Source organism: Meriones unguiculatus, chromosome 21 (genome assembly GCF_030254825.1).
Source record: "Meriones unguiculatus strain TT.TT164.6M chromosome 21, Bangor_MerUng_6.1, whole genome shotgun sequence".
In the NCBI taxonomy this organism is placed as follows: domain Eukaryota; kingdom Metazoa; phylum Chordata; class Mammalia; order Rodentia; family Muridae; genus Meriones; species Meriones unguiculatus.
This window is the reverse complement of record NC_083368.1, coordinates 4,708,824-4,853,002: the sequence shown is the minus strand read 5'-3', so window position 1 is coordinate 4,853,002 and position 144,179 is coordinate 4,708,824. Positions and strand designations below refer to the sequence as shown.

The 144,179-nt window shown below is 40.1% G+C and overlaps 2 protein-coding genes across 4 annotated transcripts; both read left to right on the top strand.

Moving 5' to 3' along the window:
* The first annotated feature begins 54,125 nt into the window (after positions 1-54,125).
* On the top strand, positions 54,126-54,465 carry LOC132649683 (large ribosomal subunit protein eL38-like). Its single transcript, XM_060373848.1, has one exon. It carries the CDS (start codon positions 54,213-54,215, stop codon positions 54,423-54,425), a length of 213 nt encoding a protein of 70 aa, XP_060229831.1. The 5' UTR covers positions 54,126-54,212; the 3' UTR covers positions 54,426-54,465.
* A 4,635-nt stretch (positions 54,466-59,100) lies between these two features.
* Fam13a (family with sequence similarity 13 member A) lies at positions 59,101-143,136 on the top strand. Of its 3 annotated transcripts, XM_021650224.2 has the most exons (18): positions 59,101-59,315; positions 76,062-76,103; positions 90,889-90,930; positions 93,487-93,663; positions 97,205-97,391; positions 104,621-104,697; positions 105,485-105,527; positions 114,638-114,785; positions 121,711-121,915; positions 122,661-122,799; positions 123,367-123,448; positions 124,206-124,426; positions 125,324-125,407; positions 131,304-131,399; positions 133,055-133,138; positions 136,837-137,033; positions 137,491-137,592; positions 141,006-143,136. In XM_021650224.2, exons 1-18 carry the CDS (start codon positions 59,287-59,289, stop codon positions 141,130-141,132), a joined length of 2,082 nt encoding a protein of 693 aa, XP_021505899.1. In that variant the 5' UTR covers positions 59,101-59,286; the 3' UTR covers positions 141,133-143,136. The 3 variants fall into 3 exon arrangements, with proteins under 3 accessions (XP_021505899.1, XP_021505900.1, XP_060229970.1); XM_021650225.2 differs by lacking the exon at positions 76,062-76,103; XM_060373987.1 differs by lacking the exon at positions 90,889-90,930.
* Positions 143,137-144,179: the final 1,043 nt, after the last annotated feature.

Here is a 144,179-nt window from a genome sequence, read left to right as displayed (position 1 = left end):
AATAACCCGCACCTACATGTATTGTAAGCACACATATTCAGAAAGCACACTGATAGAATGATCATTTGCGGGGGGGGGGGGGGGAGGAAGCAGGTTCTACCTCAAGGCCTAGGACTCCCCAAATGTTCATTGCAGTGAGTCACTGGTCTGTTTCAAGGCCTCTGGCTTCTGCTATGCCATCTATACTGGATCCTCATGGGGACTCCTCTTGTTTACTATGTTCATCCTTGTTTATTCTCTGTGTCATGGAGATCCTGCAGCTTTGGATATGCAGAATTGGCCATTTTACATGCTCCAGCAGATCGTTCATGGGGTAGATGTTGGAGTAGAGCAAGTCAAAGCCCTGGATCTGTGCCTGGTAGGTAGCTGGGCTGGTCACCATACCAGCTTTCTCGTCCCTGCACTATCTGGGTGAGCTAGCCAGCACTGCCTTGGTTAGCAAGCCCAGTGCTGTAGTTGGCAAGGGGCGGGGTCAGCATTCCTGCCATCAATCCTGGGGTCTAATACACCAAAGCCTTCACCGCCAGGGCCAGCTCTACTGTGCTGCCCAGTCAAGGTGCAGGGCCCATTCTCCTGAGTGCTGCAAACAATGAGGACTTCCAGGTCAACTCTTCTGCCTCCCACAAGCACTGAGGGGCAGGATGGGGAGCAGGGAAGGGCTGTTTCTTCAGTCTAAGAATGTGAAATTAAATTGTCTTCCCCTCCTTCTGTACACAAACCCATATTTACAGAGATAGTGTAATCACAAAGAGTCCTGTTCACACTCCAGCACACACACATGCACAGCACAGAAGACTGCAGAGCCTTTGGTTAGCTCTACACTGCTTTATGTGAACAAACCTGCTCTCTGTTTTTTCTGGCCACTGCCATTACCTTCTGAGAATCTCCTACTTGTTGTTATCTCCTGGAAGTGTGTAGAGAGGTGTCCTTGCCTAAACTACACAACCTGAAAGTTGGGTGACTCAGGAACTACTCAGTCTTGAATACCAAAGGCGTGTTTAGTCTGGTGCATGTTTTTGTGTGATTATGGTGGTGGCTGTGTTTTCATGCGGTTGGTGATAAATACTCTCAAAGACGTAAGAACGTAATCTACCCCTAACCTGTCCCTCTTTAGTCAGGCCCGGGTGCTGGTTATAATTCCCAAAGAAGCATTCTCTTTCCCCAACCTTCCAAATCTCATAGAAATGTTCCCACCACAGTTAATTACACAGATTCCCACTGTAGGAAATGAAGTTCACAGAGTTTGTGTCCCTTCAGGACAAGGTATCATACAAAGAATTGAAGTGTTTCAGCTAAGTAGAATAGATATGCTATATATTAAACTAATTAGAGCTTCTTTCATGAAAATGGGATTGAACTCAAACTTTTTAAAGTATTTCTTTCAACTTTTGAGATAATAATGATTACATCATTTCCCTCTCCCCTTTTTTCCTTCAAACCTTCACATATATCCCTCCTTGCTCTAATTCAACTTTATGGCTTCTCTTTTTACTAATTATTGTATGTCTGTATGTATATTCCTATATATGTCATTCTTGTAATGTTATTTGTATGTATGTTCTCAGGACTGACCATTTGGTATTGGATAACTAATCTATAAGCTCTTCCCTGGAGAAGACTATGTCTCCTTCTCTCAGCACTTTTTGGTTGCATGCAATCCTTTGTGTAGGGTTGAGGCCTCTTGGTCTTTCCCCATCCACTTTATCATGTCTATTATTGCCCTTGTTCAGTTTTGGAAGTCATTATTAGTGAGACTTTATGAGTGTGGCTTCTGACGTTAAAGGTCTTTTGGAGGGTTAAACAAGAGTAAGGATTCTAAGACTGTCTCACAGCAAACTCCCTGTTCCTCGGTTCTTACAGTCTTTCTGCCCCCACTTCCCTAGTGAGTCTTGAATCTTATGTATGGGAGATGTATTGTAGATACAGCAGTTAGGACTGGGCTCCCCAATGCTGCATTTTTAATTTGAATGATTGTGGTTTTCTGTAATGGTCTTCATCTGTTGCAGAAAAAAGTTTTCTTGATGAGGGGTTAGGACTACACATATCTCTGGGTATAATGACAAATATTTAGAATGTAGTTAGCCATTGAGCTGGTTTAGTAAAGTGGCACTTTTAGGTAGGTTCTACACCAAAATCCATGACTTCAATAGCCTTGAATAGTTGGCTGTTTCTAGAACCAGTTGTGATTTTCCTCTTGTTGCTTATTATTAAGTCCAATGACTGAGCTATTGGTTACCATCAAAGTATTGTGTGCCACTACTACACCCTTAGGTTTATCTTGCCGTGCTGGTCATTGTTGTTGTTCATAGGTATCATGGATGGGTTGAACTGGTGGTTCCTTTCCCCCTTTGGAGGTTTGCATAGCACCTCCTGGTGCAAATCTAGTCCTCTGAGAGGAACTGTAGAGATCTATTCTAGTTCAGGGGCCTCATCAGCCTATGTCTGAAATGCACGATGTCTTCAATATTAGAGAACTATCACCTCTCAGGGACAACCAAGGGAAATAGCAGTAGCCTGTAATATTTCTTGAGTCTCCTGGGCAACTCTGACCAACAACTTAAAAGAGGACTTCTGATGCCCAATGCTAGAGTTAGCTTCATATTTCTTTCCACAGTTTTGGCTATGCTCATACCTCTCTTCAGCCAAAAATATTGCTTCCTATATTTTCTATAGGTTTGATTTCTTTAATATAAATATTTTAGTCTGTTTATATCATGGAAAGGTTTTCTTCTTCAATTATAGTTGATATTTTTGCAGAATATATTAAGCTATGTTGGCTATTATAATCTTTTAGTATTCGGGATGCATTGCTGCAGGCTCTTGTGACTTTCATCCTTTCCACTAATGGGTTTTCCTGTATATATAACTTACACTTTTTCTCTTTCAGTTTTCAATGGACTTTCTTATGTATTTTTAGTATATTAACTATGATATGCTGTGGAAATTATCTTTCTTCTGGTCTTGTCTTTTTTATGTTCTGTTTGCTTCTTGTTTCTGTGTGGGTGTGTCTTTTTATAGTTTTGGAAAGTTGTCTTCTATGATCTTTTTGAGAATTTGGTCTATGTCATTGACTTGGGATTCTTCTCCTACATCTATGTGTATAATTTGGAGGTTTGCTGCATTTTTCTTCGTGTTCCTTTCCAATGTATTTTTTTTAATTGTGTTCCTTACTTATTTCATCAAAAATTTTAACTTTATCTTTGAGTCCTGATATTCTATCTTCTGGTTGGTATATTATACTTAAAAGTTTTTTTGTGTTCTTTTGTTGTTTTTTTTTTTGTTTGTTTGTTTTTTTTTTTTTAGTTTTCAAGTTGGATTATTTGGTTTCTTAGCTCCATCTTCACTTCATCTTGAATTCTCTTCAATGTTTCTATCTCTTTATTGAATTCCATTCTCAAGTCTTGGATTGTCTTTATCATTTCCACAGTCTCATGTTGGTGTTTTCTTGGATATCACATTGGTATTCCTTGTATATTCTTTCTCCTTGATTTCATTGACCTGTTTCTTTGTGTCTTTACATTTCTTAAATTCTTTTATGAAATATATATATATATGCATACATAATTAATTCTGGGCTCTGGAGTTTATCTGAGTACAATTCTATAAAACTGGTAGGTTTATGTGGGAGGAGAGAGTAGTTTGCTCTTTCATGTTGCTTAGGTTTTTGTGATGCGGTCTGGGTTTGTTGAACTTCTTTGCCTGATTCTGTGACTTTTGTGGACAGTGTAGTTTAGAGCAGAAAAGAAAATTTGCAAGTTTGTTGGTCTAGATGTTGGAAACAGCTTAGGAGGAATAAAGGGAGGTAGACAGAGGCCTGGCTTGGTGTACAGTATATGCATCCTGATCCAAGTCTCAAGTGTGGGAGTAGATCCCGCTGTGAGGAGGAAGTGGATGTAGTATGGGAAGAGCCTGTGGATTGGGAGATAGGTGCAGAGTCGCAGAAGAAGCCTACTGGTTTGTTGCAGAGCATGTAGGGGTACTAGACTATTTGGGCACTAGATAAGGGACCCAGGCTAGATCTGGGTTAGGGAGAGTACATGGAGGGATTGGTCAGGCACATTCACCAGGCTAGACCCTATAGACGGATTTGAAACTGAATTTTTAAAAAGAAGAAATGTGCTTAACATGGTGGTTCCAGCCCTTAGGAGGCTGAGTCAGGAGAATCTTGAGTTTAAGGCTAGCCTATCTCAAAATAAAAAAAGAGTTAAAAACAGGGCAGAGACAGATTTCAATTAGGCTAGACTACTAAAAAGACTGAAGTAGTAAATAGGCACTTTTTATGTCAAACTAACATGAGCAGAACTAGAAATATTAAAGGGTAACTAGAAATACTAAAGTGACTTAGCTCATAGAGGGATTTGTATCAATAAAATTACCTGTATGACAAGACTTAGGAAGCAAACAGCTGGAAAATAAAGAAAACTGTTTTCCCATATATGAGAAAGAATTTCAGAGCAAAAAGGTATATTTGTAAATGAGATGATTTCATTTGAAAAGTTATTACTAATTTACTTTTTTCCTGAGTAATGGTGCAATGTCTAAGTAATAGATGTTCATCTTCAAAATCATGTAAAAGTAACTGTATCAACTGATGATAGTGTACTCGGGGTCATAGCACACAACAGGCTGTGCTCCAGTTGTTCTCACGTGGAAGAGGAATAATTGCTCAGTAGTCCAGGAGGTTGTCTTGACAGAGTGCATTCTGTTCACCAGACCAACAAGCACCTCTCATGCTACTTAATGAGACCCTCACACAGTGTTGCATGGAATGACCTCTGTCTTTCTTTATTGGCTTGGTTAGATTTCAGTAATAAACAATCTTAGCAGCCAAATGACTTCAGACAACTCTTTTTTCTTGCCCCTACCACCTGTCCAATATAAAGACAGTCTCTGTCACTAAGGTTACATGGACCCAGGCTGACAGAGCAGGTCAGAGCAAATGTGATCCGTTACTATGCCAGGGGATAAAGAGATCTATCTGAACTTACACTGAGGATTAATGTTCCGGCCCAGAACATGTCCTTAGTCAGAAAATATAATGCTCACCTCAACCGTGATGGGGCAGACACTACAACCAGGATGTACTTGGAAGCACTACAAGCACACATTCCAGCTTGGCTATGTACTACATACTCAATTTCTTCATGGCTCAACATGTACTACATACTCAATTTCTTCATGGCTTAATGTGTGCTAAAGATAATCATATTTACCACATTTCTCTTTTTAAAATTATATAAGTGAGAAAACAGAGGGCTCAAGTAAAGTTTCCTAATGTTTCCCAAGTATCGAAATGTTTTACCTCATCTTACCTTTCTGTCTGTCGTTCTGAAAGCCCTAGTGTGTCACACAAGCGCAGCTATGGGCATTACAGTTAGTGCATTTCAATGACCTTCTGCTGGCTGGGATTTGGAAAGCATAAGCATCTAAGTGACAGTTATCTTTTCATTTTTTTATTTTTTACAATTTATTCATTATATATACCAATTGAAGCCCCCCCCCCTCAGTTCCTCCCAGTCCCATCCTTTTCCCTCTTTCCCACTATTCCCTTCCCCTAGCACACTGAAAGGGGGAGTTCTCCTCTGCAATCTGCCCACAGCTTATCAAGTCTCATCATGACTTGCTTGAATCCTCTTTTTCTGTGGCCTGGCAAGGCTGCATCACCAGGGGCAAGTGCTCAAAGAGCAGTCACCCAAGTTCGTGATAGAGGCAGCCCCTGCTCCCCTTACTTGGTCTCCTTGTGGGGCTCCTGTCCCCTCCATGTCCTTCTATCTCTACCCTCCTCTTCTTCTATAAGACTCCCTGTGCTCTACCCAAAGTTTGGCTGTGAGTCTCAGCATCTGCTTAGATCCCCTGTTGGGTGGAGCTTTTCAGAGGGTCCTCTATAGTAGGCTCCCATCCTGTTTTCCTTTCTTCCACCGCTTCTGGTGTCTATCCTGTTTGCCATTCTGAATGAGATTTTAGTATCCTCCCTAGGGTCCTCTTTGTTCTTTAGCTTCTTTGGGTCTGTAGATTTCAGTATGGCTATCCTATCTTCTATGGCTAATATCTGCTTGCTCCAACATTCAATAAGGACATTTGCTCAACTATGTTTATAGCAGCCAGAAACAACCTAGATGTCCCTCAGTGGAGGAATGGATTCAGAAATCGTGGCACATTTACACAATGGAATACTATTCAGCTATTAAAAGCAAGGAAATCATGAAGTTTTCAGGAAAATGGATGGAAGTAGAAAAGATCATACTAAGTAAGTTAACCCAGGAACAAAAAGACAGACATGCTATACACTTACTTATAATCCTGCACTTTTAATCAACTGCTTTCCTCTTACACTTAGCTTTCATCCCTGCTACTCCTTGCGCAGTGTAAATATTACATGATCTATAAGGTAAAGGGAGGTGCACAGAATAACACTTTTTTAGAACGTAAAACTAAATCAAATTAAAATTTTCATAGTCTTGGTTTAAAGTTAACCTTACATTTTGTAAGGTAACACAATTAGACAGAATGTAAACTACCTAAATTATAGTTTACAGTGATTCCCTGCTTCTCTATTTTCTGGGCATATCAATGATTTTGATTTCTTAATCAGTTGCTACCTGATATTGATCTATGTGGTCATTTCATGCAAAGTTGTGTCTATTATATTTCTTTTATTCTTCATTAATCTGCATTAATTTATTTTTTATTATCACTAGAAATGATGGTGCATGTTTTTGATTCTAGTACTTGGGGCAAAGATCAGCAGCTCTCTGTGAGTTCAAGGCCATCCTGTCCAATACAGTGAGTTCAAAGACAGCCAGGAACATCCAGAACTATACTGTGAGACCCTATCATAAAAGGTGTGTGTGTGTGTGTATGTGTGTGTGTGTATATATATAATGGTGGGAAGATCAACTGAAAATCCAAGACAGCACATGACAAGGCTCAGGGGCTGAATAACTCCACTTGGAGGAGGAGGTCCAGGAATCAAAGCAGAGACATGCACACACAAGGTGCATATGGGCACATATAGGATATTAAGAAAGTAAAGAGTCTTCAAAATGCAATTGTTAGCCAATGATTTATCTTAAATAAGAACACCTATGATTAAATTTGTGCTTAGAGAGTACAAATCCACTGATGTATTAGAAAAGGTATGGCATTAGTGATGGTAGCAGGAGAGGCAATTAGCAAGTAGTTGTGTTGTCCAAATAGGAATTTTTCAAAGTTTAAAATGTATGGAGATGAAGGTATAGACTCTTTAGGTGCATACTGCTTGGATCCTTATGTGAAGCACTCTTTGGCTGGAGGCCATGGAATCTAGTGATTGGATTCTGGCTATGCTTTGCGTGATGTGACTGTAGACAACATTTTGCAAATGAAGATGTTTACTGAAGCTCATGGTTCAGTTAGGTTGGATTGGAACTCAGGAGAGGAGGCAAATAAAGATAAATATTTAAGAATTGTTGTCATATACAGGTCAAACATCTGTGCTGTGAGCATCTGAAATCTCCTAAAATTTAACATTTTTGAGTACTGACATGATACCACAAGTGGAAAATTCCACACGTAACCTCCCGTGGCAAGGGCAGCCAAGTGTCAGTACACTGATTATTTTTTGCAAAACTACTTCAGACTACATAGAAGGAGAATATAGAACATAAGTGAATTTATGGTTAGTTTTGGACCCAACTGCAAGCTCTTCATTATGTATTTGAAATATTTTAAAGCATGAACAAAAAATCCAAAATGTGAAGCCCTCTGGTCATACATATTTAGATTAACCTCACCCTACCTGTAGGTACAATTTAGAGTATAAATGAGAAATTATATTCACCTTTGCATCATGCTAAACAAAATATGAAAAAGACAGTCAATCACTGCTCAGCCTATGTTGAGCCATGAAGAAATTGAGTATGTAGTACATAGCCAAGCTGGAATGTTTTATATGCCAAAGAAGTGCAGATTGTATAGAGAATGGCATGGTAGTTATAGTATGTTGTCATAAACCTGGGAAAATGACAAGCAAAGCACTGCAGAAATTGTTCAATTTTCTATTCAGTTAAATTCTAAGTGATAGACTATAGAAAATAGAAACCTGGTAAATAATTTTAACCAGTGAATAAGATCAGAAAACCTCTAACAACAGAGAAAGTGGGTTTACTTTTTAAATTTATTTATTTATTTGCTTGTTTATTATAATTTATTGACTTTGTATACCGGCTCTAGCCCCTCCCTCATCTTCTTCCAGTCCCACATTTCCTCCCTCTTCTCCCCCTATACCCCTTCCCTAGCCCTAGTAAGGGGAGCAGAGACTGTCTCTGACATGAATGTAGTAGCCAGCTCTTTGATCACCTCCCCCTGGAGCCTTGCCTGCAGCCAGCCTGCAGCCTTGCCAGACCACAGCAGAAGATGATGCAGCCAGCCCTGTTGAGGTCTAATAGGCTGGGGTCAAATAGAAAGGGAGAAAGTGGGTTTACAAGAGAAAGTATGAAGTGAAAAATAGGAGAGGAGATAAACAAATACCATGAAACTTGGTAAATGGCAGAAAAGCATGGAGAAGTGAACCCCTGTATTTGGGTAGGTTGATTCTGTTTCCTCTAGGAAAGAACTAAAGGAAAGAGAATATACTGGGAAAGCTGGAAATAGAACTAACTTACTTTGGAGGCATACGAAGTGTGCAGCAATTGGAGAAAATAAAGGGGGAAAGAATTCACTGACAAACTGCAAGACGGAGCAAAAGTTCCTTCAAATGAGCATTCACTTCAGAGCTAGCGATGCATGTGTTCCTAGCAGCTAGGTATACCAGCTAGGTGAACAAACCTTGCTAGATATACCAGCTAGGTGTCCTGAATTTAACTCAGTTCAGAGTTCATTCAAACCATGTAGACTAAGGATTGACATCCCCCAAGAGTTCAGACACCAATCAGACGTCCAGGTTGTAATTTGCACACATAGCCAGCTGTCTTACAACCAGTTTCCACACACCTGTCCCCTCCCCCTAACAATGCTGCCTGGCTCAGAACTCAGACATGCACCTCACTCCTCCAGTTCATTACAGAGGATGCACCCTGCAGCGGCTGGATGGAAGACATGTAAATGCCAAGATGCTAAGGAGGACCAGAGAGTTCCATCGTCTCTCAGAGTGCCACTGACCACATTGCTATTTTGGATTTGCAAGCCAGAAACTCTTGGAACTGCACTTTCTCACATTTTATTGAGGTCCTTGGTGATTAAATGCAATTAAAACATTCTGTCTTCCCCTCCCTGGTGTTTAAATCTTTGATCGAACAGTTAGTTCCTGTGGTGAGCCTAGGAATTCTCAGATTCTTAAAGAAGACTTTTTAAATTTTTTATTATTATTATTTTTCCATTGGGCCTGTGAGGCAACTGAAAATGAGGTAGCAAAGTTCATTTCACAGATGTGTCAACAGCTGTCTTTTCACACTCCAGAAACCCAGAAGTCTTTACTAACTTTCTCTTGTATATACAGTCACAGAACGTGACCTTGTTTACACACTACTTCTGCCAAAAGCCAGTGACCTTTAAGTCCACAGTCTTGTTGCTTTGATATTCAGCCAGAGGAGCATGTGATTATTCCAAAGTCACTCTGAGTTGTGTTTAAGTCAGATATATTTTTAAACTAAAAATATAATTCTGCATGGAACCATCATGAATACCTTTGAATTCATTATTTTAAAATACTTTATCTGCAAAGGAGATGTACTGGCTCATATGTCTGAAATCCTGGAAATACCATGAATTCCCCATGATTTTGCTTTGAGTTCTGTGTGGATTTCTGGCTCCAGGTGGCTAGCAGGGGCTTCAATGGCAGTATACCAGTAATTGAGAACCGAAAAGACTCTAAAATCTTACTACCGACTTATGGCTGACCAGTTAACCTACCTCTGTCCATGGGTGTTGACTGAAGAAGTAAGACTGCTGGGTTAGATTGTTCACTAGCCACAACAACAGCAAATGCTGGCACCTTATGTTCTGTTTCCTTATACCTAATAGTGATTCAGAAAGGCTGGGAATTCCAGCTGGGACTAGCTGTGCTTCAGGAGGCAAACCCCACACTTGGGAAACCTGAATATTTCATAACATGTATTGAGCATGGACTGTCCGTCATTTTGGAGGCAGATACTATTTGTCTTTGAGGGCTGTTAAATAAAGAAGTCTTTGCTCCTGACTGCTTAAACTCAATAGAAGGACAGACAAAGAAACAAAGCAATATCAAATTGGCATGAACACAATAGAAGTGATCGTTTCCAGTGAGGCAGAAGCATGCCAGGAGACTTCACAGAAGGCCTTGGGAGACTGGTGTTTAAGTGTGGATTGGTGGAGGTTCAATATCTATTTCCTTGATCTGTGTCTAAGTCAGACCAGGCTGTTCTGTGAATCGTTGATCCTAGTAACTTAGTGTCTGGCATATTGCTAGCATAAATAGTTTGTTGAATGAAGAAATAATTTATTTTCTTTAACTGTATTATCTTCTTGTATCCCAATTTTTTACTTTTGTAAACTTTGTATTCTTAAATACACTTCTATTTGATTCTCATCTTCAGATTTACATTCTAGAAAAGGAAAAAAAAAACAAGTTCAACTTATTTCTGGTTTATGTTGAAATACCATAGTTTAGGGCTGAGGGTGTACCTCAATCCTTAGATGATTGCTTACCTAGCATCCACAAGGCGCTCGGTTTGATTCTCAGCATCACCTAAAACTAGATTCGGTGGTATATGAAGCTGGGTGGGTAGAGAGGTGGGGGAAATCTGAAAGAGTTCAAGGGTATATGCTTAAAATATATTGTATGAAAAAAACTGTATCATAAACTTTTAAAAAATAAAACAGAGAAAAGAGGTATCTTTTCTTCTACAGCTGGTAGTTATACAGACATCCTTGAGAAATTATGACAGGACAAGGCATCCAGTGCCTGAACTCATTGCATGCAAAGTTACAAACCACCTACAAAGAACTCTTTCTGCAATGATAGTTGAACAGAAGGAATCTCTGGTTCAGACTTCCCGAGACTACCCTAGATGTAGCTACCTGAGCAATTGTTGTTGATAGCAGACAGTGTGTACTTCATTGCTGGCTAGTTTTGTCAACTTGACACAAACAAAAGTTGGCTTGAAAGAGAGAACCTCAGTTGAGAACTGCCTCCATCAGGTTGGCCTGTAGGCATACTGTGGAGCATCTGTTGGTTTATGACTGATGTGGGAGGGCCCAGCCCACTGTAGGTGTTGCCACCTGCGGGCAGGAAGCCCTGCATTGTATTACACAGCAGGCTAAACAAGCCATAAAAATGAGTCGGTAAGCAGCTTTCCTCAAAGGCTCACCTCCTTCTTGAGTTTCTGCCCTTACTCTGTCAATGATGGACTGTGATCAGGACATTTAAGCTAAAGAAGCTCTTTCTTCCCCAAGTTACTTTTGGTCATGGTGTTTTGCCCGCAACAGAAACCAAACTAGAACAGATAAGTCACGTGATTCACCTCTATAGCCACAAAAGGAGTTAACCTGGGGAACTCCATGTAAGTCTGAATTGCCATTGAGACACAAGAAGGAACGTGGGGATTGCAGGGGGAACTGACAATTGCTGATCATTAGTAGGAAACATTTGTATTTAGTGGGTTTCTGGGTTAGAAGATGAAGTTAGGGGGTAATTTCTGGTGGTATAGTTTGCTAACTAAGGTTAGTGTTAGTAATTTCCACCCAGGAAATACGCTGATGTCACCCTACTCTTTTCCTTCACATAATGGATGAAGTAATTACTACAAAAGTCCTAGATAATCATTTAGCACAGTCTACATTACCTGTAATGGTTTGACTACAACCTAGTTTTCCAGCCTCAACTCTTTCTACCACCTTCCATTCTCTTCTACCCATAATTGTTTCAGATTTCCTATTTTTCACCTATTCTCAGAACTTATAAATATCCTATAAATATTTGAAAATATTCCCAAACAACTGTATTCATATGCCTTTCTCTCTATCTATCTTTCTTCCTTTCTTTGTTTTTCTGAGACAGGGTTTCTCTGTGTAGCCTTGGCTGTCCTGGACTTGCTTGGACTTGCTTTGTAGAGCTGGCTGGCCTCAAACTCACAGAGATCCACCTATGTTTGCCTCCTGGAGTGCTGGGATTACAGGAGCGAGCCACCATGCCCAGCATCATATGCATTTCTTAATTTTTAAAACAAATATTATTTCTTTTACGTTTTGTTTCTCCAACAATGTGGTTAATGTCTGTCCTCTTCCCTGCTAGGCTCTAAGCCCCAGAAAGTAGAAACCAGGTTGATTTATTTTCTTGCGGATCTTCAGTGACTCATAAGTGGTAGGTGCCCGGCAACCACCTGTTGCTATTAATGTTCCTCAGAATACTGGTGGCAGTGTGACACAAGAGTTACGACCCCGGGTACTGTTATCACGGCTCACATTCTAAACTGATCACTCATCTGGCTAAGCTTGAACAAGCTCTTTAAACTCTCTTATGTTTGTTCTTCCATATAAAATAGATTTTTTAAATGCCTACTTCATAGTTACTTTTTTATTAAATGTGGAGTAAACACTATGCCTAACGTGCAGTAAGCACTGAGCAACTACCTGTTTTTACAGCTCTACTTGCCTTGGTATAGAAGTGCACGTATGTGTATCCTTGCTAGAGCAGCCAGTTCCACAAGACTGTAGCTAGCATCATTCATTATAGCTTAGAACAAATTTAATCTATAACTGTCATTTAGCTTAAGTATAATAAATTAATTCTCAAATTCAGAGAATTCAGATATCTAAATTTAAATCATTGAGGGATTGTATGGTAATAATGGCATATCTGTAGTTCTACAGTCATTATTTTTATGGATTATTAAAGTTAATAGCTCCTACTTTATCACTTATTGTAAGCCCAATCTATTCCAGGCAGTCAGTAGTGATGTATGAATTATCCCACCAATTTTCCCAACAACTTATGAGGATTGGTTGTTTTGTTTTGTTTTGTTTTGTTGCACTAAATTAAGGCATTTGAGTTCCAGATGAACTGGGAAACTCCCACGTATCACTGGGTTTGCAACTGAGAAAAAGAGAGAGTTCAAAGCTGGTGTCTTCCCTAAGAATGAGTATGTTGTGAAGTGTTTGTTTTTGACAATGAAATGCCTTCTAGTCCAGTAATAATATACATGCCACAAAGTCACAAAAGGTGTATGCCTTTGCTGGCAATACAGCTCTGTGGTGGAGGAGGCCTCCTGAGTGGAAACTTCGGGACTCCAGGCTCTGCAATTTCCAGTGGGCATTGAGGACCTGTGCTGTTTAGCTTCAAACATTCAGAGTTTGGCATAGGGAACACAAAGCATTGTGTCATTTCCAAGTTTATAGAAAAGCCTACATTACAAAGAAAGCTTGGTTCACAAATGAGTAGCATTTGTTTTGTCCCTTTTGTAATTTTTTTCTTTTTTGCAGTCATGCTCATAACACAACTTGACAAGTATAGAAAGACAGCAATGTGTTGGGACCAGGCCCTGAGAAGGAACTTGGAAAGTGGTGTGCCATTTGCCCCCGATGTACTTTCACTAGTAGACTTATCAAAAACTCACAACGTAATGGCATCCAGAAGATCTGGGTAATTACTTCCAGGTCCATAGATGAAAGAGTGGGTTCAGACGGTTCCCAGAGAAGCGGCTTAGCTATTACCTGTGTGACAAATTTAGCTACATGGATCCTGAGCTGCTTCATCTTGCCCTGGGGAGAAAATTTTCACTTTTGAGAAAAATGTAGACGAATTTGTCTCTGTAGTTCTACTGAAAAGAGTAAGATAATAATTTTAAACCATATGAATATTATTAACAAAAGATGTCTTAACCTTTGGTTGATACTTTAACAAACTTTTTAAATTAGTGCTCAGAAAAAAGAATGTGATTTTTGGACACATTATTTTGTTTCTTTTATATAAGGAAACTTTTAAGCAAAAACTGATTCTAGCTTTATGACATAACTTGTAAGTAAAACAGTTTATCAGCTATATGTTTAAAGAAGTAGAGACAACGAACACCTAACACATCAATAAATTCATATTTATATTAAGTATTCTATTGACCATCTATTAATAGCCTCTTTCATGTAGGGGAGACAAAAAGGAAAAGCTCACATTTCCAGATCTCTCACTCTGATGGGAACATATAAGCTAGGCTAGACAAGGCAAGAATAAAGAAGCTACTATGTCCAGCCAACCTAAGCCTACCTCAGCAGCTGAGGGTACCTGAGATCCCCTCACAAATGAGCTGTCTCAGGCAGCTCCTCTGCTCTCTGCAGCTCTCGTGCCTCATCCCTTGCGATCAGCTCTGTCATGCATTCCAGAACATGTTCAGCCTGGGTATGCAGGTTGGCTCTAGGTTGGACCACTTTGTATCATCCTACAGTGTTCACGTACAGGTCTTTATGTCGATGCTTATTTGGTGAAACTGTGCAAACTGATGTTCCTTTTCGGTTGAAACTCCTTAAAGTTGTCTTTTGGTATTCTTCTACTTTTTTTTTCTCTATCTCCATATTCCAACTTAAAAACAATCTTAGACCTATTACATGAGACTGGGAAAAGAATCAACTCGGCCCTCCTTCTTAAACCGCAACTGCTACTCCAACAGGCATCCCTATCAGCCTCCCAGCTGCTCCTGAGCATCTGCTGATTTCAATGGTCTCAACGTCTCACTCTCTACATTAGTAGGCATCGGAGCTTGCATGACAAATGTAACTGAATAAATGATGAAAAAGTATAAGAACAAAAATTTTCATTACTAATAGAAACAAAATCGGATAAAGTATTATGTCTACATTCTTAGAACACTTAAGTCAAATCGGTGCTTTTTGCTTCAAGTTTTTTCTGGAGGGAAGCCCTGAAGTCAGGGAATTTAACAAATACTCTCTAAAGTTGAGAGCAAACTTCTGTCAATATTGATGGGAGGCCTCACCCCACTCCATTGGCCACTTACCTGTGAGCAGTTCTGAGAGCTGGGACTTCGGGGTACCCACACCCAGCAAAGATGGTGCCCTGTAGGCCAGGCAGAGGTCAGAAGAACTTTTCTGACTTACAGTCCTTCCTTAACATACTACAGATTCAGATTATTTTCATTTTTCTGCCAAACCTTTTGGTTAAACCGAGTTTTAGCCATTTTGCTTTTAGATTAGTAAGCAAAGGAGTTGGTTTTACCATGGGATTCTTATACATACCTTTTTGTTTTAGATGTAATATAGCAGATTTTAAACCAAACATAAACAAAACTTCTAAGACAGCAAAATTTGTACCTAAAATTAATGTGTTTTATGGTGAGAACTGCTGATAAACATTTCAGCATTTCTCAGAGGAAAGCAGGTAATAAGATTTCCTTTGCTTGGTGATCATTTATTCTTTCTCTATACAAATAGTTAATGGCCACCTGCTGTTTGCTGGGAGCTGTTCTAGAAGGCAAGGCTGTACCAGTTAACAAAACAGAGCAATGCTTCTGCTGTCTTTGTACAAAGACTGTACATACAAAGGTGGGGGGGCAGTTACCACAAACTCAGCTTCTCACTGGACATGCGGGAAGCTGTAATTCACTAGATCTTTTTTTCAAGATGATTTTAATTAAAGAAAACTTTATAAACTTTCCATGTAAGTTTTCTGACAAGGTTGAATTGATTTTATGATGAAGTTCATAGCTAACCCTCAACTTTGTATCAGAATAAGATTTTAGTTATAGCTTTATTTACCATTTTCACAACAGAAGAAAAAGTCAAGAAGTCCATATCCCCCAAAATTCCCTAATGAGTTAGAATATTTTTGGTTAGTAATTTTTTATTATTTTTTTAAGAATTTCATATATGTGTATAATAAATTTTTTATCCTGTTCACATTCTACTACTCACATAGCTCCACCCCGACCCATGTCCCATCTTCATGGTTTTTTGTTTGTTTGTTTGTTTTTTGCTTTGCAACCAGAATACTTTTTATTAATTGCAGTTTATTTACTTTGTATCCCAGCTGTAGCCCCCTCCCTCATTCTCTCCCAATCCCACCCTCCCTCCCTCATATCCTCTCTGCCCCTCCCTAAGTCCACTGCTAGGAGAGGTCCTCCTCTCCTTCCATCTGACCCTAGCTTATCAGGTCTCACCAGGACTGACTGCAATGTCCACCTCTGTGGCCTAGCTAGGCTGCTCCTCCCATGGTTGGGGCGGGGGAGGTCAAAGAGCTAGCCACAGAGTTCATGCCTGTTCCCCTTACTAGGAAACCCACTTGGATACTGAGCTGCCATGGGCTACATCTGGGCAGGGGTTCTAGGTTATATCCATGCATGGTCCTTGGTTGGAGAATCAATTTTTTACAGAAAAAAAAATATATATGGAGAGATTATTAACTAGCTAGCATCTGCCTGGTTTGTTTCAGAAATAACAGAGGACCGCTGGGGGTGGCTGCAACTGTCCTGTAAGCATCCTCATCTCTGAAGGAAGTGACACATTTTTTTGAACAAAACTTAAAGCTTTCTTTTCTGATTTTGGATAGTCCATTGGATTTTGTTTTTGGCTTCCTTAGTGAGAAATGTCCATTATTTTAATTCAGGCTAAACAACTTTTCTGGTACTCTTGTTATTTCACATTTCTCTCCAGAAAAATAGGCAAGAAATTATGTCTTTTTTATGAGTGATAGTGCAGAAGAGAAAAGGTCAAGGGTAGCAGGAAGTACAGGACCTTAATATAGCAAGTCTCAGAGTCAGAACTCAGGCCTGTGTCATTCTTTTTACATCATTTGAGTGTATGCAATCTAAATCTCTGCAGTTTTAATAATCTCTGTTTTACTTGTTGAAGGTGTTAACATCCAAAAAAGAACATTCTGGAAGCTCTGTTTCAGAACACAGGCACTCTTAGATTCTTAGACACAAGCATGAGCAAAACCTTAAAAGGTGATTTGTTAATGCTACCACACAACAGCTTGCTGAACTGTTAGAAATTTCAGTCCAGCTGATTTATGAATTTGACTTTTCTGAAAACACATTTGCAATAATTGAGAAACATCCTTGATCTCCACGAAGGAAAAGGGTTTGCATCCCGAGCACAGAATTCCCGTTTCTTCACTTGTCCTTCTAACGCTTTCATTGCTTGGGCCACGCACATGCTAGTCCATCGCCCCATAGAAGAGGGGCTCACTGCCCTTGACACAAGTATGGAGGGTGATATAAATTCAGGATGAGGCACATTCTTAGCTCTTTTGGTTCTCATCATGGCTGTTTTTATTCTACCAATAAACAAAAATAAAATGAGGCAATCTATTCTAGAGGTTATGTTCCTAGAGGGAGTTGATGGGTGCTAGAGAGATGAAGAAAGAAAGGTCTAAGTACAGATGACAAACAAAGACAGGAGAATAGAAGGAGACTGTGGAAGAGAAAACAGAGGAAAAAGAAAAGTCTCATTGTAGGAGGTAGCATACCATCTTAGAAATGCCATTTCTGGGCTGGAGAGATAGCTCAGTGTGAAAAGGTTTACCTCCCAGTCCCAAGGATCCATGGCTGATTACCAGAGCGCAGATTTATTAAAATAAATTTTTAAAAAAGTTGGAAGTGGTCACAAGTATTTGTAAGCTCAACATCGAACCCGGTTCTATGGCTGGACAGACAGTTTTATCTGGTTGGCGGATTTCAGGCCAGTGAGAGACCCTGACTCAAAAGAACCATAAAGAAATAATTAAGAATGACTCCATGTAGACCAGCACCATTTGTTGAAGATGCTATCTTTTTCCATTGAATGGTTTTGGCATCTTTGTCAAAGATCAGGTGTCCATAAGTGTGTGGGTTTATTTCTGGGTCCTCTGTTCCGTTCCATTGATCCACCATTCTGTTTCTATGCCAGTACCATGCAGTTTTTAAAACTGTTGCTCTATAGTACAACTTAAGATCAGGGATGGAGATACCTCCAGAAGATCTTTTATTGTAGAGGATTGTTTTAGCAATTCTGGGTTTCTTGTTATTCCATATGAAGTTGAGAATTTTTCTTTCCAGGTCTGTAAAGAATTGTGTTGGTAATTTGATAGGCATTGCATTGAATCTGTAGATTGCTTTTGGTAAGATGGTCATTTTTACTATGTTAATCCTGCCAAGCCATGAGCATGGGAGATCTTTCCATCTTCTCATATCTTCTTCTAATTCTTTCTTCAGAGATTTGAAATTTTTTTCATACAAGTCTTTGACTTCCTTGGTTAGGGTTACTCCGAGGTACCTTATGTCATTTGTGGCTATTGTGAAGGGTGTTGTTTCTCTAATTTCTTTCTCAGCCCTTTTGTCTTTTGTATACAGGAGGGCTACTGATTTTTTTGAGTTAATTTTGTATCCGGCCACTTTGCTGAAGGTGTTTATCAGCTGTAGGAGTTCCCTGGTAGAGTTTTTGGGGTCAAGAACCTTAAAGGACTTTCAAAAGTGGAGGAAAACATGGAGTTAGTCAATTTACATGGAGCACGTCTCGCCCCTGGGGGCAAGGGTCTCCTGAACCTACTCAGACTTCGGACTCCACCACTGCTAGTTCTAGAACTGATGCAGGATGTTCCAACGAGGGGGTTAAGGCTTCTCATAATATTTCCTATAAACCCACACCTGTTTGTTTATATCCCCCATTTTTATTCATTATTAGCCAGATAGAACCAAGTAATTGTGGTAATGATACTTGCTTTTTTGCTGGAATGCTAGTGAATTTAGGTAGGCCCTAGTTACTCGCATACTTCGCTGGGTGCCTGTGCTCGTTGATGCCCCTCACGCTATGACTCTCTTCAGACAGAAAAGGGATCTTGGGACTACAGCCACAATTGTTACTGCCATCTCATTGGCGGCTGTTGGAGCTACCACCACGGCATTAGCCATGAGTCATACTGTGCAGACTGCTCAGACCCTGAATAATCTTTTAGCCAATGTAGCTCATGCCTTAGATGTACAAAAAGGAATTAATGCTCAACTAAAAGGAGGCTTAATGGTGTTCAATCAGAGGATTGACCTAGTGCAGGAGCAAATTGATACCCTATGGCAAATCGCTCAACTTGGCTGTCAATGGAAGTATGCTGGACTTTGTTTCACTAGCATACAATATGAGAATTTTTCCCGTGCTGCAAATCTGTCTAAACAATTGTCTAGCTATATTTTAGGTAATTGGACTGGAGAATTCGATACTACGATGGAGCAGCTGTGAGTGGCCATTGTCACAGTAAATTCTACCAGAGTGGATGCAGGACTAGCCACAGGATTATCATCATGGATTGCTGCAGCCATGAATCATCTGAAGGAATGGGCAAGCATGGGAGCGTTAGCAGGCCTTCTGGTGTTGGTCTCCTTGGTTTGCCTGTGGTAAAAATGCAAGATTAGAGTCTCACAACAGAGTAATGCAGCCATGACCATTCAGGCCTTTACAGCCATTGAAGCAGGACAGTCTCCCCAAGCATGGTTGGCTACCATAAAAAGCTAAAATGTTATGCTCAGGATGCGAGGCTAAGCACTGCACTCAGGGTCAGCCGCTTTCGACCCAGAGAAGAGCATGTCTGATTGCATGCGGGTTGATGCCCCAGGTCCCGCCTCTGAGAAAAAGGTATCAGACAGGTCTGATGCTCTTTGGGTGGATGACACCTAAATGAACATTGGTACAAAGTCCCAATTTATTTCTAATATCAGAGATCAGACCTCTACTCTTGCCTGATGCATCTAAAACAAAAAGGGGGAACTGTAGAGAGCTGCGGAATGCTGCACCTTAAAGATGGAGCTGGTTTCCACCTTCTACCTTCCCGATGGTGAGTGCTCTCTGTCACGAACAACTCCACATTTGGCTAAGGCCAAAGATCTGGCTTGCATCCATGTATGTGGACCTATCTGCATTGCCCACATGGCACGCTGGAGTTGGCTACCCAGAGGCTATTTAAGCTGTGGGCTGGCTTTCCCCAGGGTCAGATGATTGTTCAAGGTTCCTGAATAAACTGCATTGAAAAAAAAAAAAAGAAGAAGAACAACACCTGAGGTTTGCCTCTAGGCACCCGCACACACCTGCACATATACCCCATGGGCAAGCATCCATGTACACAAACAGAGATGCCATTTCTTCTTCCAGGGCTGATATTCAACATGTAAGCAAACATATAGAGTATCATGAAGTCTAGAGACTGAGGCCAGAGCTGTAGCAGTTCTGCTCCTTACTCAGCAGAATAAAGAATTCCAACACCCCCTGTCCAGATTTTCCTGTCTTTGAAACAGTAGTAATTGTTGCCTTCATTACTATAAAATTAAACAACTGAATTTGTGTGAAATTCTTGGCAGCACGCCTGGCATGCTGAGCAGAGATCAAGTGTTCAATAACACCTGCATAAACAGTAGCAGCATTAAAAACGTAACAGAATGTTTTTTATTTACATTCTCAAGGAACAATTGTTTTTGTTTCTGTTTCTATAACACTTTAGACACTGAAGTAGTTCAAGCGCTATAATTAGACTTACTGTATGCCTGCAAAGATAGGCAAGAAATGTACTCTTTTTTAAGTTCCTGGGATTGTTTGTGTTTCAGCTGTACACGTACCTGATCCTTATCTCAGAGTGGCTGAACTCTTGCAACAAAGTGTTTCTCACAGCTGTTTTACACTTTATAGTTTTTGCCTTTAAGTTCAAAAGTTGGTGACTAGATGGAAAGAGAATGTACTGTGAAGTAATGAATGTTAACTAGAACCCCTTTGGAAGGAAAACACTGCCTAGTCGGCCTTCAGCTTTGGGTGGTGTTTGAGTGGCCAGAGTGACTACATGAAAAGTTAGGCGCAAAGAAAGTCTGAGAAACAGGAAGCAGCTCCCAGGGCTGCAAAGCAGAGTTGATTCAAAGGTCTGGATGTTTTTTCTACAAAATTGTGACTTTTAATACTTTCTTAGGAAAAAAAATAAAACTCTTTCCATTCCAAAGGCAGAGAGCCTAGGGTATTTCTTAGGCATACACTTAAGTTCAGATTTGGCTGGGGAATCTAGTGTGTGTTGTGTTCATGTGAGACACATGTCCCTTGTATGTCACTCTACACTCTAGATGCATGTCACTCTGTAAGCATGTCATGCTTGTAGAGATTTTAGGAGGTTGTGTATTCTCTATGTGTTATCTAGCTTAGAAGCTGGTGAAATTGTCCTCTGTAGAGTGAAAGAAAATTTCATGTTGGGCACAGTAACCAAAACACGGCATTTACTAGCATATGAATTAGGGGATGGAGTGAGTGCTCAGCTAGCAAGGTGCTTGCTGTGCGAGTATGAAGGCTTGTGTGTGGATGCCCCACTCTTGTTCATAGCTGGGCCAGAAGTGTGTTCCTATAACCACAGCCTAACACATAGAAACAGGCAGATTCTGGGGCTCAACAGCCAGCCAGCTTAACCAAATTATAAGCACCAGACCAAGGAGAGACATTGCCTCAAAAAACACAATTGTTGGTTCCTGAGGAATGACAGCCATGTTTGTTCTTTGACTTTTACATGCCCACAAAAACATGCATGTACACCTGGACACACATGGAAAAAAAATTAACTTTTGAGATAATTTATAGTGTACTTCTAAATGAAGAAAAGTTCATGCAAGTATTAACCCTCCTAGAAATTACAAAAACAAAAAAACAAAAACAAAAACAAAACAAAACAAAATGTTCAAACATTAAATCGATAGATAACATGGAATTAAGGAGCTGCTGCCTTGGTTTTCTTAAAGAAAAGCTAAAATTTGAGCTGAATCTTGAAAGATAATGATAATTTAAATAGAAAGAGGATGACCAGAATATTTTTAATAGATCCAGTTAAGGGAAAATCAGGGTGGAGTACAAGAAGACCAAATATAGCAGGAAGACAGAAAGAGGCTGGGTAGGCTAGGACCTTGACGTCTGTATTCAGTCTTCCATTCACTAAACATGACAGGCACTCTCTGGTTCCAGGAACTGCTTACAGTAGATGTTGTTGTAAAGTGGACAAAGCTCACCAGCCTTCTGTGTTTATGAACTTGTCATGCTTGTAGAGAGAGCAATGAGTAGACATAGGAGAAAATAGCCCCTGAGAAAAAGGATTTCCACTTTCAGGGTATAAAGAAATTACAGTAGGTTTTAAAAAGGCTTACTCAAAGATTATTTTAGTTTGAGAAAAGCTTTGGTCTTACCAGAAAGCCCAGGCTAAACATTAGGAGGGAAATGAGTCTGTGAGGATCAGAAGACCCAATTCTAATAAAGATCTTACCCTATGCAGAAGAGACGGGGCAAGAGAAGCTACTCTTTACCGCACAGGTAGCAGGAAGCAGCAGAGTATGAGCAGTGTGGGGGTGTTATGGGTGCCATGGAGAACTGATGTGTTAAAAAACAATCTTCCCACAATGAAGACAGTCCTGATGAGACTTGATAGAATAGGGTCAGATGGAAGGGGAGAAGGACATTCGCAATCATTGGACTGGGGAAGGAGCATAGGAGAAGAAGAGGGAAAGAAGGTGGGATTGGGAGGTAGCGGGGAGGTGGCTACAGCTGGGATACAAAGTGACTAAACTATAATTAACAAAAATAAACTAAAATTAAAAAAAAATCTTATCACAACAAGAAAACCCATAGAATCAAGTAACCTGGGCTCATAGACTAAAGTGACAATCAGGGAGCCTGCATGGGTCTGAACTAGGTCCTCTGCATATATATTATGTTTCTCAAGCCTGATCTTCTTGTAGAACATCTAACAGTGGGAGCAGGGATTGTCTCTGACTCTTTTGCCTGCCCTTGAGGTCCTTTTCCTCTTAAAGGGTTGCTTCATCCAGCCTTACTATGAGGGGAGGTGCCTGATCTTACTGCAACTTGATATGTCATGTTTGATTGAGATCCCTCAGAGGCATGCCCTTTTCTGAAGAGAAAGGAGAAGAATTGGTTGGGGTGGGGTGGGCAGAGGAACTGGGAGGAGAGATAGAAGGGAAAACTGCAGTTGGGGTGTTATATATGAGAGAAGAATAAATTTTAAAAGTTACTTTATAAAGTTAGCAACACTTAGAATGAAACGGTCTTCTATCAGTGTGCAGATTGCAGTGGAGGAGGCTGAGTTTGGAGGCAATTACAATGTTATTCTGATAATATTAATCTTGCGTGAGATCTAATTATGTGCTGTTTGTAGAGAAGCATAAGTGTAATTCTTGGAGAGACAATAGAAAGGTGGTGACCAAACATTCAGTGATTGTTATCCAATATGCCTCTGATAGATACACATCATAGGCTAGGCACTGTGAAATTAGGCTGTGGCTAAAATTATGTAGTGACACTTACTTTTAATCCTATTACTCAGATCTCTGTGAGTTTAAGGCTAGCCTGGTGTACATAGCAAATTTCAGGCCAGTTGGAACTATACAGTGACACCTTGCCTCAAAAACCAAAACAAAAACATTCAAGTTCTCCTCTTGAGAAATTTAAAATACAGCTCAGAGTTGTCTTGCAGTGAATGAAGAATAACAAGGGCTACTGAAGAATTTCATTGTTCGCTTTTCTTTTCAGATTATCTATTTTATAGTATGTGCGGATTTTGCCTATATGGCCCAAAGAGGTCAGAAGGGGTCAGCAGATCCCCTGGAACTGGAATTCAAATGATGTTGAGCCACCATGTAGGTGCTGGGAACAGAACCCAGGTCGTCTACAAGGGCAACGCATGTTCCTAACCACTTAGCCACCTTGCCAGCACCCTAGAAAAGATTTTGAACTAAGCCTGTCAGGATAAGTAGTTTACTGAGTGGATAAATAGAGGTAAGTGTTTCCCTGGGGACCATATGTGAGGACATGCAGGGCATGGGACAACTTCAAAAGTAGATTCCTTATATCTGGAGTTAGAATGTGAAGGGCATGGTAACCTTTTATCACTGGACAGCACACCTGAGAGAAATCAACCTTTAAAAAGAATTTTTTATTTCAGTTGAATACTAGCATGGAGGAAGTAGAGGTAGATGGATCTCTGTGAGCTCTGGACCAGGCTGGTCTACATAGAGAGTTCCAGACAAGCCAAAGCTACATAGTGAGATCTTGCATTGGTATAAAGAAACAGACAAGGTGAGGGCTGGAGAGCTGACTCAGAGATTAAGAATGCTTACTATTTTTTTCAGAGGACAGGAGTTTGATTTCCCTCACCCTCAGGGTAGCTCACAGTCACCTACGACTGCAGTTCCAGCAAACCCAATGCCCTCCTTTGGCCTCTATAAACACATGTTATTCATATACATCCACTCAGGCATACACACAAACACACATTAAATAAACAGCAAAGCTTAGTGACACAGTCGTTTCACCCCATGAAAGAATTAGCTAAGCTCTCTAGAAGATCACCTCAAAGGACAGAACAATCCCTAAAGTACTGATAGGAACTCTGTTTCACAAAAGACCATGAATAGCCAAAGCATTTCTAGGAACCAAGAACACAGGTGGATGTGTAGTTTACTTTTGTTTGTTTGTTTGTTTGATTGGTTGGCTGGTTTTTTGTTTGTTTTTTGAGACAGGGTTTCTCTGTGTAGCCTTGGCTGTCCAGGACTTGCTTTGTAGACCAGGCTGGCCTGGAACTCACAGAGAATCACCTGCTTCTGCCTCCCTGAGTGCTGGGCTTATAGGCGAGCACCCCCACAGCTGCCTAGTATTACTTTATACTACAATGCTATAGTGACAAAGTCAGCATAGTCCTGAGATAAGAGCTGATAGACCAATGGAATAGAATAGAACTGCAGATAGACTGTCAAAACTACCACAGCTAATTTTTGGCACAGGATGCAAAAATATGCAATAGAATAAAGATAGGTTACTAACAAAACTGAATATCCAGTTCAGAAGAATTAAATTAATGTAAAATCATTTGCATTACACAAAATATACATAAAACATGAATTATAATAATTAGTATAAAACCAAAACCACTGAAACTACTAGAGGAAAATGTAGGGTATATTTTCTAGATACTGAGGTAGGAAAGAGCTTTGTGAACAGAACCTCAATAGCATAGATACTACACCAAGTATCGGCAAGTTGAAATTAAAAAGTTTCTGCACAGCAATTGATTATCAGAGCCAATAACACATAGAATGGAGAAAATCTTTCCTGGTGGTATTTCAAACAGAATGCTTATGTCCAGACTGTACAAAGAACTGCAGAAATTAAATGTGGAGAAAGTAAAATTGCCAATCAACAAAGAGATTAATAAAATAAACAGGCATTTTAGAAAAGAAGAAACACAAATGGTCAACAGCTACTGTTTTTTTTAGCTTTTTGAAGTTATTTTATTATTGTACATAGGTATTTTAAATTTTTATTTTTTATATTAATTACAGTTTATTCACTTTGTAGCCCCCTCCCACATTCCCTCCGAATTCCACCTTCCCTCCCTCTTCTCCTCCTATACCCCTCTCCCAGTCCACTGATAGGGAGGTCTTTCCATCTGACCCTAATCTATCAGGTCTCATCAGGACTGGCTGCACTGTCTTCCTCTGTAGCCTGGCAAGGCTGCTCCCCACCTGGGGGGAGGTGATCAAAGAGCCTGCCACTGAGTTCATGTCAGAGACAGTCCCTGTTCCCCTTACTAGGGAACCCACTTGGATACTGAGCTGCCATGGGCTACATCTGAGCAGGGGTTTTAAAAGTGTTCAACAACCTTAGCCACCAGGAAAATGTAAATTAAAATTACTTTGAGATGCCACCTCACCCCAGTCGCATAGCTATCATCAAGATATCTGACAGCAGAGGCTAGAGAATTGGCTGTTCTTCCAGAGGACCCCTACAAAGCGGCTTACAACAATCTGTAATACCTGTTCCAGGAAATGGCTGTTTCTGCCTTCTGCTAGCACCAGTGCATGATGCAGAAACATACATGCAGACAAGAGACCTAAATATATAAAATAAAATTTAAAAACTAAAAATGAAATACAGTATTTAAAAAAGATTGCCTGACCTGGTTGTGCACACCTTTGATCCCAGCACTCGGGAGGCAGAAGCACGCAGATCTCTGTGAGTTTGAGGCCAGCCTGGTCTGCAGAGAAAGTCCAGAACAGCCAGGCTATCACACAAAGAAACCCTGTCTCAAGATAGAGAGAGAGATAGATAGATAGATAGATAGATAGATAGATAGATAGATAGATAGATAGATAGATGAAAATTGACAACTAATCTTAGAAAGAATGTGGGGGGAAGAGCTCTATTAGGGGTGCAAATTAATATATCTATTGTTGAAATCAAGTTGGGGGTTTCTCAAAAAATTAAAGTTGAGCTGCCAAATGACCTGGCTATTTGACTTTTGGATGTATATGCAGTTAATTTCAGATCCTGCCAGAGAGATATTTGTATCCTCATGTTCATTTCTGCAAAGGAACAGAAGCAATATAAAAAATAAAATGTTATTCAACTGTAAAAAAAAGAAATTTGCAGGAAAATGGATGGACTTGGAACGTATACTGTTAAGTAAGAAAGGTATCTAATTTTCAGAAAGAAAAACCCCACGTTTTCCCTTAAACATGAATCCTAGCACATAATGCATACATTTATATTTGTAAATAGATACATGTGAGTACAGTATAACATCTATAAATAAATAAGAAATCATAATAGTGGATGGTGAAGAAGGATGGACTGCAGGTAAAGCATGCATGAGCCATGGAAGAGGGTTGGAAGCAAACTGTTCTTGTAACTTCAGTCCTTGTATGTTTCTTTTTTCCTTTTCATTGTGGATCAGTTCAAAATGTACACTATACAATGAAAGTATACAACCTTAAGCAACACTCCCTTGCTTTACAATGACCATCTTAATGTACAAAAATTTCACTAAGATACAGGGTTTGCAGCCGTGCAAGTATGTGGTTGATTGGCTACCTTAATCTAGTTCTGTAATTTTGTTTGTGGGTTCATTTCAATGAAGTGATATTTAACTTTAAAAATGGCTAGATAATAAAGAGATATTAACATAAAAGAATTCTTTTTTATAAAAGTGTGCTACTAAAATTCACAGGAGAATGAATAGCACAGTCTTTTTAATTTTTATTTTATGTGTATGGAAGTTTAGCCAGCACATATGTCTGTACACCAAACACATGCCTGTTGCCAGAGAGGGTGTTAGATCTCCTGGGGATGGAGTTACAGAAAGTGTGAGCCATCATGTACATACTGGGGATAGAACCTAGGTCCTCTGGAAGAGCAGCAGCTATGCTTCAGTGTTGCCACAAAATAGCACAGTTCTAGCCCCACATCTGATTTGAAGGGGAGCATGCCTGGCTCCCTGCTCCAGGAGCACTACACATAAGGCGCCTCTCTCAGAGGCACTGACAGACAGGAGGAGGTTATTGGACAGTTGCCTCTTCGAAAGCAAAGCAGAAGCATCCCAGTCCTCACTAAGCACGGTATTCTTACTCTTTTAAAGACACAGAGTGGGGGCAGAGGAGGGTACAATTACCACAGACACTACCCCGAAGGTGTTAACTACTACAGTGTTAAGAAAAGACCATTTCAAGCTTTAACCACCTGTTCTGGCTTGAAGGTCCCTGATATTCCAGCATTGTTGTAAGCAATGCAGTTGCAGAAGCAGATGTCTTTGTTACACTGTAGGAGTTTGTCTCTGCTTGGAGTGTAACACAGCTCAGCTGGCAGAGAGAAAGGGCAGGTACTCCTGCAAGGTGACTCCTGAGGGAGAAGGAGAGAGGCTCTTTGTCTTTTCACCTTGGAGGGCTTCCAGCATGAAGCTTCTTGGGTTATAGTCAAATGTTACTGAGGTTATCAGTATTCCAAGGGACACAGGAACAGGCAGGGAAGGTGGCCTGTGCATATGCGTATGCAAGCCATTTGCAGGAAGCTGCGCGCATGCTCATGCATGCAAGCGCACACACACACACACACACACACACACACACACACACACTACTGAGACCGCCGCTCATAAGCCAGGTTGGCCACTGCTCTGCAAGACTAAAGTGAGCTGTGTGGCTGAGAAAAGTGTTCTTAGTTTCAGCAGAAGCCTGTTTTCATTCCAAGCTCAGACATCTGAAGACAGTGAACAAATAATAAAAGCTTGGTTCTTGGCTATTATATAATGATACCACAACATACAGAGCAAATTATTTTAAAAAAATTAATCTGTGATGATAATACGGTAAATAACAACGCTGAAACATCCTCACATATTTCAGATATGTTCTTAACATGTAAAAATACATATCATACCTTGTTCCTTTTTTACTTTTTAAAGTCCTTTCATCATGCTGTCTTCTGGTGCTTTATGGTTAATTAAAAACTCGCCAGTGTGAATCCCTGCTTCCAAGACTTCCATATCCTTCCCTTTCCTTTCCAGCCTACTTCAGTGCTCTAAACACCTTCTACCTCAGCCGCCTCAGCTTCTGCTGCAGGCTATTCCTCTGGTGATGAATTCTGTGTCGTGGTATATTTTCAAATCCGGGTCCTGGACCTCAGTGCAGATACAGATCTGCAGTGCTGGGACCATTTCCACCTTAGCACTTACTACCTGCCAAGAATTCTCCCGCTTACCAGCCTCACAGCACTCGTATCAGCAGACCCCAAAAGCCTACTTGTGTTTCCTTCGAGGTGTCTCCAACATCCTTTTCCATTTGCTCATGATCTCAGACCTAATTTAGACACTCATCACTTTGAAGCTAGATAATCACTGTATTTCCTCCCTTTCATTGGCTCGATACACACCATCTTTCCAAGTGTCTGCCTTTTACTCTTGATTCTATACATGTTGCTTCCAGGTCTGTGTGTGAATCTTCTCATAGCACTGTCATCACTCTGACTCATCAATGACGGGCTAGCAAATGTCTATTCCCAATTACTCAGAGAGGAATTCCCTGCCCCTTAGCACTGCTATCATTGCATAATCAGACAATTCCAGAATGTACTTTTCCCCTCCCTCTGCAAACCCTGGAGTGTAAGCCTCTCAATCACTCCTATTAGAACTGCGTATATTGCTTGTTTGTATTAACCTACATAGGACTTCTTGTCCTCTGACCATCTTTCCTGCCCTCTTACCCCCAACCAACTTCATTGTTGTGACCAATTACCCAAGATAATCAACTGAAAAGGAGGGAACATTTCATTTCATAGGTTCCCTCCCATGCTTTGATGCTCCCACAGCACAACTGGTAATGTGAGCTCACCTCAGGAGGCCAAGAAGCACAGAGAGCCAGAACTCTAGTATCCTCTTCCACGGCACACACCACCACCTGACTTCCTGCTAAATGGGCTAGACACTAGAAGAGGCTGTTGAAAGCCTAGGTAAGCAGTGGAATAGTGTAAATGGTGCAAACAGTTCTGTGGATAGATGAATGTAGGATCCTAGAGGGAATACAGTCTAAAATCCTAAAACCTGGTTCCAGGTAATGGAGTACAGAGGTTGACTTTATGGAGAACAAATGAATTAACTGCCAGTTCTCCTACTTCACACGCACTGCAAACAAAGCTAGTCCTGAAAAGCTTATGGGCCACTGGGGAGCATTTGGGCCCTGCCCTTTTTCATACTACAACCACCCCATTCCACAGACTTGCCAGGACTGTGTTTCAGGCATCCCTTTCCAAGATCCAATCATCTATCAGCTTTTATCTATTCTTTCTAAACACCATTGTAGCTTCTCTGAACTGTGTCGTAGCTTTGTCAGATAGCTCAGTAAAAAACAAACAAACAAACAAAAAACCCAAACAAACAAACAAAGCATTGCTGGTCTTAAGAATGACACCCAATGAGAAAGCCATGATTTTGAGGTTATGTGTTGACATATGTTAGCCAGCTTATCCAAGATGACCTGTTTAGCCAATAGGCTTGGGTTGAGTGTAAGTCTTCTGGTTGCTTTACAATTATTTCTTGCCACGTTTTTTCCTCCAGGTGCTTTATCCTTTTGTGTGTTTCTCTGTGGGTCACTGAAGCATTCCTGTGTATTTCCATTACCTCTATGGCAGGAGCTATTGGCATGTTCACTATTGCTGCCAACTTGACCATTATTGTTGTGATAACATTACAAGTCCCATTTGGATTTGCATTCCCCTGCCAGACAAAGGCACTGCTGTCTTCATCTCTCTGCCTCTGGCTTCTCAGAGACTGGACTGTGACTCTAAAATATGACAAGGGTATGCTTGTTTCTCAATGCAGTTCTTGGAAAGTCCTGAAGCAAAGCAATCTTACTCGATGCATTTGGTAATGCAGAGAAGTGGCAGGGGCTGAACCTGCCCTTTACTGCCCAATTAATCCTGAGCCATCACATTGCATCCTACCAGTAATCTGCTTTTTATTTACCTAGATGAATAAGTCTGAAAATATGCAACTGCCCACACTGGCAGAAAGTTTGTGCCCTGTGACATTTGCCAAAGAATACCTGGTGCTTTATCAGTGATATTCATAAGAATCTAACTTATGACAAGGTTAATGATGAATTAATATTCAATACAAACTCTACCCACTTCCCTCAATTGATCTAATCTACCAATTCTTGCTATTAAATATAGTCTTACTTCTGAGATCCAGCCAGTAAAAAAAAAAAAAAAATGTAGTCATAATTGTTCTGTGTTTGTACTTCAGGGAGGTCACGTCCTAAAATTCATTTGTTGCTTGTAAAGTCAAACTCCATTCTCCATTACCTAGAACTATATTTTAAGTTTGAGTTCCCTTTAAGATCAGTCATACCTGCATCTACCCACAGAACCCTTTGCCTTATCTATACTACCCTACTGCATACCCAGACTTTCCACAGCCTCCTCTAGTGTCTATCCCAGATCTCTTCATCCATGCCTTCTTGGTTACCAGATTTAGCCTGGGTCTCACAATCAGTTTAGCAACCTGCTTTAGCTTTCCCTACCTTCATTGCAGAGGAGCTCCTGGCTTGTGCCAGTATTTTACTTAACTACCCACCATACCAACAGGACTTGCCATATCCAACTGAGATAAACCTCAGTACAAAGATCTAAAGGAAAAACTATAAAATCTCCTCTAGGAATTCGAAGAGTTTGAAGAAAACAAATAAATATCTCAGTGAAATCAAAGAAAAAGAGCTTAAGGTGAATCAATGCCTGGGTGATACCCAAGAAAGTACATATATAAGACTGATGAAAATGACAAAGATAATCAGACTTTGGAAATGAAATTCAATAAAAAGATAGAAACATTAAAGAGTGTGAGGCCATAATGGCCCAAGCTACTAAAACTGAAATAAAGGTAAAATTGAAAATCATATTAACCCAACTAGAAAAATCAAAGGAAAACCTTAAAGGGATAATGAATGAAGCAGAAAACAGAACATCAGGTCTGGAAGATAAAAATAGAACATCTAGATAAAATAAACAAGGAACATAAAAAATGAAAGAAAAGAAACACACACGGAAGGAATACAAAGGAAATGTGAAATATCATGAAAAAAGCAAGTCTTCAAATTATAGACATAGGTAAGTGTGGTAGTTTGAATAAGAATGGCCCCCCATAGGTTTATCAGGGAGTGGCACTACTGTTTAAGAAGAATTAGGAGGTATGACCTTGTAAGAGTAGGCATAGCCTTATTGGAGGAAGTGTATCATTGGGAGTGGGCCTTAGAGTTTCAAAAGTCCAAACCTGGCCCAGTGGTTTTCTCTTCCTACAGCTTGTGGTCCAGAGGTAGAACTTCCTGCTACTTCTCCAGCACCATGTCTGCTTGCATGCTACATTATTCCCTGCCTTGATGAGAATAGACTAAATGTTGAAAAGTGTAAATTAGACCAATTAAATGCTTTCTTTCATAATAATTGCTGTGGTAATGGTGCTTCTTCACAACAGTAGAACACGGACTATGACAATAGGAGGAAGAATCCAAAGCCAATGGTGTAGACCAGATCTTCAACAAAATTATAAAAAGAAACTTCTCATTAAAGGAAAAGTAATGGGCTCTAGTATCATTGAGAACAAAAGAAAAAAACAATACCAAAAATCAACAGCACAAGAGCCACAAGTAGTATACACATTTCAATAACAACTTTTAATATCAGTAGCCTAGATTACCCAGTAAAAAGACAGAGACTGGCTGAATGAATCAAGAAACAAAAACCATCTGTTTGTTGTCTATAAGAAACACATCTTAGTTTCAAAGATGGGCATTGCCTTAAGGTTAAAAGGTAGACAAAAGTACTATAATAAAATGGGACCAGGAAGCAAGTAGGCATCACTGTTCTAATATCTAACAAAATATACAAACTAAAGACCCAAATTAGTAGAGTCAAAAAATAATAATGAAATACTAGCAGATACAAAAGAAATTCATTATGTTAGAAGAGAGTATTTTAAAAATCTGTGCTTGGGGGGGAGCCAAGATGGCGGCGCCGGGAGAACACCACGTCTGAGAAGCAGGACAGCACTTTCTGTGCAGAGACCAGAAGACTGAACTCTGGGCCCTAAAACTGCAGCGATCCTGTTTCCCAGGTGAGGGGAGGCTCCCACGGCGTGGGAATCGGTTGGGTCCACTCACGGCTACCCAGCCAGAACCCGGAAGAGTGGGCTTTGGGTCTCTGGGCTGGAGCCGCAAGCGGGCGTGTCCTGGTCAATTTCCCAGGCTGATCCGTGGGCACAAGGGTACCTGAGACTGGGAGTCCCAGTCGCGGGGGGACCCCACGGGGAAGCAGGGTTGCGGGTCTGAGCGCAGGTCACCCAGTCTCTCCCCGGAAGGTCTCTGCCGCCATCACAGCCGAGCTCCTGCCGCGCGCAGAGAGCTTTGCACTCAGCTCAGCGGTACAGACAAGCTGCGCGCCCCAGTACAACAGGGACTGGGAACCCCTGTCCGGAGAGGGCCCCACAGGGAAGGAAGAAACCATGCTGCTGGGGTCACCTAGGGAAAGTCTAGCAGACTGCAGATCACAAACAGGTGAGTACGGCCAGCCATCGCAGATCTGGGCCCAAACAGGGAGCACAGAGTTATTGGGAACCCAGCTCCCACAGACTAGCAGGTGGGCACACGCTCCACCAGCCCAGAGGCCTGCTTTGTACCAACTACACCTTACAGACAGAACTGTGTGCCCCAAGACACCAGAGCAGTACTCACCCACCACAGATTACCTCTTGGGTTCTGGGGCACAGAGCCCCAACCCCAGACCTACAAAAGACCGGGAACCCTGATATCAACCCCCAGATACTGCTCCAAGGGGCAACCAGTTATCCCTAACAAAACTGACCAAACCACGAGACACACAGGTTACAGCAGCTGATCACTAAATTTACAGCAAGAAACCCAGAAGGAGGGCAGCTGTCTCCAGGACTTTTCCCGGTGAGAGGAGAGCCCTCTTGACTAATCAGGACCACAGTTACCACCCAGGTCTCTATGCCTGAGGTGAGCTGTAGCAACTCCTGAAAAACACCAGACATCCAGGAACTATACCCAAAAATCTGGGAAGGCTTCCTTGAGGAAAAACCATCATCCTGCCAAAGGGATTCTCTCCACTACAACAGTCCAGGAACAACCAGAAACTAAATTCAAACAACTAAGATAGCCCAATGGGTAGAGTACAGTGTAAAAGTTCAACCAACAAAAGCCAGAGCATTATGGCATCTCCAGAACCCAGTTATCCAGGGGCAAATAGCCCTAGACACCCCAGCAAAAATGAAATTCAAGGAGACAACCTAACATCTATGCTCAAGAAGATGATAACAGAGGAAACAAATAAAATACGAAAAGAAATAGAAGAAGCTGCAGCCAAAAAGTATGTGGCCCTTAGAGAGGAAATGCTTAAATCACTGAATGAAATAAAAGAAACAGAAGATTGTTCAAACAAACAGCTGAAGGAATTGACAGAAAAACATGAAAATACAGTCAGACAGGGGAAGGAAACCAAGAAAATAGCTCAAGACCTGAAGATAGAATTGGAAAAATTAAAAAAAAAAAACACAAATGGAAGAAATTGTGGAGAGAAAGAACTTAGAGAAGAAAGCAGGAACTACAGAGGTTAGCATAACCAATAGGCTACATGAAATGGAAGAAAGAATCTCAGGTGTGAAAGATACAATGGAAGAAATAGATGTATCTGTCAAAGAAAATGTTAAATCTAAAACATTCCTGACACAGACCATCCAAGAAATTCAAGACAACATAAAAAGACAAAACCTAAGAATAATAGGAATAGAGGAAAAAGAAGATTCCCTGCACCAAGGCCCAGAAAATATTTTCAACGAAATCATTGAAGAAAATTTCCCCAACTTAAAGGAGAGGCCAATAAGAATACAAGAGGCCTATAGAACACCCAATAAATTAGACCAGAAAAGAAAATCCTCCCACCACATAATAATCAAAACCGTAAGTATACAGAACAATGAAAAAATACTAAAAGCTGCAAGAGAAAAAGGCCAAGTAACATATAATGGCAAACCCATTAGAATCACTCCTGACTTTTCAACAGAGACTCTGAAAGCCAGAAGGGCCTGGACAGATATCATGCAGACCCTAAGAGAACACAGATGTCAGCCCAGGCTACTATACCCTACAAAACTCTCAGTCCTCATAGACGGAGAAAACAAGATATTCAATGACAAAAACAAATTACAACAATACCTACAAACAAATCCAGCATTACAGAAGACACTGGAAGGGAAAATACAACCCAAGAAAGCTAGCTACATTCAAGAAAACACAGGAAATAAATAACCCCACTACAATAAAACAAAAAGCAACCAAGCACACAACCTTATGACCACAGCCAACATCAAATTCAAAGGATCTAACAGCCACTGGCCATTACTCTCTCTCAATATCAATGGACTTAATTCTCCAATAAAAAGACACAGACTAACAGAATGGATGCGTAAACAAAACCCAGCAATCTGTTATATACAAGAAACACCCCTAAGTCACAAAGATAGACATTACCTCAAGGTAAAGGGTTGGAAGACGGCTTTTCAAGCAAATGGACCCAAGAAGCAAGCAGGAGTAGCCATTCTAATATCTGATAAAATAGTCTTTCAACCAAAATTAATCAAAAGAGATGGGGAAGGACACTTCATACTCATCAAGGGAAAATTCCACCAAGAAGACATCACAATCATGAACATCTATGCCCCAAATACAAGGGCACCCACATTTGTGAAAGAAACATTGATAAAACTTAAACCTCATATAGATCCCCACACACTAACAGTGGGAGACTTCAACACCCCACTCTCAACAAAGGACAGGTCAACTAAACAGAAATTACACAAAGAAACAATATCTCTAACAGAGGTCATGAATCAAATGGACCTAACAGACATTTACAGAACCTTACACCCAAACACAAAAAAATTTACCTTCTTCTCAGCACCTCATGGAACCTTCTCCAAAATAGACCGTATAGTTGGTCACAAAGCAAGCCTCAACAAATACAGGAAGATTGAAATAATCCCTTGTATCCTGTCTGATCACCATGGAATAAAGCTGGACCTCAGTAACAACAGAAATAGCAAAAAGCCTACACATACATGGAAACTGAACAACTTCTATTAAAAGACAGCTGGGTCAGGGAAGAAATAAAGAAAGAAATTAAAATCTTCCTAGAACTCAATGAAAATGAAGACACAACATACCCAAACTTGTGGGACACAATGAAAGCAGTGCTAAGAGGAAAGTTCATAGCACTAAGTGCCTTCAAGAAGAAATTTGAGACAGCTCATTCAAGCAACTTAATGGCTCACTTAAAAACCCTAGAAGAAGAAGAAGCAGACACACCAAGAAGGAGTAGATGGCTGGAAATAATCAAACTCAGGGCTGAAATCAATCAATTAGAAACAAATAAAACAATTCAAAGAATCAATGAAACCAAGAGCTGGTTCTTTGAGAAAATCAACAAGATAGACAAACCCTTAGCCAAGCTAACTAAAAGGCAGCGAGACACCATCCAAATAAACAAAATCAGAAATGAAAAGGGGGACATAACTACAGACACTGAGGAAATCCAAGCAATCATTAGGACTTACTTAAAAGTCTATACGGAACAAAATTTGAAAATGTAAATGAAATGGACAATTTTCTTGATCGATTCCACTTACCAAAGCTAAATGAGGACCAGGTAAATCAATTAAATAGTCCTATATCCCCCAAGGAAATAGAAGCAGTCATCAAAAGTCTCCCATCCAAAAAAAGCCCAGGACCTGATGGTTTCAGTGCAGAATTCTACCAGACATTCAAAAAGGAGCTAAGTCCAGTTCTCTTCAAACTATTCCACAAAATCAAAACAGAAGCAACATTATCAAACTCATTCTATGAAGCCACAGTCACCTTGGTACCTAAACCTCACAAAGACCCAACCAAAAAAGAGAACTTCAGGCCAATCTCCCTTATGAACATTGATGCAAAAATACTCAACAAAATACTCGCAAACCTTATACAAGAACGCATCAAAGATATCATCCACCATGACCAAGTAGGCTTCATCCCAGGTATGCAGGGATGGTTCAATATATGGAAATCCATCAATGTGATCCACCATATTAACAAATTGAAAGAAAAAAACCACATGATTATCTCCCTAGATGCTGAAAAAGCCTTTGACAAAATCCAACATCCATTCATGTTTAAAGTATTGGAGAGATCAGGGATACAAGGCACATATCTAAACATAGTAAAGGCAATATACAGCAAACCTATAGCCGACATCAAACTGAACAGAGAGAAACTTAAAGCAATCCCACTGAAATCAGGGACAAGACAAGGCTGCCCACTCTCTCCATATCTCTTCAACATAGTTCTGGAAGTCCTTGCTAGAGCAATAAGACAGTTGAAGGAGATCAAGGGGATACAAATTGGAAAGGAAGACGTCAAATTATCACTATTTGCAGATGATATGATAGTATATGTGAGTGACCCCAAAAACTCTACCATTGAACCCTACAGCTGATAAACACCTTCAGCAAAGTGGCCGGATACAAAATTAACTCAAAAAAATCAGTAGCCCTCCTGTATACAAAAGACAAAAGGGCTGAGAAAGAAATTAGAGAAACAACACCCTTCACAATAGCCACAAATGACATAAGGTACCTCGGAGTAACCCTAACCAAGGAAGTAAAAAAACTTGTATGAAAAAAATTTCAAATCTCTGAAGAAAGAACTAGAAGAAGATATGAGAAGATGGAAAGATCTCCCATGCTCATGGCTTGGCAGGATTAACATAGTAAAAATGGCCATCTTGCCAAAAGCAATCTACAGATTCAATGCAATGCCCATCAAATTACCAACACAATTCTTTACAGACCTGGAAAGAAAAATTCTCAACTTCATATGGAATAACAAGAAACCCAGAATTGCTAAAACAATCCTCTACAATAAAAGATCTTCTGGAGGTATCTCCATCCCTGATCTTAAGTTGTACTATAGAGCAACAGTTTTAAAAACTGCATGGTACTGGCATAGAAACAGAATGGTGGATCAATGGAACGGAACAGAGGACCCAGAAATAAACCCACACACTTATGGACACCTGATATTTGACAAAGACGCCAAAACCATACAAGGGAAAAAAGATAGCATCTTCAACAAATGGTGCTGGTCCAACTGGATGTCTACATGTAGAAAAATGAAAATAGATCCATACTTATCACCCTGCACAAAACTGAAGTTCAAGTGGATCAAAGACCTCAACATAAAACCAGACACATTAAATCGGCTTGAAAAAAAAGTGGGGAATAGCCTAGAACTCATTAGCACAGGGGAAAACTTCCTGAACAGAACACCAACAGCACAGGCTCTAAGAGCAACAATCAATAAATGGGACCTCATGAAACTGAAGAGCTTCTGTAAAGCAAAGGACACCGTCATCAAAACAAAGCGACCGCCTACAGATTGGGAAAGAATCTTCACCAACCCTTTATCTGACAGAGGACTCATATCCAGTATATATAAAGAACTAAAGAAGCTGAAATGCAGCAAACCAAGTAATCCACTTAAAAAAATGGGGAACAGAGCTAAACAGAGAATTCTCTGGAGAGGAATACCGAATGGCAGAGAAGCACTTAAAGAAATGCTCAACCTCACTAGCCATTAGGGAAATGCAAATCAAAACAACCTTGAGATTTCACCTTACACCCATGAGAATGGCCAAGATCAAAAACTCAAGTGACAACACATGCTGGAGAGGTTGTGGAGAAAGGGGAACCCTTCTCTACTGCTGGTGGGAATGTAAACTTGTACAACCACTCTGGAAATCAATCTGGCGTTTTCTCAGACAACTAGGAATAGTGCTTCCCCAAGATCCAGCCATACCACTCCTAGGCATATATCCAAAAGAGGCTCAAGCACACAAAAAGGAAATTTGCTCAACCATGTTTGTAGCAGCTTTATTTGTAATAGCCAGAAGCTGGAAACAACCCAGATGCCCCTCAACTGAAGAATGGATGCAGAAATTGTGGTACATCTACACAATGGAATATTACTCAGCAATGAAAAATAAGGAAATCATGAAATTTGCAGGTAAATGGTGGGATCTGGAAAGGATCATCCTGAGTGAGTTGTCCCAGAAGCAAAAAGACACACATGGTATATAGTCACTCATATAGACATACAACATAAGACAAACCCACTAAAACCTGTGCATCTAAAGAAACTAAGCAAGAGAGAGGACCCTAACTAAAATGTCCAATCCCCATCCGGAAAGGCAAAGAGGATGGACATCAGAAGAAGAAGAAAACAGGAAACAACCTAGGAACCTACCACAGAGGGCCTCTGAAAGCTTCTGCCCTACAGACTATCAAAGCAGATGCTGAGCCTGATGGGCAACTGTTGGGCAGAGTGAATGGAATTTTATGTAAGAACTGGGAAATAGTAAGAGCTGGAGAGGACAGGGTCTCCACAAGGAGAGCAACAGAACAAGAAAATTTGAACACAGGGAACTTCCCAGAGACTCATACTCCATCCAAGGACTATTCATAGAGATAACCCAGAACCCCTGCACAGATGTAGCCCAGGGCAGTTCAGAGTCCAATTGGGTTACATAGTAATGTGAAGAGGGACTGCCTCTGACATAATCTGATTGGCCTGCTCTTTGATCACCTCCCCCTGGGGGGAAGCAGCCTTACCAGGCCATAGTAGAGGACAATGCAGCCATTTTGATGTGAACTGATCGACTAAGATCAGAAAGGAGAGGAGAACTTCCCCTATCAGTGGACTTGGGGAGTGACATGCATGCAGAGGGAGGAGGGTGGGTGGGATTTGGAGGGGAGGAGGGAGGGGCTTATGGGGGGATGCAGAATGAATAAAGTGTAATTGATGAAAATTTAAAAAAAAAAAAAGGGAAAAAAAATAATTTAAGAACCTTAAATGACTTTCAAAAGTGGAGGAAAACATGGAGTTAGTCAATTTACATGGAGCACATCTCACCCCTGGGGGCAATGGTCTCCTGAACCTACTCAGACCTCGGACATCACCACTGCTAGTTCTAGAACTGATGCAGGATGTTCCAACTAGGGGGTTAAGGCTTCCCATAATATTTCCTATAAGCCCACACCTATTTGTTTATATCCCCCATTTTTATTCATTATTAGCCAGATAGAGCCAAGTAATTGTGGTAATGATACTTACTTTTTTGCCCCATGCTGAAATGCTAGTAAATTTAGGTATGCCCTGGTTACTCGCATGCCTCGCTGGTTGCCTGTGCCCGTTGATGCCCCTCACGCTATGACTCTCTTCAGACAGAAAAGGGATCTTGGAATTACAGCCACCATTGTTACTGCCATCTCATTGGCGGCTGTTGGAGCTACCACCGCAGCATTAGCCAGGAGTCATACTGTGCAGACTGCTCAGACCCCGAATAATCTTTTAGCCAATGTAGCTCATGCCTTAGATGTATAAAAAGGAATTAATGCTCAACTAAAAGGAGGCTTGATGGTGTTCAATCAGAGGATTGACCTAGTGCAGGAGCAAATTGATACCCTATAGCAAAGCGCTCAACTTGGCTGTCAATGAAAGTATGCTGGACTTTGAGTCACTAGCATACAACATGAGAATTTTTCCTGTGCTGCAAATCTGTCTAAACAACTGTCTAGCTATATTTTAGGTAATTGGACTGGAGAATTCGATACTACGATGGAACAGCTGAGAGTGGCCATTGTCACAGTAAATTCTACCAGAGTGGACGCAGGACTAGCCACAGGATTATCATCATGGATTGTTGTAGTCATGAATCATCTGAAGGAATGGGTGGGCATGGGAGCATTAGCAGGCCTTCTGGTGTTGGTCTCCTTGGTTTGCCTGTGGTATATATGCAAGATTAGAGTCTCACAACAGTGTAATGCAGCCATGACCATTCAGGCCTTTACAGCCATTGAAGCAGGACAGTCTCCCCAAGCATGATTGGCTACCATAAAAAGCTAAAATGTTACGCTCAGGATGCGAGGCTAAGCACTGCACTCAGGGTCAGCCGCTTTCGACCCAGAGAAGAGCATGTCTGATTGCATGCGGGTTGATGCCCCAGGTCCCGCCTCTGAGAAAAAGGTATCAGACGGGTCTGATGCTCTTTGGGTGGATGACACTTAAGTGAACATCAGTACAAAGTCCCAATTTATTTCTAATATCAGAGATCAGACCTCTACTCTTGCCTGATGCGTCTAAAACAAAAAGGGGGAACTGTAGAGAGCTGCGTAATGCCGCGCCTTAAAGATGGAGCTGGTTTCTGCCTTCCACCTTCCCGATGGTGAGTGCTCTCTGTCAGGAACAACTCCACATTTGGCTAAGGCCAAGGATCTGGCTTGCTTCCATGTATGTGGACCTATCTGCATTGCCCACATGGCACGCTGGGGTTGGCTACCCAGAGGCTATTTAAGCTGTGGGCTGGCTTTCCCCAGGGTCAGATGATTGTTCAATGTTCCTGAATAAACTGCATTGAAAAAAAAAAATCTGTGCTTGATGAAGGTGGGAAAATCTTAAAAAAAAAAAAAGATGATTTCCTAGATTCACCCAGACCTCCAAAATTCCAATAAGAAGTCAACAACCTAAACTACTCATGAGAAATTAGGATATTTAAATAGTAATAAAAAAAAAAAACTTCCAGTTAAGAAAGTCCAGGACTAGGTAGATTAACAGCAAAATTCTACCAGACATTCAAGGAAGATCTGAAGACAGTCTTTCTTAAACTGTTCAAAGACATAGAAGGAGCACTCCCAAACTCCTTCTGTGAATCCAGTATTATTCTAATATTCAAACCAGGTTAAAGATACAACAACAATAACAATGAAAGAAAGAAAGAACACCAAAAAAAAAATGGAGTTAAAAAGCAAACTACCCATTTTTAAAAAATGAGCCTGGGAACAGAAGAGAGAGTTCTCAAAAGAAGAAAAAATAATTTCTAAGTGATGTCTCTTAAAATGTTCACTATAATGAGAAAGAAAGGAAGGAAGGTAGGAAGGAAGGTAGGAAGGAAGGAAGGAAGGAAGGAAGGAAGGAAGGAAGGAAGGAAATTGGAAGGAAGGAAGAAAGGAAGAAAGAAAGAAAGAAAATTGGAAGGAAGGAAAGAAGAAAGGAAGGAAGGAAGGAAGGAAGGGAGGAAGGAAGGAAGGAAGGAAGGAAGGAAAAAGGCCACAATTCTTCAATCAAAAGACACAGACTGCCTGAATGGATCAAGCAACAAAACCCTTAAAGAAAAGTAGCCCAACATTCCTAATGAAAATATACTCAAAAAAATACTCAATAAAATACATGCAAATGGGAAACAAAAAATTATACAACCTGACCCAGTTGCTTTTATCCCTGAAATACAGGAATTGTTCAATATACTCAAATCAATAAGTGTAATAAACCACATCAACAGACTTAAAGACAAATATTAAATGATCATCTCAATAAATGCTAAAAAGCTTTTTACAAAATCCAACATGCCTTCTAAGACACAAGTCTTAGAGAGTGTAAAGCTAGAGGAAACTTAACTCAACATAATAAAAGCTACATATAAGAAACTCATAGCCAATGTCATTCTAAACAGATAAAAACTTGAAGCAATGAAAGTCAGGAACAAGATAGGGATTCTCACCATCTCTAGTCCTTTTCAACACAGTGCACAAAATATTAGCTGGAGCAATAAGGCAAGAGACAGAAATTAAAAAGATAGAAATAGGGACAGTGCTTCTATCAAAGACCACCAGAAAGAAAGAAAGAAAGAAAGAAAGAAAGAAAGAAAGAAAGAAAGAAAGAAAGAAAGAAAGAAAGAAAGAGAAAAACAATACCCAACATGAAAATCCCTCTTCTGAGTTATTGTTCAGGACTATCTAGGAGACTCCCAAAACAGTCAGCCTAATGCTGTTTCCCTTGGTCACCCCTCAGAGGTGGAAGACAAGTCCCTTGCTGAAGATACTGTGCACTCCAGACACAGGTCCCAGAAGCTCTTGAGCTGGAACTGACTTAAAGGTCCCTTTTCTAAGGACTAGCTTTTATGATGCCAGAAAGGGCAGTCTTCCAAAGGAGGGAGGCAACCAACAGTCCCACCCAGCTATATGATGCATGTGAACCACATAAACAACCAGCACAGCATAACAACCCACATACCTTAGTGATAACCAACAGTTCTACAGTTGAGTTAAGACCTATTCAAGCAAGAGGAATGCTATGCCCGCTACTGAAAACCCACCCACCTACCTTCCGGACCACAGCATCCTTCTAGCTTTCCCGAGATTCAGCAAACATTAGCACTGAACTCTCACTTGTAGTGCTTTTCTTCTTCTACGGGACCCTCAAACCTGGAGCTCTTTCATGATCAGCGTTAAAATTAATTTAGTTAATTTAGTGAAGAGTCAACACTTTAATGTTAGCATTTTTCCCCATCTTTAACATCAGCAGTATGAAATTAAATCAACTAGGACATTTTATATTTTACTAAATGGCAGTAATTTTGTTTGACAATCATTCGATATATTTATTGACACTATTGAAAAACACAAATCATTTTGTTTCTGTGTATTTTATGTTGATATTTACTGTGTTGGAACTTAAAATTTAACTACATGTTTATTTTAAAATGAAAGTAACTAATTTAGAAAAAAGTTTTGAAAACTATTTTCCAAAATGGAGTAAACGCTACTTAGTATTTTTTTTTTTTTTTTTGCAGTACTCTTTAGTAGCTAATTGAATAGAAGACAGGTGTGTTGAACCTGTTGTGACATCCGTCATCTTGTATTCTTTGGGAAGTCCCACTGCACATTCCTAGGCATCTCAGAGGGAGCTAAGCAGGTAGCATCTTAGTACCACTTTGACAAACAGCTTTTACTCTGGGCTTTTCTGCGCACTTAGATCAGAGTTTATAAACTGCTTCTATCTAGCACAGCTGAAAGATAATGTAAAAAGATCAAAAGTCTCAAGGGAATGCATCATGAGATATGTTACAAAGTAGTACTTATGGCGTGGTCTCATCTTTTTGAAATGTTGGCAAAATAACTTGAGTGACCAGCATAACCACTCCTAGTATGTATTTCGATAGTGTTAAATGCATCCACAATGTCCCATCTTTTGTAATTTTACTTGATTTTTTTTAACATTAATAGACATAGAGTCTAAATACTAGTGATATAAGTGGAGGAGATAAGTCTGACCTTTATCGTCTTGTCTGTTTTTAAAGATTTTTTTCAATGAACACATAGCATAAAATTTATAAGACAAAAGAAATTTTTATTTTAAATTGAATAAAACTACCATTTCAAGGCTGAAATGGCAATTGTCATACTTTAGATCAATATTGCCTAACAAATAGATGGACTGCCTCTGAGGAACTCCATTTTGCTTTCAACTATAACTTCCCCAAACCTTAAGGAGGTTAAGTGCCTGAGTAGTGAACCAGAATGGGCCACTTGTGAGATGCTCAGAATGCTGGGTGTTATTGTTGATTTTTTTTTATGAGAGGTGTTGATTGGGGAATTGTGCCAAGCTAGAAGATATACCTGAGCAAATCATAGTGAAAGGCCAGAGCATGATGGGCTCCACATTCTTGTGAGGGAGATGGGGTACTGCTAAGATGATTTAGAGTTTACTCATAAGTAGTAAAGAGAAATCAGAGCTTTTTGTTAATGTTTAAGAGCTTCAGTTCTCTACAATATAGACCTAAGGTAAGAAAGACCAAACATCTGCAAAGCCTATGAGAAAAATAAATTCTTGGATGCAATGGTTAGGCAATAAGAACGTAAGTAGGAAGGATATAGGATGGAAAAGAGGAAAAGAGAAAGGACACTCAACAGCAAAGGTAAAGAGAATGGAATCTGTTTCAAGCTTTCTTCTTGAGAAAGTAGACATTCATGAGTAGCCATGTTGACCTTATTCTATACTGTGTATCAATTTATCATACCTTGAAGTCTAAGCGTCTAGGAGGTACTTGGCTGGGTTAATTAGACTGGTTATGTTTTTAAGTTGTCTTCCTGAGTTAGAGTTTTGGAGAATTGGTTTTCCATGCAATTTCTTCTATTTGTTGTTTACATTTAAGTTATAAAATCTGATGTGATATATAGTAAAATGCCTACTATGTTTTCTTTATTTTAATGATGAATTGATATTAGGGCCTCGATGAGTACTAGCCAGTACTTTTATTAGCTCTCTCCATCTATAAGGCCAGTTTTTTTGTCTAATAGATATGAATTTTTCTGCTTTACATATTTAGTCATTCAAATTCAGTGAAAAAAAGAAAAATTGCTTCATTATGAATCCTAAATGCTCTATACAGAAATAGCACTAAAAGGATACATACACAACTATTCAGTGCACTGGGTCCAATTTTCTGATGAGTTAAAGGGGATGCTTTAAAAATCAGGTCATTTAAACTGCACTTTAAACTGACACTTTAAAGACTCATCATATGAGTCTCTTCATGTAAAGTATCCTTAGTAACACAAATAACTATTACTTTCTCTTAAAATACATTTTTGTTTTCTCATTTATTGGGCTTTTTCAGAAAAAAACACTTAGTTTTGTGTTAAAATGAATTAATTTTGCCAGACATTGGTTCTGAGATTGCACGCTTTTTTCTCAACATCTCATGACTCAGAAACATACAGTATCTATCTATGTGGGGGCATGACAGCCCTCCCGTTGCCTTATTGCACTTAACAGTGTGGAAGTCATGCCCAGGCTGCTTCTCCTGGCAGAAATATAATTTAACAGGGTGAAAGATCCCTGAGAGCTTGAAGCAGCCATCTCAGGTGAAGCGGTAGCTGCTGTGTGAACCATCCCTTGCTTTGTGAGCACAGAATCATCTGTACTGAAGTGAGGTGTGGAGATTCAGGCCCAAGAAGTGCTGTTCCAAGAAAAATGTGCTTGAAGGACTTATTTGTTGGCAATGCTCACTGACTGAGGTTCCGTCTGGCAAAATTGTGGATTTTTTTTCCCAGAAAGCTGGAGAACGATTACATAAGTTGTCTCAAGGAATTTATTTTTAAACACCTTTCATGCATCCCTTGTGGTGTTTTTTTGTTTGTTTGTTTGTTTGCTTTTTGTCCAGGATTTAAAGTACCTTCATTTTTCTGCTTAAAGCACATACATACAAGGGGGGCGGGGAAGGAATATGGTAAAGTAGAAGAATATTGTGAGACACAAAGACTTAAAATTTCTAGTCAGAGTTACGACTATTTTAAACAGTCAATGTATCTTTAAAGGAAATAACTACAAGAAGTCTGATTAAGACTCAAATGTCTTGAGTCTACGTATTAGCTTCAAAAAAAATAGGTAAATAATTTTCAGAAATTTGCCATCCACAGCTGTCAGGGATGCTACCCCATGTGAGCAAGAGAGTCCAGAGAAAGAGTTTTTTCCATGCCTAGTGTGGAGAGAAGCTTCCTTTGGCAGTGTCTGCAGCTCACGGTTGGGTAGCCTGACGGCGTGTAGAGTACAGGAGGCACAGGCCCCAAGGCAAACCACCGGGCTTCGGTCCACTGCGTGTATTGGATGATGTCTTGCACTCGTGTTTTTCATAGCCTAGCGAGCTCCTTTCTTCTCCTCTTCCTATTGCCTGGCTTCGTCTGTACAGTGTTTTCCAGGTGCTCATGACAGACATTCTCTTTCTAACCCCGCCTTCTTCTCGGTGACCAACTGAAAGGTTTCTGAACAACAAGTGCCATTTTCTGCTTTTTTGAAGAAGACGGTGATGCCCGAGCCTCGAAGCAAACTGCTTCTTTCTGCCGTGTTGGTTCTCCTGCAGCTGGTACTTCCACAACCCAGTTCTCTGACTACCTCTTTCGCTACTCTCCAGGGAGAGGGGCTCAGCTTGAGTCATTAACCTTTTTCTCTGGCAGTTACTGGTGTCCAGCTGAAGCAAGAGAAGCACCTTAACTTGTACATCTACCCTTTCTGCTTTTCTTCTATTTTCCTATCTTTCTGTAACTGGCATTCTCTGTCCCAAGAATCGAAGAAGAAAAAGGCATTTCCAAGTGTGTCTCCTGCCTCTGGAATTGGGGCCTGTAGGTACTGCATCATGTGGCACAGTATGATGTCTCCTCACTCGGGCTTCATCCTTTTCCGCTTCTCTGCTGGACAGTCATCGGAAACTGCTCCTCCATGCAGAAGCAGGTAACTAGCAGACAGTGACCCGACAGATCTTCTTTTCAAGGGACGCCCACAAAACGCCTTCCAAGACCTTAGCAGTCCAAGTCTGAAACGACACTCAAAGGATGCAGTCTTTGATATCTTCTTGGATTCTAGCTCCTGGATTCATTTCTCCATTTCTAAATTAAATCCAGGTGTTTTCACAAGTGATTACTTTGGTAAGATGGGCCTACTTTCAGGAATGCCAGGGTCAAGTTCCCATGATCTAAGTCTGTATTACTGCACTTCTCAAGCTCCTTGGCCACTTGCTTTGCTATAGTTTTTGTGCACTCCTTCTGGTTCTCTCACTCTCTGGCACTCTCTCACTCTGTCACTCTCTTTTTCTCTGTGTGTGTGTGTGTGTGAGAGAGAGAGAGAGAGAGAGAGAGAGCGCTTTTGTGCACTCTCTCTGTTTCTCTGTCTCTGTCTCTGTCTCTGTCTCTCTCTCTGAGGTTTCCTGTACTTTCTCTTTTCCTTGCTCTCTCACTGTCTCTCTCCCTCTCGCTCTCTGACGTTTTGTGCACTCTGTCTCCCTTGCTCTTTTTCTGTTTTCCTGTCTCTGTCTGTCAGTCTGTCTGTCTGTCTGTCTGTCTCTCTCTCTCAGTTTGAGCTTTGTGTACTCTCTCTGTCTCCCTTGCTCTCTCATTCTCTCTTTCTGCATAGCTGTGCTACTTTACCTGCCATGATTTGCTGGCAGCTCTAGTCCTGTTTTGAATTCTATTTTCTACAGTGGCAGTGAGGAGCCTAGGTAGCCAGGTGCTGCATGGAGTGTGGAGATAACATCATTGCTGGGTGCTCAGGTCTACATACTTGGCCTCTGCCAACAACTTTCTTTTCCTCTTCTCCCTAGCAGCTCTTTTGGGACTTTAGAATCTAAACAATTGAGCCCTGTGAGAGCCCTGAAAGCCCAGCAGGCCCTATTGAAAGTATTCTAATATTTTAAGAAACACACTATTTTATTTGCATAAAAAAACTCACAGGCCACCTACCACTTTTATGGAGTAATGTTTAAATAGAGAAAACATTTTTAAAACTGAAAATAAATAAAGTTGGGGCTGGAGAGATTGGCAGCAGTTACAAATGCTTACTTCTCTTGCAAAGGGCCCAAGTTTTACTCCCAGCACCCATATCAGGAAGCTCACAACAGCCTGTTTCTCCAGCTTCATGAGAATTCCACACTTTGTCTTCCAAGCTCACATGCATGTATCCACCCTTGAGCATGAGCACACACACAGATACACACACACACACACACACACACACACACACACATAGGTACATACACAACACCGAGCATGGTGTTAACTCACATTAAGAGAAGACAGCTGCTAAAGTCCTGTGGGCATCTTTGTAATGGGCTTGTCACTATAAGACTATATGATTTTAGTTTAATGCTATAAATATATTAAATATAAATACATTCTTTTAAATATAAGTTTATTATAATTGTTTGATAATGCATAGGTAGGTGGATGGATGGATGGATGGATGGGTATATGTAGGCAAATTTAGAACTTTGCTGTTTGGAAAGGCCACTTAATGATGAAAAGCTGTGGAAGTTGGCATTTGATGACTGAGTTCATGTCAGCCACTTGCTACTTGATGCTAACATGAATACTTCATTTCTACATTGATTACAGTGAGCACAGCATAAGTCCTCAGGACATTCCAGTTATCTCCCTAATTCCACCATCCTACTTCCTTCTCTCCAGCATTTATTGACATTTTGTTACCAATGGTGATGATGATGATATTATCCTGTAATCAGCTCCAAAACCCACTTTTGATCCAACACAAACTGGTGAAGAACTAGTTTCATAAGGGCCTTATGCAGCAAGTCCACAGCCTTTAGATTACTCAAATTATTTGTACCCCCAAATCTTAGCTTTGATCTACTTTTTAAATCTGTCAGACCATGTGAGTATCTTGTAGAGGGCATTGATTTTTAATGCATTGTTCAAAGACTAATTTTAAGATAACTGTGAGGGACAATTCTCCCTGAGGAAAATCTTCTTTAGCAAACTTTCAATAGAGTAACTTATTTTTAATATATTACTACATCACAGAAAACAAATCAATCTGACTCTGAAATGATATGTGAAAATAAACTAATGTGGCCAAAAAAATGTTCCTGGCTCCTTGGTTGTTTTTAATTGATGTTGAAATTAAAGCAAATGTAGCCACATCGTTGTTGGAACAATTGTTGATCTTGATAGCACAAGGGCAAACAGATATTACCAAATACTTGGAGTCTGCTGAAAAACTTTGAAAAAAATGGAACATTTCAGGCCATGTAGAGTGTGGAGAAGCAAACGGGCAGTTTAGGGAAAGCCAGGCAGGGAAAGGGCTTGAGAGGGTCCAAAGGTTTCATGCAGAATCTTATTTATTCATCTGTCACTGATCTGCAGCATACAGCTCAGCTTATTTATTTCCTCTTAACTGCTGATTATCCTGAGTGTTTTTTAAGTTTATTTTGATTGTTACAAAAATAATGCTAAAATGTAGATATCAACACAGCTTGACAATGTAAATATTATAAAACAAAAAAAAAGGCTGTGCTTTCGAATAGCTAGAAGACTTGCTTAATCACAATTCACTCAGCACTTAATGAGTAAATGCTCCAGAAAAGACAGAATTCTTATCACTCCTTCCAAAGGGAAGGTGATCTGTGTAGCCTAATAATTATAAAACACTGTAGAAAGGTGCAAACATCATTGCAATGGGCTAAGTGAGTTCAGAGGCTTAAGAGGTTTCTTCCAACCCAGCTGTGCTTGAGGTGTGAGTAGAAGTTTGCACAGAGGAATAGAAATGAAGGGCATCCCAAAAGTGAGAGTGGAAAGGAAGGGTGGGCCTAGTTAAAGGCCCACCACAGGCAAGTGTTTAGACAGAAAAGTTCAGAGCAAATTTAAAAAAAAGCTACCAGGGATAACTAAGCTCTTTCTGCAGAGTTATAACAAGCTGAACTGGAGGTAAACTGATCAGCTGAGAGTCCTAACTGCCATATTCAAAGCACTGGGCTTTAAGTAAGAGGTTGCTGTGATCTGTTTTGAGTAGCAGAAGGAGTAACCTGTTTAGTCTGTCCAGGGAATGTGAGCACAGGACTTAGAGAGAATAGAGAAAGAAAGGTAGTGATCATACAGGAACCAGTAACTTGGGCAGACTAAACAGAGCTCTCAGTGGATTTGGTTAAATGGAGAAGTTGAGATGATTGTGGCATTAATGTGACTCAGAAAATAATAACATTGATAGGGAAGAGCAAAAGGAGGAGAAACTGGAGGTCAGAGGTGAGAAGGGTTGGATGTTTTGACTGGGGTATTAATAACATTAGTGTGCGTTTATTCTCTGCCACAGTAGTATGGGGCAGTTTTCCATGTGTGGCCCCATTGCTTCCTCAAACACCCTCACAGTTTCCAGACAAGCCTTTAGAGCTTGGAGAACCTACACTGACAGCAATGAAGTCAGAATCCAATCCCCAGGGGCGGAATTCCAGGACCCAGTTTGTTGAAAAAACCAAACTAAATTGGGCTTGGCAACAGAGGCAAAAAAGGAAAGACAAATGAAATGAATGGACAATGGTTATCAGGGATTTTTGAGAAATCCCAGGAAAGACTCTACAGAAAAGTAAGGCCTTCAGGAAGATCAGGTCTGTCAGAAAGTGAGAACCAACGTGCAGTGCCAGAGGCTCAGTGACCTAAGAGACTGATTTTAGGCTAAGGGACACTTGCTTATTCCAACTGGAAATGACAGTGTAGTAGGCTTCTTCCAGGAGAGAGTGCTGAGAACCCCTAACTTCTTATTGTGGTTCTTTTTTTATTTAGGTTTCCTCTGCTTTTACCACTGCCTGCAGGGGAGATATGCTGGGAGCCCTTTCTTGTGGCAAGCTGTGTGCTGAGACAGGTTGTGAAGGGAGCCAAGAAGATGAAAGGCACTTGTTCCTGCTTGATTAGCATGAGTTTCTCAATTAAGAAGAGGTTAACGTGTGACAAAACATGAAGCCTGTGGCACTGGAGAAGAGCAGCAACACAGCATGAATCTCTAGTCTGAGAGTTTCTTTTTACATTCTTCAGCTGTCTGGCAGGAGTCTGCTAGCAAGCAGGGTTTATAAGGGTGAAAGGGAAGAGGATACTACTAAACTCACTTTAAAAACCAGTAAATGCTGAGAAGAGCCAGGAAGTACTTTTTTGTTTGTTTGGTTGGTTGGTTAGTTTGTTTGTTGCTTTTTGGTTTTTGAAACAGGGTTTCTCTGTGTAGCCTTGGCTGAAACTAGCTCTGTAGACCAGGCTGACCACAAACTCAGAGAGATTCATCTGCTTCTGCCTCCTAAGTGCTGGGATAGAAGACTGCCTGCCACCACCTTTGCAGCTGGTGTGCGCGGTTTCTCTACAGACACTCTAGAGCAGTGGAAGCTGATCAGAGAGCTAGGTAATAAGGCAGAGGGACCAAGGCAGAAGGGCACTTGTGGAGGGCTCTTGAGGAGAAGATGCAGCCTTTGAGAATTTCCAAGAGACAACGGACTGGATGGTGTTCTGGCCACTTGCCTGTGGAGCCCTGAGCAGAGGGAGTTAGATGTTAGAAGTACAAGCAATGCAAGTAGTAAAGAAAGCAGGAAAGTAGGAAAGCAGGAAAGTACTGACTGTTGCAAGTAATGCCTGCAAAATAATCCAAAAAAGAAGTAATTATATGTAAACGGAAAAAAAATGTGAAAATTACTAAGTGCAGATGTGAACAGATTTCAGGAACACCACTCCTAGCCACTCTGTGATCCAAGTGTTAGAAGAATGTTGTTAGGAAGACAACATCCAAGGAGCATACTTGAGAGTAGACAGTGAACAACACTGTGACACGCAGCTCTGCTGGACATGTTTGGAATTTATTGAACATAAATTCTAGTTCAATTTCAAGAATTTTCTCATGCTGGTTTCTTTATTATTGACCTTTTATGTTTGATTTTTAAAATATTGAGTGTGTGTGTATGTGTCTCTCTGTGTGTGTACATACGAGTACGTGCATGGAAAGCAAAGAACAACTTTCAGGAGTTGTTTCCATCACGTGAGGCACAGAGATGATCACGAGACTTGGAAATAAGCACCTTTGCCCCCTAAACAATCTTTTCAGACTCTGTTTTATCGAAGGCATTGGTGTCAATGCCTTCATAATAGAAAAAAAATAACATTCTAGCAATAAATCTTGGCTGCTTTTTAAAACACTGGTATCTTACAAGGTGCTTTAAAACCTTATAAAGGGCTTGGGTTTCCTGGGTTTCCCTCTGCTTGGTGGAGGATTTTTTTTTTTTTTTTTTTACTGCTACATGTCTGGGTCAAGATCTTTTCTTTTAATTCTTGAACTGGCAGGAAAAATAAAAAATAAAAAAATAAAACAACTAATCTGATCATGACTCCTAGACATGTAGCATTTTGGAGATATCTCTTGGGATTTCCTCTGAGGACCATTCACTCACAAAGATGAGTACGATAAACCAGGTCAATCCCTGAAAGAATGAGAGAGAACGCAAGACTGCTGAAGCCACCGGCACACTTCCTCCATCCTAGAATGGATCTGGTCATTTTATTTTCTTCTTTCTAACAAGATAAGGTCCCCTTAGACACTTGTCCTTCTAAACCTAATGTCTATGTGTCCTAGGAAGCATGTTAAACTGTTGATAATTAACAGACCTTTGAACAGATACTAAAATGCACTATGAACCAAGAGCCTGGTTCCACAGTGAGGTTACTTCACTCTGTTTGTGGTGAAACCTGATCCAGACACCTGAGGGGAGTCCTTTTAAGCAAATTTGGAGAGTTATAGACAAATCTCTGCATCTTTCAAAGCCCCTTCAGAAACCCTGAGAGACAGACTTACTATTGTTCTGAACTAAAACTGGATGAAGGTCAAACTTCTCTCAATCTCTCTAAAGCTATCTGAGAGCCTCAAATTCATTCCAGCTGCATATAGATGCTGTTTCCTGGAGAGTGACCATGAAATTTTTTTCCTCTGTTTCTTTCTCTTTGGAGGGGAGGGGTGTGTGTGTGTTACCTGCAGTCTCCTTCAATATACCTGCTCACCTGACTGAAGTGTCTTTTAAAAGAAAAGGGTGGAACAGTCCTCAATAATGGACTTGTGCCCTGATGGGGTTAGAGGAACCAGAAAGCAACCATATGGTTTACCCCCTTCGTGGCTGGTGACTTCATTAGGATGGAGGCAACTATGTGATTTGGTCACCATCCTGCTGATTATGTCATAAAGAGGGCAAATGCCAGGTGACTTCACTGCCATCTTGGTTAATGTAACCACATGGCATAACACATAAAACTTTCTGATCTCAGTGAGCCCTCTGGAGATCACTGCACTTCTTTTCATATTAAACCGGGAAAATAACATCAGATCTCCAAGGTGATTTGTTTTATTTTATTTTGTAGTGTTCTGTTTTGTTTTAGTTGTAACACATTGTTTTACATGATGTATTTGCTAGTTTTTAGAGGAATTCTAAGAGTTTTTCCAGCCACATGCTTCCAACACTGGCTTCTTATAAAGGGAACTATCATGGAAATGTGTGGAGGTCTAGGGTTGAATATCAGTAAAGCACAGATGACAACAGAGACTCAGGGATAAATTGCCAGTAAATTGCCGGATTCTAGACAAACTGCTGTCAGTGGGCTCCTGCTGCTCCTGAGCATGCCTGCTTGGAGAGATCAGAGAATGGAGGGAGTGGACACGTAGGCTCCTCTGGGTCTTAATGCCTTCTCTTTCAACCTCTCTCTCTCTCTCTCTCTCTCTCTCTCTCTCTCTCTCTCTCTCTCTCTCTCTCTCGTATCTCCAGGTCCATTTTCCTCTCATGTAGAGGATTCTCCATCTCCATACCTCAAAACTGCTCTGTTTCACACTTACCTGCTTTCATTTTAGCCCCATGGCTAAAATATGGGTACCCATATTTTTGTTTTTGCCTTTCAGTTACAGCAAGAGAGAGAGAGATTAAAAAAAATTTTTTAAAGTAGTTTAAGTTCATCACCTTCTGAATTTTGTCAGTTTCTGTTTCCAAAGAGTGGGCAAGCAGCTATGACTCATCTGGACAACTCTATGCAGGTTGATAGGGAATATAGGTATGTTTGGTCCAGCCAGGTGTGGTAAGGCTAAACAGCAAATTTCCTGTCCAATATAAGCCAGTGAGTTCAGTTTCACAGAGCAGAAAATACCTGTTTTTATATATGCCATATTGGCACACTGCCCTGTGTTTGTTAAGCTCACAGAGAAGCTGGCTCTGGGGAAGGGACTTGGCACTCATTTCAAATGCAAGCATGTTTGCCTCAATATCTACCCAATCCCCTTACTGGGTCACTCTGTGACAAGGAAAAGGAGAACAATGATGTAGCTCAAGAGTAAAGGCATTGTGCTCTTAAGGGAAGCTAAGGGCTAAACTATTTCCAACATAGGTTACTACTGTTTATCTCATTACACAGAGATGTGTATGATAAAGACAGCTAGTGAGATGGAGAGGATTTTCTGCCTGGAAGTTTCAACTAGTGATTTCAGTATTGTAGTTCTGACAGGGCTTCCTTAGCTGATTACTAGGGTAGGCTGTAGGAATGGGTTTGAGAATGTTTTGCTGTGCATCTGCTGCTTCTCTTTATCTGCTTCTTACATGCATTCAAAACCAAAAGCATGGGGTTTAACTGCTCGGAAGCGGAAGCCTCGTTCTTTTTCCGTTCTCTTCGGCTCTTACCGCGGTGCAGTCGCCAGCGCCGAGCGCCGGTCACCATGCCTCGGAAAATTGAGGAAATAAAGGACTTTCTGCTCACAGCCCGGCGGAAGGATGCCAAATCTGTGAAGATCAAGAAGAACAAGGATAATGTGAAGTTCAAGGTTCGCTGCAGCAGGTACCTTTACACCCTGGTCATCACAGACAAGGAGAAGGCAGAGAAGCTGAAGCAGTCCCTACCCCCTGCTTTGGCAGTGAAAGAGCTGAAATGAACCAGTCCTCTGCATTTAACTATTAAAAATTCTGGAAAGTCAAAAAAAAAAAAAAAAAAAAAAAAGCATAACTAGGGTAGATTGTTTTCCAGACTGTGAAACTATAAAATAACAAAGAAAAGGTTAGTCCCTTAGCTTGAGAGCCAGGATTGCTTTTATTGGGTTCTACCAGAAATCCTTAATAAATTTCAAGGTAGAACGAGAGAGAGAGAAAGTGGCTTTCTAGCCATGGGCTGTACCTTAATCTATCCTAGTAAAAATAGGGGAAATGGATGACCTCTATAATCTAAGACTATACTTACAAGATAAACATATAAGGATTTTTGGCTCTATGTGTGTGTGTTTTCTTTTCTGCCTTTTGTTATTTGTAGAGGATATTTCTTCAAAATTATTTCAATAATCTGTCAAAACTCTTGCTAAAATGTGCATGTTTTCTAAATGCATAGGCAGTCCTTATTTGATATATGTGTTAGTTAAGGTTCCTGTAGCTGTGATGAAACATCATGACCAAAAACAAGTTGGGGAGGAAAGGGTTTATTTGGCTTACACTTGCACATTGTATCCATAATTGAAAGAAGCCAGGACAGGAACTCAAGGAGGACAGGAAACTACAAGCAGTTGCTGATATAGAATCCATGGAAGAGTGCTGCTTATTGGCTTGCTCATCATGTCTTGCCTAGCTTGATTTTATAGAACTCAGTACCCCTAGCCCAGGGATGACACCACACACAATGGGCTGAGCTCTCCACCATCCAATTACTAATTAAAAACATGCCTTACAGACAGATCTTTTTGTTGTTGTTGTTTTATTTTTATTTTTTATTTTTTTAATCAGTTACATTTTATTAACTCTGTATCCCAGCCATGTCCCGATCCCTCATTCCCTCCCAGTCCCTCCCTCCCTCCCTCATCTCCACCGTGCCCCTTTCCAAGTCCACTGATAGGGGGGACCTCCTCCCCATTCATCTGATCCTGTTTTATCAGGTATCTTCAGGACTGGCTGCAAAGCCCTCCTCTGTGGCCTAACAGGACTGCTCCTCCCTTCAGGGGTGGGGAGACCAAAGAGCCAGTCATTGAGTTCCTGTTAGAAATAGTCCTTGTTCCCCTCACTTTGGGAAACCAATTGGTTACTGAGCTACCACAGACTACATCTGAGTGGAGGTTCTAGGTTATATCCATACATGGTCCTTGGTTGAATGTCAGTCTCAGAAAAGACCCTGTGCCCAGATATATTTGGTCCTTTTACAGACAGATCTTATGGAGGCATATTCTCAGTTGAGGTTCAGTTTTTGTCAAGTTGGCATAAAACTAGGCATGACATTATATTACCCTATGTAGTTTGTATATGTAGTTTGGATTCAACTTTGCTTAATTTAAGAGATTTTGCACAGTGCTAGCTTCTAAGCTGAGTGACTATCACCTTTATTAGTTCAGGAGTGACTGCTTGCAAAAATCCAACACACTGGAATTTGCTGATTGTAAGTGATCCCTAACAGCACAGGGTCATTGTACCCTCACTTAGGTACCCAACCACTCCTCCCAAATAGCATGCAATTGTGCCTTCATTGCACTTGGCCCAGTGGTTTTGGGGGCTAGAATATATGGGTTTAAAAGGCTGAATAAGGGAGCTTCCAAGTATGCAGTTGTAGGAAAGCTATCATCGGTATGTACTAGGTAAAGACTCTCCAGTGTAGCTGCATTCAGAATGCTCCTGTGAGTAACTCCTTACCTGGGATCTGTAAGCAAATCACACACATTCATCTTGGGAACAAGATGAGCTTTGGAAAAGCCAGAACTTAGTTTGTCGCTGGAGCCTTTTGAAGAGGGGATAGACACTGCTAAATTCAACCCCCAAATTTTCAAGACAGATGAGGAATTTATTTGTTGGTGTTCCTATGTCTCATGCTATTAAAAAAAACAGTAAAATATTAGAATATGCAAATAAAATATTCTTAGTAAAAGAGACTTGTGTCTAAAAATTAAAATAGATTATTTTTCAAAATGGAAAAAAACCTAGAAAGTTATAAGTTATGAGTGTCTGAATAAGTTATTTAGGGTACGTAAACCACTAATCAAGGCTTATTTAAAGGGCTTGATTTCTGCTCAAGCTTTATCTTAATATTGTACAGTAATAAGAACTAGCAGACTGGTGTAACTAGCCAGTGTTCAATACTTGGAGTATTGATGCAGTCAAAGTGATTAAGAAAGAATGTTGTCCTTCTTCACCTCCAAGGTTCCCTTAGTCCCAGTGGACTGTGGAGCACCTCTCAAAAGTCTGTGGAGATCACCTGTTGTTGTTCAGGGAGGTCATGGACACACCACTGAGAGGACTTTAATAGTGTGCAGTCTAAAAAGCAGCAAAAAGGAGGCAGCAAAAAGAAAATATTTCTCCACACTTCCGTGTGAAACACGGGTCAAGCTTAGCCTTTGACTTTGAACTGGCAAAAGAAAGACAAGAGAAGCCAGAAGCTCCTCCCAAGCCCACAAACTGCACAAGGAGCAGATATTCAACAAGTCTTGACATTAAAAAAGTAAATGGTTAATTCCAACCACCCACCTGGTCCTCAACACCGAGCAGGAAAGAATAACAAGGATTAAAAAGATAGGTATATTTTTATTAACAGTCTTCAGACATTATATTTAACCATATGAGATATTATTTGGAGAGCTCTTTCTCTCTAATGAGTCTATTCTTGATGAAAGAGAAAAGGCTGCATAGTTACAGACGTTACCTTGGCTTGGTTCAACATTACAGTGCCTACCTGAAGCTGAGAAAAATGGGACTATCCTGTTAAAGGCCAAGGATAAATATAAAAATAATGTTTTTATTGACCACAATTACTTTTTTCAGAAGAGTAAGTCTCACAACTGTGATGTGTCCTTCTGTACCCTAACCACCCATGTTCCATGATTTAAAAAGGTCTCAATGAGAATGAGGATGGTTTTGAATGAGAATGGCCCCCATAGGCTCATATATTTGAATGCTTAGTTCCCAGTTGGTAGAACTATTTGGAAAGAATTAGGAGGTGTGGTCTTGTTGGGGGAGGTGTGCCATTGGGAATGGGTTTTGATGTTTGAAAAGCCCACACTAAGCTCAATCTCTCTTTCTGTCTCACTCTTTCTTTGTCTGTTTCTGTCTCTGTGACTCTCTGTCTCTGTCTCTCTTCTCTTCTCTCTCTCTCTCTCCCTAACTTCCAGATAAGATAAAAGGTCTCAGCTATTGTACCATGCCTGCTGTCATGATCCCCACCATGATGGCCATGGAAAACTGTAAGTAAGCACCCAATTAAATGCTTTCTTTCAAAACTTGCCTTGGTCATAGCATCTCTTCACAGCAATAGAAAAGCAACTAAGATATCAAGCTCATTAAAAAAAATTGATGAGGTTGATAATGAAGTTGGTTCTAGGAATAGAGGTGATAATTTCAAAAGAAAAAATGCAAATATGGTACCAAAAGAGAATATAGTAACAATTTCAATTTTCTGAACAGTCTGAAGAAAAAAGAAGAAGAAGCAGCCAATCTGGGAAAAGCTACAGCCGAGCCTTTAAGCTGGCACACTTTCTTGAATGTCATTGAGTCTCTGTTCTTTCTGCTGCTAAAAATAATGAGTGTGGCTGTGTGCAACTCTTTAAACTTGCACATGTGAAATAAATTGTACATAATGTGTTTATGGTATATTCTTGCCTTGAATGAAACCTGTGTGTTGCAATTATGTTTCTAGAAATCATGTTCCTGAAGAAATAATAGGCGCTGGAGCACTTGCTGCTCTTGGGTAGGGCCCAGGTTCGGTTCCCAGCACCCACGTGGCCACTCAGCCGTATGCAACTCCAGCTCCAGAGGATTCTGTACCCCTTTCTGGCCTCCTCAGACAACAGTCCCACATGTGGTGCACATGTGTATATTCAGGCAAACATACATACATGTAAAATACAAAATCAGAAAAGATGATAATTAACAAGCATTTAGAAGACCTTATGGAAAAATTAGTTTTGTGAAATAGAAGTATATATAATAAGAAACAATTCTCTCTAAAGTGTAATTGACATTTTGGGTAGAAAAACTATGTAAATAGCTACATTCAATTCATGTGAAGGAAATGTAGAAACAACAAACTGAAGGGTCATGCAAGTAGACATTTTAATCTCTTGAGAACCTGAGCCCTCTTAGGGCACTGTGTCCTCCTCCCCTTGAGTGATGTCACCAGGGACTGCTCACAACCTAGTGTAAACAAGCATCTGGGGAAGAAAATGTGGGTAGGACAAGGGTCCGGGTATGCCTTCGTCTGGAAAAGTCTTCCGCCTTCTCTGGTTAATGTTTGGGTACATTTTATTTATTTATTTATTTTTCAGTCTAGGTTTTCCCTTGGGCTACAAAAAACAGCTTCCTTAAGAGGCGCTGTCTGTCCTTGACAATGCATTTTCTTGCTGGCTTTCTTGCACGTTGAGCCTTACAGACTGGCCTCCCCCGCAGTTATTGGTTGTTCTTCACAGACTGACAGGCTTGTCTGGAACCTCTCAGAGGAAAGTCTCAGGTTACTGGGGCTTGCTAAGCCCACTGGGGAGTTAGCACAGCAGAGCGGGGTGGGGACAGGAGGAGGAGCGGGAGGAGCAGCAGGAGGAGGAGCAGCCTTTCACACTCCGCTGCTCCTGCTCTGATTGGCTCAGGGTTTCAGCTGCTTCCCTGGAACAAAAGGTCAAAGTGGACTGCAGTGTAAATGTGGAGGCAGCCGATAAATATCCTTGCCTGCAGCTGGAGGTGGAGAGTCAGCGTCAGCTGCAGCAGGTTGTGTGTTCCGCGGGTCCTGCGCACGGGGCTTGGCTGGAAGACTCGCGGGGATCCCGGGCAGATTTACACACGAGGATGGCTTGTGAAATCATGCCGCTGCGAAGGTAGTGTTCTCTGCTTGTGCTGTTTGGTATTTTTCGAGCAGCCCACTTGGCCAGTGCTCGGCATCATTAGTAACAGGCTGCAAACCTTGCAGTCTGTTCTGCACTGTGCTCTTTCCTCAGATCAGACAGAAGCATTTAAGTAGAACACTGCTCTTTCACTGACACTTTTATGCAGTTGCTTATGATTGGTGAGCTCACGTAGATCCGTCTTTTAATGGATGTGTACTTAGATAATACCTCTGCAACTCGAAGCAAAGCCAAGTTTGCATTAGAACTGAATGGGCTTCTCGGTCCTCCAGGCTGTTAGAAGACTTCAGAGGGCTCACTAGATGGATCTGATTTTCTGCTCTCTAGGCAAGGACTTCCTCTCTTTAGGTATATTACAGTCATGCGAATAAAAGTTGAGGACGATGTTTCTCCGTGAATAATTCTAGGTAGATTTATTGCCCGAATGACGCCGGAAAAACAAATCAAAACAAAAAGCCGCTCTGGGAGAGCGACTGAGCACAGAGTTCTGGCCCTATTGCTGGGACTCATGGGGGGGGGGGGGGCTCTGAGTCCTATAGAAATAGAGAAAGGCAACCGTAAACAGCCCTGCCAGTGAGGAAGCACACTGCTGGTGAAGCAGAGACCTGAGTGCCCTGTGCTGTTAAAGTGGAAGCCGCCACAGTAATGAGTCCTGTCCCCATAGAAAGTCCCAGTCGCCCAAGGTCACAGTTTCTAGTTTAAAAACTTGCTTTTGCTAACCAGATGGCCACATTTTAATTGCAAATACTTATGTACAGCGACTTACAGCTTCATTTAAATGCTTCATTTGCAGTTTTCTAAGTAAATGAAATTTTCAAAAACCAGACAATTATGACAATTTATTGAAAAAAAAAAGCCTAGACAAAATAAATTTTACTTTAAAAAACACATGTCACAGATATTTTGCTTTGCTTTAACAACAGAAATATGATGAAAAAAATTATCGATCAGCCTGGCTGTGGTGAGAGCCAGTGTGGTCACTTTTCTCTTACTGTTCTGGCACGTCAACTGTACTAGCAACTTGCTGTGGTGCTCAGATGTTCTTTCCAGAGAACCAATACTTTAGTGCAGAAGGAAATGCTATGTGACGGAATCTATAATTCTAGATCAATTTGGTGGAAAAGTCCACATACTTGAAATGTGCAAGAGAACAAAACTAATGCATACTTTCTGGAGTTCTAACCATGTCTAATTTTAAGATTGGGAACTTTCGTCCTTCTAATGGTGTCAGTCCTGAAGAGCTCTAAGCAGGTTGTGTTTTAGATAAAAACGCATTGGCCATTACTAAACCCTGTTGTAGCTGCTTGGTAACAGAGCAGCTGCTACGAAGTGCAAGAGCTGAGGTTTTCTGAGAGTTATCTTACATTGTCACCACAGCGAGCAGACGAATGTCTACATGTGCATTCAAGAGTGCTGAGTCATGACTTCTGTCTTTCCAGTCACTCTTCACCAGCTCACTGTGCAATCGGTGCCCACCACTGCCAAGCTGGGGCCTGGGAGGGGGGGGTGATTCCCTGGCAACCCCCACTTCCATTTTATTTCTGATTTTGATTGTAAACTTCTTGAAGACAATGGCCAGGTGCATGATCAGGCATTCTGCACGGAGATCCATTAGGTGTTCATGCTGACGCCTCCATCTCTCGCAGAGGGTTTCTTCAGCTCTCAGTCCAGAGTCTTCGGCTGTTGTCCTCCATGTTTGTTATAACCATTGCCAAGGATCCGATTTTCAATCTACCCAAAGGAGAGGGTTTATAGAACCATGCAGTGTTTCAGAGGTACCACAGTGCTAGAAACCGAACTGAAATAAATAGGTGAAATAATAGCTTTAAATGACAAGTAAAGAAATCCCTGCCGAATAATGCATTGAAAATACTGGTGTAAATTCTAGTTAATGATTATAGCTTGTAGAAAGCTATTGACAGCTGGTCCACGTAGTAATCTAACACTATACTGCCTAACGTTGGCACATAGTATATTTAATATCATGGTTTTATGGGAGGTATTCTTTTTCAGTTTGCCTGTTCAAACAAAACTTATAACATCGTTTAATGTTTTCTCTCTGATCAAACACTACCGCCTACCAGTGATTGTGTGGCAACTGAGACGTAAGTCCTGCAGCCCCACACTGGTGAGGCTTCCGAAACAGACAGTTGCAGTGCCCTGCGGTAAACTCCGTAATACACAGCGTGATTAGGGTAATCACAGATACACCTCGATGGATCCACTTCACCCTGTGTTTTATTCAACCTCATCTACGTGTCGAATGTTATTAGAGGGTACACATGTACCGTAATGTCTCCCTAACTTATAATTTCCAGAGATGACTTTTTAGCCTTCCTTCGCATACTGTGCAAAGGTGTAGAAGCTATTTTGATACTGTACTCTATAATTGGGGTGAGAATACACACAAAGATAAAAAGTAAGAATAACTGAAAACACCATAGTCTTCTCTCCAGTCTTCTGTTGTCTGTGGAGTTTGCAGCGTGGGCTTGAGTCTAAGGCATGCGTCAGCTTCACTGAGAGCTTTGTGGAGCCTGAGTGCTGAATTTTTGTCCCTTTGTAATGTGCCCATTTGTAATCAGTACATTTCAAATTACTTAAATTAAAAATGGAATCTTATTAAATACAATTGTCTCATATTTTTTTATTTTTTTAAAAGATTTTATTTATTTATTTATTTATTTATTTATTTAAATGGTGTTGGGGGAAGAGGCATGCGTGTGACTTTGGAGGTCAGAAAAGGGCATCAGATGCCCTGGAGCTGGAGCTATGGGTGATTATGAGCTGATAGCTGAACTCCAATCCTCTGCAACCTTTACTTTTAAAAATCCTAAATTGTTTACATAATTCTTCATGTAAACATGATAAAACAACATACTTTATGGTCTTTCCCTGTCTGAAACAGGTCTCTGAAATAAGGGGAGAAATGAGAGCGAAGAACTATGCTAAGAATGGAAAAGAAAGACTTTTTTACCTTGGGTGATGAATGAGGCTGCATTTTATCAGATCCCAGGTCAGCTGACAGCTCAGCTCTTTGTGTGACTCGCACTCTATGGGTGTTGTTTTCCCTGGAACATGTGACTTTGCAGATCCGGATCTATACAGAGATATTAACCCAGAGAGACCAAACAAGCCAAGACACAAAGGCTTTGTCTTAGACAGTGACAAAAATCAGCTTTCAGAGCACTACTCTGATTTGTTAGGTTAACTCTCCAACATCCCCTAACTCAGCTTATCTCCACAAAGGATCATGTGGAAGACTATGAGTGCTAGTGATTAACTTAGCTTCCCCTTTTAAGTATTTTCAACCTTGGGTAAAGATTCAGTGAGTGTCTGTGTTTATTTACTAAGTGAGAGCAGACGTTGGTGATGTCTGTACAAGCCTCTTTTTCATTTCATCCAGAAAATTGTAATAGCTAATGTACTGGAGTATTAGTTTTGTGATGGTGAAGCATGCGATAACTCCAAAAGTCAGTGGGTTTCAAAGACTTTAAGCAACACATTTGACTAGCAGGTACTAATGATTCAACATCTAAACTTTTGCTGAAACTTCCTATCAGTGGAATTTATCTGGCTCATAAATGTTGGTTTTAAGACTATCCTTCAGCGAGCACATCACCAATTGACAATGGGATGACCTCTGAGTTCACCTGTGAAAACCTGGGTCACCTGGCTCTAGCTCCTGAGTCTGTGCGGTGTTGGAGAGCCCCCTGCTGCTCGTGGAGGTGATGCCTAACTGGTTGGCTGGTATTACTCACCCCAATGCCTGCCAGCAGAGGTGAAAGCTACCTCACTTCAGACCTGTGTGGGATATTCATGTGAATTTATTCTTTATGAATAATTTAGGCTGTATTTGATAGTGACAAACCTGAAAGAACTTGTGGATTCCTCATCAACTTGTGGATTCTCACTGTATGGTACCTTCCTTACCTGTAGAGAAGAAATGTTTGCCAAGTACTCTCGTAAATAAGGTAATTTGGCCAGGATTAGTGGTATACGCCTTTAATCCCAACACTTAGGAGGTAAAGGCAGGAGGGTCTCTTTGTATGTAGCCTGGTCTACATAGTGAGCTCCAGAGATAATAGTGAGATCTTTTGACCTTTCAAAACAAAAACAAAACAGAAAAACAAAAAATAAAAAACAAACAAACAAAACCCTAAAGAAAGAAAATTTTGTTTCAAGGCCTAGTGAGAAGATGGAGGTACCCAGCATTTAGGGCTCGTAGCTCACAAGTAGGAGCACATGAGCCAGAGACTTCTGTGTTAAACCGGCCATGGTTGTGTGTGCATATAACCCAGCAATGGGTGACAAAGACAGACAGCCAGCTTAGCTGAAAGACAACCAACCCACAGGATCGACAGAAACATTGTCTCAAAACAGTAAGGCAGAGGCTCTGTTTCTGATGACACCTCCTCTGTCATCTTACTCTGACTTAGGCATGCACACCCTCACACTCAGCTTCTCTGTGTGTGTCTGTCTTTCTATCTCTTTTTGTCTCTCTGTCTCTTTGTCTTACACACACACACACACACACAAGCACACACACAAATAACATCAAACTAGATTCCTTGGAACACAAAAACTTTTCACCTATTTCATTCCTGTGCACATGTATTTGCATGTGACAATGAGAATCAACTGCCAAAGAAATAGTCTGTGTTATACGGAAATTTCTTAATGAACTATTTATTCTTCCCTTAAGAAGAACTAGAAAAAAAATTAAAGGGAATTAACTTTCAGTCAGGTTTATTGCTATGCCACTTGCATATCACACATTTTACCCATTGGAAGCATGTGATTTAATAGCTTTCAGAATATTCACAGATTTGTGCATCACTTGTAGACATTTTCATAACCTAGACAGGGTTCCACTGTTTAACTTTGAGCCTTATGCCTTTGCTAGGTGTCCTCTAACACACTTTCTGTTTCTGTGAATCTTTCTTCTTTGGACTTATAAGCGAACTGCTATGTTTACATCACATGCAACATCTTTTTACTGACTTCTTTCCTTTTTATGATGTTTTCAAACTTCATTGACACTGTGGTAGATACCAGTTCTTAGTTCCTTTTTATGGTTGAATAATATTCTGGTTTGTGGACCTATTGATAGTCCTATTGATAGTTCATGGATCTTTCCTACTTTTTTTTCTTAATGCTTAAATACTTATTTTTTATTTGGCAGTTTCATTTATTTGTATAAGGAATTTTACTCATGTGCAGAAGTAGCTTTGGAGAATTCTGAAAATATTGTTTCTACTTTAAAGCCAACAGGATCCTTAGGGGTTGTCTAAATCTCTTTCATTTTCCATGTGGCTAAACTCAAACTCCTAGAAACAAAATAGTTGCCTAGTCAAAAACATAAAAACATACAAAAAAAAGCACTACCCAGATATCTAAATTAAAACCATTTATATAAGAAGTCGATGATCTTGGTGTGTGTGGGGGAGGGGTTAACAGGGGGAAATGTTGTTACCCAAAAGAGAAAAGCCCACTAAGCAATAAAGGGTAGTGACCTGCTCACCTCATCCCCAGAAGCATGGAGGTCTGTGACATAGACATTCACTCTACTAGAGACTGAAAGCAACACTGTGGCCAGAGAAGATTCCCTGTGTCAGGCATGAAGTAAGTGCTCACCAAACGCTTGAACTGAAGAACATACACGATATTCGTGGAAACATCAGGACACTGTTCTCCACATAATTGCAACCAGTTTTCATTGAAAATGACAGAGATATTTTTAGACTAAAATATTGCAAGTGATGAATTCAGCTAATTGTTATATACATGCATGGCACAAAGGAAAAACAGTTGGGAGGTTGCCTCTATTATACTCTGATATTTTACCTGAGAATTAGGGAAGCTGTTTTTAGCTCATTTCCTACAACTATTATAACTGATAATTTTGGAAAAACAAAAAATTTGAAGTTTTTCTACTTGGTTGTATGTTAATATGGTGAAGACATCTTCGAAATAACTAATTGGGTTGTGGTGGTACTTAGATTCTTTCATTCCTAGCACAGGAACACTTTTATATAGAGGGGAAGTCATCAGCCCCGGGAATCAGCGACAGACCAGGAAACTCTTAGGAACTGTCTTACATTCAGGCTTCATTCATTCTCCTCAATAGACACACCAAAACAGGATTCCTAATTCCAAATTGTGTGAAGTGTTTTCAGATAGGGTACACTGGAGGAGATTACAGCATTTGTTTTATGCATAAAAATGGCAAATGAACTTTATTGGGACCAAGTATATATCCACACACTTTAAAAGTTCCAAGTGACTCTCTCTTGAGCTATATGAGGGGTTTATTTTGTTGTTTTTTGTTTGTTTGTTTGTTTGTTTTTTTGTTTTTTGGTACAGAATTGCCTTGTCTGCCTTGAAATTTAATATTCCTTCCATATCCCACATTGCTACCTTGAGACTGTACTCTAAAACCAGTTTGGTTTCCTTCATCAACTACAGATTTATAATTATTATTGCCAAACCAGCTAACACTGGATCCTAGGAACACAGCCCACCATTTCTCAGCATATTTTAAGATTAGGGGGAGCTAGAGAGGTGGCTCAGAGGTTAAGAGCACTGGCTGCTCTTCCAGAGGTCCTGAGTTCAATTCCCAGCAACCACATGGTAGCTCAAGCCATCTATAATGAGATCCGGTGCCCTCTTCTGGCATGCAGGTGTACATGCAGACAGCATTGTATACATAATAAATAAAATAAATCTTTAAAAAAAAAGTTTAGGTACATTATAACCTCACACAAATATTCACAAAGCCAAGTTGGTTTAGTCTCAGCTTGAGAATGATGTGTTGGTGGGAACAGTGGGCCTGATGAACTGTAGTTAAAAACAAAGAAGCCTAAGAGATTGTTTTTAACTTGGAGTAGCAGTGTAATTTAATAGAAGTAGAGACTGGAGGGGTTAGGGTTAGCAGAACAAAAGCCCCTAAGGGATGGATGGGTTTGGGAAAACAGCAAATAAAAATAAAAAAATAAAACTTGACTTTGCCAAGAACTAACATGAAGGCCTGGATAGATTTGCTCAAATCACATCAAATGAATGGAGCTAAAAGCACAGGACAAATGGCTTTGCAAAGGCAGTCAACAATATGCAGATACAACAGTGTGTTACGGCATTGTCAAGTTGACAATAAGCTTTAAGACAAATTTAGAAAATGGTGTCTAGCCAGGGCACAGCACTCATACCCTCACACACTGTGCAGCCTGCTAACACACTGTGGTGTTATAAAAAAAGAAGTGACTTTTATTGACTTTCATCTCCTTCACGTAACAATTTGGTGTCTGGTATCACCGTCCCAGGTCTCTGCTGCTTACAGTGCTCAGTGTTCCCATCACTGCACTATATTACTTCTCCCAGCCTTCGAAGCCCTTGGAATTCAGTGTGGTTTACCACACAAATCTCATCTGACAGACTGCGAGATTTGTGCTGCAGAGACAAAGGTTAGAGACAGACTGCAATGACACACAGCATCCGGGGTTTCACAGCTAATTAACCTTCCTTGTATGTGTTTATCGCATTTGAAACACGTGATTGCTAATACTTTCCTCTGAGGATGCTGAAAGAGTAGAGACAAAGTGTGTAACTCTTAGCACAAAAGCCTGGCCATGGTGAGCTCTCAGTCAGCAGTAGTTGCCCATCCCTGTCTGTGAATTCTGTGAGGGTTACCATTTTGACTTAGTAGGCTGCACATTTCTGGCACTTGTCAGTGGTTCTAGCAAATAGTGGACACTTAGGAAGTCTTTCAAAATGAGCATTGTGCAGGTCAGTTCTGAGCCCATACTCATTCCCCTGTGATGCTCACTACCCTAATCCCACTGCAGAATCCCAGTAGTGGGTCGAATTACCTGGGCAATCCTCCCAGGAGGGCGGGAGTGGGGGATGTCAGTGAGAGGATGATTGTCAGGGCCTTCTGCACATCTGTCATCATCTCCAAAACTCCTACATGTTGATTTTATCATTTGGGAGATGATATACCTATTAAAACTCTGTTAACAAATCCTTGAACTTTTGTACTAACAGTGAATGTTGAAAGAAGTTAGTCTTTCCTTCTTCCCTCTGAAGATATCTACCTATTATTTTGTTTCAGTGCCTAAAGTTGAATATATTTTAATTTAATGACTAATGGTCTAAAAATATTTTCCCATCAACTAAGCTCAGCTGTTCCAAAGAAAGCTGCTCCTGGGTTTTACACTCTAAATTACTGCCTTGGTGAGGGTGGGGGGAGGGGTTGTGTTGGTATTACAGAATCACTTCCCTGTAGCAGGCCTCAGGGGCACATTAGCTGCGTTGAAAATAAGTTTGAAATAAACCAAGAATTTCTTTAAGTTCCAAACAACCTTTGGATTTTCAGTAAAGTGAAATAGTTTTCTTTTCTTGTTCTCAAGCCAAAACAAACATTGGCAAGGCCATATTCAAACATTGCCTTGCCTGAACATACCCTCTTCTGGGTTTTCCACACACCACCAAGTAGTGTTTACACTACAGGTGTAATGACAGAACTCCCACCTCTAATTGTGTAGTTAGAGAGAAAGACATCGTTTTCGTTTCCTTACGCAAGGGTGGAAGAAAAGCAGACTATAGTTGCAATCCTGTGAACTTTTGAATAGACAAGAATAAGATCATTTAAAGTAATCAGCACGCAGATTCCTGCAAATGTTCTGTCTAATTTGCCCTCACAAATGATCAACAGTGTGCATCTTTTAAAAATATTTAACTAAGGCTTTGTGTAAACACTTGACAAACTCTTGATGCTGTTTCTATACAGCAGCATTATACAAGGTGCCTAGCTAGGTGCTGGGGCACAGAGATAAAGACACATCTCCATGGTTGAGCCAAGCTTGAGCACTGGCTTGTACCACTGTGCATATGTTCAGCAGTGTCATATAGCTGTGAGCAGTCTCTGAAAACTAAAGAAGTGGGTCCCTTCCAGGGTCCTGGCAAAGCCTTCCCAGATTTGATGGCCCTTGAGATAAGACTCAAAGTATTTACCAAAGAGAGAGAGGTGTGGCATGGGAAGGAGGAACCATGTGTACAAAAGGGAGACGGTTACAAAGTCCTGTGAGAGAAATCCTGGTACAGAGCATGGAGGGCTGAGGTGGGAGGGACTTAATGTGCCAGGTTTCAGCTTTAAGATGCAGTGGGGGAAGCAGGAAGGGCTGAGGGTGAATTGGCATGGACAGCAGGGACTGAGTATAGCCACTATAAAAGAGTGCTGCAGTGAAAAGGCAGGATGCAAGAGACGTGGAGAGGCTTTCAGAGGGAGAATGCGTGAAGTTTGATGACTAAACAAAGATAGGGGAAAGGAATAAACTGTAAAAAGAACATTTGGCTTGTTAATGAGATCTATATTCTGTAGCAAGAGTATGAGTCCTTTTTGTGCTGTGGCTTTTAAAGTCTTAGCGCAGGAGCCTGGGAGAAAATAACAGCGTCAAAAGTTAGTGATTGACTGTCCACCGACAGGAAGGAGAGACACAAAGGAAGTGGAAAAGGAACTTTTATCTCCTTACTCCTGGGTAAAAATTCCACCCCCTTTCTGTCACATGCAGCTACCCTGACCCTGCTCAAGTCAGACTTGAGCTGTTAATCAGACAACCAAAGCTGAACAGATTGCATCACGGAACTGGAATAGAATAAGAGATTCTTGGTTCCTTATAGAAGTAATAAACAGTTCCTTCATTTTTTTTTCCAGAGTGGTGAGGTTGCAGGGATGTGCCCTCACACCTGGGTTTATGCAAGTCTGACCAGAGATTTGTACATAGGCGAACCCTCTACCACTAAGCCACATTTCCAGCTTGATTAAAGAGGACAGTATAGAATGTTGAGATCATCGAGTAAGAAGGACCTCCTTCACAGGATCCTGAGTTATGATTGTAACAGTCTTGCCTGCAGTCCAGGAAGACTACCAAGAGACCTGGAGACATCCTGTCAGTTACCATGGCATTCCAGAACTATGCTATTATGTCCACCACTAGGCATATCTGGACCAGTTTTTCATACTATTTTCCCCCTCCATACACAGTCAGTCAACAAATGCTGTTTTGTGTTTTTTGGCTCAGGACAGTTCTGGCTGAGGGACTGACAAGGAAGGTGACAAGAAGATAGCAGATTTTTTAAATATAGTTTTTCTATTATATTGAAAAAAATTTTAGAGCCATAAAACTTAAACAGTCTTTTTGTCTCTCCCTTTTGCTGGACAGATAACACCATTCAGTGTTGGTTATGTTCTCCATTGTTTGCATTTTTTCTTTGGTCAGAGAGAGCCATTTCTTCTTGATCTATGGTAATTCATATTTCTCTGGGCTGTGCATTGCATTCGTAGTAACAAACACAGGAAGCAAATTATAAAGCTGCTTCTTGGGCTTATAAAAAAGAATTGTAAATAGCTCCTCAAATTACAGCCACAAACATTTAGCTACAAACTGAGAGAAAATTTTGCATTCATTTTCCAAAAGTCAGAGGGATTTGTGTGCTTTTGTGTTGTTTGTTTTCTGTTCCTGAAAGAGGGCAACCTCAAAACTTAAACAGCAGAACAACACAGGGCGCCTCACCGTCCGGTTGTCATGGCCTGCGGTCTGTTCCCAAATGTGGACAAACTGAGGCCACTCAAGTAAGGACAGCACTTCATGACAAGATAGAGCAGGAGCTAGCATCATTTCCTTCCCCCTCTCAAAGAAAACTCCCCTGAGTAGCACTTTGTGCAATGGGAAGCCTCAGGGAAAACCTGAGTTCCCGAAAGAATCCCTTATCATTCTGCTTTCACTTGTGTCTCATTTCCCTTTTTTGTCTCTTTTTTCTTTTTTAAGTCCTTGCAAATGGTTTTCTTCATTTCTAGGTAGAGTGTAACTCAATTCTTAGCATTTACCTGTCTTTCTATATTTTCAGTATCCAAGAAATTTGTTTAAAAAAATCTCCCGTTTTAACTTCTTGAAACTTCATTTAAAGAGTAAAGATGAATATGTAAATCATGTTAATTTTTTGGTAATTAGCTGCTTTAAGGGATTAGAAAGTAGAATAAATTGGATTGTTTGTGAGAACATTCAATGTTCAAAAACATTGAATGGAATAGCCATTTGAAGTTTTATCTGAATACCCTATTCTGGGAATTCTCCCAACAGTGTTTGGGTTTTGTTTTATTTGTTTGTTCGTTTGTTTGACACATAAAACACCATGCTTTTTCTGTTTCTAGTTAGCTGGCTGTCTAGTAATCTGCATAGGCATTACATTCTGTGGTTCTAAAGTTCATGGAGCGATTCTGAAAGTAGGTTCCATTTATGTGTATGATTTGTCAAAGAGTCTGCTAAAACCCCAATATCTAAGTTATTGCCACTTCAGTTGCAACTTCTTAGATGTGGGCTCTCTGGGTCTGTGCTAAACATTTTTACACAAGCAGTTGTTTTAAGAGACTCTATACCTTATAGCTAAGGGAGGACATTAAGCATCTCCTTGTGTTACACCAATAGAAAAACAAACAAACAAACAACAACAACATCAACAAAAAACAATCCCAAAGAGTCCCAAGCTGTTACTGTTTGTGACTGACACAGGCTCACAGCACTGCTCTCTTCTTCATCCACAGTGCGGTACGCACACACTTGTTCTTAAAACTGAAAAGTGAATCAGAATTCTAAGTTTAGAATTGAGGCAAAGGATTGTACTTAATTTAGAACTCAAGTGAAGTCACTTGGCTTTTGGAAATGACTGAGACTGTCAGAAAATGAACATCATTTATCTAAGTAGTTTGGGGCCAGGGCCAAAAGTGTATTATTTTGACAAGTGTATAAAAACGATGATTTTTACGAATGTTTCCCATCCTGAAATGTAAATTTTGTAAAACCGTTTATTTTCTCTGTGCTGGTAAAAAGAACTGTCCTTGGTAATTTTTGACTTGGATTGTCTTCCAAAATCAGGGGAGCTAATTATTCTTCAAAGTTAATTGATTTAAATCAGTGCTTTAGTTATTTCAATTGCATGCCTTTGTCAAAAGTCATATCACTATGCCCCAGGCAAGACTACTTCTAGAAAAGAAAAGGAAGAAATATGTCCATTATTTAACCAGCTTGATCTATTTACTCTTTCTTTCTTTCCACATTTTTTCTATACATGGGATGCATCCTGATGTATAGTAATTATCCATTAAATGTGATATAAAATCTTTTTCATTTCTATTTAAATTTCTCTGCTTTCTTTTTCTTTTTTTTAAACACTTAAGACTGATTAAAATGATGGAGTTGTAATCTGTAGCTTCTGACCCTGTGCCTCATTGGTGAACTTACTTTGTGTCAACACAGCCTGAAAAGATGTTTATGTAGGATCTAAACCTGTGCATCAAGAGGCAGTCTTGGACTGACAGGGTGGCCCACACCTTTAATCCCAGTGCTAGGCAGACATTCAAATATCTGAGATACATCCCTGGCACATGACATACTATTTTGATGAATTGAAATCAGTTAGAAGCCAATAAACAGCCAAGACAGCTCTGGGGATAAAAATAAATTGTGCATACCAATGGCCACATTAGTGATGGTGAAATTTTGGGGTGTCTGAGAACAACAGGGCCTTTCTCAAAGGTCAGGATCCCAGAAAGTAGAATGGCCACCAGAGTGGTCCCAAGCCAGTGGCTTTCACGTTCTTGCCTAGCAAACTCAAAGAGTGAACTTTGAGAACCACAGAGGGTAAGTTTTAGGGACAAATTTGTTGTAGATTCATAGCAGGCACTTAAAAAAAAGTGAACACAGAGCATCTGTATAACAGGAAGGGTGTCTACAGGTGGGCTACCATCAAGCTCCTAGCTCTGGGCACCTTTTAAAAGAGCTTATGGTAGACACTGGGCTGAACCATAGGGAGAGAATGAGCTAGACAGTTTAGGTGACCCAGCCATGAGGTGTGGAAATTCTGCCCCATTTCAGTCACATTTTCACATACAGCTTCCAGGCAAGGGAAAAAGACAATAAGGAACCAGGAACTAGTATCCCCAGCCCACACCAAGAACATTTTCTGCACTGCTCTTTGGGGTCTCTGCCCTACCTGACCAGTTTCTATCTCCTGGTCTCATCATTGCATGGATGAGTCATGTCCTCACTTTGAGCCTGCTTTTCTGGATAAATGAGAGCAAGGGCCAAGTACAGGGGGAGTCTCTATGAGGCAATAAGTAATTTATTCCGTTTGTGCTGGAAACATGAACAAGAAAGAAAGAAAGAAAGAAAGAAAGAAAGAAAGAAAGAAAGAAAGAAGAAGAAGAAGAAGAAGAAGAAGAAAGAGAGAGAGAGAAAGAAAGAGAAAGAAAGAAAGAAAGAAAGGAAGGAAGGAAGGAAGGAAGGAAGGAAGGAAGGAAGGGAGGAAGGAAGGACTGCTTCTTTTTGTTGCGAAGAAGTAGGTTACTGCAGAAGCATTAGTGGACGCACAAGGACGACCTTGTCCAGAACCCTACACCATCTGGAAATGTGGCTAGATGTGAATGTGGCTCAAAACAAAGTCATAAAGTTACTGAAAATGGTCTTTTTCTGTGATTGATATTACTCCACTACATTAGTCTCATGTGAACTTCGTATTTGACAGTGTTGTAAGACATTATCAGGAGGTTGGGCATGACTGCAAACGCTTAGTACTGAAAAAAAAAGAATGACTAATTTAATGAATTAGTGAATTACAGTGAATGAACATGCATAGCTTGTTTCATGTTACTGTTAAGGAATTCTTCAGATCTAAGAAAGACTCGCAGCCCTCACTTCACAACACATGGCACCTATTCCTCTCCTGTAACATGAAATCATTGCAGGTTTATACTGGTAGATTTTTGGCACAATGTTGGCCATAATATTTCCTTGATATAGTCTTTGATTAGTAAACAAGCCCAATTGTTTTCTCAAGTGTATCCTAGGAATAGGTTGATTCTTTTTTTTTGGTCTGTAAACACTTTTTTTTATTAATTACACTTTATTCACTTTGTATCCCCCCATAAGCCCCTCCCTCCTCCCCTCCTGATCCCACCCTCAATCCCCCTTCCTCACGAATGCCCCTCCCCAAGTCCACTGATAGGGGAGGTCCTCCTCTCCTTCCTTCTGATCTTAGTCTATCAGATCTCATCAAAAGTGGCTGCATTGTCCTCTACTATGGCCTGGTAAGTCTGCTTCCCCCTCAGGGGGAGGTGATCAAAGAGCAGGCCAATCAGATTATGTCAGAGGCAGTCCCTCTTCTCATTACTATGTAACCCACTTGGACACTAAACTGCCCTGGGCTACATCTGTGCAGGGGTTCTGGGTTATCTCTATGAATAGTCCTTGGTTGGAGTATAAGTCTCTGGAAAGACCCCTGTGTTCAAATTTTCTGGTTCTGTTGCTCTCCTTGTGGAGTTCCTGTCCTCTCCAGATCTTACTATTTCCCACTTCTTTCATAAGATTCCATGCACACTGCCCAACAGTTGGCCATAAGTCTCAGCATCTGCTTTAATAGTCTGCAGGGCAGAGCCTTTCAGAGGCCCTCTGTGGCAGGTTCCTAGCTTATTTCCTGTTTTCTTCTTCTTCTGATGTCCATCCTCTTTGCCTTTTTCGGGATGGGGATTGAGCATTTTAGTCAGGGTCCTCCCTCTTGATTAGTTTCTTTAGATGTACAGATTTTAGTAGGTTTATTCTATATTACATGTCTATATGAGTGAGTATATACCGTTTGTGTCTTTTTGCTTCTGGGACAGCTCACTCAGGATGATCCTTTCCAGCTCCCACCATTTACCTGTAAATTTCATGATTTCCTTATTTTTCATTGCTGAGTAACAATCAATAAATGGGACCTCATGAAACTGAAAAGCTTCTGTAAAGCAAAGGATACCATCATCAAAACAAAACGACTGCCTACAGATTGGGAAAGAATCTTCACCAAACCTTTATCTGACAGAGGGCTAATATCCAGTATATATAAAGAACTAAAGAAGCTGAAAAGCAGCAAACCAAGTAATCCACTTAAAAAAATGGGGAACAGAGCTAAACAGAGAATTCTCTGTAGAGGAATGTCGAATGGCAGAGAAACACTTAAAGAAATGCTCAACATCATTAGCCATTAGGGAAATGCAAATCAAAACGACCCTGAGATTTCACCTTACACCCATCAGAATGGCCAAGATCAAAAACTCAAGTGACAACACATGCTGGAGAGGCTGTGGAGAAAGGGGAACCCTCCTCCACTGCTGGTGGGAATGTAAACTTGTACAACCACTCTAGAAATCAATCTGGCACTTTCTCAGACAACTAGGAATAGTGCTTTGCCAAGATCCAGCCATACCACTCCTAGGCATATACCCAAAAGAGGCTCAAATACACAAAAAGGTCATTTGCTCAACCATGTTTGTAGCAGCTTTATTTGTAATAGCCAGAAGCTGGAAACAGCCCAGATGCCCCTCAACTGAAGAATGGATGCAGATATTGTGGTACATTACTCAGCAACGAAAAACAAGGAAATCATGAAGTTTGATTTCAAACGTGAAAGTTTCTTGTGTACAGTTAGCTTAAAGTAGTTGCTCCCTGTAAATTCACTACCCCAGGAAGTAGTGAATTGATTGGCTTCATCCCAGCCAATCCAAATTGTCCCTCTGACCTCTAACTCTTAAATGTTAAAGCTGAATGGTACCAGCTTTTCCCTTAGCACATCCACATTAGTGAAGTGGTATGGGGAGAACCAGCACAGCTTATTTACGCCTCTGTGTGTGTGCCTATGCGCATGAAACACAAAATGCTATGAAAAGTAGTATTATTGACAACATGGAAAATAAAACAACTGAACAAGATTAAAACTGAAAACTAAAAATCATAGGAGATTGAAAAATAGTGTGCCAAATTGTACGTACCCTATTCTAGATGGAATGAAACATGTTTCAACTCTTAGAACAATGTGTGTGTTAGAGAGGAACAGAGACAGAGGCAGAGGCAGAGGGACAGACAGAGATGGGGGGGGGTTTACATCATAATAATAAGATCTTGTTTACTTTCAGTTTAATATTGTCAATTGAGTCCAACATTTCCATTTTCATGAATGATGCTTGAGAACATGAGTAAGTAGGAGAAACTCACTTCGTGTGTTTATAATAAAAGGAAGTTTCATAGAAGAAAAACATGTTAAGGAAAATTTTAGCATGTATTCTACATTTAAAAATTAAATGCCTTTATATTAAGGGTCCTATTATTTCCATTTTGTTTGAGAGAATTTTCTGTACATTCTCTCCTGTTATCTGTAGCAGGTTATACTTTCTAGAGCAACACCAGAAGAACAAATAACATGAGATTTGCCTCAGGGATGGGCTTTTCACTTCTAGGAAATCACTCTTGAGATAGTCCATATGTAACAGAAATATTTCATCATTTATTTTGCTTTTGCAATTAACTTTGTTAAAGTAATTCTTCTGTAATTATTTGTATGGTTTTGCATAATATATGAATATTTAAGTTAGACTTGTTGGAAAATGTAGTACAAGCTGCTTCTTGAAGTGTGATATGAATTACTTTCATGATAGGCTTATCCGAAAATACATGGGCTGGCTTTTTTGGAGAAGTAATTGATGTTGGCTAGGTCCTAGGGAGAGTGTTTTGCTAACTTAAATCCAATACAAGATCAGTAGAATATGTCACAATTTGTGACAGGCAGAAAGAAATTTTAGTAAAATTTATATGTTCTATTAGTAGAAATTACATTAATTCAAATTTTTTTTCCTTTTAGCTCACAGGAAGATGAAAGACCTTTATCACCTTTCTATCTGAGGTATTAACTTATTTATTTATTTGTTTATTTATTCATTGTGTCTTATTTTGGTGTGCTTAAGACACAGGAGATGTAAGATTCCTTTGGGTTTATTTACCCATTTTTCTTTTCTTTTCGTTTTAAAGACAGTCTCGTATATCCCAGGTTTGCCTGACGCTTACTATGACGCTGAAGATAATCTGAACTTTTGATCCTCCTGCCTTTACCTCAGACATGCATCACCACGCCTGGTTTTATATGGTGCTTGGGACTGTTTTTAGTATTTAATATAATTAAAAGACTAGATTGAGACACTTTTAAGTTCAGAATTTAATTCTCAAAAATACCTAATGCTAAAGCAGTAACCTAAAAAAAGTAAAATAAAAAATAAAAATAAAAAGCCCTACCCAGCTGGAGAATATTATTATCATACACAAGGCCCTGGGCTCAGTCCTGACACCAACAGCACAAATACAGAGATTGTGTGTGTGTGTGTGTGTATGTGTGTGTGTCTGTGTGTCTGTGTGTCTGTGTGTGACTGTGTTTGTGTTTCTGGGTGTATGTCTGTGTCCTTTTGTGTGTCTGTGTGTGTTTATGTATACACAGTTCCCAGTACCCTGAAGAATCCTTGGATTATGTCAGCTGGTTTTCTGGGGAGTAGTGGAACAATAACCTAAATACTCAGCAAGTTTATGGAGCTCAGGGTTTTTTTTTCTAGCACTTAAAAGTCCAGAATAACAACTATTTTTAGCAGTAGGTCAAGATAACAAAATTCAAAATAGAATTTAAGTGAAGTCACACCAGTGATTGGACATCTTCTATGTCGTTGGGATGTTTTACTTTCTGTTTGAACCACCTGACTAAAATTTAGAACCAAGTCTTCCTTACCGCATTCCTTTCATAGCTACCCTCCTGCTTCAATAGCCCCTAAAATATGCTAGAACAGCGGTTCTCAACCTTCCGAGTGCTGCAACCGTTTAATACAGTTCCTCATGTTATGGTGACTCCTCCCATAAAACTATTTGCTGCTACTTCATAACTGTAATTTTGCTACTGTTACAAATCATAATGTAAATATCTGATATGTAGGATATCTGATATATGACCCCTGTGAAAGGCTTGTTTGACCCATACATTGAGAACCACTGTGTTGTCCACATATCCTAAAAATGTTGACCTTTTTTGTCTTGCCTTAATTTTAAAGTCTAGTTTTTTAGAGAAAATATGGATACATAATAATAGTATGTTTGCTTACTCATTTATTTATTTATTAGTATTTATTTACTGATTTATTTATTTACTAAATCTAATTTGTTGAAATCATCACAGAGTTAAAATTAGACTTCATTTTGACCACCAATAGTTTAGAAATACGATGCAGAATGCCAGGTACAGCCTGGTGACTGCTTTTTCCAGTGTTCCACCCTTCATCACACTTATAATAGATTTCAGGTTGATTTCAGGTTTGGTTGTTGTTTTGTTTTTAAATCCTGGTTTCATTCAAACAGAATCTGCACGTTCTGGTCATGGGTAATCTCAGCTGTACAGCCACTGTAGGCATACGAGGATATCATCCCAGAATACATGGTGACTTTGAGAGCATTGTATGTGTAAATATGGGTGGTAAAATCAAACAAATGATTACTGGACAGTAAGGGAAGTTAAGCTTCACAGAGTATAGGAATGTATGTCTTTGAATCGTGCCACCTAAGACAGTCTTTCTTTGACTGTCTTAATTTTCTAACTCTGGGTGAGAACAACCTGTGCTTTAAGAGTGTTGACTTTTATTTTTGTGTACTGTATTTAAGGTAGATGGCAAATTGGGCTTACGTCTTCAAAAATATATACTGGTGTGTTACAGTATGAAACTGTGAATGTTTTCTCATTACCTGGACTATAATATTTCTGTAATACTATCTGTAAAAAAAGAAATTCTAGATTGGTTAAATAAAGGGGCTCAGTGGTTAAGAGCACTGGCTGCTCTTTCTGAGGGCCTGAGTCCGATTCCAGAGTCTGCATGGTAGTTCGTAACAGTCTATATTACAGTTCCAGGGGATTGTATACCCGCTTCTGGCCTCCCAGAGTATAAAAGAAAAAGTTAGCAGCAGACACTATTTTCATGTATGGAAGTCCAAATGTAAGTGGAGCTGCTGTTTCACAAAAGCAAAAATAGTAATTATTTAACCTGTAATTAAAATTCCAAAAGTAGGATTTTTTTTTCTTTTCTGAGTAACATTATAGGATAGTCACAATGATATAAGAATTAGTTTGGTACAAGTTTATTTTAATTTCTCACATGAAGGAAACTGCTGAGAAAGCAAGAGCCCACCCCCATAATTATTTGCATGGCTACCTTGAGGTGGGTGCTAATTATTACTAATCTCTCCTGGACATTTTCAACTAGAAAGGTGACATATCTGCTGGTGAATAATTTATAAGTAACTACACATTTTTTTATTATATCTATTGAGAATGAATGATGCTTAGATGTTTTAAATATATTTTCATGTTTCTACAACTTCTGTTTTTTATCGTTTTATTACTTTAAGAGTCCTTTGATTCAATCCCCAAAGCAGAGCTATTACTTGTAAATTCTTCTTTGATTTTTGTAAGATGATAAAAAAATTATACTCTTTATATTTCTTTCTTAAAGATTTATTTATTTATTGTGTATACCATGTTCTGTCTGTATGTAGACCTGCATGCCAGAAGAGGGCACCAGATCTACTATAGATGGTTGTGAGCCACCATGTGGTTCCTGGGAATTGAACTCATGACCTCTGTCAGCAGACAGGGCTCTTAACCTCTGAGCCATCTCTCCAGTCCCTGTTTGTATTCAAATTATATTTCTTTATATTGAAGGTAATATTTTGTTCTTGGAAAAGAACAATGGATTGATAGTTGCAACCTGCTACTTTCCCAAATAGTAATATTGAATACTGAATGAGATGTACTATATTTTGATGGTGTTGACTTGCAAGATTTTTCTTAAGGCCATAACAGTCCCACCCAACAGCTAAGAAGACATCTGCTGAGAGAGGTACACAGCAGAAGCAGCTCCATCAATAATGAAGCCAGGCAAAGGGATGAAGAACTGGTCAGTAGTGGCATTAATTCTGAAAGATCAGCATAAAGTGGAACAGAAAACTCAGTCTAGGAGTAGGCAGCCATCATAGAAAATGAAATGGATCAGGACAGATGGCAAATAGAGCAAAGCAGTCCTCTGGTCTCAAAAACTGGGGAGCAGATGGTCCATTAAGACAGATGACACAGGCACCTACCTACTGGCCCTCTGCTGGTCAGGTAAGAGTGTGGATAAAGGGCCTGGAAGGAGGTGGCTGGATACCAATGGAGGCCTCCAAGCCTAGGTTTGGCTAGCCGAGAGAGTATGTTGCTGGGGCAGGGAACCGAAAAGGGTCCACATTCCTCACCTTGCTTCACTGCCATAAAGTAGAATTTCTTCTTCTGTGACTTGCTGTTCTCTTAATAGTCAGGCTGTTCCTTGTATTTCTCTCCTGGGCATTTCAGTTGCTTCAGACATTTCTGCAATAAAGCAGAACCATTAGACATCAGGGCCCACAGCCCTGGGTCTAAGTAAATACCTTCTGTGGTAACAATTCAGTGTCCACCGCAGTCTGTCTTTAGCCTGTCCTGATTCTACAGAAAGCCAAGTGTCTTTCTTGGAAGAGGAAGGAAATAATTACAGAGCTGCCCCTGCTAGGACCATGTGTCAGGTTTACTGCAGTTATAGTAGCTTGGATAGTAGGTGTCATTGTTCCCAGATTGCTCTCTTGGGATTAACCAGCCCTGCTGAAACAATTAGGGGAACGAAAGTGAAGCAAAACTTTGGTGAAACTGAAGCAAAACAAACATGCCTGTGCACGTTACACGAGCAACGCTCTTGGCAAGCATATCCACTCTCTTCTCTTTCAGACTCTAGGCTGGAATCCAAAAACAGGAACCCCCAACTCCATTGATCAGATTAACATCAAAGCAACTTGGCCTTGTTCTTCCATGCCCCTCTGCCTGTTGCTGTCTGCGTTCTTCCTGCTGGCATCCGCTCAGATCTGGCTGGGATCAGTTGCTAGTTATGTTTCCGTTTGTCTGCATTCTGAGTGTCTACCAGCCTGCCTTTGGGCTCCTGGGGTCGATTCCACAGGGACCAAAGCTCTTTGCCTCCACTTTCTTATATCCTCCCACCCCACTTACCTTCAGGCTCAAGGTGCGCATCCAACAACTTTTATGCTTGAGTTCCATGCAAATTCCTGGACGACCTGTGTGGGCTTCATCTAATCCTGAGCTGTGTGTTTCAAGACCTGCCAAACTGTAGCTAGCCTTACTGAGCTGTTGCCCCCACAGGGCTTCTCAGGCTTGCACTGATAAGCAAACTCAACCTGTCTTCTGGCGAGGGTCCAACTCTTCCTAATTTCCCTTGAAATTATGAGAACTGCATGAGAACTCTGGAGTTGACAGTGTTTAAATTTCAGTCCAAGTTTTAATACAGTACAAACCAAAGCTAAATTACTATCTAGCAAGTATGGAGTTGTGTAAGTCAGGGTCAGGGTTTCATCTACCTTTTAATTGTTCCGGAAGAATATCTGGTGAGTTATTTCCCAGTTAGTTGTTTGGGATACAAGATCATCCTTTAGGATTTTTGTCAATTTTTAATTGATGGAGTCTTAGACCTATCATTTTATGTAAAATTCTTAACTGGTGAGCTACTATTGAAAATGTTTAGCATTGAATAAATTCAAGTTAAAAATTTACCTGAAGCTTGATATGCTGCTCTGTAGGAAAGTGTGCAAAACTCTGGGTTTGATTTCCTGAACTACAAACAGAGAGATATCCAAAAATTATGTCATCTTATTCCCTTCTTTGAATGTAGAAAACTTTTAAAACATCTGTAGACAGCTTTTTGTGGGAGGCATATCTTCTTAAACAATTTATGCTATACTTTGTATGTTTGTGATTTTTTTGTTATTTTCTTTAATTTTAAATTTTGATTGTTGTTTGATTTTTGCCTTCAAAAGATAAGTTTTCTAAAACTCCATATTATCAGCCAGGTTCGGTGGTGCATGCCTTTAATCCCGGCGCTTAAGTTGCAAGGGCAGGCTGATTTCTGCGAGTCCGAGGCCAGTCTGGTCTATATACTGAGTCCTAGGACAGCCAGAGCTGCATAGTCAGACGCTCTTTCAAAACAAACAAGTTGTTTATCATGGAATGATTTAGAGAAGTACATATCCCAGTTATTTTCTTTGTGGCTAAGTTTCAGGCTGTTGCAGGGAACAAACAAGCTGTTTAGTTAGTATGTACTTAATTCTTTAGCCAGATGAAAAATCTCAAGTAAGTTTTAGACAGTTTGGATCACAAATAACTGTCTTTTTTTCCTTCTCCCCTTTGACTGGAACAGTGTTTTTAAGATGAAGGGGCAACTGTGGAGTTCAGCTGCTTGTGTGTGTAATACAAACAATGTAACATTCACCAATCAAATCAATGTTATATTGTTTTTGATGTTTTATAAGAGACTTATAAGTTGAAATTTGCCATTTCCATCATTTTAAATGTACAGTTGAATGATGTTTTATACATTCTATTATTGGACACCTGTCACTGCCACCCATCAATAGACACTCTTCAGAACTTACAAAAGACTAAATTCTAGCTCATGGACTATTAACTCATCACTCCCACCTCAACCCCAGCCCTTGGCAGCCATCATTCTGCCTTTGTGTTACATCTTTGATGCTATAGGCATCTTACCCAAGTAGAGCCATGCAGAATTTATCCTCTTGTGACTTACATTCCCTTAGCATAATATTCTCCAGGATCATCCTCATTGTAGCATATGTCAGAAACTCATTGTTTTCAAAGCCAAGCCCCAAGGAGTGAACCCAGGTCATCAGGCTTGGTGGTAAATGCCTTTGCCAGTTGACCTATTTCACTGGCTTAAGTTGCTTCCATCTTTGGCTATTATAAATATGAGCATGGGTATTCAAATTGCCAGCTCAAGTCCCTGTTTTCAGTTCTACTAAATATATTGTTGGATTTATTTTTGAGGGTTCCCATACTGTTTTGCATATTAGCAGTACCAATTAACATTTCCAATAATCACAAATTAGAGTTTCAGTTTTTTTACCATCTTCACCAATAATCATTAATTTCTGTTTCTGATAATATCCACTCCTATAGATTTGAAATATGTGAGACTCATCAAATATTGCTTCTCCCTGACTAAGAATCTAAACCTTAGTTGGAAGCCAATGTGGTCTACAGACCTAGTTCCAGGACAGCCAAGGCTATACAAAGAAACACTATCTTGAAAAACAAAACAAAGAAAAAAAAAAAAGAAAAAGAAAAGAAAAGAGAGAGAGAGAAGAATCTAAATCTTATGTAGGATTGGATGTCTGTTTTTTAATGTGTCATAGGAGGTTTTTATGTGCATACCTAGCTGTAGACCAGTATGATGACCAAAGATAAGAAACTAATGCTGTTAAACAGTGTTTGAGAGACTCTGGCCTGGGTTCTTGATATATGAGCATCATTGCTCAGACTTTTTGCATAGTAGGAATTAAGTATAGAATCTGGGCTCATTTCTCTCAGTGTTAATGAAAACATCAGTGTTGTCTTTGGTCTTGACTGAGAAATATAGGTCATATAAAATTTTAATACTTCTCTCCCGTGGCTGTCCATCAGCATGACAAAACAAAGGAAAGTGTTCCTTGTTTAAAAATGATGCTTTTATGCCCATGCTGCCGCAACCTCTTTCCATTTGGTTCTTCAGCTCGATGACTTCATATTGGCTTTTCTCTGTAAGAATGTAAGGTTGGAATACAGTAAAAGTTTGTAGTTAGGCAGGAGGAAGACTACCTTCACTGACATAATTGCCTCCAACTTCCTTAAATTCCAAGGATGTTAGAAAAGCAGAAAACGTCGAGCTGGTATTGCAAAGAAAGCCAGGGTAACACAAACTGTCCATTAATGTGCACCTTGAAGTCTTCATTTTCCATCTTCTCGTTAAATACAGATGGACAGGAAAAGGAAGAAAGCATTTGGGAGGGGGCAGAATTAGATTCCTTCTATTCTTTGCTTCAGTGACCAGAAAAACAAGTGACATTCCCCAAATGGAGCAGAGACTTGAGTTATCAGAATGGAGTTCTGTGTTCTCTTCCACCTTTTTGCCACGCCAGCATCTTAATTTCACTGTCTATTCAAAGACTAGAATACTTAGCATACAAAACAATAGAAAGGAGAGAGGATACCCCGGGATGTTAGGTACTTAACCAAAGCGTTTGAAAAAGGCCTAAAAGCAGGAGGATTATTAGATTCATTGCAGGCTTCAAAGTATGTAGTTCACAAAATAATAATAATAATAATTCTGTATAATTCTCCAGTTTACTCCTAACATTGAAGCAAAGAGCAAGTCCACCTGAGAAAGCTCAGCACATGTCCTAGGGCAGACATGTACACCGACTATAGTCAACAGGTACATTATCCACAATTACTTGGACAATGTCATAAACTAAGAGCTAATCTACTCTCCCAACTTATTTGGTGATGAGTTCCTGATTCACTGTTGCTCCTTAAGAACTGTTTAACATAAAGAAATGATTTGGGATTTACAAAACAAAATTATACATTAAAGAAAAAGATCTTCCCTCAAAATTAGATCTGAAATGAAAGACAAAGAGATTTAAGAAGTACATTGGCATTAAAACAGCCTTAGTTAATTAAATTGGCATTAAAAGTGCATTAAAAAATTGTGAGAAGAGGCCAGTCATGGTGGCGCATGCCTTTAATCCCAGTGCTAGTGAGGCAGGAGTAGGTGGATCTCTGTGAGTTTGAGACCAGCCTCGTCTACAAAGCGAGTCTAGTACAGCTAGGGTTCATTACACAGAGAAACCCTGTCTTGAAAAACAATAGAAGAAGGAGGGAAGGAAGGAAGAAGTAGAGGGTAGATTTTATTAAATCAACTATAAGACATTATCCAGAAGATGCCCTGGTTCTCTAGTTCTCACAGTCTTCCTACCCCTCTTCCATAATTTTCCCTGAGCTTCAGATCTAACAGTTGCATCATAAATATATCAACTAGAGCTGGGCATCTCATGGTCACAGTTCTCAGCATTTTGATCAGTTGTGAATCTTTATAATAGCTGCCATTTTTTGCAAAAAGTTTTTTGTTTGTTTTTGTTTTTAATGAGGGATAAAAGGTACTGTGGGTATAAGGTTTAGAACAGGTTAGGGCACTTCGTGGTATTAGATTCTCTTCTAGGTCCAATACCTCTCCAGCCCTGAGTAGTTGACTAGGTTTACAGTGCCAGGCATTCATTCTCTACTGTTATAGAGGGTTGTAAAACCAATTAGATAGATGTTGGTTACCCTTAAGATATGAGTGCTACTATTGCACCACTGGAGATATCTTGCTGAGCTGGTCAAGCCGTACCCATGAAATCTCAACATCATGGTTGCCTAAATAAGACCTGTATAATGACACCATCAGTTGACATGCCAATGTGTACACAAACATTTTCACAAAGTACCACCCTTAATGAATAGCTACAGGTAATCAATGGCTGCCTAGAAGGGACAAATCAGTTTTCTCTAGGATTTAACTTACTGATAAGTTATACAACCCCAAGCGGTCAGCCCGAAACTAGTATACATAGGCCTAACATTAGAAAGGGCCAGTGGGACTGCAGTTCTGGGAGATCCAATACCCTCTTCTGACTCCTATGAGCACTCCTATAAATACATGCACATAATGTAAAAGAAACAATCATACACAGAAAGTAAAATAAACAAATCTTTAGAAAGAAGAAAAATCATGAATTTGAGCGGGAACTGAGGGTAATGGGAGGAGCTACCATGGGGGAGGGGGAAAGGAAATGGTATAAATACAGTACTCATGGATAAAATTCTCAACAAAAAAAAGATGGAGAGATGACTCGGCAGTTAAGAGTAGTTGCTGCTCTTGTAGAGAATGCGTGTTCAGTCCCCAGCACCAACATGGGGCCTCACAGTTGTATGTAACTCTAGTTTCAGGGTACCTAACACGTCTGCTGACCTCTCTGGGCTCCTGCATTCATGTAATACACGTAGGTACACTCTGGAACACACACAACTACATATAAATACATATTTTTAATTTTTAAAAACATGAAGTAAAATATAAAGTCAGGTACATAATAAAAATAAAATTTGAGAAGTTCTTCCAGAATGAAAAAGAAAAGAATAAAAATTAAAAGTATAAAAGAAGTAATATTAGAAGTGATGGATATAGCTGAAAACTGTAGGATTCTAAGAACGAAATCATATTATCAGAAACTGAAGGAGAAATCAAAGTCAGAATATAGCCAGCTCATTGAGAGGCACATCAAAAGACAAAGCAAACGCACCAAGCAGAATCCAGGACATGAAAGACACACAGCGCTGTGTGTCAAACGCCGTGGTATCAAGGCATGTAAACTCATATTAACAAAAATAATTTTAAGTACATATGAATATATGGGTTCTACATACAGCAATATGTCAGTGACAACATCTCTAAAGAGACACACCCAGAAAGGAAAGACACAGGTCCTAAACCTTCCCCTGCAAGTGGCTCCAATATCCCCATTACTCATGCTTTCACTTGGTCTTTGCAAAAGACCTAGGTCCTCTTAAGCATGTTGGAATATATGCTAACTGAATAATTGTTAATAGATGTATTTACAGAATTTTATGGAAATAGAAGATTGAGAATAGCGTACATCTTTAGTGAGGACACTATGAAGTCAGACAGCTTAGAACTTTAGTTTCCAATCTGTAAAGTGGGCTCAGTGTCTACATGACCTATCTGTTGCATTTAATAATTTTGTCTAATAATGAACTAATGTAAAAACTAAAAAATTCCAAATTTCTTTTTAGGCACACATACACTGATTATCTAAAACTGAGAGTTTAAAAAAAAAATACCAAAAGGAGCTCAAAAAAGGATAAGTCTGCTGACTGTCAAGTAGTGAGTAAATATCACGATAAAACTGTAAAGAAAATACTCTTTCCTTTACCTTAGGCCCTTCAAAGTATGCTTGATATTCAAAATGGTATTAGTGTGACATTCGAGAAGCAGGAAGACAGATATTTTTCCTGCTCGGTAGTATGCACTCCATGTAGTATGTACAGTATTTTGTGTACTATTTTTAAAACCAAACTGTGTCTAAAATGTTAATATTATCCGCCATATGCAGATAATATAACTAATAGCAAAGGTTAATGGCTCTACAAATGCCACGTGAACTCTCTGCATGTGATCTTTGTGGCTAAACGGGAAAACAAAAGGAATAAACATGAGGATGGAATGTGTTCATATGCGTGACACTGAGGAATACACCGAGACTGTAGAATTGAGAAAGCCACTGTCGAGTTACCTGTAATGTCATGTGAACTGTTGATACTGTATGTCAGCTTTTGTTGTTAGAAAACAATTCTAAACACTGTGTTTTGTTAGAAATCAAGAAATTTTTGATATTTTGATTATTAATTGCATGATCTTTAGGCTCAAACAGATCATATAATTGTCCTCTTTGTTGTTTATTTTTTTTCTAGTGAAATAAATGTAGGTGTTACATTCCGTAGAGAAATAGCAATTCTGTTAGCACTCGTGGGCTTTGTTAAGGCAATGGTATTGTAGTTAGGATTGAGAACGCCACCAAAGAGAACAAACTGAAACAAGAGAGGATGCATGGAATATGCTTTTTCTGCCTATCTATATCTACTTTTGTAAGTTTGAAGTTCGTGTATGTATGTGTGTGTTTTCCCCTTCAAACCAAGAGCTCTAATAAAATACTTGCTTATCACCTCATCACATGCAAATTTTAGAGGCCAATATTGCTAAGCATAATTAGCTTAAGAAGATATAGTTTTAATTTTGCTAATAGAAATAAAGATTAAAGAACCACATATGCCATAGAGCATACGTCAGCTTATAGACTTAGAAGCTAGTTTGGATAACTGTTTCAATAGAACATGCAGATGAATCACCATTAACAGCAGCTGTAGGAACAAAATTGACTACAGAGCTGGCTTTACACATGAGATTACTTCTTTTGGCTTTCAGTGTTTGCTGTGTCTAAAGTCAGGAAGGGAGCACTTTCTTATGCCATTTATAAAGTATAAGTAAGGAATTTTCTTAGTTAGTCAGTTAAAGGCTCTGAATATATACACTGATTCCTACCTTTATATAGAGAATTTAAAAGCTTCATGAGATAAAAAGAAAATATTGTGATATACTTTAACTTGTTTATTGCTCAAATGCATTTTAGTTTACCTCAGTGCCTTAGAATTTCCTCCTTGAATGAACCGCAGCGTTAAAAGCAGCCCTTGGTGCTTAGACTTTGCTTAGAAATCTTGTGTTGGTGAATTGCTAAGCCATGCAGTTGTAAAGGTGGCTGAATACTTGGCCACGGACATTTTGTTATCTAATAAAGCTAGTTGACTGATAACTAATTGCAATTCAAGTCTTTTATAATGATTTAAATTTGGGGGCTGTAAACTATTATTTGGCGGCAGTAAACTGGGGGCAGATGTTATTACTGAGTTTTAGACCTAAACAGATATCACTTGCCAAGCCTTTCATGGTCTGTATGAAGAAACCAGCAGAAAGCAGCCTAGCTAACCAGTGGCCTGCCTGTGACTTCATCCAGGTTCCAGAGCCAAAACCAGAGCCTTGCCTTTTCTGATGCTCAACAGAAAATATGCGCTTCTTTAAGTTCCTCAAAATCATGCACAAGCTACATAAACTAGCTTTATTCTACATTCCATTTGAAAAAGTAAAATCATAAAGTTAGCATAAATTTGATTTAAAATAAATATAGCAAAAAATGAATTAGATGTGACTAGTTGGTATTGTTACAATTTGTTCATTCACTTTTGTATCCTGAGGAGAAATCTCACAACTGACTCAGATGGCTCAGAACATTTTTCTGTTAAGTTATGAAGAACATTTTAACTGATTTTCATTCAGATTAGCATAAGGTAGGCATGGTGACACATGCCTTTGGTCCTAGCACTCTGGAGGCAGAAGAACACAGACCTCTGTGAATTGGAAGCCAAGCTGGTATACAAAGCAAGGTCTAGGACAGCCACGGCTATGTAAAGAGACCCTGACTCAGAAAAACAAAGCAAAGAACAGCAAAAGTTTGCCAAATTGTGTCTTTATTGATTTGTTTATAACATTTAAAATAGCTATTGAGATACCTAAATAATTGAAATTTTAAAGAATTTTAGTGAAAGATTAAGAGCCTTGCTCCTCAATGTATCTGTTATTGACCAACAATAGCATAGGAGTGACAGGGGAATTCATGAAACCTGCAGTCTGGCTAAGGCTGTAGCTTGGTGGTAAAGTTTTGCCCAATTCTGCAAAGCAGATCTTCCCTCCTTCTTCCCCTAGACCCAGTGAGTCACCTGTACTAACAAGGGTATGGGTCATTCTTGTGCATGCTGAGGCTCTAATGCACATACTTAGAAAGTTAGAAATGGCAAACCTGGTCCTTTTGTTTTTGTGGCTTTTTCTTCCTCACAATTTGCTTCTCTTTACCCTGGGGAAAAAAGAAAGGAACATAAAAATACCAGTCTGGGTTTGGAACAGTAACTTAGTGGAAGGGCACAGCCTAGCATGAGTCAGACTATTTGTTTTATCCCCAATGCCACAAAAACAAATAAGCAAAAGCATCATCTACTTTCACAGGCAAAGTGAACAACACAAAGAACTAAGTACAGAAGAGAGGAAAGGTAATACATCTCCTTCTGGTACCGGCAGCCAGACTGGCTGGTGGTCTGTCTTTGGAATATTCTTTAGTATTAAGCACATCTAACACTTTGCTTTTCTAGGTCTTCCCTAGTCGTTATTTGGTCCATTCTGGCTGCCCAAGCTGGGATTGCGTAACTGCATTGAGGAGCACAGGAGTTAATTACACAGTGTTAGATTTACGGAGGGCCAGCGGCCACAAAACATCCCAAGGGGACTGCCTGTTCCAGTTTAGGACAGATGCAGCACGAGTTTCTTGTTGGCCACAGGCCCTGGGAGCCACTGTGAATAACAGCCATTGTGGCCACAGGCAAAGTCAAATGCCACACCTCCACCTCTACGTGCAAACACGCCCCAGTGTGCGTGATCATGAGCTCAGGCTGAGCTGAGAAATCCCTACCTCTGTACTCACCTGTGACTTGGTGGTAAAGTTTTGCCCAATTCTGCAAAGCAGATCTTCCCTCCTTCTTCCCCTAGACCCAGTGAGTCACCTGTACTAACAAGGGTATGGGTCATTCTTGTGCATGCTGAGGCTCTAATGCACATACTTAGAAAGTTAGAAATGGCAAACCTGGTCCTTTTGTTTTTGTGGCTTTTTCTTCCTCACAATTTGCTTCTCTTTACCTTTATAAAGAGTTTATAGCCTCCAGAGCAGTTGTACTGCCCAAGCTCTTCATGGAAGACAGAAAAGACAGCACATACTTCACAATCTAAGCGAGAGAGACATAAGCAGGAAGCACTTAGCAGAGTAACTGAAACAGCAGTGCTCAAGGCTTTTACTTTTGTATGTGTATTTATTTGTTCTTATTTTTATTTTCTTATTCACATCAGTTTTCTTTTGCACGGTGGAATGATTTGGGGTTTTCCCTATCTGTTGGCATGACTGATGAAAACTGACTGGGGCTGAAGTATGGTTATTGATTGACTCCCTCTGGGATAAGGACAGCCAGAGCTAGCATGGTGGTGGTGGAGGTGGTGGAGGTGGTGGTGGAGGTGGTGGAGGGGTAGAATCCTCCAAGCATCAGATCCTGACATGAAGGTGCTGCAATATGTTATTACACAGAAGCAGAACCCAATAAATGATTCTGAAGCAGAACATGCATGTGTTGAAATGATACCAGATGAATTAGTATTTAGGTCTGTTGATGTGAAGCTACCAGTAGTGATCTCTAGACACTTTCATCTTCTTCCTGTGTATTCTGCAAAATAGAAAGAAAAAAAAATAGCTTAATAAACTTAAAAATCTGCTCAACATTTAACTTCCTTTTTAGGCATAGAATCTTAAATATTGAGTAAGCATGGAATAGCCGGGGCTGGGGGAGGGGGTCTTGTGAAAAAGTAGTGACAGAAAATTTTAGATAGCCAAAGTTGGAACCTTACCTGGGTTTGTGAGTATGGAGTTCCTCCAACCAGGAAGAAGCTGTGACAGGTGCATATCAGTGTTGTGGAATAAGTATTTTAATTATTTCAAAAAGAATCAGGAATTTTAGAAAATAGAAGAAGTTTATAAACATTCAGCCAAAGGTGCCAATCCCTTGTTACTATCCCTTGTTACTGTGAACTATCACAGCTTGACAGTGTCCATCTTGAAGAAAACACGATGTGGGAAAGACAAGTTGGAAATGGCGATGTGATAAGTAATGCCTAGTTCCTTGCTCTCTGTCCCCTCTGGTCCCTGCTGACCTCCATGAGTTCTTAAAAGATTTAGAAACATGTCTGTGCTTGCAGCCTGGGCCAACAGGTGATAGACAATCACACTAGCACCTTGAAGGAAGGAGAAGGCCACCAACCCAGGCTGCACCAGCAGGCTTAGAGACAGAAGGTGGTTTCTAAGGAGTGTTCAAAGAAGTAGACAAGCATGTCCATGTGTTACACAGTGGAAAGACTCCTGCCCTCGTTAGTAATCATCAAGGGTCACTTTGGACCTGGCTCATTCTTCCATCCTGGCATCTCTTCAGACGTTGGTTCACCATCTCTGACCCCACAGCCAACCTGATTTTCTTTTTTTCTGCTTTTCTTTCACAGTGCTCATGTGTCCCAAGTCAGCAATGTTTCAACAACTGGAGAGTAAGTCATTTCTTTTTTATATTTTTGAGCATTTTATGTCTTTTAACATCTATTAGGAAAAGGAAGCAATTCTAATGTGTAGAGTTGGAAGATTAATATAATGAATAGCCAGTCATTTTTAAGGTGTGCATGTCTAGAAAGTAGCTATATATGTGTGATTATCCACAATCTCCCTTCCCCATTTGAAACTCCCAAGTAGGTTCTTTCTTAGTCTCACTATGTAGAGTAGGGTAGCTTTAGTTTACTCTGTAACCCAGGCTGGCCTTTAACTCACAATCCTCCTGCCCATGCCCCAGTGCTAGGATTACAGGTGTGTGTGCCACTCTGCCTGGCACTATTAGCTTTTTGTTTACTTCAATAAAAACAATGCCAGGTTCAGTAAAATGTTTGCAAAGCCGTCTCTGTTCCCTGGAGGCATCTTGTCATGGAAAATGTAAAGGCTAAAGCATTAATGATGACTTTTCTTCCCACTTTGTTCATTTATTGAGATTACATTTATTGAGTGCCTACAATGTGCCATCCACAGTGTTAAGTGTGTGATATCGAATGACCTTGGCTCTGCCTTTGTGGATTTTTGCAGTCCTTTGTTGTTGTTGTAGGGATGCAGTAAAGAAAGCAAAGTGCTGGTAGCACCAAGTCCCTTTCTCTGCACAGCCGTGACAGTGCTGGATTACTTATGTCCAGCACATTCTTTGTTCCTCAGAGGCTTCCAGCTACATGTAGGCTAAGCACAGCTCTGCCTTTTGCCCTGCCCTGCCCTGGGCTGGCCTTTCTGCACTTGCTTGCCTTTCTGACCACATTGCTCTTTCGTTCTTTGGTCACTTGACTTTCTGTTGCTGAGCTAGTCCTTGGCTGTGTCCTGCCCAGCCAGCACTTTCATGTTTTGATTCATCCCTTCTAGGAATCTCTTTCCGACCCACTATCAGACAGCACACTGCCACACTGTTCCCTCGGTCCTGCCCTGTAGAAATGCAAGCTCTGCTGACACAGGCTCTCTTCTGCTGTGCTTAAGGCAGAAGTATACCTAGGGCCTGGACATTCTTTACATCATTAGATAATGGTCTCTGGGCAATAATCAAGTGTTAGGGTTGGAGAAGATGTGGTACGGAGGAAAACAACAAGAAAGAGGAGGAGCACTGATAGGACAGCATTGGACTCTTAAATGTTGGACTTGGATTTTCCCATTAGTTGAGGAAGCAAACAAGGGCAGAACTAGCTTTCCTTGGCTTCATCAACTTCAAAGACTTGCAAACTAAACCAAGATGGACATGTTCTTGCCTTGTTGTGCCTGATAATCTTTCCTCCCATTGTAAGGGTAAGGGAGGAAGGGGATGGTATTTCCCACTGTAAGATGCCCTGTATGTGATCCTAATATATTTACTTTCTCTGCAACAGTTACTCACTGGGGACACAGAAAACAAAAGTTGCAGTAACCACCTCAAATAGGCTATACTTGCCCCATGTCTGAAAATAATTTTAATAAATATAAATTAATAAAAATTTAGTAAAACTGTGACTTGTCAAATTTTAAGATGATGCTCTTAAAGACTATTTGGTGAAACTAGGGCTGCTAGTTTTATAAGACTGTGAGTTTGAGTTTAGGCTATGTAGCAAGACGCTCTCTCAAAACAAAACAAGCAAAAACTTTCTTATTTACAGAAAGGTACCTTTTCCTAGGTATTAAAAACAACAACAACAAACCTGTGAATCTTTTTCAAGTGAAGAAAGATGTGTTTTGAGTAGTACAAATTAAGGGTTTTCTATTCCATCTTATTCAGAATGGCATTTGATTACTTAGATACACTGAAAGATTCTACCACTGTAAAACTGGCACAATGTTTGTGAGAGTAAGAGCCGTGTCGATGGGCAAAGGATGCCATTGTATCTCACCGTGCGCTGCTTTCTCTTTGTGCTTACCTCTTTTCCTTAGGTTTAACAAAGTATATCTGTCCTTCCAATGTGAATATGTTTTGTGATGTGTTTGTGTGAACCAAGTTTTAATTTTATAAATCCTGACTTGACTGGAAAAGTCAAAATATTATGCTATGCTATTATGAATTGTAAATGTTCTGGTGAACTGCCCCTATCCCCAAAAGACAGTATTAATCCCTATATAGCTTTATCATAATGGGATTCTAAATATATAGTAGATATTCTAAAATATTTGTGCCAGTTTGCTTTGTAAATCAGACTGCCATCTTCTGCATGAAGATGGTATGAGATCTGGAGAAATCTTGCTTTATGGAGATATTTGATTGTCACTCTATAATGAAAACTTCTCTCTTGACTACCTCATACTTGCTGCTAGATTTGCTTTGAGCATTTCAATCATTGCAGACTCATAAAAAGAGACAAATAAATTGGTGTAATTTAACTCAATTTTATTTTAATGCAATATACACATATTTTAGATGAACATACCATTCTGTCCTTGCTCATGAAATACCAAAGGCCTTCCTGTGGAAAATAAAGATACTTCTGAAACTGGGCATATTTTAAAAGCAATCATTGATTAGCTTGATTGCTTCATTAACTTGGTGGTTTGTTTTTAACTAGACTCTTAGGAAGAACCATCAGATCAGCAGTAGAAGAGCGTCTTTTTGATGTCAACAGTTCTGGAGATCAAAGTTCAGAGGACTTGGAACCTGGACCATCATCAGCATCTTCTACACCCACCAGGCAGCAAGGGCTTCAGTTTAAGAAGGAGGATGATGCTTGGCATGGTAGAGACAAGTAAGCTGTCATAGGCTCTTACTGCTCGAGACTTTGCTTTCAAGGAGTCACTATGTGATAGGAACACCTGCTGCTCTCATTTCAGTATCTACATTAAAACTTCCCAAGTTTTCACTATGACCATTCTCAATTTAGGGTAATTCCTATGTGACTTAGTGTCTCCATTTCATCTAGATCTAGAGCTCTGGTATATTTTGGGAAGTCATGTCTTTATATCTTTCATAACTTCCTGTTAAATTCCTTAGAAACTAGAAAAACTGTAGTACCAGAAATGTTCATATTTGAAATCAGCCACTGATGGGTTTATATAAAGCATTTAGCAGCACAATTCATTTGCACTGTCTTTTTTATTATGCCACAAGTGTAATTTATTCTTTAGCATAATTATTAGCCTCTGCTTTGGCAGTTTAAAAGAATAGCTTCAATGTGTCACAGCAGCATGCTTCTCCCCCCCCCCCCCGCTCTCTTTGGACCGCAGAAGAGTTTGTGGCGTGGGAAGTGGTACCATAGCATGAAGAGAGTAGTGCAAGTGGAGGTGGTGGCAGGTGGCAGACAGGGGAGGTAAGGTCAACAATGGGAGGGGCCAGACGAGGCTGAGAAATGTGAGGCACAGGCTAACATTGCCGTCAGAGAGAGCTTGAGAGGTTAGTTTCCTGAGCCCATGGGTATTTGTTGTATGTGTTGTCTAGATTGTATTCAACTAGCAACATCAGGAGAACCAAAAGAGATGGAGAATTGTAGATCCTGGTCAGCTGTAGCCCACCTGTGGGACTCTGATCTTAATTTTTCATCTCTGTTATCTCCATCACTGCTCATTCTGGTCCCTTGTCCTGAATATTTACATTCTCCCAGGGTACCACATATGGCTAACATACAGAAGTTATCACAGCACTCTTTCCTGGACACCTTCCTGGCCCCTTCCTTGTGCTGCTTGCTGGCATGGAGTTGAGAGACATCTACCTGTCTCATCTGACATTCTAAGCCAAAGTCTTGCTGTACAGGGCTTCTCCAACTTCCAGAACACACTAAATGTCTTCTTTCGGTTTTTGAGGAACAAGGTCACTTATCTCTTATGGTCCCAGAACTATAATTTTTACCTCACCCAATCTCGACCACAGTCAATGCTGTCAACTCTCTATATTCTGGCTGCATCTCCTGACTCATTCACCCATGCTGTCCCTTTTCCCATTCCTCACCCATTTGGTTTGCATATTTTCTAGCTGCTTATTTTTCCAACACCTCTACTACAATCTCAGAATCTTATTTTGCCTTCCTCCTTCTTGCAGTGACTTCAGAATGCTTGATCTTTCCTGATATCCCCAGTAGAGCCATTAATATTCTATTTCATTTTACAAATTGTGAGGACATCAAGGCTCATCATTATAGCACGTAGGAAGTTGTCTTATTCCTATAACTGATTAAATCAGTTTAGCTAAGATTTTCATCACTTTTTAATTTTTTAAAATGAACAATTAATCTAAACCTTTTAATATTTTACCCCAAACCACTAGCTGCATGGGATAGTTGCAAAGGTTTTAAGGAAATCCATTTGCTTTGTTACGGTACTTTGTATTTCACTACTCACAGCTGTGACAATTAAACACTGTCTCCAGCCAATGAGAGTCTGACTGTAGGAGAAGCTTTACTGGGGCCAATGCAACTTTTTATATAAGTAACACTGAAGTTAGATAAAGACCAGGAATCACTAATGTTGGTGCAAATAATTTGCTATTCATAAAATTTACAAGAAAAAATCAAACTCAAATAATTTTTTGCTATAATAAAAGCATAAATTTGTATTTATTTAATATATAAAATGTTTCAGTCTAATTTGTTTGCTTAAGGAGTCTGCTGGCTATAAGGTAAATGGTATATGCATGTTCATCTCTGTTTTATTATATTTTAATAGTAAGGTATCATTTTTAAGTGAAAGTAGTTTAAACCTTCTATAACACAATGACCTGGAAATGCAAATGTTTGTTATATAAATACTATTTTAAAATCCTGCTGTAAAGTAAAATGGAAAGTACGCTCAAGATTGTTAGAATATTACATATGCAGGAAGGACCAGACAGAAAACCAAGAAAAAGAAAAGAAACCCAGGAAAAGATCGAAATCATTGAAATGAAAGGTTCTCAGTCCAGGGAAGGTTGAAATCATGTCAAATAGCAGTGCAGTGCGGTGTGTGTCTGGAAAGGCAAAAGCCATACCACGCACCATGGCTGAGGTGCACAGGTGATCTGCTCTGGGGAGCTGGCGCACATAAGCACAGCTGTGCTGCCACCTTGCTGCCTATCAATTTCAGCAGCTTATTCCGCCTGTTTGTTCATTGTTCCAAATTACTAAGAACAACAACAAAATCAGCATTTCCATTTGAGTTTTAAAATATTCTTCAGCTTCTGTATTAGTCTGCTTGGCTTCCATAACAAAGTAGATAGAAGACTGGTTGTTTTAAACAACAGTGTTTATTTGTTCACAGATCTGGGGGATGACAGGGCCATGATCAAGGTGGAGGCAGGGCAGGTTTCAGACAAAATTATTGTCCTGGGCCTGCACCTGACAATCTTCTCACTGTCCTCTCGTGACCTTCCTTCTGTGAGAGCTTTCCGGATGTCTCTTACATGGACACCACTCACACTGGATGCCCTGCTGTAATGACCTCCCTTAGACTGGATTACTTCTGAGAGGCCTTTCTCTTTCAATGGGCATTTTAGGTATTGGAACATTGACACAGGAATAGTGAGGGAACACAGTCAAGTCAAATCAAGCATGATAGGACCTCCAATAAAAATAAGTGACACGTAGTAGCTTTGGGAAATATCATGGGAAGAAGAAGACAGAATTTGAGGATAGATTGTAAGTGTGGATTTATAAGCAGACTTGTGCAAGCATCCACGCAGAAGCCACTGTGCAAGGGTATAACGCCTGAATGCTACAGTCTGGCACCGCTGTCTTAATCTGTCCTTACGGTATTTCAGGTAAATGTACATAAACTTCACACAACTTTAATACACACATATATATTCTCCATTTTAAAATGACCGAATTATACAGCACTAAAAATATCTAAAGAAAATAAAACTTTGAAAATATGATAGTAGTTTTAATTAATAATTTTGTTTCTATTATAGTTTAAAGGTATAAATTTATTAGAGAATAAAATATTTAGTGCTTTCTTTCACTGGGAGATGTGACAGTAAAATATGGTGTCTATTCTTAGTTGTCAAACTTATTTATTTTCTGATGCAGTTTTAGGATTAGGGAGTCACACTAACTCACCCATGCTGTGAGATTCTCAATCATTTCTACCTTACCCAGCCATAGTGCTGTGTTGGCATTTTAATTTGATCCATGATACAGATTAAAATAAAACTTTGCTAAATTAATTAGGTAAAAACTTCTTATAGTTTAAAATACTAATGTTTTAAAAGTGCAAATGAATCAAAGCCCATGATTATGATATTTCTGTACATAAGACATGTGATATGCTATAAAGGTTCCCCTTTACATTTTAAAATAAGATTAATTTTTTCCATTCAAGGGAACTTATCAATAAAGAGAATATTCCATATGGCTTCAACAACTGTGATGAGTGTATTTTGAACAGCCAGGAAGCAGAAAGGTTCCAGGATGACACTTGTGATTACGTTGGGGAAAGAAGCAAACCCAAGCGTCAGAAGTCGAGTTCCGGGCTCGCAGAGCTCAGTGAAAATCACGATGGGCTCCTGGTAAGTGAACATTTTAGTAACTTCTTTACACTGTAGAGAAGTATCTCTTTTTCTTAGTTAAAAAAAAATGGAGTTTCACAAAATTATAGGCGTCCTGAGAAAGACTCCTGGCCCAGAAAGTGAACACGTCTGTGTTTCTTTTTAATGAGTATACTGATGATGGCAGAGAAGTGTGGCATTCTGCCCAAAGAGCAAGAGACAACACTTTGATCTTGTTTAAACTGGTTTTTAATCTAATTTTAAGCATTTTACATATTCATAAATAAAATTGTTTTGCACATTTCCTTTCTTTCCTCCATCTTCTTTATCCTTGTCCATATGAACACTTAAACTGGAACACAAAGCAAGATAGGTTAAGGTAGCCAGGAGAAACATCAGTGCTGTGCCCTGAAATCTTGTCATCCTCGATGGTATTAAGCCTAAACCCTTATAGTATCTTCCTTTCTATTAATCAAAAGCAAAAAGAGATTAATGGTCAACATGATTATTTCATACCTGAAATTTGAGGCATTAATTCGATATCTAAGTTTTTGCATTCTTTCAGTCAGTGACATCAGTGTAACAATTTAATATTCATCTTTTTATTTATGCTACAGCTTATCTGAAAGATGAAACCCAAAACATGCCATCTTGTTCTTTTTGCTATTTTTTTCTTTTAATAAAATAACAACCCTGTAGATAGATGGAGTCTCCAGTAGAAATGAAAACAGAGTATTTCTAGTCTCCTTTATCGCTCAGCTTTTAATGGCTTCATGCTGTGCTTTCTACACATCTATTAAAACTATATATTGGCTGGTTTTCCATTGCTAATTCTTATATATGCTTAGAAGAAAAATCTACATTTTCCCCAAGTAAATACGTATAACACAAAACTAGAAACTTATGTTTGATCATGTTCCCAAAACAATCACTACACATTAGCTATATTTTAACATCAGTGATTTTTCCTTCTATGCAAAAACGTATGTGGGAGAGAAAGAGAAATAGAGACATACAGAGAAGAGAAAGAAGGAGAGAGAAAAACAGAGAGAGGACAGAGAGAGCAGAGAGCGAGATACAGAAACAGACAAAAAGAATCAGAGACAGAAACAGACAAGGGTTTTAATCCAGTCCTTCTGTGTGCTAAGCTCAGTATCACCACTTAGCTACATCTCTAGCCTCTGAAGACCAAATAATTAAATAAAGTAACCTCATTAACTCTTTATTTGACCCATGACTTGCTTATCTGCCAAAAAGATTTATGGTTATTAAAAGCTTTATAGCGAGGAAAGAATGTACCTCTTAGTTTGAATCCTTTTTTAAAAAACATGAGTTTAGCCCATCAACCTTCCCCCAGGGAACAGTGCTGTGACCTTGTTAGATGCTAACTGTGAAGGCAAGTGGAAAGGCATATTCACTTCTTAAGGTACATGTCTGAACTTTGTTTGAAAAAATTTCAGTGGGAGACTCCTCGTTACAGTTCATTTTTGGTGTGTGAAGTAATTTGCCGTTCCCCAATTGCCAGCTTCTACATTCAAAGACTGCATACATGCCACATTAATACAAATGAGCTCTGTGGACTTTGTTGCAATTAATAGTTTAGATTTTTCCAGCAAACTTGGCAGGTAAACCTACTCCTCTACAAAGTGATGATATTCTCAAAGAACCTTTGACAGTTTTGTGTTCTATGAGTTTTAAGGCTTTGTTTTTATTATTTGTAATTATGTGTAGGTAGGTGTGTGTTTCTGAGTAGGTATTGCACATGAGTTCAGGTGCTTGTGGAAGCTAGAGGCATCGGATCCCCTGGAGATGGAGTTTCTAAGAGTCAAGATCTGCCTGGTGTGGCTGCTTGGATTTGAACCTGGGTCTTCTGGAGGAACAACAAATGCTCTTAACTACTGATCTATCTCTTCAGTCTCCAAATTTATTTAATTGGTTAGGAAACACTGGTTCACTCTGAACCTCTGACAGGCCTGGAGCCCACTCTGTAAAGCAGGCTAGCCTGGAATTCACAGAGATCCAGCTGCTTCTGCCTCTCAGGTTTTTCATGAATTTAAAAATGTGACACTCACAGGTAAACACCGGAAACACGGTGCAGGTAAACACTGGAAACATGGTGTAAAGAGCGGGAACACGACAGTGGGCACTGTTTCTCCTCATTCCTTCTTTGTATGTCAGTTTCTCCACCTTCAAAAACTTTCCCCATACCAGTTCAGGGTTTTCACACGTGGTTGAAATATTTGTTTTAATACAAAACCAAAAAAAAAAAAAAAAAAGGAAAGAAAAGAAAAAGGAAAAAACTATATCCCTCCTATATGTCAGAAAATAGTTTAGATCTTCAAGATTCAGAAATGAGAAAAACAAGAAAAAAAAATCCTGCCTTTGTGAGGTTTAAATCTAGTCAGGAGGTGGGGAGAGTAAAGCACAAAGCATGAAACTATGATAATCACTAGGAAAAAAATACAGGTGATGATAACAGGAATTTCAGAGGACAGATTGTACAATTATATTACCAGTTGGGACAAGGTTCTCCCATCAGGATATTTTAGGACAAAGTTCAGACATGTATCACAAGAAATGAGTATTCCCTTTCACCCCCTTCACAGTTACCCCTCGCAAACTCAGACACTGTTCCCAGTGAGAAAGTTGTATCTTTACCTACCCAGCCCTGCAGTTAAATTTTACCCAAACTTTTCTGCTGAAACCCGGCTCTCTTTGTTATGAACTGGCCCATTAAGACCCCACTGCAGTGGCCTTCGCGTAGCATAGCCAGTGTTTGCCGCCTGTCTCTTTGTCCTTGACCTCAGTTAACACTGACTTGTTTGCCTCTCCTCAGTGACTATTTACTCCTTGCTGGAATCATGCTGGGATGTAAGTGTTGCCCAAATTTTTGACACCTCTCTGTCAGATCTTTACTTTGGATCTCCAATACGAAGGCTGTCTCTACAGATGATTTCCGCCTCAGTATTTGACTAGAATGCTGTCTCCATGTGCCTCACATCACACCAAAAGTCAACATCTTAGAACTGATTCTTCTTCTCTGTGATCTCTTTTAACCTGGGGGTGTCCCTCTTACCCCATCTAATCATGTTCTCCTCAGCTGTTCTAAGCCCTTTCTTTTCCTTATCTTCAGCTTTTCTTCCAACTTTCTAATTGTCAAATGTAGATTATTATATTTAAAATATCTTGATTCCTGGACGAGCAATAATGGCTTTGAGGTGAAGGTGCTTGCTGCTAAGCCTGACTATCTAAGTTCATTTCCTATATAATGGCAGTGGGAAAATTGATTCTAGCAAGTTGCCCTTTGACCTTCACATATACATTTTTGGGAAGCTTATGCTTCACCCAATCCACACTCATGCACATAAAAATAAAAAGTCACTAAAAAGTAAACTATTTGAATCCTTTCCCTTTGTCTTGCCGTTGCACGGCTGACACCCTTTTCTAATTAGTTTGGAGTCAAAACAGTAAGCTGGCATGCTTGCACACCTTCAGTCTGTCCCCAAAGGACCATTCCATCTGTTGCTGCAAAACAAATCACCCACCCAATACAAGGGTTTCAAACATGATCTCAAGTTCAACATAATACAGTAAGAGGCCCTGCCCAAACCACCTAGCAGCCATTCTCTAGGGAGTGCCATGTGTGAATAGGCCAGCCACCGTGAAACGCTGGCATAGTCACACAAGTCTCCAGTAAGCACTCCTGTGGGTACTGGGGACCTAAATGATGGTCAGAACAAGTACACACATTCTGTCTACCTGAAGTCTGCCTTCTCAGAGGATGAGACAGGTGTCAAGTACCTAAATACAGTCAGATGCAAAACCTACCAACTATTCTTCTGAGGCTGCTGAGCCTACAAATAAGCAAGCAAAAGCACATTCAGTCTTTGTTTAAGAATGACTATCCTATGCTCAGTTCCCTGAATTATTTTTAGAAGGCACGGTAGCACATGCCTGTGGTTCTATAATCTCAGTACCTTGGAGGCTGATATAGGAAAATCTTGACACTGTCTAGAAGAGGGGATGCAGAGGCAAAAAAAAAAAAAAAAAAAAAAAAAAAAAAGCATTGACCACATTCACAGAGGCAGGAAAAGGCCTTACAAACATTCCTCCTGAGAAGCTTTAAGCTCACTTAGTCAACCTGAAATATTTATTCCAAATGCGTATTCACTTTTTAGTCTATTCTGCTAATTATTATGAGGGTTAATGTCAGATACTGTAGTGTTTATGGGGTCTTAACCCTACTGCCTTTTATGTTTTCAACTTAGATTCAATTATAAATATAACCTTCAAGTCTAAAAGAACAAATGCCTTGATACAGCTAGCTTTGGACTGGAAATTATTTTAAATCCCCATCTGCCCAGTGTTAGCAACTAGACTCAAAACCTATTTGACCACAGCACTTAAACATGGAAAGAAAATGACTTTGCTCTCAAAAGCTGTACATGCTGACAGAGCTTATAAGAGGACAAGGGCAGAAGGCCTCCTTTGAACAAACATGCCACCCTGAAGGTCAGGGCAGTGCTGCCAGTCAAAACAAGTCTTATTCTAACCTTGAGTTAAAGAAAGGAGACCGTGATATGAGCTCATTAGCAAAGGATCACTGGCAGGTTTAAATTCCTTTTGTTACTTTTGGGCATTTTATGTTTTATTGCTTAAAATACATAGGCTAGGCCCAGCAGAATGGGATCAGCAGGACTGGCAGCCTGAGTTTGATCCCTGGATCCTAAAATATGGCAGGGAAAACTAGCACCATAAGAGTTATCCTCTGAATCCAGACCTGTGCGGGTGTACTTGTGCCCTCATACACATACACATATATACAAAAAACTACTGATATCATAAAGAGGCACCATGAAGAGCTTTCTAGCTCTTCCCATCCCCATCCTTATCTTCCAGTCATGAAGTAGCCATGTGCCTAATAACAGCACAGATCCTGCCTTTCTACCCTAGTAACAGCACATATCCTGCCTTGTTTCTCCTGAGAAGTGATATGTATGGCTTCCAGGCCTGTCTCATGAGATGCCTCATTTGCTCCTTCCTCCTGTAAGTTGAAACAAAGAAGAAAACTCCAAGGTCATGTCTAGAGCTTTGTGCTGAAGAAAGCAGATGTTCTGGGATCCTGCAGTACTCAAGGAACACACCAAGTCTCTCTCTGTGTCACTCTCTCTGTCTCTGTCTCTCTCATTTGGGCTTTGTGTTATACCCTACACAATGCAGCAGCTCTCATACATTGTAGCACATTGATCACACATGCTGAGCTGTGCTGAGCTGTGCTGAGCTGTGCTGAGCTGTGCTGAGCTGTGCTGGGTACCACTAGTGCAACAGCACATGCTATCCAGACAGACCACTTGTGTTGCCTCCATCACTTTCATAGTTTGGCCCAAACACGCTTTGTCACAGTGTTTATAAGACCTTTGTTTCTGTCATAGGTCCTGAATAGGAAAGTTAAATGTTAATTGCCAAAACACAGAATGCAGAAGCCAATGCATTCTTTCTGTATTCAATGGTACACAAAGAAAATGAATCTTAGTTTTGTAAATAAACATGGCAAGATTTGTTGAAAAATCATAACGTACTAGCTGTTTTTATTTTCAGATGAAAGGTAAGCTGTAACTCAAACACAAGGGTTGCACTGAGGAGAAACTGCCTTGACTTAAAAATAAAATGGCATTGGCTTATGAAGAATTAGGTTGTATTGTGGTATTTTTCTCCATCTCTCCCCTTCCTTTTTACCCTCCCACCCCTATAGCCTCCTTTCCACTCTGAAGTCACATAAAACTTTTGCCCCTCCTCCACTTTCTTCACACTCCTTGTCTGCTCTTGCAGTTTTATATCTAGTTTCAAACTCTGCACCCACTCCCCTAATTCCTTACTTCCATACATAAGCATTCAAAGTTCAGGTTGACATATGAAAGAGAAGGAGCATTTTATCCTTCTGAGACTGGGTCTGTTCATTTAATGGAGTTTTTCCAGTTCTATCCATTTTCTTGCAAATTTCACGATTTTATTTTTGTTAACAGCTGACTAAAATTCCACTCTCATTATCCATTCTTCTGTTTCTATGCTGGCTTCATTCATCTTCTTGCCCTGAATAGCATGTCAATAAACATAGATGTGCAGGTGTCTCTGTGGTAAGACACAGAATGCTTTGTGTATATGCCTAGGATTAGTATATCATATGATAGTTGTATTTCTTTTTTTAGTTAATTTATTTTTTAATTATAGTGTATTCACTTTGTATCCCAGCTGTAGCCCCCTCCCAATCTCATCCTCCCTCCCCCATCTTCTCTGATGCTCCTCGAAAAGTCCACTGAAAAGGTCCTCTTTCCCTTCTCTCTGACCCTAGCTTATCATGTCTCATCAGGAGTGGCTGCATTGTCTTCCTCTGTGGCCTGGTAAGGCTGCTCCCCACTCAGGGGGAAGTGATCAAAGAGCCAGCCACTGAGTTTGTGTCAAAGACAGTGCCTGTTCCCCTTACTAGGGTACCCACTTGGAGACTGAGTTTCTAATTATTTGAGAAACTTCCAAACTTATTTCCATTGTGGTTGCACTAGTTTATACTGTCCCAGGAACAGGTGAGAAATGCAAAGAACACATATTGTTCTTTCCTTCTGCAGGCAATCGAATTCAGGGCCTACCTCAAACCAGGCAGGTATTCTACTGCTGAGCTACATGCCAGCCCATTAGACAGACTTTGGATCAAATTGATTTGTAATCAGACCATTCTATTCATCACTGCCTATTGTTTGCTCAAAGTCATATAAGCATTATATTCAACAATGCTAACAAATTAAGCTGTGTGTGAGGACACACAAGTGTAACCAAGCACTTTCCAGATGGAAGCATGAAAATAACCTCAAGTTCATCCTTTATCATACAAGACTGTCTCGAAACCAATAAAGACTAAAAAGAAAATAAAAAACTAAATTAGCAGTGACTGTTAGATTAAAGATCATTCCTCTATTGTAGTTCCCAAACTATCTTGATTTCCTGGCAATCTGAGTTTTGTATATTAGCCATAAGAGTTTTTTTAAGCTAATGAGGATGTTACAATTGACCCTTTTAATGATGTTGTCGGATAAGGGTATGAGAGGGCTCCCTATACCTTTATACCAACAATCATCATTTTAACAAAATGAAGTGTCTTTATCTATAGATTCCCTGATTTGTCTATTTTAAAGAAAGGAGAATACGCTGATGAATTTTCTTTCCTTGCCTCATAGAAACTCACATTTGTTGTGTTACAGAACATGGAAAGTCTTAGTTCCATGCAGTCACATGAAAGACCTGGACCTGAAGCTGTTGAACTGGGGTCTTATGAGAGGTAATGTGAGAATCTTCTTCTCACTCTACTTTCAAGGGTATAAAAGATTTCTTTCACTAATCACAGAGTGAGTTATAAGAACTGAAAAAAAAAAGAGTAGAAAGGATTGTATGTAGTATTCATTGCCAGAGAGTATTTGGGGTACAGACTCTACTATTATGGCAAACAATCACATTCACATGTGGTTTTCTTATAGGTTTTTTTACATGCATTTTTATAAGAGATATTCTCTCCTTTGAAAATTTTATAAGATCAATTTTGATCATATTCAACCTCTCTTCTCCAACTTCTCCAGATCCACCGTACTTCCTTACCCATCTAACTTCACATTCACCTTTTTAAAAAAGATAGACAAGCCAAAGTGTGTTGTTCACATACTCTTGGGTATGAGAACTGCCCAAAAAGGTGGTACACACTCTTAAATCAAACTGGTTCTTCCTCTTCTACCTGCTGTCAAATGCCAATAGCTCCTCAGCTAGTGTTGGGACTCATGCCACAAACTCCCCAACACTGGGATTTTGTACGGCTTGAGCTTGGCAGATATTGTGTAGGTGGTCACAACTGCTCTGAATCCACATGTGCTGCTATGCCCAATAGATTAGTGCATTTCCTAGGTTGCTTATTAAATTTTAACTTTTTGTTCTATTTTGGTTTTGAATTTTATAAGAATTTGGTTTGGAGATTCTTTGGCCACTTTTAAAAGAATTTTCTAGCATTATAATATGAATGGATAAAAGAGATTATAAAAATAAATGGATGAATAATGTGTTTGTTTTGTTGTTGATAGCAAAGAAAATGAAAGACGTTGTAGAGACACTCAACATTGTGAGGTGAGTAGCCACACTGTAACCAGTGGGACTTTGCCCTTGCTCTTGACTGTGCTTGGGAAATGGCACTAGCCCACTGATAAGGGCCAGTGATGTAATCAACAGGACTGTGATTAGAAAGGAGGGTAGGTTATTATTATTGTAAAGATAGATTGTAACAGTATAGTGATAATTCTGTGGGATTTTTGTTTAAACAATGAAGTGACTGTTGTGATGTTTCTATGACAATGCATCTTTTACATGTGTGAAACATAGAGGTAGTGAGCATTAACTCATTTGTCACAAAAGTTGCCTCATTCCTTTTCAAATTAACATAAATTCGTATTAAGTTACTTAGTAGAATTCCTTTTATTTTAGATTAAGTGAAAAAGTTCACTTACCTAATGTCTATCTCTCTAAGTTTTATTCATTTTTCTGCCTTTGCATGTGTTGTCTTGGTGTCACCACACTGATTCAAGTGCTAATTTTCTCTTGTGCCCATTTGTTTAGTGTCTAAATTTTAAATGTATATATGTATATCATATCTTTCAATTCTAAGTACTTCCAACTCCAGTGCCAATTTATGGAAGGAATTAATAGTTTTCTGAAAAATATGATTAAATGTAGATATATTAATAATACATAAAGAACTGTCTTTGTAGCTGAGTAGTTCTTAATACTTGCTGAGTAGTGACCTAATTTATTAATTGAGTTATTCAAAAATATCTATTAAATTCTGTTACATATGTTCTATGCTAGGAGAGGTATTTACCGATCGCCAGGTCAGTGCCTCCACAGAGCTTTGAGTCTTAACAGATTGAGAATCTAAACGCTGTGCCAGGGAGAAGTGAGTAGTAGCCTGTGTGTGCATCCAGCATGCACAAAGCCCTAGATTTGATCTCTACCAGTAAAAAACAAGGAATCTGAAAATTTGGGAACTTTTGCCTTAAAAAAGTACACAATCACATGAAACCATTGTAAATTAATGAAAACCTTCCCACCAATACTGTAGATTTCTTATATTTCTTCTATTGAATTCTTGTTATGTATACTTCTTCATCAACCTGGACAGAAAGCTGGATGTGATACCGTGGTAATTGCAGTGCTGGAAGCTAAGGCTTGAAGAATGACAGTCTGGCTACACAGCAAGACTTTGTCTATCCTCAAAAAACCTCTGTAGAGGCTGCATCTTCTTCCTTACTGACTTCAAGCTTCTGAGTAATCTTCCTTCAAATCTTATTTCCAACTCAAGCATCCTTCCTTCCACAGGACCAAGGCTATGTTATGCTTCTCTTGTCTCTAAGGACTGTGTTAATGAGCACATTTCTTATTTTCTCTGCCATCTTCCTGGCTCATAGAAAGCTCTTTGACACTGGATGTAAGCTTAAAGCGTGCCAGACTCCTGGGGGATGTCTTCTTATCTTTTCTGGGATGAAGTAGAATAGACCAGCTTTGTCAAGGAACTTCATGATAGTAAATCCCAAATAGCACACAAATTCCTAGTGGTCTCTCTGTGTCTCTGGGTGACACCACGATTGTTGGTACAGACCTTAACTTTTTCTCCTGAGTGCCAGGCCCTCTTCTTACATGTGTCACCCATATGTAGCACCAAACAGCATCACTGCTAGGACTATGTAAACATCCACTATTAATAAATATCACCATCCTGACCACTTCATTTAGCAGAAGAAATTAGATGGTGAGTTAAAATCGAGGATAAGCTCTGTCTGTCACCCTTCATCGTAGCTATACCAATGGAGAAAATACACCACTTTACACGATTGAGATATGGATATATATAATTTCAATATATATCTATTGTAAGGGACTATTTTTGTTACTGTTCATTAAATAATGGGAGATTTGTTTCCATTTTTGACACACGTTTGCTTGTTTCAGTATGCTGTGGTTTCATATAAATCGCTTCCTAAAACTTCTGAAACAATACTAGTCTCTCCATCTCAGAGATGAAAAGTCTACCTTTTGTTCACCCTTTCTAGAATTCTTTTTGTGTGTGTGTATTTTTTAATTAAATTTATTTATTTTTATTTATTACAACTTATTCACTTTGTATCCCATCTGTAACCCCCTCCCTCAGTCCCTCCCAATCCCACCCTCCCTCCCTTTTTTCCTTCCATGCCCCTCCCCAAGTCCACTGATAGGGGAGGTCCTCCTCCTCTTCCATCTGACCCTAGCCTATCAGGTCTTATCAGGAATGGCTGCTTTGTGTCTATGGCCTGGTAAGGCTGCACCCCTCTCAGGTAGAGGTAATCAGGAGCCTACCACTGAGATCATGTCAGACATTCCCAGGTGCCCCTTACTAGGGACCCCTCTTGGACACTGAGCTACCATGGGCTACATCTGTGCAGGGGTTCTAGGTTATCTCCATGCATGGTCCTTAGTTCCTGAGTATCAGTCTCAGAAAAGATCCCTGGGCCCAGATTTTTTTGTTCTGTTGCTTTCTTTGTGGAGCTCCTGTCCCCTCCAGGTCTTTCAAAAGATTCCATAGGGCTATGAGTCTCAGCATCTGCTTTAATACCCTGCAGGGTAGAGTCTTTCAGAGGCCCTCTGTGGTAGGCTCCTGTTCTGTTGCCTGTTTTCTCCCTCTTCCAATGTCTGTCCCATTTCCCTTTCTGAATGAGGATTGATCATCTTACCTAGGGTCCTTCTTCTTCTTTAGCTTCTTTAGGTGTACAGATTTTAGTATGTTTATCCTATGTTATATGTCTAATATCCACTTATAAGTAAGCATATACCATGTGTGTCTTTCTGCTTCTGGGATATCTCAGTCAGGATGATCTAGAATTCTTATTTGTATTTAATTCAAGTGTCCTTTAGCAATCAGACTAAAATGCCAGAATTTATATGTCCACAATGAATTCAGTTTACAGTTTAAATCATTTTCCAAAAGGATGATTTTGTTCCTACTGATACTGTCTTTAACAGTCTTTGTGAAAACTCCCAGCTCTATATATGAGAGCTGTTTTGTAACTAGTAGTCCCTTATTCTGGTGGACTCTGACCCTCAGCTCAGAGCTGTTCCTTATTGTGTGGACAGACAGGCAGACAGAAACCTGTAAGTTTGTTTAATATCAAAATACAGGCATGACAGTTATTTTGTTTTTTTCAAATATCAATTGGCTCCTTTAAATGTGCCTCATACTAAGGCCTGTTTTGAAAATGACCATAAGCTTGCATCTTTATTCCATGTCTTTACATTTTTAAGTATGGAACTAAATTTATCCAAAAGGAGGGTCTCTGGGAGTCTTGAATAGGTACTGTTTACCAAGAGTTACACATTCCTTGCTTCTGAGGTTTGAATCAAAATGTATGTAATGACACACAATGAAAAATATTCGGAGTCACCTTAAAATGTCACAAAGGAAAGTGTGGTTTCCTGGGGCAGCCTTGGAGAGAGTAGCACTTTAATAAAATATGCTCCATGAACTCTATGAATGGAGATAACCTAAGGAAAAGGTGGCGCATGCTTTATGATATGTGGAGCCTGGAGTGTGTGTTCTTTCTTTCTGGAACTCATTTAAAATCACAGGTATCCAGAAGAGAGAGCATTCTCACCACTCGCATGTCCCCCTTCCAACACCAGTGACTGAAAATACATTTCTAGAGTTGTGCTTGCTATGGAAGTGTCTTATGCCTGAGATCCTTCTGTAAGCTAAGCTTTTTTCTTTAAAGGTTTATTTATTTTTTATTGTTTTTAATTATACATCTGTGTGTGAGTATACGCGAATGAGTGAAGATGTCAATGGAGGCCACAGGCGTCAGATCTCCCTACACTAGAGCTGGAATTACAGGCAGTGGTGAGCTGTCTGATGTGGGTGCCTGGAAACTGAACTTGGGTCCTCTGTAAGAATAAGTAAGCACTCTTAAATCACTGAGCCATCTCTCCAGCCAAAGCTAAGCAATTGCATATTGTAAAAATATGTTACACTTCATATAGAATCTAAAGTATTCAAATAATAAACTTATGATGAATCTCTTTGCCATGGAAGTAAATCCATCAGGAATTACTGACTGTATACAAGAGTATTGCATTATCAGAGAGAGGATTTTATGTCAGAATTCTATGCCAACAAAGTGTTAAATTCTTTCAAGACATTTTTATGCTCTTTATGCCTTCTAAGCCCACCGATTAAGAGTGATTAGAAGCATACCTTTGATAACAAACAGGACATTCATTATAAAAGCCTATTTCCCTTTTTCTCATCCTGCTTCAAAAAAAAAGAGCAATTAAATAAAAGAAGGGAAAGAAAAAAGAGAAGGGGAGAAGTTAAGGCTTGCCAAGCAAGACTGAGGGCTCATTGTCCCATCTTTTCAAGTCCAAGCTCTCCCTGACCCTGAGAAAAAGGACTGTCCATGCTCACCACACACTGCTGGAGTTTGTGCATATATGAGCCTTCGGGATGTGTTATGTCTGCTCTCCTTTATCATCAGACCAAACAGCAAATGTTGATGTTTTCCTGTGTGTTCAGTTGCCACTGGTTTCCCTGGGAAAACTGCATTGTCCAGCAGCCTCTAGTGTCCTCATTCCTCATTCCACCAAATCTTTAGCCACTTACCTAAATCCTGTTTGGGAATGGCACATAAGCTCACCTGAAGTTGAACAGGGCAGGAAGAAAGCAGGCTCGGTTTAACAACGGTGATACTGAGACTTAAATTAGTAGTTTGAACCTGCATGTGAACTGTCACCTTAGGCCCAGGTGAGACAAGCTGCCTGTATTGGCTCTCTGCCAGCCAGTGCTTTCCCCTTATAATTTCTGTAACACCAGCACTTGGATATTCAATGGTTCTCTTCCATAGGGAATTCTATACCTTATGCATTTGTGAATCCTATTGCCCAGAACATGCTACCTGTTCAATAAACATTTGCCAAATAGGGAAAGGAGTAGGGGTTGAAACAGAAATCTCTGTGCCCTTCCTGTGGGCTCTCTGTATGTGTTTTTCATTTGTCCCTCACAACAGCCTGAAGATGTCTCAGTCCAGGAATAGAGAAAGGGAAGCTAAGGCTCAAAGAGGTGGACTCACAGGTCTTGACAAAGCAAAGCTGCTATTTAACTGAGGTCTCTGCCTCCAGGACCCATCCTTATCTGCCTACTATCCTAGCCATCTATTATTCCACTGAGCAAAGACTTGTGTTTTCATGTGAGGCAGCATTTTAATAGAGGTTCAGTTTGCTCCACATCATAGCATAAAAGATTTCTGAGTTGAAAATTATGCAATTAATTTACTTTTTGATTTAACTGAAGATATTAGATGTATAAACAAAAAAAGTTTAAACCAAAAATATTTTTGTAATTCATACTACCCTTGACATGCTAATCTGAATGATCAAAGAGGAGAAACATAAGCAAATAGGCAGTATTTTGCTAGCGCTTTGATAAACATTCCTAGAGAATACGGTCTGCTAAGCAAGGTGCCTCTGCTAAGGTACCTACAGGAAGGGAGAGCAATGTGTGTCTTCTTCAACATGGCTACAGAGCCTGAGTGGCCACTGAGCAGCAGCCCACCATCACTGACCCCTCCTCAGCAGTAGCCAGTTGTGCAACACAAGTCCAGTGGAACATATCAGCTTCATAGACCAATTGGGCCAAAAATTAGGACTTAGGCTGCTAAGATAAGAGGACAAGAGAAACAATAACTTCAGGGATGAATCAGAGTCCAGCAAGACAGAGCCAAGTTGTACATGAGTTCCACTAAAAAGAACATGTTTGCTGTGTAAGTGTGTCCAGTGTTGCCTAGCTGGGATAGGTAGAAGGAAGAGGGATGTGTCTATTCTTGTTCTGAGAATCAACTTTAGCTAACCTAGGTTTTATTATCCAGGATGTCCTGGTCAACACTGACTAGTGCCCACCCTGGTGGCATGTCTTACTGGATTTCAGATGCGATGACTACTTGTTCTTTCTAAACCATGTTAAAAAGACAACAACAAAACAAAACAGCAAGGCCTCATCCAACAAAGCTGTATATACTCCCTTCCTTCTTCCTGAAATGCTCTTCCAAATGCAAGCCGCCCATTCCCTCACTTCCTTCATCTCTGCCTATGTATCATTGGGGGAAAAGAGCCTCCCTGGCCACTCAATATAAAACAAGACACCTCACCCACTTTCACTAATGTCCCATTTTCCTCCATAGACCTAATGATATTTGTATTTTTAAAACTTTTAATGACTTACTTATTTTTATTCTATGTCTGAGGGTGTTTGGGCTGCACATTATGTCTGTGCTATGTGTGTAAAGTGCCCATGGAGTACAAAGGATGTCAGATCCCCTGAAACTGGAATTACAAATAGTGGTAGCCTCCATATAGGTACTGAGAATGGAACCTGTTTTTTATAAGAACAATAGTTCTCTTAACCACTAAGCCATCTTTCTAGCCCCGTAATAATTTCTTATTAACTGATACTATCATGTAACACTCATAGAACATTTTATTTTGTCTAATGCAATTTTCCCAGTGTCTAAAATAATTTTTTTAAATAATACAAAACATCTAACACACACTGGAACATCATTTACTGAATGAACTCATGAGCACATTTCATCTTTGCAGGTCCTGTCTTTGATGGGTAGTGGCCAGCACTATTGCACACTGAATTATGCAGTGCTTAGCACAGCATACGGAGTATTTCAGCCTTGCCTCTGCTCTGGAACCCTTGTCATCTGCCTTCCCCCTCTCAGCCTCAGGGCTGTCTAACCTGGAACCTCTTCTTCCACTGTGGCCAGGGTGCTCTATGTTTCACTTGCCTTCACACTCCATTTCTTTCTAAGTGGCGAACCCTCCTCTACACAGCCTTTCCACCCACATCTGCTGCCTAAGTCAATTGCAACTGGAGTTCATTGTTGGCAAACTCACTGGTAGTTCTGTTTGGTGATTGTTTTTTCACATAATGCATTAGTGTGTCTTTTTTTTTATTTGGTGGGGACAGAGTTTTGAGATAGGTTTCTTTTTGTAGCACTGGCTGTCCTGGACTCAGTTTGCAGACCCAGGCTGGCCTCGAACTCTCCAGGTTCTGCCTGCCTCTGCCTCCCAAGTGCTGGGATTAAAGGCATATGTCCCATCTTTGATGTAGCATGTTTTACCTTAAAGCCAATCATACATGCTTTGTCACCTAGTCCTCTCACTAGCAGTTTGGGGGCCTGGCATTTCACTCATTGGTCTTTACATGGTGGTATATAAAGCAGAGAGAATGGTGGCTTTTGATTGGCTGTCTCTTTTTGTGTTGTAGACTGTAGGCTTTAATTATCATCTTTTCGATCTTCACAATAACTATAAAAGCTTGCTGAGAAATACCGTATGTTCCATTTCTCTGTCTTACACATATATAGTTATACAAACTCACATGTTCACACACAACTTTGACTGTCCCTAAAACATCTAAAAGCTGAGTACCAGGTGGAAGCTTTCAACCCTCGTCCACTTTGGCTCAAGGAATAACTCAAGGACTTTTGTGATAGAACTATTTCCCAGTAGACAGATAACGCACTTAGAATGTCCTAGAGCAGCAGCTGGGGTGACATATCAGATTTCCTGTGTATCAGATGTTTACATTATGATTCATAACAATAGCAAAGTTACAGTTATAAAGTAGCAACAAAATAGTGCTACCGTTGGGAATCACCACAACATGAGGAAGGGTCACAGTATTAGGAAGGTTAAAGACCACTGTCCTAAAAATAAAAATAAAAAACACTGTCCTAGGGCACAAGGTTGCCATGGTGTTCTCAAGTGATGCTACTACTCATCTCGACTTTACTGAAGTTTTGTTTTGTTTCGACTGTTAGGAAATGCCAGTCCTCATGCTTCACTCACTAGAAACAGAATAGTAAGAAAGCACTGAGTTTTCCCCTGGTGATCTCAAAGTGGGTTGCCAGCTACTGAAGGGAGCTGGAAGTCTTAAATAGTGCCTTATTTTAAATATAACAACATCCCTACATTAACGAAGCCACTTATGATTTCCAGATGTTCTTGTTTTTTTATTCAATTAATAATAGGATAGCTAAAAATAAATGTTCATTTACCCTCAAGAAAATATTTTGTACAGATGTGTGCTACTTTAAAAGCACATTTTTGAGTAAAAATATTTAAGCACGATCATTTACGATTTCATGAAAGCAGGAAGAGGCATAACAGTTTAATATACAGTATGCCAAGAGAACAAGATAAAAATTAAATTTTGATGCAAAAGAATTAACTTAAGTACTATTTTAAACACACAAGCATTTAGCTTAAATCTGCCTTTTAGGGAAGGTTTTTCCTTCCATCATGTGTTCTAGCCAAGTGTAGGTGCTGCCAATGGCAGAGCCAAATGCAGCTTTAGTATTCAAGGTAGATGAGTAGATAGAAAAACAATGACAACGACGTAGTTGTAAGATACAATTACAGATCATGGACTTGCCAGCTCTTACTTTGACTGGGAGGGAAGATGGTTCTCCCTGTAATCTTGGCTTGTTTTCCAAGTCTATTCCTCACTGCTAGCTGAGTGCTACCCGAGCCATTTGAATTTGCGCAACAATGTTTTAATACCCAAAGCGCCTCTGTAAATAGTCTGTTCTCCCCACACTCTGGAGAAAACAGCCCCATTTAATCGATCTAAGCCTGAGGGCTCAGAGGAGTGTGGGGTGGCCCCAGCCTCTGCCCCTGCCCTTGGAGGAATGTTTACCTAAGCAGCAAAGACTGCTCACTGCTCACTGCTTGCCAGACACACCAGGTTGCTGCCGCAGCCTTAGCAACTGTGGCCAGCTTTTTGTTGTTGTTTACCATCTGATGGGCCATGCTCCTTTAAGAAACATAAATTCTTTCTCCTCTGTCCCTGCCCTAGTCAGTAATCCCTCAAGACCTGTCAGCTGCCTGAAGTCATCTGGAGGAACAGCCTAAGGAAATCATCTTGCCTCTCCCCCCAAGAAGGAAAGTTAAAGGCTGGCAGATGGACAGTGGCTTTTTGCATGAGAGTAGCCAGATAGCGCCCAGGGGGCATCAAGCCCTGGTTTTTATTTCTGCAATGGAAGTGTTAGCAGCTGTGGCTTGGGAGGTTGCATTCAGAAGGCCTGGAATTGCTGCAAATGTTTTTGCATTTTGCTGAACAGTAGCCATTAGGGGACCTTGTGTTATTATTGCAGAGCCCCACAATGAAGATTCAGGAGCACCCCAGTATATCTGACACCAAACAACAGAGGAATCAAGATCCTGATGATCAGCAGGAGAGCTTTGTCTCTGAAATGCCACAGTTGGACCTGACAGCATTGTGTGACGAGAAGAACTGGGAAGGTAGGTGAATATCTGCCATTTGGGTTTTGCACTGAAAAGGCATATATGACTAAGTATATACGAGGCATGTGGCCGCATGCCTGTGCGTTTGAGAGTAAGGGGTATGCGTGCAGAAGAAACTGGGTTTCTATAAAAAATGACTTAAATCCTTTACCAGGCAGGGGAACATGTCGTATTTAATGTTGCCATGGGTAGTTGCAATACCGGAAAGGAAAATACGGATGTTCTTTGTCCTAGTGCACCTTGCAGGACATCTTAACCCACCAAAAGCGCTGCCCCTGCTTGTTGCACGCTGCAGAAAGCCAGCCATCTACCACCTCACCCACTAGCCCCCATGCTTTAGCTGCCCCCTGCTACCTGCCAGCCACCCCGCTGCGTTACCCCCTTCCTGCAGTCCACCTTCCAAGTTCTTAAGGAAGATGTTTTCTTCGCTTGTTTCTGTCTTTTAACATATACATTTTTAAAAATTCACATTAACACATCCTTGAGGGCTTGTCAGCAGTTCTGTCATCCCTCTGTCAGCGCTCTATACAGTGTGTGTCTAAAGGCCACATCCAAGGAGAAATGAGCTCCTGGCTTGAGAACGGCAGCATAACTTCACATAATGACTTAGCAGAGAGTCACAGCTATGAAAATCTGCCCTGCTCATGTGGGTATTCCCTGCCCTTCTCCCGACCCACTCCTCTGTTTTCATCTAATGATCAAAAGTCCATCTGAAGAGCCCGAAGGGTGAAAGGCTGACCTACTTACTGTCCTGGCACACAGGGCTCCATGAGAACAGACCGTTTTGTTTTCATTTTCTTCCCTGTAATCTAAGAAACCGGTTCTGGTTATTTTCGTATAATTAGGTGGCAGATCTGAAGTTTTGTCAGATCATTCCAGCTCAAAATATTCAGGGAACAAAAGAGGGCATGGTTGACTTGCCGTGTTAAATTTAACTGATCTATTTCTGGATATCGATTGGTTCGTCATTCATTTTTGATCACTTTGACATAATTATGTGTCTTTTTAATCTACAGATTGGCAATAATCTGCATTTTCTATATTTATGAGTCTCAGAGTGGTCACTGTTGCCCAAATAGAAGCAAAAGTAAAATAAACACTGTATTTGAGTTTCAGTAATACGGGCTATCATATATATAGCTTTTAATAAAAAGAGAAATTTGGAGCCAGAATTCAAAAGATCTATAGTCTTTTTCTGATCCTCCCCAGAAATAGCCTCGGTTTGATTATTTCTCTTGGTTAGTCACAAATTCAAATTTCTCTCTCGACACACGTAACCTAAAATGAAGCTGAACATGCCCTCCAAGAGTGGTTGGAAGCCAATTCAGAGTTTTATTACTTCAAAGAATTTTTCTCCATAGAATAAAAATGTGGAGGAAGCAGCATCTTACTTAGAAGGTTGGACAGTATGTTTTCCAAAAGATTTGGAAAAATACACTTTACAGGTTGGGTTGGGCATGAGACTTGTGTTGCAAATTGCTGTACTATTCTTTCTTCCTCCTGTTACATTTGCATTTGTTGTTGAACTTCTACACCTTTAAAATCTACAGGGATTTATTTTTCAAGGTCATTTTCGCTGTTTGGTTACTACTCTCAGTAAACTATTTAAAATTATGTATTTTAATTTTCAAGTAGTTTTACAACAGGAGCATGGCCATAAGTATAGTCAAAATAAAGGAACCAACGTGCAAAGCTAGATTAAATGACAACAATAAATTTGATCTCATTTATAGTTTCAGTAATAAATGAAAAGGTGTTTTTCTAGTAGCAAGTAAGTTTCACACTAGTTTAAGCTGTGCACACAAAAGCAAGGCAACAAAATATAAAAATGGAAGTAATAGTGATTACCAATCTACACAGACCAAAATCCACTCTCAGCTCATACACACACACACCATCCCAGCCACCGTGTGAGGGGACATTCTAAGTTTGCATGCCTGCTCCCTTGCCGGTGCCACGGGTCACAGTCTGATGTGGAGTCAGGAAAAGTAGAGATATAGAGTGATATAGAGTGGCGTGAGGTTGTGATAGAAGTCCCTGCAAGTGTTTGTCTCAGAAATAATGTTCTGTAAATTCTTAAGCCTAGGATCAAGAAAACAATGAAAGGGATTGAAATGTTAAGTAGGTTCCGTAGTCTACACAGTGGAACCTTTGGAAGGTAACCATGGACTCGATCTCACCTGGTGACTAGCGTGGAACCAGCCACGCCTTCACACTTTCAGGCACATATGTAACCTGTCGTTGCCTTTATTCTTTTAAGGTTTCAGTTCTCCAAGGTTAAATGCACACTCAAAGGCATTGTTCTGATATTGAAAGGTGATTACAACTGTGTCATTGAAATGTTACTAAGTCCCATGCATCCTGAGATTCTCAAGGAATAATTTTTTAAAAAGAAGCAAAGTCACTAATAACTAGGCAGGCCATGTATTTTCTAAATGTTGCCCATTCACATCAACCTCGATTCTTTTCTTTGTAGTGCTCTAGACCCTGGATTTGGAAATGCTGCCCTTGAAGAGACAGCAGCTGGGCTCCTGGCAAGGTCTTAAAGATAGCTTTCTCTAAGAATGTAGGGAACAGAAGACAGGCAGGGTGGTACAGAGTAACTGATTAGAAAACTATGTGTACATGTGCAAGGCCATGGGTTACAGTCACCTCAAAAGGCATTGATCTTTTGCTTCAAGTCGTTAGCCCTGTTCCACACAATTATCAATAATCTAAGCAGACCTATTGGGGACCTGTTTCTTAACTTTGCAGATAGGGGCAAAACAGATGCGTGAGCCTTAAAACTTAAATCTGGGGTTGATAAAGCTGACTGCTAGAGTTCCTTGTGTATCTAGTAGTTTGCAAGACTCTTGAACAATTTAGTAAGGCTAGCATTGTTCTAAGGTTGAATCTTGGAACAGTAAAAGGAATTTATGAAAGTCATCCCCCCCAGGGTGGTCTCTATCTTTCCTTGTCCGGGGTGTACCAACAACTCTTTGAACAGCTGAGAAGAGAGTTATGACATCATGACAAGCGGTAATGGCTCTATAACATAGTTGGAAAATAGCATGGAAAATGTCATCTCCCTTAATTTTGTCCAGGTCAATAACTCATTTTGATAACCCGTTTCTTTTATATAGGCAATGGCTGCAGCCAGATTAGCAGAGTGCAGCTGTCATGATGTCCTGCACCAGTTTTTCTCAGAGATGAACTCCTTACTGTGATGGGTTGATTCCCTTTATGTGCCTGTGTACTGTGGTATCTGAACTGGGGTTCTTCAGAACCTGTCCTTATCAATTACATAGCAGGAACACCGCTTTCATATTTGTCCTTTCTGATCATCTGCTATGGGGTCAGGTGACCTGAATGAATTGTTTTTAATAAAAAAGTGACATGATTTCATATAGAGTTCATTGTGAGTGTACTGAAAGGATTTTTATTTGAAAATGAAAATGTGCTTATATGTTCTGCTGGAGAAAAATCCAGTGTGAAGCCTCATGTCTTTCTGTTGTCCCTTTGAATACTTTTCTTGCAATATCCTTGTTTCAATGTTCTTGAGTTCCTAACTAGATATAAAATTTTTTCAAGCAGCTCTTAGAAGTGGCTGGTGCTGCATCCTCGAAACTAGCTCTCTACAAAGCAATATAATTTTATGTACCATGTGTCACAGTATGCAGGGCTGTAACATGGCTTCCTAGTTGAGTGACAACTACCAAATAGATACTAGAGTATTTCAGACTGTGATGTAGAAATGGTTGTACTGACTCTTTAGTCTATGAAATTCATACTATATGTCAGAATCCTTTAACTCTGAGCCAGCATAGAAGAAGAAAAGGAAGACACTCACGTAAGTGTTCCACGTTGCAGAACTGGGCAACCATCCACTTCTCTTCCACCTTCAGAACAATGATGCAACATTGCTCTTTATTTTGCTAAAGCTGAAATTCATAATGATTTTAATATCTCTTATCTTTCAGTGATGAATTCATCTACCCTACCTACATGGTTTGTAAGGAACTTCTACAATTTCCTCAGCTGTCTCATTTCCTATTCAGCACTGGAAACATTGGGAAAGAATGTATTTGGGTGTTTGTTTGCTTGTTTTATTTGTTATTGAAATGGCTGGTCTAGGACAAAGACAAAATAAGCTGTATTAAACAAGAGAACGGATAGATAGTTTCAGGTTAGCTGCCAGACACTACACTTAATTCAGTCTGTGTATGATGAACTCATGACCACAGAGATCAAATGATTGAAAACTCAAAGATGTTTTCATTTTAGAAAATGTATTCAGCTGTATGAAAATTTGAATTGAGGGTGTCAGGATCAAAAGTAAGACTTTTAAAATCTGTATTTCTTTTTTTCTTGATGAAAAGAAATGTCAAACTAACTAGAATGCTCTTGTGCCAATATCGACATTACACTTTGTTTTTATCAAAGCTTCTGGTCCCCACAAAGCAGCTTCCTCTCCCCTCAGTTGCTTATGCCTCTGAGAGGAGAGGCTATGTCCAGGGGCATGGCTGCTTTGGCCATCTTAACCCTTTTCCAGTCTGTCTGAGTTGAGGTTTGTCTTAGGAAATAGAAGATGCAATCTGGTCAGTCTAACAATCCATTTTCTGCAACTTAATACTAAGCTTTATGTTTCCCCCAGAGATTGCTTTCTCCTGCCTCTCTCCTTCCATAGTGCATTTCACCCTTTTATGCTGGTAGAGCATAGCTGCTCTGTCCTGAGACCTGCCACTTACCACACACACACCAATGCCATCAGTCCAAAGAGTGAGATGTTTGTCTCCAGACTTAGGCCCATGCATTGCCCCATCTTTTGACCCTCAATAGACAAGACAGTTTTTTCTTGAACAGTTTTATTTTTCAAAATATTTATCTATGTTCCCAGATAACTTGAGTTCCTTTAAATTTTGCAAACCTTGTTCTTTATGACATAATATTCTAAGTGAACATATTTATCTTCCTGTTATGGTCTAAAGTCTTCCGAACTTTCAGGCAGTTGTCACTGATTCTGTAGCTCTGGCACATTCTAAAGCAAAGTTAAAAGTTGGAAGGCACCTCCTCCCCTCATCTGACCCCAGCCTATCAGGTCTCAGCAGGAGTGGCTGCATTGTCCTCCTCTGTGGCCTGGCAAGGCTGCTCCCCCTTCAAGGGGAGGTGATCAAAGAGCCAGTCACTGAGTTCATGCTAGAAACAGCCCCTGTTCACCTTACTAGGGAACCCACTGGAGAGGGGCATAGAGGGAGAAGAGGGAGGGAGGATGGGATTGGGAGGAGAAGAGGGAGGGGCCACAGCCAGAATACAAAGTGAATAAATAATAATAACTAATAAAAATGCAACAAAAAATGTTAGAACGTGCACATGCAACTCACTCTTTTCACTGATTGGGTGCTTGTTCTTAACCTCCTTACATTTCACTGGCCTTATCTTTCAGCAGCCTGGGATCAGTAGTTCTCAAACCTGATAATCACATGCACACTTTGATTGCTTGAGCAGTCTTTAAGTATGTGCATGCTCTTGTATGTGCACGCTGGTGTGTGCATATAGATGTACATGTGTGTACATGTTCCTTGGTCTGCAATATGTGGAACTTCACTTAAATACATTGGATATGGGGTGGGTTAAGCATTTGTGTGTTGATACTTGTTACCTGTTTCTGTGCATTACTCTAAACATGTATTAAGGGTGAGAGGTCTTAAAAGCAGTTAACCTGGCTCTGACCTTACCGGAGTACAATCTACTCTTTCGGAATACAAAGTTTAAGCACATTTATTCCATATAGCTGTATACATTTTCAAGCTTCAAATTGAAGGGGCCACTCGGTATTCTATGATTCAAACTGCACAAATCCCAGAATCTATGATCATGGCAAGTAACTAGCCTTATAAAAATCATAAATGGCAAGTGTAATCTTTAATTCAGAGTATTATCAGTGGACAACAGTGTGACATCCAAGAGCTACGTTAAATTCTGTCAGGTAGTTTTAAAGGCTTTTCTTACTATTCATTTATATTGTCGGAGGAGCCGTGCTGTCCCTGTTCCACAGTGAACATGTGAGGCTTAGAGAACAATGTGGTTAGTTGGCTCTCTCCTTTCAACATGTGGGTTTCAGGCATCAGATTCAGGCATCAGGACCTTTACCCAGCGAGCCATTTTGCTGGGCCAATTGTTGTTGTTTTATCCAACTAAGGAAAGGAGTATTTTGAAATGTGCCTTGTAATAAATAGGAATAAACACCATCTTCTTTTCTTATAAAATAAAAGGTCAGGATTTTGTGCTTTTTTTTTCTTATTATTACCTAAAATAATTTGTATGGGTTTGGACACTATAAGGCTCTTTTTCCTTTCTTCATAATTTATGTGTGTTCCCTCCTCCTGCTCTTGGGCAGCTTCTGAAATTACAAGTGCAAAGCTCAGCCAGAAGCATGCTAATCCCACGTGCTAGGAAGAGACATAGTCAGAAGCATGCTAACCCTGTGTGCTAGGCAGAGGCGCAGGGAGCGTTTTACCAAATGACCCACACAGAGGTTGTAAACACTTGGTAAATAGGATCTGACAAATCTAACATGGCTCCTTGTTGTCAGGATAACCGTAGTGCTATGTGCACCCTCACTAACACACTCACGGCTCTTCCAGTTGTGCTTCTGCTTGGAAAGGTTTCTATCACTTATCTATTGGGGAAACTGGAATTGTACACAATTGGATATGTCCTTCCAGGCTGTTCCTCGGGGCAGCCCTAGCAAATCCTGAAAGCAAGTGAGAATGGAGATAAAGGCAGGTGGTGGTCATGAGATAGAGTGATGATTTCAGTTAGACATAGCACCTATCCTGGACCTTAGATGTGAAGTGAGGGGCCCCCAATGGTGAATCAGGAAACCTGGGTAATAATGCTTTCAGGAACAATGTTAACCTGTTAAATCATGTCTATTTTCCAGAACCCATCCCTTGCTGGCAGCAAGAGAATGTAGACTCTGATGAAGCCCGCCTTTCCCCTCAGGCTGGGCGCCTGATTCACCAGCTTCTAGATGAAGATAGTGACCCCATGCTGTCCCCTAGGTTCTATGCCTATGGGCAGAGCAGGCAGTACCTGGACGACACAGAAGTGCCTCCTTCTCCCCCTGACTCCCATTCTTTCATGAGGTATGTTCTGCATTACTGATAAGGAACTGCACCAGCCACATAACATTAGAGCAGACAGAATGGCACTGATGGCTAGCCCATATAGTAAAAATTAAGTTGAGGCTCTGTGGACACACACACCTGAAGTTCTCCATCCTAGAGCTCAGACAATGTTGGAGTTTTCACTTGAGCTGTGACCTAACTGCAAATCTCATTTTGAATTCTGATTAGCACCTCCTTCCTAAAGCTCTGTCCAATTTAACATGAAAGCTTGTAGTCAGTCTTGGATTGTTTTTTTTTGTTTGTTTGTTTGTTTGTTTGTTTTCTTGTTATTTCTTCACGGTGATGCTTCACACAAACACTTAGATGGGAAGGACAGCTCCTCATCCTGTAAAGTTTGTATCACAGACTACCCTCCCTCTGCCACCAGATTATGTGGAGAGTACAAAGTAATTACGAAGCTAAATCTTCCTCAAACCACATATGGCTACTTCAAAGCTTAATAACACTACCAGAGCAATGGTTCCACTCTGGATCCAGTCTTGGATTGTTATATTATGTAAGTGGATGTGATAGAAACACAGACTTATGTAATAGGTGGCATCTTCAGAACTCAGAGTCAGAGAATGTACCCATCCACTAGGTTTTTATCAAACCAGAAAGGATGTTTTCACTCCTTTGTGCCATATACTTTCATATCCTCAAGGACCTCCCCATAGTTATGGCTCATTCGTGGGGCAGCTAACCCAGGCCATGGTCTTTGCAGGCGGAGAAGTGCCTCCCTGGGGTCCTATGATGATGAGCAAGAGGACTTGACACCTGTGCAGCTCACCAGAAGGATCCAGACCCTTAAAAAGAAGATCCGGAAGTTTGAGGACAGGTTTGAAGAGGAGAGGAAGTACAGAGTGAGTTCTCCATGTGGTCTTTTTGCCCCAACACACCCTTCAGCATGTAGAGAAGCAGTTCTCAACCTGTGGGCTGCATAGCAGATATTTACATTACATTTCATAACAGTAGCAGAATTGTAGTTAATGAAGTAGCGACGGGATTCACCACAACATGAGGATTAAAGGGTCACAGTATTAGAAAGGTTGAGAACCACTGATGTAGAGGATACCAGAAGCCAATTAAAGAAGGGAATTTTATTTGTTGGGCTGAAATTTGATTCAAGATTATCTTCTACAATTTTCTCCACACTAGGCTCCTTCCATTATTGGCTCTTTCTTTGTCTCCCACAACAGTGGCAAGAGGGCATATATATTTTTTTATGGTGGTTGCAGTATAAGCCCATAAACTCTTCCACTTTCTGCTTCAATAGCTTCATAATCTGAAACATACAAATATTAGAAAAGGGTATATGGATCCCCACAGGACTTCATGATCATAAAGAGCCTGTATTTTGCCCTTAAGGAAATCTGTGGGAGTATCAGAAATAAGCAATAAAATATTTATTCTAGATCTTCTTTTCCTAGCCCTCCCACAGTGACAAAGCAGCCAACCCTGAGGTTCTGAAGTGGACAAATGACTTGGCCAAATTCCGGAAACAGCTTAAAGGTAAGTGATGCCGTGAACCTAATGGCATAGCCTGTGTGCAATAAACCCGGGGCTCTTGTGTCCTGCAGAGTTAGTGTCACCATCCATCTGGGTGTCCCAAGCCTGAAGAAGCTTCCCAGTTCTCCAAGTTCTTTACTGAACACTATCTCAAGACATTATAGAGTTACATTACAAAACAACTGGACCAGATATGATATGAATTCCCCAGCATGTCTTCATTTCTACACATTCCTTCTAGAAGGATGGCTTCATATTAGTACTTCTTAAGCACCTTCTTTATTCTAAAGTTGCATTTGCTGGAGTGATAGAAGGCAGCCCATCAGACATGACTGAAAAAGAGTAGGCCCCTTTTCCCTTGTATTTAGGGGTAGTCACAGAAATGACTAAATGGAATAAAAATGGGGTATGTAGATTGGTTGAAAAGCAGTGGTCAGTGTCTGATTCTAGATCAGCACATCTATACAGACAAAGGGAATGTATTTGAAATGTTTCTGTCTATTTCTGACATCAGATTCCAAGCCAAGGTAGCCAAAAGCTAACACTTTCCCAAGAATTAGAGTTTGGGAAACATTTATAAAGACCCATGAAGAGTCTATTACAGTTTGGTTTATGTAATGATCCAGGAATTTCCACTTATATTATAGTTTCAATTCTTTCTAAAACAGTATGGCTAAGCAGTTATTGACATGACAGTTAAAGCAATCTGGATTCACCAGTCCTCAGTCTTAGGTATCTTTTTCCAAATCTAATTGCCTAGAGTCCAAACTGAAAATGTCTGAAGAGGACCTCACCCCCAGGACACGGCAACGAAGCAACACACTTCCAAAGAGTTTTGGTTCCCAGCTAGAAAAAGAAGACGAGAAGAAACATGAACTGGTGGATAAAGCCATCAGGCCCAGTGTTGAAGCCACACTGGAATGTATACAGAGGAAGCTCCAGGAGAAGCGAGCAGAGTCCAGCCGTCCCGAGGACATTAAGGTATGATGCTAAGCGATCTGCCCTCAGTGCAGCCAACACAGTAAAAACACAAGCCATGCAAATTGCTGTTGATTTCTTTGCCACATATGTCTTCTGCACCACTTGCTGTCCAGCCAGGAGATACTCTGCTCTATAGTCTGCTGACATTACAGCATTAAGCCCAGCGAAAAGGGGGGAAACGATGAGAGATAGGGCATGTCACATGAATTCCCACAAGCACAATGATACCCTCTAAGGCTTCCCACATGTGTAGAGAAGTATATGAAAGCTGCAGTGTTTTATCTATGGGTGTTGTGGTTTCTGCCAAACAGTGGAAAGCAGATTGTTCTATTGACTCTTTGTAAAATGAACTCATTGAGGCAAGAGAGATGGTTCAGTGGTTAGGAGCACTGGCCACTCTTCCAGAGGACCTGGGTTCAATTTCTGCTACCCACATGCAAGCTCACAACTGTTTTTAACTCCAGTTGCAGGGAATCCAGCACCCTCACATAGACATACATACAGGCAAAACATGGATATCTAGATAGATAAACTTTCTGAGATTAATGCATGGCTTGAGTCTCTGAGTAGAGGGGTTAAAAGCAAACCGTTAGGACTGTGTAGCCTATAAGTGCAGTATTTCTGGGTCAGCTAAGCTCAGCCCATGTCTTTCTTCAGCGTGCCTCTGCTGCCATGTGGGTATTCCAGGTAGCTGAAGACCTGGAGCTGAAAACTTCAAAGAGTACATATATTTTCAATGGTGTGTTTCTGATGGGAGCTCTGGAAGCTCTCATTCCTATGTGAGCTTTGAACAGAGCACCTTAACTCTTCCTTTAGTTGAACGTGACTAAATAAAGAAGTTAGAGTGTGCACAAATGTTTCCCCCATGTTTCATTTCTTGCCACTGTGTTTACACAGGATATGACCAAGGACCAGATTGCTAATGAGAAAGTGGCTCTACAGAAAGCCCTGCTGTACTATGAAAGCGTCCATGGACGGCCGGTATGTGATGCACCAAACCTGCTCAGTAGGATCAGCTGTCTGGTTTTGGAAAGTTTCTACAATTTAGCTCTATCCAGGAATTAGGGCTCCTAATACATTCCCTATTTTTTTTGTACAGGAAAGAAAGCTGACTGTATATTCCCACCATATCTACATATTTAAAGGTTTTGCCAATAGAGTTCTGTTAGGTATTAGATATTGAACATATCTGAATTTCAACAAAAGTGAATCTGCAACTAAACTTGAGTTTCTAGTGTTTTATTGAAAAAGAAGAGGGATGAAAGGGGAGGGGAGAGTAGAAAATTCTAAAGTAAGGAGACTCCTTGCCCAAGTCAGCACCCATAGGCTATAGCTGAGTCTAGGCTTCCACCACTGTATTATAAGGGGGCTAAGCTTGAATGATATGTCATAAAACACTCACTCTGTGCTGCGGGACACAGCCAGCATTTATAAAGGACCTCTGGTGTTGTGTAGAACCCAAAATATGCAGTGCAAAAATGTAGCATTGTCTTTTATCGTATCAGGAAGCATCTGAGGTAGTTGTTTCTGGACAGCTTTAGGGAAACCAGGAGTAAGACAGGCTTCTTTCTGCTCACTTCCTTGAGGAACTTAGCCATCCTTGTTGCCTATAACTCTTCATAGTCTTCTGTCCAGACAGTTGCCAAGAAAAAAAAAATGCAATAACAACAGCAATTCCTACAGGCAGGTGCAAGAAAGCACAAAATTTAGATTCACAGATTTGTATGAAGCCCCTGAATACAGGACTCTTCCTGTATTATAACTACTAATTTAATGAATTAATGGAATGAATTTCATCTTTTTTCCTAAATGATGCTCTCTTCAATACAGAAGCTTCCAGAATGATACATTAAACTCCTTTTAAAACAAGGCACAATACTGAAGCAGGGGCTAACACAGAACTATCCATCCAGTCATGGAGTTTGGGTAGGGGAGGGGAGGGGGAGGGAGCAGTGAGGATTCTGGGTGTTGTTTGCCTAACAGTGAACCTAATCCTCAGTGGCTGGCACAAAACCTTCACACAGTGTAAGCCCAGGGAACATCCACAAAAGGCACCCTCCATTGCATTTCAGTTCTCAATGTATCAAAGTGGGGGAGGGGGAGGGGGGTGCACGTGTGTGTGTGTGTGTGTGTGTGTGTGAAGAATTCTGGCCCTGGCACTGATTCACTTTGCTGGACTGTTCTTGCAGTGGAAAAGTACTAGAACTCTGGGATAATGTTCATGTTTCAGCCAAGTTTTGTTTCAGACTTTTTTTTTTAAGGCACTGAACCAAATAGTAAGTGCTCCAGAGTTTAAAGATTGTGAAATTTTGTCCTTCAGTCCTGGAGTATTCAGGATCAGCAGAGGCAAAGCTGAGCTCTTGTGAACAGAAAAGAGCCCCTTTGCAACAGAAGCTCGGCCTCCTAGATGTAGAATTTGTGGCCACCAGCAGGCTTCTGTGACACTGTTCCTCCTGCCCCCCGCCCCCATAGTGTATAGATCTTCCCCTTGCATGGATTCTAATTGCAATATTGGCTGACTCCTTCTACTTCTGGCCTATGCTTCCCACCAGGAGAGCACAGAGTGGCTCAAACTTCCCTGTTTGCTCACTGGTTTGTGTGGTGGAGGTTTGGGGGGTTTGTTGTTTTTGTTTGTTTTTGGTGTCTGTGTGTCTGTGTCTTTAAGTCAGGAAGCTTTTCCTTTATATGTGTACATTGCTCCACAGTGCAGACACTATTAGCCTCAGAACTGAATGAACACAGTTTGGCAGACTGGGGGCTACTTAAGTAAACACTTAAACTCTTGGTGCTTGATTCGTAGATATATGTTATGGGTTGTCATGGCAGCAAAAAGAAATTGGAGACATTTATGTAAATATATATATATATATATTGGTGTGTAAACTTTAAACAGAGGAAGTAAACAGCAGCTTTGGGGTTGCAGAGTAAATGACAGTTCTCACTGCTACCACAATCCCATGTTTACTCTCTCGTGCCTCCTTGACATTAGATGAGTCAGTGGGGCAAAGAGTGGACTCTTCTTACTTGTCATTAAGAATACAAAGTACTAGTCCATTGTCTTGCCTTAGTCCCTTTCAGATAGATTTAAGCATCTCACAGCATAGTGAACAAATTGTAGAACAAATATTAATGTCAGTTATCACTGATGTCAGGTTCCTCTGCTCTCTCTGGGACCACAATGCTCTAACCTTCATACACACACACACACACAAACACACACACACACACACACAAAGCAAACTTCCCTTGATAAATAGCCAGTCTGAAAATCAAAGAAAACTTTCATTTTTTAGATCTGTGTTATAGTTAACCCTAAACCATAAACACTATTAGACAAAAAGTACATATATTTTCAATGCTAAGCTGTCATTCCAAGTCCCTTTATCCCATAAAGTAGATGCTCAGAACTCATGGGTTTTTCTAAATCTGCAGATTCCAATTTAACAGGCCATTGACCATCAGGAACATAGCCAAACAATCATGTGCTACACAGTTCTCAGCAAAGCAGTTTGCTTTAGCTGAGCACTCTGTAGATGGACATTGTCACATACAAAACAAGTGGGCTCATATGAAATCCCTTTTCAGCTAAGAATGTTGAAAGTTTTTAAAAATGATGTCACAGAAAAATATAAGAAATAATTAAAGTCCCATATCACCATTCATAATAAATGTTCTAGAGGAGAGAATAGGTTGTTTGGCCTGTGCTTCTGGCTTCTTCTTAACTCTTTCCCTCACTGGTATATTTTAACACTGTGTTTCAAAACCACGTTGACTAACTGAGCATTGAGAATCGCCAAGTTAACATTTAAATTACATATCTTCATATAAACACTACCCTGGTTAGCTGTTGTTTTAGATTTTCTGATCTTTACACAAACATCCTACTCTTCTTAAGTGATAAAAAGAGTTGGCATTTTCTAAATTAATGGGCCCAGAGTGCCGCAGTTAAAATACCTCATCATCATACTGCTAGGTCCAGCTTCATTCAGGTATAGTGTGTTTGTGACTAGAAATAAACCTGGGCTAGGAGTTGGTACATCCTTCTCTTCTAAGTTCTCCTTCCTTGAAATCATTACCCTCTCAGTGCTTAGTTTGAGCCTCAAGAACAAGGCTTGTCTAGCTCTGATTCTATGGCTCTAATTTTGTCTTTATCATCAAAGCAAACATACCCCCAGTTTTGTCATTCACATTTACAGCCAGGTGACATCAACCAAATTATAGAAAAGTTTTGTTTGAGGCTAAGAAAAAAACCCTTACAACATAAAGGCAGGCATGAGGGGCTGGCTAGTCTGGACTTTCTGATTCCTACCCAGGACTTGCCTCTAATTAAATGTGGATAGTTATTGGATAGTGTCTCCCTTTTTCGTTTTCAAATAGTATCTGATCTTCCAGAGTGATCAAAGCAAGGTAGCAAGTGAACAGAAGCACTGTTTCTGTCATGCTGATGACAGGGTGGGAGTGCTGCTCTAGCCCTCCCTGATCTTCCTGTCTCACGTTTATGGGTTTTTGTTTGTTTATTTTGTTTTGTAGCCTTGGAACTTGCTATGTTGTCCAGGCTGGCCTTGAACTCACAGAGATCTACTTGCCTCTGACTCCTGAGGTCTAGAATTTAAAGGCATGTGCCACCATACTGGCTAATGTTATTTTACTTTGTGTTAAAAAAAAAAAAAGTACATCTTAATAAGAATTTGTCTCCATACACTGCAAAGTCATTCAGCACGACCACTTAAATGTAAACTAAGGTTTTAAAAGAAGGGAAAAAGGATTTTGAAGCGATAGTATATATGTATGTTTGGCCTAAAGTAATTTTCAAGTAATTATGAATCATCAACTATTTTCTAAACTGATGTCTTCAGCTTACCATCAGAAAGTAATAAATATAGAATTCCAGTGGCCAGTTTGTTTGGTATAGACATGCTTACATATGAAAGTGATGAGTGTACCCATGTGTCAAATGGCTCACCGGAATGTGCTGTCTTTACCAGCAGCCAGAGCTGGCAGGTTAGCTGGTATATTAGGAGTGTGGTACTGTAACATTGAGATCTGTTACTTCATGTGAAATGACTTCTGAGACACCTTGCTATCCTGACAGTCATTTTTAAGTGAAGTGACTGATTTTAAAATTCCATTTTATATGAACCAGAAGTATGTCAACAACCCTTAAAACTGGACTGATGGTGGTGAAAGATTGCTGTCATTGTTAACAGTGGGAAACCTACAGTGCTTTGACCCTCTTAGTTGGGGTTTTATTTCTGTGAAGAGACAACATGACCCAGCAACTCTTATAAGGGAAAACATTTAACTGGGGATAGCTTACAGTTTAGAGGTTTAGTCTATTATTATCATGTGAAAGCATGGCGTTATGCACATAGGCGTGATGCTGGAGAGGTAGATGAGAGTTCTACATCTGGATCCACAGGCAGCAGGAAGAGAATGCTACAGTAGGTCCGGCCTTTGCATCTGAGATCTCAAAGCCCTTCCCCAGTGACGTGCTTCCTTGAGCAAGGCCATACCTCCTAACAGTGCCACTCTTAATGAGCCTGTGGGGGCTATTTTCTTTTAAACCACCACATCAGTCATTGAGAAAATGCAGCACAGGCTTGCCCACTGACCAGTCTAGCAGGTGCATTTTCTCTTTTCCAAAATGACTGTAGTTTGTGTCAAGCTGACATAAAACAAGCCAGCACAGGTGGTAATGTGGACAGGATCGTTCTCTCATGATGGGGCAACAAGAAAGAGGCCTGTCCCAAGCTGGCTTCTGATCTGCTGCTTCCAAAGAAGAGAGAAAGCCCCTTCAGTGCAGAGGGACGTGCCCAGAATTTGGCATGAGGTGATCTCTGGAGTTTGAAGTACATTGGGAAGGGGAGAAATCATGAATGACAAAGGGTTTCAAATCCTGTAAAAGGAAACTGGACTGGATTCCTTCCTGCTGCTTAGAGATTTTTGAGCAGTGTGCCAGTTGAAGGAAATGAGGATCATCCAATGGATTCCAGCAACAAATGTTACTTGAATACTTGAATACTCGAATACTCTCTCTCTGCCAGAATCATACTTTTAAGAAGGAACACTTTCATGTGGAGGAAATTCATCCAAATAAGCTGATTACAGTACCATGTAATAAGCATTATAATAGGAACACTCGCCTTCTTTCTTATAACCTCCCCTCCCCCTAGCTAAAGAACCATCTGGAGATTTTTGAACCTTGAGTTTCTTGGATATTTTTTTTTTACATTTACTTATTGGGAGGAGGCACAACACAGCATAGAGAGGTCAGAAGGCAACTTACAGGAGCCAAATCCCTCTTTCTACCACATGAGTTCTGGATATAAGGCTCAGGTCATCAGGCTTGGCAAATTTACCTGCTGAGTCCTCCGCACACGTTGAGGAGTGTGTGTTGAGGAGTGTTTTGGGATTGTTTTAGGTTTTGCTTATGTATTTTTATATATATGGTTAGTTTGTCTGAGTGTATGTTTGTGGACCGTGTTCATACCTGGAGCCCACAGAGGCCAGAAGAGGGCATTGAAGCCTCTGGAACTGTGATCTGCTATATGAATGGTGAGAATTTTACCCGGCTCCTCTGAAGTGCAGTCAGTGTTCTTATTTAAAAAGCAGTTTTACCAAAGTGGGCTGAGGACATAGCCCACTTCTTCAGGTCTAGAAGAAAGTGTACTAGTAGGGTGATTTTTTTCCCCACTGGTCTGCAGTATAATCTGCAGTGTTTCTGTTTATTTACTAAATATTATTATCAGTTTAAATAAGTTTTTAAATTGTATGATCTTCATATTCTCTTGGGCCACAAAAGCCCAGAGTATGCTAGGGATAAGGAACAGAATGACCTGGGATCCAGCTTCTCACTTGACCTGTTCTTCCTTTTCAGGTGACAAAGAATGAACGCCAGATTATGAAGCCTCTATATGATAGGTACCGACTAGTGAAACAGATCTTGTCCCGGGCCAGCACTGTCCCCATTATTGTGAGTATATTCTTCCCCTTTTTGTTGGCAGCCCCCGGGGTTTGCAAAGAGCATTTGCCCTTGTTAGGTTTCAACTACTGCTGTGATGAACACATGACCAGAAAAGCAACTTGGGGAAAAAGGGTTTATTTCAGCTTATAGTTTATAGTATATCTTGAAGAGAAGTCAGGGAAGAGAGTCAAGGAAGGAAGCTGGAGGCAGGAATTGGTACAGAGGCCATGCTGGAACATTACTTATTGGCTTGTTTTCCATGGCTTACTCAGCCTGCTTTCTAGCCCAGGACTAGCTGCTCAGCAGTAGCACTTCCCACAGTAGGCTGGGGTCTTCCATATCAATTAAGAAAATGCCTCACAGATATACCCTACGCCAATCTAATGAGACATTTTCTCAGGCGACTCTAGATTTTGTCAAGTTGACAAAACTAACCAGCATAAGACCCTAACTAGCACCATACTCATCATTGTGAGTATAAGCCCCCCCTTTCTATCGGAGGAGCCCCACCTATACTAATTGGATCCTAACCTTCATTCTCACTAAAGATCAGGCTATGAATTAATGACTTAATCATATATATATATATATATTCCTCTGGCACACATAGGGCCAATACCTAAACCCATTCCTTAGAGACAGAGCACAAGAAGTAAGGATGGACTTTCTCCAGGCTTTTCCTTCCAAAGATGCCTCTCTTGTGCTGTCTGTTGATAGTCTCTTCCCACTCACTAGTGAGACCACTCTAAAAAGCTGACACAAGGAGGACCCTCTAAAGAATGCCAGTGAAAAGGTCCTTGTTTTGGAGGTTATGAGGGTGGAGAGGAAGTGGAAGAAGAGTGAGGGAAGCTGATGGTTGGGAAGCTGCCTACCATGCCAGCATCCTGGGATATAATTGCAGTTAGCACCTGGGTTTGATCTTGTCAAGGGGGAAATCAGCTTGTTTCTGGTTGTAGGAAGTATTTTATTACTGACAGCCTTCTTCCTTTCCTTAGCCAGCCTGAGAATGTCCTCCCCAGGCTAGATGTTTATTCTCTTTAGCTGCTGTTCTTATCTAGCATTTCACTCACATTTCCTCTCCCATTTTTCACATTTCTTTTAATAGCACACTCATTTTTATGACTGAGAGACAGCCCCAAGACCCTAGCCAAGTGTAAAGAATGCTACTCTCTTTCCTGCAGAATAAAATAATAAACAAAATGACTTAATGTAAGGAGTCATTGTTTTTTACCATTTAGGAACACTTAGGGTTCCTAAACAGGGTGAATGCAGAACAGAGAAGTCCAATAACCTTTACATGCTTGTTTGACCTTGAGCTACTTGCCTTTGCTCATCACAGTGTAGTTGCTGGGCCTAGGGAGGAGGGTGTATGGGTAAGTGCTTTCTTTAGAGGATTCCTGAGAGTTTGGTTGGAAAAGAAAAAAAGCCTGTACCTTCTTACTCTGTGCTCTGATTTGTAGCTGTGGGCTTTTAGGGAGGGGAGGATCCACTTGGAAAACAGCTTTGACTGTATTAGGTTTTCTTGGGAGATTTTGGTAGGAAATGTTTATAAAATGTAGTTAAGATACAATAGTGAATACTGGTTTGTTCAAGGAGATCAAGAGCTGTAAAAGGCAAGGAAAAGGGTGATCATAATATAACCTGTTTGTTAATGCTTGTCACAGAGTTCCCCCTCCAGCAAACGGAGAAGCCCTTTGCTTCAGCCGATTATCGAGGGCGAAACTGCTTCCTTCTTCAAAGAGATCAAGGTAAAGAGCTTGGAGCTAACACTGTCCTGTTAACCCCACTCTTCAAGACACCCCTATGGTGGTGGTTCTAGTAGTGTTTCCTGCAAACCAGTAGCTGCCCAACCCAGCTGTGAACAGTCACATCCTGTTTCTATCATAGCCTTGCCAGTTCCCTTCCATTCTCCTCTTTGCTAATTCGTTCTGTTTTGCTTTTGCTTTGACTGCAGATTGCTTTGTTTCTCACCTTGTTTTTGTTTTGTTTTTGTTTTTTTAATCATGATTACTTTTTTAGTAGTTATTTAGGGCCTAAGGGAAAAAAAATAAATCCAAAAGCAGAAGTAAGTTGTAAGAGTTCCTACCTGTCATATTTCTGTGACATTCTAAGCTGAGGGTGGTCATTTATTTCCTACAGTTAGGAAATGATTATCTCAGAATAATCTATTGAGGGTGACCAATTGAAAGCTTCATTTTCTTGCTGGAGCTGAGGTAACCCACACTACAATATCCAATTTTAAAGTATTACAAAGACTGTGCTTGATAATAACGTTACTAAATAGAATACAAATTGTGAGTGCAGTACTGAAACATCAGGGCTAGTGTGCTAAATTATATCTTTAAAATTAGAGCTATTTTCTTACAATATGCTTTGATATCAATGGAAGGCAAGAAGCTTTGTCCATCTGGTAGTTTATGGAGGAGCTGAATTGTGGTAATTAAAGAAATTTGGATAGTTTGTATATGAAAATTACCACGCTTCTCTCAGCAGCATATAATGGACTTATTATCAGGTAAAAACGTGCTCTTGAATACATGCAAGATGTGACACACTTAACAATTGCCTCATTATATGAATGGCAGATATCCTAATGATGCCCATCTTGGATGAGGACAGTCTACCCATTCTTATTCTTTAACAATGTTTTATTTGGGGAAGAATATTTTAGCTATGGCTTACTGCCCACTGGCCCATATCATGCTCAAAATTACAAGTAATTTTGCAATGGTTGCATTGATTTTATAAATACTGCTGTCTTTTGGTTCATTTTGTTCTAATCAGACAGGGCTCTTGATATGTGCTAACACATAATAGTTCTAATACAATTTACAATTTATTGTGTTTGGAGAAAAAAAAAAAGACCAAACATAAGTTATTTCTTTGAACTTATCCCTGGCTATACTTGTGTTTTAGAAGAAGTTAGCTTGTAAGAAATAGAGCCACCTCAAGTTTTGAAGTCCTAAAAACCTTCAACCCACAATAAGCTCAGAAAATTTTCCTGTACACTACAGGAACCCTCTAAACACACTAAAATAGGATTCTGTTCTCATGACTGAACCTTTCAGAGCAGTGGGAAGGCAAGGCATATGACATGAGTTGAGTATCAAAAGCAGCTACCATCGAACCAATTTTCTAACCAGTTTTAATTACAAAATAGAATGCAATTACATAGCATGTAATTTTAGAGTTTATTAATTTGATAAATGCAAAATAATCACAGTGAAACCTGGCATTTTTGTAGCTGGAATAGCTCATTACATTATACACACACACACACACACACACGGCTTTACCCCAGCCCCCCACCCCACAGAAGGCCAGGGAACACACATATGGCTTCTTCCCTTTATGGCTCTTCACACATTTATAGTCACATGCCATTTCCTTCCACCCTGCTCCTTGCTTAGAAATCTTTTCTCCACGCTCAGACTGCTCTGCACAGAATGTGGGTTCCAGGCCCTTCAGGAGCCACTGACTTTGCTGAAAACACACAGATCAGTTTATATGTTTCTCTCTAGAGCTAGTTTTATCCTTGCTATGTTTTAGCCAGGACAGCAGACCAAAAGCCAGGCATTACTTTACCTTACCTAACAAGAGAAGCCCTTTAAATTCTCCAAATCCTTACCCATGTAACTGACAATCTTTGCCAACTTCATTTTAGACTCTCACAAGGCAGACTTTCAGCCTTACCCTTTTGGCACTGAATCAGGGTAACTGCTGTGAGGTGTTTCCACCCACAAGTTGCTACCATCCTTTCTTGAGTTCTGACAGCCAAAAATGGCTCTAGATATTGTAAACACCTAGGGGATATAATCATCCCATTGAAACCCATTGTCCATGACCCACCTCTTTGTAATTCCCACTGTGCTGAGAGATCACGTGACCCCCTTGTTCCTGTCTATGGATGCCTATGTATCCCATTTTTCCTTTTCCTTACGTACTGACAGAACCTTGAACTTTCCAACTGCTTTTTACAGTGTTATCAAGCTATGTAAAGTAAGAGAAATATAGATTCTGTGTTGCAGCAAACTAGATACCCTATCTACTCTGTCATGAATGCATGTGTGGAATATGCCCTTTATATGTCATCGAAGTGATTAATAATTGTTGACTGGTGGTTTCAGGCTGAGAGCCTACTATGGACTTTTCCTTTCAGGTTCATGTCAGCATTGTAGCATCGTGACTGAAATTTGGATAGTCACCTTTCCTTTTGATGGATCTGTTCACCTTGTTCTTTATCAAAATTCAGACAAAACAACAGTCCTATCAAAAACTGAAAACTGATTTATGAAGGGTCCAATGCTAGCGAATTGATCACTGGTCCTTCCCCAACTGCTCATATCTTATCTTTGTATTATTTTGGGACTACACTCCATATTTACTACCATTTATGATCTTATTTCAACGTTTATTTGTGGTATTTCATTTTCCTCAGGATTTTCTCATGCTACTGAGAGTGGTTTTGCTAGGCTTATCTGAAAAAAAATATGAGAGTGCTTCAAATTCTCTCCAGACTTTGGAATGTAATTATTAGGACTTTATAGAGTCCTATTAATTTTTTTATTTGTTTTTATTTTATATATATGAGTGTTTATCTGAGTGTATGCCTGTGAACCATGTGTATTCAGTGTCTTTGAAGTCCAGAAGAGGGCATAGGATTTCTTGGGACTGGTTACAATTGGTTGTGAGTGATAAATGAGTACTGGGAATTGAACCTGAGTTCTCTGGAAGAGCAGCCAGTGCTCTTGACCACTGAGCGATCTCTCCAGCCTCTTAGCATAACTTTTGAGAAGTGAAATCTTACATTCTTATTTGCAGCTTTCCTTGGTATCTTTTCCCAGCTGTAAAAGTCCATTTGCAGCTTTCTTTTTGATCTGAATTGCTAGACTGCTCACCAGACATTTGTTGAGAATCTGTGCAGGGTTTGGCCAAGCTCTGAGGCATCAATATTCAGGCCCAACTTCTGCCTGGGCTTCAGGTCTGTTCTCCCCTCAGAAATAAAATGCAGGGGAGAAGGAGGAAGAGAAGGAGGCTCACATGTGTATCTTGCCAGCTGTGCCTTTCCAAGTTCTGAGCATATGCTGCCTCTGTTAAGTTTTATAAAAATGACCTAGGTGGGAACTATTCTACTTATAAAGAGAAACTTTAAAATTGTTTGTTTAAAAATCAAGTTTTATCTCAAGTCTTAAAATAATTTAAATTGAAAAGAATACCAAAGCATTACTTCTTTGGGCTAAGCAGAGATTACAGATATAAAGCACAGTTGAGGTAGGAAGTGCCTCCTGGCTTAGTCCAGCTTTGCCTTTTATACTTGGTCTTGGTGCCATCATTTAAATAAAAACCTGGAAGAAACCATGCGAAACTGGTTAAATAGGTGATCTTTGAATGGAAACATGCTCCAAAGTAGTCTCAGAGTTTTATTAGGGATGTCGTGTATCTCCAGGAACAAGAAGAGGGGTCAGAAGATGACAGCTCCCCAAAGCCAGACTTTCCCGTCACTCTGAAAACAGACTGCAGTGCACATTGCTTTCTGGACCAACTTGAAGATGATGCTGACGGATTTATTTCACCAATGGATGACAAAATACCATCAAAGTGCAGCCAGGACTCAGGCCTTTCAAACCTCCACTCTGCTTCAATGTATGTTGTTTGGGCAGTGGTATTATGGCTGTTTAGTTCAAATAACAGCATAAATGTTTAGTTAACCAAAAAGCCACAAGTAACTTACCTAGGGTGTGTGTATATAAAGAAAATAATGGTTTAAAATAATGAAATGGGCTAAAGCAGAACAGTAAGTGAGCTTCAGGTTAGCCTGAGCTAGAGTGAAGCCTGAGCCAGGTCAGCTTAGAGCTGCAAAGGAAAATTTTATCTAGAGTGGGAAGTAGTAGGAGAGAGAGAGATGGAGAGAGAAGAGGGGAGGAAAGAAGAGAGGGAAGGGGAGTGAAAGGTAGAGAAAAAGTGCAACCTGTTTATTAGTTTTCTGTGACTTCTAAATTGCTTTGTTTTCCTTCTCCACAACTCCTATCAAATCACATGCACATTACACATAAAACAGTTCATGTCTATTTTTTTTTTTTTAATTTATCTTCCTTGTTAGACCTGAACTCTTGGAATACCTTCAGGAAATGAGAGAAGAAAAGAAAAGGATTCGAAAGAAACTTCATGATTTTGAAGACAATTTTTTTCGACAAAATGGGAGGTATGTGTGTCTCTCCCTATCCCTTCTTCTTTCATTTTTCAACTCATTTCACATTCCAGGCCCTCTATTTCTGTCCCATCCGTGGAGTGCTTCCAAAGTGAGAACTTTGCTACATTCTCCTTGCAACTAGGTTTTCAGGTTTACACCCAGGGATGCTCAGAGATCTTCAGCAAGACCATGAGATTTATATGTATATTTTAGAAGAAACGTTTCTCATACAGTGTCCAGGACCTGAGCTGAGTCTGCTGATATGGAAAACTAACTGGTCAAATTCAGTTCTCACCTAAAATGAGTAGGTCAGAGCTGAATTTCAAACTGACAGCATTGAGTTTCTTCTCAGGAAGCAAAAGGGAGAGAAATGATCAGGGGTGGGGGGGATAACCATAGTTTAAAATCCAAAGTTGGCATGGGGATATGGCTTAATTTGTACAAAGTTCTGGGTTCACTCATGGCCAGTACAAAAACTAAAAGAACTAAGATGGTAGTTGCCAAGTCTGAATGAAAGACGTCTATGAGAAACAGTTATAAATGTATCTGCCCAGTGACTATGTTGTTTTATCCAGTGAGTTTTAAGATGGAATTGAATTGTCTGTTTACTAAATTTGCTGGGAAAGTTTTTTGTCACAGGAGGAAATGTCCTCCTCACATTATATCTGAGTTCAAGGACAGGACCAAGAATAGATCTGTGTTTCTCAGGTAGACTTAGGTTTTATTCTCCTAAAGTGGTTTTATATTAATCCAAATTAGGTAAGCTGTCTGTAGTTTCTTTGGAGTACTTTGATGCCCTGGACTGTAAAGAAATAAAAGAATTATAACAATTAACTTTGACATTGGGGCTGTGTTATAGCCCAGTTCAGTTGAAATATCACATAAATTTATTTTTCTAACTTGACTCTACTGTATAACAATTTTTCTCAAGGTTATTACATGTTTATAATTAAATGTTACATTTTTCCCCTACACACATCACAGACTATTTAGAAAATATGGATAAGCAGACAAGTAATTTCTAAAATAATAATAATAACCAAAATAAGTCAATGTACTATTAATTGTTAAAGTATTAATTTAATGTTTCTGTCTGTATGGCCTTCATTTTTACATTTTCCTCACAAGCTTGTGCACAGAATTCTATACATGAATTATATATTGTGGAGCCCACAGAAGGTTTAAGAAAGTATACATTTCACTGGTGCCACTTTGATGGGGGTGGGGGTGGGGGAAAGGCTGTTTGGAGTAGCTTAAATCAATAGTGAGACCAAATTTGAATTCTCCACTCCTCCCCCGTGTCTTCCATCTGTCCCTCATGAATGGCTTTGCTCTATGCTTGTTGAATTACACAGAAAATATGGCATTAGAAGGAGATGAGGAATCACTGGTCTTAGTTGATTTTTTACCAAAATTTACAAGGAAAGAATTTACTCTAGGAACCCCAATGACCCAGAATAGCATTCAAATCCACAAGCAAATGCTATCAACCTATATCCACATATTCCTGCCAATATTTATGGTAGATACATGTTTCTCTTAAGTTCCTTTTCATACTACTGGCTGTTTTAGTAGTTGATTCCGCACGTGCACACACACACATCACTATTCTGAGTTGGGATGGAAAAACACATAATTTAAGATTAAAGCTATGCCGTTAGCTTATCTTGTAAGAGCTAAGTGGGAAGGCAGAGGTAGGTTAGTTACATTGTAGTAGGGAAGCAGACTGAGAACAGAGTTTTGAATGGTCTTGGGCACACCATTAACTTGATTGCAGCTTTGGCAAAAGTTCGGTTTCTGAAGGCCAAAGGCATTTTTAGAAAAAGCTGTCCTGATGAGTGATAGAACCTGTACCATCACTCAGGTTTAAGCTGTGAGTGCCCAATGATATCATAACTTCTAGTCCGCCTGAAGTCTCAAGTATAAGAGCCCCTCCCAGAGCATAATGGTGCCTGGGTGGAGATATTCTTTTTAAGCCTCTGCTCCAGAGTTCTACCAAAGAGCTGCTTAGCATCCTTCACCAAAGCAAGGCAGATAAGAATAAAACAGTTTCATTTGTTAACAAAACCCTCTGTTGTTCCCCTTGCCCATTTTTTGCTCTGTAGCAAAGAGAAAAGGAATCACGGTGGTTGAATGCTTACTACATGGATTCCATAGTGACTGCTAGTTGGAGCAGTCACTGTTCCAGGAGTGTCACTGCCTGCTCTGACTGCATCTTGTATACAGGAATAAAGACAGTAGCTCCTCTTGGTCAAGCTGTTGTGAGAGTTGTATTAGATAATAGATATAAAGTACCGTGTACCGCAGAGTAAGCTTTAAGCTAATAATAATGCATATAAGTTTGCATATAAAATTACCCAGCAAACTACAAAGGCTTAGTACTATGTGACCAATTGCTGAATCCCTAAATTGAGTCTTTAAGTAGGAATATCAACTCTTCTTAAAATACCTACAAATTGTGGGTATGTTGATTGCTGATTGGAAATTTAATTGGGTGAGCAGTTAAGAGCACTTGCTGCCCTTGTGGGGGACTAAGGTCTGATTCCCACAGGGCAGCTCATAATCAGCCATAACTCTAGGTATAGGAATCCAGCTTCCTCTTTTGGCCTCCATGGATACTGGGCATGCAGGTATACATACATATGCAGGCAAAATACTCATGTATGTAAAATAAAAGTAAATAAACCTTTAAAAGGAAATTTATTGGTTCATTAGCTAGAAGATACAAAAATGAAGTATATAGAATTGTATGGTGCATGTTAACTTGTCACAAGCTAGAGTTATTTGAGAAGATGGAACCTCAGCTGAGAAAATGTAAGCAAACGTGTAGTTCATTTTCTTGATTGATGATTGGTGGGGTGGGCACCAATATGGGCATGCTGCCCCTTGGCTGGTGGTCCCAGGTGTTATAAGAAATCAGGTTGAGCAAGCCACTAAGCACGATCCTCCATGGATTGCTTCTTCAGTTCCTGCCTCTGTATTCCTGCCTTTAGTTTCCACCTTTACTTCCCCTTATGATAGACTGGAAAAAAACCTTTCCTCTTCAAGTTGTTCTTGGCTGTAGTGTTTTATCACAGCAATAGAAATCTTAAGTCAAGAATGAATAAAATGTTTTTGTTTACTCTGAATAAGCTATTACTGTGAAATCATACTTAAGTTCAGTAGATAATTCTTATTTGTTTGTGATCTCCTCTTAGATCCTAGATTAACTTTATAGACCCTCAAGTTGCATGGTACTTACTTCTAGAGGAAACACACTTTTCACTTGTCTGAATCCAGACAAAGATTTGATACCAAGAGCCAATTATCAACACTGATTTTAGATTGAGACAATATGTAGTTTCCAAATGACAATTCCTGACTCATACTATCCTTTTAACAGGCAGAAAGTGATCCTCAGTCCCCCTTTCCTTTGTTTCCTCTAGAAATGTCCAGAAGGAAGACCGTATTCCCATGGCTGAAGAGTACCATGAATACAAGCACATAAAGGCGAAGCTACGACTGCTGGAGGTGCTCATCAGCAAGAGAGATGCTGACTCCAAATCCATGTGAGTGGCTGGTGGTGCGGACAGCAGTTCTCCCAGGAAAGAGCAGCTCTGGGGAGGCAACCTCGGAGCTGTGCCTTTGAGCCATCATATTGGCTCCTGCTTCCATTGCCTGCCTTAGAAACTACCTGCATGGAAGATGCCAGTGTGACCTGACTTAGGAATTTTATAACGCCAGTGTCAAGACCCCTACATGTGTCAACATACACTACAGCAGGAACATCACTGACATGAGCAGTGACTAGACACAGCACACCATCAGCCACACCCATTTGTAGATAACCCGCTGGCTTTTTCCTGACAACCGAGGCCATTCTAAAACTGTGACAAACACAAGCTCAGGTCTTCCCTCGCAGAGCCCGCTTGTTGTGGAGGTCTGTGCTGTCCCTGAACCCCACTACATGGTAACCATGCATTGGCACCCTATTTGCTGCCTTGGCCATTTAGCTGTACTTACTCACTCCCATAAATCCATTTCCTCCTTAGCTCTCAGGTAGATGGAAGCTGCATCTGCCAGTGGCAGGGTAGTCGTTTTGTTGATGCCCTCTCTCAGCTGACAGATTTTAAGTCCCTGCCTCACCTAGTGTATTCTGAGGACAGAGTGACTACAGAAGTAGCTATGCAGATGCTATTTTTAAAATCAGGTGACACCTGAAGAGCCTGAAAACTCTTCAAGACATTGACTGCACTTTCCAGTCTCAGACATTGAGGCTGAATACAAAATGAGGTCAGTGTTTCGATGATAACCTGTTTGGGGCTCGATTTTGTTGTTGCACTAGCCAAACGAAAGGGTCTTGCTTAATTATTATGTCATGGGGGAGAGGGAGTCTGTATCAGCCTCCTGAACTTACCAGAGCACCATTTTTCTACGAAAGTAAATCTGCACTAAAATCCCTAAAATGATGGGTAAGATGTAGCCCTCAGAGCTCAGCTCACTCTCAAGGCAGAATCTAGATCGCACCGTTTTCAAGATGATACATCAACAAAATGGTGTGTGGCCAATTTTGATGCTTTTTTTTTTCTTCAAAGACTGTGTCACAAAGCTGTCTATATTAGACATTTTGGAGGGACCAGGGAACTTAAGACACCAGTCATTCATCTCTTTTGTGTACCTGCTGTCACTCTGGTGTATTCTTTCTTTTTATTTCCCGCGTCTGTCTGAAGAGCACAGGCTTGGCTGTGCAGGCACCTGTACAAGGTCTGTGACAGCCTTGCTTCTGGAAGACAGCAAGAGGGGGTGGGCAGACAGCAGCGAGGCCCTGTTCTGTTTTGAGGGTCATGTTCCACAGGGTAGTGTTAATGAGGAGAGTGGATAACTGTATCACCAGTTGCAATGATAAAACAGGTCTGGGATTCTCCAGTCAAATGATTTTTCAGCACTGCTCTCCTCACTGTAGCTCTGTCATCAGGAGGCTCTTTCAGTAATGGGGGTGGGCTGGGGCGGGTGAAGAATTCAGTTTTGCTTTTACAAGTAATCACATAGAAGCATGAGCTATGTGTTGGAAATACTCTTTTTTATCTACACACTTATAGATGGTACATAATCCTACACATTTCAATGTATACGGAAATGCAGTTTGATGTTCTTTGCTCTGCTGTTTACATTTGCTATGATTTCAAGGAGGTATAGTATAAATAAAATTATGTAATGTAGGATATTTTCTATTTTTGAAGCCTGAACATCAATCATTCACATGACCAAAAATTGTATTTTTAAAAAGAAATCCATATCTAGTCTGTAATTTTTAAGTCCTTATTCTCCTAAGTAAACTGTGGAATAACTCAGATCAGCACCAGTTAACTTTTAAAGCACATCTGCTTAAGAGTAGTGTTTTGAAGAAAAAAAAATACACTAGAGATTTTTTTTTAAGCTGCATACAAATGAGAAGCTACTAGATATTTTGAAATCCATTGTTTGTACCAAAGGTAAACGAGCTAAGATTTATTCTTGACTCCCCATTCAGTTTTATGTGATCAGGTTACTGCAAAATAAACCATGTATGGAACATCATGGATTTCTTCGTAATTTCTTAATTTTCCTCATAAAATGGAGCCCAAGTGAAGGTGGGAGCTGTGTTTACCACAGGTTTTCTCTGATGGCACATTACTCAGCGGTTTCTGGCTCTGCTAGAAATGGGGGGGGGGGGGAAATTGGTCTCCATGGCAACCGTCTCTGCAGCTCTGCACCTCCAAGCATCTTAATTGGCTTCACACAAACAGATGCTGCAGACTAGGGCTTCTCTCTACTGTCTTGGGAATGAGCATGTATAGTTAGTAGCACATAGCAACATAAGTACTAAGGGTTTATGTGAAAATAAGCTTGATAGTGTGATCATGAGGATTAATAGGGTGACAAAGGCATGTAATGTTTCAGTCTCCACAGTGAAGACTGAAGTAGAGTTCCATATTATTAAGTGTGCATCATTTCAGTATTTCATCTTTTCATCATTCAGGTTAGCTTTCGCTTTTTAAGACATGGTGATACAATGTTTCAGATAAAGGCCTCCTGTGAAATTGTAAAAACCTTTGTAGATGTTTTTTGCACACGCTTAGTGGTCTCCATGAAAGATCAAGTCAGATTTCAAATCAAAGAGCTGGCTTTTTTAAATTATTATTTCTAGACTTCACTGTGAATCCTAGATTCTTCCAGTTGGTTGCCAGTTTTAAAGTTTAACCTTACTTTGAGTCAGAAGATTATTATTTATTATAGATCTGCTATCAGTCATGACTATTTGTAGCAGAGAACAATTTCTGCTTTGTCTCATTCTGATGCAACATTTACACAGCAGGAAGAGCCTCTTGCAGGCTGGGACTGCTCTCTGCACCTGACATTCCTAGACCAGTTCCAATACAGTCAGTTTGCACTGCTATCCTAACATATCCTTACAGGAAATGTTCTGGGCCATTGGCCTACCCTGAGGGTCGGCTAAACTGTGAGCAGGGTTGAACTTGCAATTCTTCGAAAGGTAAAGATTCAGAATGAAAAGAATAGAGGGATAGCTACAATAACCTTTAGAGTACTGGGCACAGCAGCCATCACAAACTTACGAGGAA

Bases quoted from the DNA above. Each gene is read 5' to 3' on its own strand.
- LOC132649683 (XM_060373848.1), top strand. From the start codon at position 54,213: ATGCCTCGGAAAATTGAGGAAATAAAGGACTTTCTGCTCACAGCCCGG.
- Fam13a (XM_021650224.2), top strand. From the start codon at position 59,287: ATGGCTTGTGAAATCATGCCGCTGCGAAG. The intron at 105,528-114,637 runs GTGAGTAGCCAC...TTATTATTGCAG, and splicing joins GAGACACTCAACATTGTGAG to AGCCCCACAATGAAGATTCA. The intron at 122,800-123,366 runs GTGAGTTCTCCA...TTCTTTTCCTAG, and splicing joins AAGAGGAGAGGAAGTACAGA to CCCTCCCACAGTGACAAAGC.